At 59.6% G+C, this 137,133-nt stretch overlaps 5 protein-coding genes across 13 annotated transcripts; 2 read left to right on the top strand and 3 right to left on the bottom strand.

Annotated features, from left to right (window-relative positions):
* Positions 1-15,289: 15,289 nt before the first annotated feature.
* On the bottom strand, positions 15,290-30,995 carry ICOSLG (inducible T cell costimulator ligand). Of its 2 annotated transcripts, XM_089910120.1 has the most exons (7): positions 25,438-30,995; positions 24,006-24,046; positions 22,744-23,109; positions 21,766-22,047; positions 19,240-19,410; positions 18,260-18,295; positions 15,290-17,608 (listed from the first exon to the last, which is right to left on the bottom strand). In XM_089910120.1, the coding sequence occupies exons 1-7, from the start codon at positions 25,449-25,451 to the stop codon at positions 17,523-17,525; spliced, it is 996 nt and encodes a 331-aa protein (XP_089766246.1). In that variant the 5' UTR covers positions 25,452-30,995; the 3' UTR covers positions 15,290-17,522. The 2 variants fall into 2 exon arrangements, with proteins under 2 accessions (XP_089766246.1, XP_022452375.2); XM_022596667.3 differs by having other exon boundaries at positions 15,290-18,295.
* Positions 30,996-31,103: 108 nt separating this feature from the next.
* On the bottom strand, positions 31,104-49,525 carry DNMT3L (DNA methyltransferase 3 like). Its single transcript, XM_089910065.1, has 13 exons — positions 49,510-49,525; positions 49,075-49,252; positions 45,890-46,053; positions 45,341-45,490; positions 44,968-45,012; positions 44,014-44,278; positions 43,061-43,232; positions 40,711-40,798; positions 39,520-39,608; positions 37,220-37,295; positions 36,623-36,762; positions 33,477-33,562; positions 31,104-31,602 (listed from the first exon to the last, which is right to left on the bottom strand). Exons 1-13 carry the CDS (start codon positions 49,523-49,525, stop codon positions 31,437-31,439), a joined length of 1,635 nt encoding a protein of 544 aa, XP_089766191.1. The 3' UTR covers positions 31,104-31,436.
* Positions 49,526-67,478: 17,953 nt separating this feature from the next.
* AIRE (autoimmune regulator) lies at positions 67,479-77,934 on the top strand. The gene is made up of 14 exons (XM_089910119.1): positions 67,479-67,628; positions 68,160-68,334; positions 68,578-68,728; positions 69,085-69,176; positions 69,721-69,834; positions 70,641-70,786; positions 70,958-71,038; positions 71,958-72,073; positions 73,091-73,190; positions 73,767-73,949; positions 74,563-74,684; positions 74,821-74,974; positions 76,254-76,322; positions 77,396-77,934. The coding sequence occupies exons 1-14, from the start codon at positions 67,479-67,481 to the stop codon at positions 77,474-77,476; spliced, it is 1,734 nt and encodes a 577-aa protein (XP_089766245.1). The 3' UTR covers positions 77,477-77,934.
* Positions 77,935-86,820: 8,886 nt separating this feature from the next.
* Positions 86,821-113,554, top strand: PFKL (phosphofructokinase, liver type). 2 transcript variants are annotated; one of them, XM_022596783.3, is made up of 22 exons: positions 86,821-86,961; positions 92,692-92,765; positions 95,625-95,702; positions 97,554-97,743; positions 98,397-98,562; positions 99,173-99,217; positions 99,434-99,542; positions 101,361-101,456; positions 102,354-102,446; positions 103,919-104,044; positions 105,061-105,125; positions 105,764-105,827; positions 107,081-107,227; positions 107,580-107,650; positions 108,107-108,194; positions 108,888-109,040; positions 110,551-110,715; positions 111,184-111,245; positions 111,419-111,530; positions 112,162-112,261; positions 112,348-112,453; positions 112,922-113,554. In XM_022596783.3, the coding sequence occupies exons 1-22, from the start codon at positions 86,877-86,879 to the stop codon at positions 113,067-113,069; spliced, it is 2,343 nt and encodes a 780-aa protein (XP_022452491.2). In that variant the 5' UTR covers positions 86,821-86,876; the 3' UTR covers positions 113,070-113,554. The 2 variants fall into 2 exon arrangements, with proteins under 2 accessions (XP_022452491.2, XP_089766241.1); XM_089910115.1 differs by lacking the exon at positions 92,692-92,765 and having other exon boundaries at positions 86,865-86,961.
* A 5,819-nt stretch (positions 113,555-119,373) lies between these two features.
* On the bottom strand, positions 119,374-129,972 carry CFAP410 (cilia and flagella associated protein 410). Of its 7 annotated transcripts, none has more exons than XM_022596852.3 (7): positions 129,779-129,967; positions 128,305-128,323; positions 126,884-126,930; positions 124,033-124,262; positions 122,857-123,025; positions 121,940-122,033; positions 119,374-119,839 (listed from the first exon to the last, which is right to left on the bottom strand). In XM_022596852.3, exons 1-7 carry the CDS (start codon positions 129,853-129,855, stop codon positions 119,708-119,710), a joined length of 768 nt encoding a protein of 255 aa, XP_022452560.1. In that variant the 5' UTR covers positions 129,856-129,967; the 3' UTR covers positions 119,374-119,707. The 7 variants fall into 7 exon arrangements, with proteins under 7 accessions (XP_022452560.1, XP_022452561.1, XP_030616688.1 ...); XM_022596853.3 differs by having other exon boundaries at positions 121,940-122,030; XM_030760828.2 differs by having other exon boundaries at positions 128,105-128,323; positions 129,779-129,884.
* Positions 129,973-137,133: the final 7,161 nt, after the last annotated feature.

The following is a 137,133-nucleotide window of genomic DNA, read 5'->3' as shown; positions in this document are numbered from 1 at the left end:
GAAATAAAACTTTGCCCCATGCTCCTGATCAATTCATTGGAGAAGTAGTGTAAACGCCTTATTTGTGGCCTGAGATAGTCAATGTCATGACTTTTTGACTATAGGGACCCCAGAGGGTCAGCCATGGCATAGCCCATTCTGCCAGTCAGTAGGATGGGGAGGGGAGGGCAGTGGGGAAGGGGTTGTCGCAGCAGAGAGGGAAACCCAGGTCCATACTGCTACTCCTTGGTGTACAATTTTTAGACTGATTTGTTGGCTTCTTGCTGTGAACGATTATATTTTAGCCCTTCTGCCCCCTGATTTCTCCTCCTTATCCTCTCAATATCATGATTTTTAATCAATAAATCGTGTTTGTGTTATTTTGATTGAAAATAGTGCTTATAGCAAAGGCCAGCGGTATACTATGGTGACACTTCTTTTCTGACACTGCTGTGTGTTTTTCCTGGCCTTTCTACATGCCTTTGTTTTTTCCTTACGCTGTTTTAGTCATACCCTCATTTCTTTTCAGCTCCCCATCATGCCAGGTGTGTTAGCTTCCTGTGGCTGCTGAAACAAAGTACACAAACTGGTTGCCTTAACACAACAGAAATTTATTCTTTCACAGTTAAGGAGGCCAGAAGTCCAAAGTCAAGGGGTCGGCAGGGCCGTGTTCTCTCTGCGAAGCCTCGGGGGGAGGATCCTTCCTTGTCTCTTGCGGCTTCTGACAGTTGCTGACAATCCTTGGAGTTCCCTGGCTTGAAGCCATATCACCTCAATCTCTGACTTAGTGGTCACATGGCATTCTCTCTGTGTCTGTCTCTCCTCTTCTTATAAGGACCCCAGGCATACTGGATTAGGGCCCACTCTGACCCTGTATCGCCTCACCTTAATTTGATTATATCTGCAAAGACCCTAACTTCCAAATAAAGTCACAGTCACAGGTACCAGGGATTAGGACTTACACATATCTTTCTGGGGGACACAACTCAACCCATAACCTCACGTGTCCTGTCACACCCCCCCCCCCCGGGATTTCATTCCAGAGCCCCCATCCTCCTGCACCACCCTGGACGGGCTGCTCTCCAGACCTACTGAAAGGATTTTCTTGGATTTCCCGACACTGTCCCTGTGAGTTGGAGAGACTGTTTTAGGGACCCATGTCTTTTCCTTTCTTGGTTTATCTCCTCATTTTGCTGAAGTGTGTCCTCAAGGAGTGTCCTACGAAAGGGTGTGTGGGCAGTACATTTTCTGGGTGTTTACATGCCTAAAAACAGCCTTATCCACTCTCACGCTTGATGGATAGTTTGGTCAGTGAATGAATTCTCAGCAAAAATAACTCCTGCCAGCATCCAGAGGAGCTGCCCTGCTGCCTTCCAGCCTCTCGAGCTGCAGGCAGTCCATCCTTGCTCTCTGTGGGTGACGTGTACTCTGTTTCTCAGAAATCTTTCAGGATCTCCTTTTCCCCCTTGGTATTCTGAAATTCACGATGGTGCATCTGATGGGGGCTTTCTTGTTATTATCATTCATTTTTTTGGACACTCAAGTGGACCTTTGCAGCCTGACAGCTTACGTCCCTTCAGCTGGAGAAACTCTCTTCTGTTATATCTCTGGCAGCCTCCTCAGCCCAGTTTGCTCTGGTCTCCCTTTTGCCAGAATTCTGGGTCATTATGCATCTGACCTCTTCTATGGATCCTCACTGTCTCCTGTCCTTTCTTTCTTATTTCCTGTCTTCCTTTTCTGCTTTCAGAGAGACTTCATCTTTATCTCCAACCCCTTGACTTTTCAGTGTGCTTTTATTTTCATTCTTAGAAGCGTTTCCTTGTACTCAGTCCTGGTTTATGGAGGCAACGTCTTCTCTGAGGACGTTAGCTGCAGAGTGCTCGATTGTGGTAAGTTCTCCTCCTTCCTTGACTCACCTGTTTCCCTCAGCATCTTTATTTTCCTCTGTGTCTTGGTCTCTCTTTTATGTCACCAGATGACCCTTGGTTGTCTGCTGTCTCCAAGAACGAGACGATAAGGATCCAGGGGGATGTACTGACCTCGTGCTGGGGGTCCCCTAAATTCCTGAATGCAGGCAGACTGTGTCAGGGATTCATTTTGCTCCTGAGACAGTCACCCAGGCCAGGACTGTTGCCCCCTGCCACTCCTGCCCAGCCCACCTTGGGAGCCTGGCAAAGCAGGGGTCTGGGAGTGAAGATCCCTGTTGGGGGCGGGGGTGTCGTGCCGGCATCCACCGAGCGTCTCCTGTCCCTTGGGGCTGTGCCTGGGTCCCCTTTAACACTTTGGTCAAAGCTTCTCCCCACGGCACAGGAGGTCAAAACCACTGAGGATTTTCAAAACTCTAGGATGTCAAGGAAGAAGAAAGAACAGATGCTTTGGGGATGTGTCCACAGCTGAGGAACGCCCAAGCAGGCCCCTCTCCCCGGGGAGCCAGGCAGGCTGCCCATAAATACACGCTGAGCAGGGTGAAGAAGGGTGGCCCTCTTGGCTGGCGCTGCCCTACACTGAGCCTGGCTGACCGTCCTCTCCACTTCTAAGTGTGGGCGGGTCCTCTCTCACCTCCTCCTCTACCTGTGCTGGCCTCACCCCTTGGGCTGGAAATACACCTGCTGCCCCCGCCAGCCAGGGGCTGCGTCCTGTGTGTCCCTGCTGGGCTGTCCATCCCCTCTCCCTCCCAACCTCTCCACCCAGGCCCCGGGAGGGCTGGGACTTCGTCCTGTCTGCTTCCTGGTCCCCAGGCCAGCGGGGAGCAGCCTCAGAGATGCTGCAGAGGGACGGCAGGGTAGTCGTCTGCTCACCAGGGTGAGTGGGCTGGCCCCGACGGGGCCTGAGGCCCGGCGGGTCTGCAACTCAGATGACCCGGGAGAGGGGAGGGGGAGGCGAGGAGGGAGCCACTTCCCCTCTCCCAGGCCCAGAGCGAGGGTGGCCCCTCATCCTTTGACAGGTGTTGATGGTGACGGCTACGGGACAGGCACTGTCCTAGGCGCTGGGGACACGGGGTGGAGAGGCCAGAGTCCCGGAGCTCGGGCCTGAGGCAAGTGCAGAACAGAGCGGCCATGAGTGCGGTGCAGGGGGAGAGTGGGTCTCTCTGAGCAGAAACAACTGAAGTGAGCGGGGTGTGCCTGCTGACCCCTTAGGAGAGGAAGCAGCAAGTGCAAAGGCCCTGAGGCAGGCATGCCCTCGGCCAGCTGAAGGAACTGCAGGAAGGGGAGGAGGAGAGGGCAGAAGGTCGGGGTTGCGTGGTGGTGGTTTGGGTTTTCAAGGTGGGTCCCTCGGACCCTCAGACCCCCTGTTCACAACACAGCCTACCAGGTCCCCCAGGTCCTGTGCCTGCAGCCCCTGATGACCAAAGGGCATAAAAATCACGTCTGTCATTCTGGGAGCCTGGAAACGATTTCTGAGGGCCAAGTGTAAGGAAATTTGGAAAAGCAACGGAGATTCAGAGACGAGGGGCAATGACTCCTTCTGGGGTTTCTGAGTCTAGTCTCTTATTGCCTCTGTAAACATTAGATAACTGATAGCAATACAGGTAAGTCTTATTTATAGACAGTGGGTTGCATGGTGCCCCCAAAGAGATATATTCACACCCTAAACCCTGGTACCCACGCATGTGACCTGATTTGGGAATAGCCTTTGCAGATGTAATCAGGTAAGGATCTTGGCATCAGATCATCCTGGTTTAGGGTGGACCCTAAATGCCATGACTGTGGTCTTCGCAAGAGAAAGGAAAAGGAGATTTGAGGCACGTAAACACAGAGGGAGAAGCCATGGGAAGAGGGAGGCGGTGACTGCAGCGCTGTATTTACAGGACCGGGATCACTGGTAGCCATCAGACACTGTAAGAGGTAAGGAAGGGTCGCCCCAGAGCCTCCAGAAGGAATCAACCCGTGACACCTTGGTAGGACTCTGGCCTCGGGAGCTGTGAGAGAGCAAATCTCTGCTGTTCGAAGCCCCGGAGACCAATCGGCATGCAGATGAATTCAGAGCCAGTTGACTTCCCTCCACCCCACCCGTGGACCAGCCGGCTCCGTCCATTCCTTTTCTCCCTGTAAATTGGTGCTTTTTCACTCTCCTTTGAACTGGCTGGACCATCTTACCAGTTCCTTGGCTAAATTGAGTTAATTAAAATCTTTAACATGCGTTCATTTTAAACCTGCTTGAGAGTCACGATTTTGCCTCTTTTTGAAGGTTACCTTTCACACGAATGATACAGGGACGGCAAAACAGAAGCTTCTGGATGTGAAACGATCTGCGGATCTGAGCACCTGCCCCGTCATTTACTCGTGATTGAGGAAAATAAAAAACTAAGTCAAAGTGGCTTTAACCCCACAGGGCACATCAGCTTTGGAACCAGAAGAAAATGATCCCCAAGCAGGTCTGCTCGGGCCTGGTGAGGCCCTGGCTACGGGGCCTTGAGGGGGAGACACACACGGGAGCCTCAGGAAACGGCTGGGACGGGCATCGGGTGCCAGCTTGGCAGGACCGGCTGGCTTCCTAATGAGGCGGCCTGGCGGGTGAGGTTGGCATTGAGGCTCCTCGGGCGGCACCAGGACCCCCGGCCCAGGGCCACGCTGAGGGCCGAGGGCAGGTCTGCGTCCCCGCCAGAACCTTGAGGCTCTGTGTCCCCGGGGCCGCCTCGGTGGCAGTGCGGGGACGTCGCAGCTGGGGCCCTGGGCAGTGAACCGCAGGCCGCTGCCCCGGCTCAGCCCAGGCCGAGCAGGTGGCTGCCGTCTCCAGCCACTTCCACCTGCACACCGCCCCACAGCCCTGCTGCCTCCCCTCCCCTCCTTCCACGTCCCCCCACCCGAATGCCAGCTCCCCAGCCCAGGCTGTTGAAATCAAGAAAGGCACAGATGACGACGAAGGCAGTAATAGTAACCCTAGCGGGCGTCGGTGGAGGCTGGGCTCAGGATGGCTCTGTGGGTGACGGGGACACTGTGGTGCCTTCTGCCCTCTCCCGAGGCTGGCTCTGTCCTGGGCCCACCTCACTCACTCCCCAGCTGCTGGCCCAGACTCAGCAGCCCAGCAAGGCACCCTGGGCGCAAGGGGACCAGCTGGGCTCTGAGCCCTCCATCTGTGCAGAGAGGGGTCCTCTCAGCTCGCTGCAGGTGGCCGCCCAAGCATTGATGCGTCACCCTTGTCTCTGGTTCCTCCTGAGCATAAACGCACACCTGCTCTTGCCCTCAACTTTTCTGGAGGGGTTTTCCAAAGTGGGACGGTGACCTCACCTCCGGGGCAGGGAGGCCAGGGCTGGGTGACATAGCATCTCCTCTGCTCTCTCTTCCATTCTTCTTTCACTGGTTCATTCGCCAGCGTGTTTGTCCCCAATGCTGGCTTGGGGTCAGGGAGGCGGGCGCGTCTGCTGTGTGCAGCGTGCAGCCAGCATCACCCCCACCAGCGGCTGGACCACTCACTCGGACCCCGGGGGCAGGTGGCTCAGACACGGCCATCGTCTGGGGATGCGGCTGGGTGGACACCAGAGTTCTCACCTGGCATGACTTTGACCTGCAACGTCTGGAGACGTTTTGGGTTGTCACTGCCGGGCGGTGGGTGGTGCCAGGGCGCTGCTCAGCAGCCGCAGGGCCCGGGACAGAGTGACGTGACCCCAAACGTCCAGGGCGCTGAGTGGGGGCCCTGCTCTGGACTAGAGATGTGCTGACTTCCTCATACTGGGTTTGTCTTGCGTCCGCTGCCCAGTCTGTGCGGTGGTTGCACCCCGTCCGTGACCGGCCCCTGCAGCCCACCCGGAAGCCCACTTTTCTCTCTTTCCAGCCCTGAACCATGGGCCCGCCGTCTGCGTCCGCCTCCTTCTCCCTCCCTTGGAGATGTTGCTCCCGGGCCCTCTGGGGGGCGTCCCGCCCTCCTTCCTGGGGTGCACGGCCTCCGAGTGGACCACAGAGGGCGAAGGTGTCAGCCCGGCGCATCAGAGCCCCGTGGGGTGCCAGGTCTGGGGGCCCACGGGGCCCACATGGCCTTTCTGCCTCCTGTTGAGGAGCTGGGCTCCTGTCACATCAGTCCCCACTGGAGCTGCGGGGAAGGCTCCACAGGGACATGGGGCCTCGGAGCTGCTGGGAACAGGAGGGGAGCAGAGGCCTAACAGGGGAGGGATGCTCTGGGGGGAAGCCCGTGGTGGGTGAGATCAGGGCCTCTTGGCGGCCAGGACGGCCTGAGCCCCTGGAGGGGGCGTGAAGGGAGCAGGGGGCACAGAGCCCTGCAGGTCTGGGATGCGGGCCCCTAACACAGCTGCGTGGCTGGAAGGTGTGTGAAGCTGACCAGGGAGGAGGGGATGAAGGGCCCAGCCTCTGGAGGTTGACCTGGACGATGTCCCCACGCAGGTGTTGTCCCGCATGTCCGTCCCATGCCCGTCTGCTTGCACAGGTGCAAGCAGGCAGGGCTGTTCTTAAGGGGTTATTCTGGGCTCCTTATTCTAAATCTTGCTTTCTCACGTGCCTCCAGGTCAGAAGATAAATGTCTGGCTTGTTCCATCACCACAGAGCAGGGCCCTGGGGGGTTTAGGACCACAGAGATGGGCCCTGGGGGGTCAGGACCACAGAGCAGGGCCCTGGGGGGGTTAGGACCACAGAGATGGGCCCTGGGGGGTCAGGACCACAGAGAAGGGCACTGGGGGGCTTAGGACCACAGAGCAGAGTCCCAGGGGTGTCAAAGCCTCAGAGATGGTCCCTGGGGGTCAGAACCACAGAAGAGGACCCCAACACTTGCACGTGGACACCTGACGTGGCCACTGGGACCTCTGAAAGCCAAGGGCACTGACAGGTCATTTCCAGGCCTTTCTCCGGCTGAAGCACAGGGGTGTCAGCTGTGTCAGAACACGTGATGAGTCATCGCCTGGAAGCAGGTCCTGGAAGAATGTTCCCCAAGCTCCTGACCAGCCTGGGAAATCCTCAGAGCTCCCTCCTCCCACCAGCCGCAACTAGAGAAAGCCCGTGCGCAGCAATGAAGACCCAACACAGCCAAAAATAAAAATAAATAAATAAATACAATTTTAAACAAAAGAAACCCCTGTAGAACTCTAAGACACAGCCCCTCACCCCCGTCTCCTCTTTTATTCCCTCTAGAGCTCTGATCCCTCTGTGTCGTCATGTTTACCTGACTTCTGTGCGGCTCACCTATGACCTGATGCCTGGAACGGTTCCTGCCCCTCACACGGCTCTCCGTGAGCACGTCCCTTCCTGGGGGTCGGGGTGGTGCTGAATGAGTGACCCTGGATGGATGAGTAAATGAACAGAACTGGCGCCTGCCCGGCACCCAGAGTGCTGCAGGGGACCAGCTGCACGAGAAGAAAAATCTCTGGGAGCGTGAACCTCACCAGACAAACAGGGGGCCTAGGCTGAGAAACCTCAGTGTTAAAAATAGAGGCCGTTAAAAAAGTGTTTTTAACCAACGGATGGAAATTCCCTTAATCGAAAGGAGCTGCTGCAAATCAAACCACAGAAGTGATGTCCAGGAGCTGAGGACCGTTTCTTGAGCAAAGAATGCCATCTCTGGGGACTTCCCAGGGGAGAGGCTGTGAGCGGAGGTCTGCAGGCGCTCAGCAGTCTTTGAAAAAGAAAGGACGCCGACAATCTGCTCCTGGATTTGGCAAATAAATGACGGGCCCTGTGCAGAGGGGTGTTATTTAGGGAAAGTGCCCTCGGCCAGTTTGTACTGGGGATTTTGGGAGACGGAACAGCACTTCACCGGGTAGGACGATAGGACAGGAAATGCAAGGACCCAGATGAATAATTTGGGGGAGGGTCCTGCGCTAAGAGCAGGCATCAGAGACCCGGGAGCCTGCGCTACCCCAGCCCGCATGTGTGGGCCTGGCTTCTCCCTGCAGTTATTTGCAAGCTACCAGCCCTGTGACAACCGGCTGCAAACTAACTGAATGTTTAAGGCTGTTTCCCACCGCCTGCGGTCTGGGTGCCCAGAGAGCCCAGCTGCAGAAGGAAGGCGCACGCAGGTTCAAGTGCGCAGCCTCGGGTCCGTGGGTGAGCCCACCTAGGACCTTTTGCACCCCGGGTGTCTTGCTTGTCTTGGCCGGGGGTGGCCCTGTTCTCGGGCCAGCTCAGTCACTGGCTTGCTCGCAAGCCCCCTGGGCCTTGTCTTCTTTCTGTAAAATTAGGAGGCGGGAGCCATGGTTAGCTGCGTTGCCCAATCCCGGGAGCCGGGTTTCCTGGGGCAGCAGCAGCAGCGATTCTTAGCCTGCGGCCCAGCCCAGGCCTTCCGCTGTAATTGGCCTGGTTTGCAACTTTGCTGAAAGCTCCCAGGCAGCCTTAATGGGACCTGGGGTGTGTACCCGAAATCTGACCCTCTGGGGGACACCCAGCAGCCCAGATGGTGCAGCAGGGGCGTCTGGGCACAGCAGGAAGAGGCTAGACTGTGGCATCGGAAGAGTCCGCCTCCAGCACTGTGACGGGCGGTGGGTCGCGCTCGGCCTCCCCCCGGGAAGCAGCAATCACGCGTGTCCCACTTGCCTGACAATGTTATTAGGAAGCTGTGACTCCCGTGCCATGCAAATGCTCGCTAGTCACGGTGTGGCTTTAGGAAGACACAGGCTGGGGTCATGCACACAGGTGACAGAGCGTGACGGGCTCTGCCCTCTGGGCGAGCACCTGCAGAGTGGCCGCCATCCTGATGGAGGCCTGGACCAGGGCACAGCCTGACCCCTTGCGGGGGAGCTGGGGGAGATGCCCTTCCTTCTGCTCTCCTGCCCCCACTCCCACTGGCTGAACCCAAAGGGGAGGGAAGAGCCAGGCATGGTCCTGTGGTCCGAGGTCCCCCCTAGGTGTTCTTGGCTGAACAAAGGAGCCTGATCTCTTCTTTACGGGGTGAAACCAGGTCAGCCCGAGAGTCTAGTGGAGTCCGAGTAGTCTGGAATTGTTTCAGAAAAAAGTTGCAGGCGTTTTGGAATTTGATACAACTTAAAACTAGTTTGTGTATGTATCTAATCACGCCTTTCCATCCACCATGGTTTCCCATCTACACCTTAATCTCCGTGTCTGCTTCATGCCTGCATTTTGCTCCCTGACCTACTTGCCTAGGGATGCACATCTGCAGGTAATCGGTGATCTGCACCTGCTGACATGCCCAGGGCTCCAGGGACCCTGTGGCCTGAGGGATGCACCCTGGAGCAACCAGGCTGCACATCCTGACGGACTGTCCTTGGGCCAGACCCACTTCCTCTGAAGGACTCCAACGGAGGTCTGGGAGGGACGAGCCGCCCTTCCCCCAACCTCATGGCCCACCTTCTCATCGACACCTTGCAGCCTGGGAAGCCCCTGGAGCAAGGCCAAGGGGGAGCCAGACGGCTTAGAGCTGGACCTGGCAGATCTGGGCACAGGATTTGGGCAGCGCTGAGCTGCATGTGTGGAGTTGAGCCCACCTGGCAGAAAGGCTGTCCCAGCTCTGACCAGAGGGTCTGCCTTGGTGGCTGGGCCTGGTGGTCCCTCCCCCAGGGTGGAGTTGTCACAGCCCAGCCTGAGGACAGCTGGACACTGGGGCAGACAGTCTCCCGCTCTCCCCATCCCCCCAGTATCTGACGTGCTGCCCCCCCATAGACTGCAGCCCCCCTACCCCGTCTCCCTGGAGGAGGAGGACCATATAACTGTAAACGCAGACTTAACTAACATCGTAACAGCATCCTGTCGCTTTCCTGAGCATCACAAGCCCTTTCTCATTGGTCCTCACAGAGCCCTGGGTGGGCGGGTGGTCAGAGTGCAGCACTGCCCCCAGTGGAGGGGCCCGGCTGGTCCATCCCAGACCCAGGCCCCTCGCTGTGGCCGCAGAGCCGCCCTCACACCTTCTGGGAACCAGGGGCTGCCCGCTGTTCTCCCGGTTCTGGAAGGAGTGCCAGCTAGCTTTGGGAGCGCTGCACACGTAAGAGGGTCCTTTCTGACTTGGCTTCTTGACTACGAAGTGTCACTTCCTTTTTTAGGTGCTAAAGGCAGACAGGAAGTTTGGGAAGTAATTTCAACCGAGTCTGTTGCTTTGCCTCTACCTGGGCTGAGCTCTATTGCGATTCTCCCAGCCTGCGGGCCGGCGATTGTCAGGGACGCCTCGGGCCCAGGCAGGTGTGCACAATGGTTACAGCCAGGTGCGGACCCGCTCCCGTGACCCCCCATCCGTCAACCCCGAAGCCCAGACACCACCTGGAGCAGATGCCCACATGGCACCCACTCGCCCCATGGACAGGGCCACTGCCCCCGAGAAGGATGGCACCAAATCCACCACCAGGGCCAGGACGCCAGCCAGCAGTCTCCTCCACAAAGTCCTTCCAGGAACGTCTTGATAAAGTCAAAGTCATTAAGTCTGATTCTGTGTCGTGACTCTTCCCAGTGAAAAAGAATGCCGGGTCATTCCTTCTTCAGTACATGGCAGGTCCCCCTCTGGCTGTGGCTCTCCTGATGCAGGGTCTCCCTCTGAGTATGAGGTTTCCCTCTGGCCGTGGGATGCCCACCCCGAACTGTGGGCCTCTCATCTACAGCCAGTAGCCTTTCCCAGACCTGGAACCTTGTAATTTACAGCTTTTTCAGTGCCCTTTGTCACAATACGTTACCACTACTTTTTTTTTTTTTAATGTATGTATTTATTTATTTTTGGCTGTGCTGGGTCTTCGCTGCTGCGCGTGGGCTTTCTCTAGTTGCGGCCAGCGGAGGTCACTCTTGGTTGTGGTGCGTGGGCTTCTCATCGTGGTGGCCTCTCTTATTGTGGAGCACAGGCTCTAGGCAGGCGGGCCTCAGTAGTTGTGACACGCAGGCTCAGTAGTTGTGGCTCGCGGGCTCTAGAGCACAGGCTCAGTAGTTGTGGCACACGGGCTTATTTGCTCCACGGCACGTGGGATCCTCCCAGACCAGGGCACGAACCCGCGTCCCCTGCATTGGCAGGTGGACTCTCAACCACTGCGCCACCAGGGAAGCCCTGTTACCACTACTTTCTGATTGACGCTTTATTTTATTATAGAGGGTGAGGGATTCCCGGGTTTATCCCATCGTTAAGTAATGGTTTATAAATAACCCCTCCCAAGTTGGGGAGATTTTGAGGCCCTCCAAAGCACAAAGTGCAGGTTCTCCCATCAACATCCCCTGACCCTGGCCAGCTCTTCCCCCTTCCCCCTTCACCTACCCATTCCCACCTGGCCCCCCAGAAAGGACACACTAAATCCACACAGTGACGTGAACGCTTTTCCTTCCCGAAGGGGTCTGCTTAGACACCCAGGAAGTGAGTTTCTTTTTCAGATTTGGAGGTTTGATTGGAAGATGATCAGAGACCCCAATCAGTTAACAAAAGTAGAAGGTTCCAAGGTTACGATCGCAGACGTGGGTATAAACGGAAGATGTCTCAGGTGCTACACGCTTCTGTGCACACAGACCTGACATGTCCAGCGGTTGGGGGCAGAGGTGGAAAGTCCCTGGCAACTCAGGTGCGAGGCTCCCGGGCGGGCTGAGACGTCAGGGACCCGTGCCTTCCTATGCTCTGGCTACAGCCACCCCCCATCTTGTATGTCACGCTGCCTGACCCAGTCCCCACAGGAGCGGCCCTCAAGCTGTTGCTGAGGCCGGGGGTACCTCCCGCAGACAGCACCACTCTCAGGGCAGGAATTGCTGTGTCTTCCAGGTCCGGACACACCTGACCCGAGTGTGCTCTGCACGGCGGGGTCTGCTCCCTGGGATGCTGGCCGTGCTGCCCCCTCCTCCCGTGCAGTGCTTCACTCACAATTAAGTGAAAACTTGGTTGGAGTCCAGGCTCTGCAATTCATACCCCACCCCTGTTTTTTAGGAAGTGGTTTGGTTTTTGTTTTTTAAGTAACTTTTTCCCCTAAAAAACTAAAGAGTGGCTCCGAAGCTTCTTGATTTTGGAGTCTGGGGTGGAATCCCGATGGTGACATTTCTGTCTGGGTTGGGGTAGAGGCTGGCCTCCACAGGCACCAGGCTTTGTAGGGCAGGGCGTCTGCAGCGACCCTGGCCCTGGCTGAGGTGGGAGGGGCTGGAGCCACTGAGGACACAGTGCCTGGCATTTGGGGTTAAAGAGGATTTGCTGGACCGAGGTCCTCCTGAGCCTGAGCCCCGTCACTCTCACGGTCCCTCGTCAGCCACCGTGGCCACGGCTGCATCTCCCCTGTCACTCCTCCAAGGTCAGCCACTTGTCTTTCGAAGGACCCCCCGCCCTGCTTGTTCTCACCCTCAGCTTCCTCCAGCCTCAGCCTGGTCCCTGCAGCCTCCTGAGATCAAAGACTCCGTTTCCCAGCATCCTTTGCAGCGGGGCCACGTCCAAGTGCACGTCCTGGGGGGCTGCCCACCCACCTGAAAGGCTCCGACCCAGCGGGCCGGGGGCACAGGTCCCAGGGAAGGCCCAGAGCAAGGTGCAGGCCTGCCCCTCCCTAGGCTGTGCCAGCCTCCTTAGCCACCCTTGTGGGCTCCGTGCCGACTGCAGGAGACTGGCCAGGAGTGGGGATCACGGTGAGGACGACCTGGGGTGCCAGGGCCAGTGCCCGTGCAAAGGGAATCGTGGTCCCCGATGTGATGCCCCACGAGGATGCTCCTGCAGGGGCAGGGGCAGGACCCGACCCGCTCGGGAGTGAGGGCTGGGGTTCGCCCACTGGGCCCAGCTCGTGGTGGGCACCCCTTGCAGTGGAGGCATGAAGAGGGCCGTAACCATGCGCGGCTGTCACACAGGACAAAGGAGCGGCGGTCGCTGGGCCACGCCTTTGGGTCTGGACCTCAGCCCGGCTGCAGGCTGGTGCCCAGGTCCCCACCCTCCCTCTCGCCCCCCCGCCCACCATCTCTGCCGTTTCCTAACCCTCCTCGTGTCCCTTCCCCATCTCTCCATCCTTCTCTCTCCTCCTCTTGGGAGCTGTAGTGAGTTGCACAGGGTCCCCCAAACTCACGTCCCGGAACCTCACTTGGAAACAGGGTCTCTGCCAATGTCACTAGTGAAGATGGGGTCACCCTGGGTCGGGTGGCCCTCAGTGCAGTGACTGGCGTCCTTGTAAGGCAAGCAGAGCGCCAGAGACTGAGGGCTGTGGGCTGCACCAGGGGCCACCTACAGCCACCAGAAGCTGGACGAGACACGGAAAGGTCAGGGAAGCAGCCCTGCCGACAACTTCATCTTGGACTCTGGCCCTCCAGACGGAGGAGTGGGGTTCTGTTGTTTAAGCCGCCCAGCCCCTCCCAGGAGCACACAGCCTCACAGCCTGGGTGAGTCCCACCACCACCCCCCATGGCAGGCAGACCCTGCACAGAGGCCCTGCCTGTTGGGGTCCCTGGCTCTGGGCCCAGCAGCCCTCCCAGGCTGCGTTTTAGCCAAATCACAGTGTCCTTTTCTGGGTTCAGGTGAGGTGGACCGGCCCTGGATCTGCTGAGAGCCCATGGGGCAGTGCATTTGGGACATTTTGAATCACAGGTGCACAGCTGTGTATTCTGAGAAACTCTCCTTCCTCCAGGCCAGCAGCTTCCTGAGTCCCCCCTCCAGCTGCCTCTCAGAGCACAGTCCGTGCTTTTGTGGGGGACTACCCCTCCCCCCTTCCCGGTCCCGGCCCAGGAAACCCCACTCTGGTGTGACAGGTGCCGCCCCCCCACCCCACGCCTGGTCGGCCCCCTCCCAGCAGCCTCGGGCACCTGCGACCTTGGGGTCAGGAGGCCCACAGAGCAGGGATGAGCGATGAGTCACTCTCTGGTTCCGGGGCCGGGGGGCGGGGAGGGCCGGGCTCAGGCCACAGGACAGTGTAAGGGGGTAGAGAAGGGCCAGCGAGGGGAGGAGGGAGGGCAGCGGGGGAGGGCGGGAGGATCCCGGTCAGTTCCTGGCCTGCATACTTCTTGGTCACTCCCCCAACACCCAGATTGGGGTCTTCGGAGCCTTGGATCCTGGTGTGGCCCTGCGTCTGGCCCTGACACAGGCTGGCTGACCAGGGGCCTGTGCAGCTCCTGGGCCTTGCAGCTTGTCAATGTCGGTCATGCGGGGCCCATCCCTCCCCGCCCCAGAAAATGTGCACTGTACCCTCCCGACAGGGGTGTCCCAGAAGCCCCTCCCCAGAGCTCAGGGTGGGCCGCACCTCTGGTCACTGGGACGAGCCTCTGAATTCCTGACACTGAATACCCCAGCCTCTTGCTTCTCCCTGATGACGGCAGGACCAACACAGATTCAAGGAAACCGTGCCATGTTTACTAGTAACTACAGAGGCTCTCCTCTTGGGACTCCAGAGTCTGGAAGGGGCACCGGGAAGCTGGGGATCCAGGGGGCGGGGCTGCGTCAGGGCTGGAGGACACGTTGGGGCAGGCAGGATGGCTGTGGGCCAGGAAGGCCACCCTAGGGGGGCACGACTGCCCCCTTCAGCCCCAGATGATCTTTGGGCTGCGGGGCGGGGCGTCCGTCACCAAGGACAGAATCACCCCAGATCACGTAAGCTGCCTTCTCGGTGGAAGCGTCCTGTTTCTGAAAAGTCGGGCCTGGAGGGAGATGCACACAGGATGTGCCTGTCCGGCACCGGCACTGCCCGGAGCCGCCGGCGGGCCCCGCCGCTGACCAGCGGCCAGCGTCACAGCACTGGGGCCGCGCCGGGCAGTGGCAGTGCAGGGTGGCCTTCTCCTGAGGTTCTCCAAAGCCTCGGCTGCCCTCCCCAGGGTGAGGGCTGCGGTCACGGGGCGGGGCCGAGCTGCAGGCAGAAGCTGGCTCCGGCCTTCTCACCTGGCGGGAGGGCGAGGCGCTCTCGTCACGCAGCTGCTACTTCCCTCTGTCCCCTGCCCTTGAGACAAGCCTCCATCTGCCGGCCTGGCTCCGCCTCCCTGATGGGTGTTCACTGCGCAGCTACTGTGAGCAGGGCGCTGGGGGCAGGGGCCACGGGGCCCCAGAGACCAGGACTCCGGCTGCTGGGACGGCCAGGTGGCCTCTGCCCCCACGGCAGTGCCAGCACCTCAGACTCTTGCTCCCGGCCGGCCCCTGACCTGGAACGTTCCCTGGGCCTGACCCTGAACCATGAGTCGCCTCTCCTGTGCCCCGTGCGAGGGGGACCGGGACAGCGGCTCGCTGCCCTGCCCTCCCCAGGAAGGTGACACGGGATCCTCACCCTCGGGTCACTGACCTCTGGGTCCCCATCCATGGTGGGACGTCAAGCAGTGTCCCGCTCACCACCCGTTAGAAGCCAGTAGGAACCCCCAAGAGTGACAACCAAAATGCCTCCACGCTAACCAACGTCCCCTGGGGGACGGGGCCACCCAGGTGAGGACAGACGGGGCAGGGGCAGGGTCCCCGACGGCAATCAGGACGGACTGAGTGCACTATGCCCGCGCGCACACTGACCAAAGCTGCCAGACACAGCCACGCCGACTGCCTGTATTCTCCAAAACCAGGCTTCCAGAAACGTCAAAATGTGGCACTTGCACACTGTCCACGACACAGCGTGAGGTGCAAGCCGCGGCCCCCAGGGTGGACAGGCCAAGGGTGACCCGTGCGAGCTGGGCAGAGCAGACCGTGGCCCCGGAGGCCGGAGGGAGCGGCGAGGGTCCGTTGGGGCCCAGCGGGGAGATGATGACTCAGGGTCCGGAGCCTAGAGCCCAGGGCCCAGGCAGAGCCCGCAAGCACATGCAGGGAGAGACCCGGGCGGCCGCGTCACGGGGCCTGAGCGGGAGGCCGGCCTAGCCGCTTCCCCAAGAAGGAAATCCCTTCTGACAGGAAAGCTGGAAGCACACTCAGTCTCCCTGCGGCTGCCCTGTCCTGCCGGGCGGAGAACGCCGCCCTGACCAGCTCCAGGGGCCTCTCAGGGTCTGCAGGCTGGACCCCGGGCAGGACGGCGGAGAGGGCCCTAGGTGCACCTGTCCTGGTGTCACATCACAGTCACTGGGGACAGGCCTGCGACCACCTGACGCACCCCACCTGCTGCACTCAAGGGCCCCTCAGGCTTCTTGCTCGTGGTGCCATGAGTCACCTTCTGTCATTCTTTGAGGAACCACACTTGTCTTCTAATGCTTTCATGCTAAAGTCTGTGTGGACCCCTCACCACACCTATTTAAAAGCCATGTGAGGGCTCTTTGGTACAAAAACAGACATACACACGCACAGTTTCTTGGAACACTGTTGGCTGAGGTTCTGCGCTCAGCCGGCCTTGTTGAGTTTGCTGTAAGTCTGGATCTGGGGAGCGCAGGCCTCACGTGCCCGTCGGTGCTGAATGACCACAGGGGCAGGGGCAACAGACCCGTTTCCTGGGGGCGTGCCCACCAGGGTTACCTGGCAGCCACCTTTGCAGAACCTTCTGGAAACAGTGAACTGCTAGATGTAATGCAGGAATCAACATGGAAACCGCCTGGGCAGGGTCAGGGCGTCGGGCTGCCGCCTCCGTGGACTTGGCCACTGCCCCACTCCAGTCACCCAGGGGGCCCAGCGGGCTCCGAGGAACCCGGCACGTGAGGTGAAGTCTCCGTCACGACTGTGCAGGTCCCCAGGGGAGGTCCGCGAGGGGCCCTGGGTGACAGTGCGGGGCTGGCAGGGGCTGCCCAGCAAGATTCGAGGGAATTGCTTCTGCGTTTGAAGAAAGGCGGCCATGCGGCCGGAAGGCCGCCCACCGTCCACTCACGGCCCCAGTTTGAAGGACTGTGACAGTCACCTGTCCATGCTGGTGTCTTCTGGAGACGTGTGTCCCAGCCCTGCCTGCCTGTCCCCTGCAGCGGAACCCTGGGCCACCATGCCCAGCTGCACCGCCCAGCACAGACCTTCTCCCAAAATTTCACTGTTTTTGTTTTTTCATTGTGTTTTTGAGGAGGGAAACCTAGCTTTTGACCAAAACAAATGAGGTCGGGTTTTCCTCCCAGGGAGCGTTCTGGAGGGACATGAGTTCCAGGGGTTTTTCTGGTGCCGCCCGCTCAGTGCTTCAGGACACGTCTGCACAGACGCCGGGTCCTCAGGGCGGAGGTGGGGCAGGAGACTGACCAGCAGAGCCAGCACGTGGCCCCTGCTCCTGGAGCGAACACGGCTTAGCACAGGTCATCCCGGAAGAGAGTGGCCTCAGAAGCCCGTCCGGTCCAGGATGCTGAGAAGCGCTGCAGGCTCTCGGGGGCTGGTGGTGGAAAGGAGCCGTCACAACCCTTTTCTTGTTCTGTGTTTGGCAGCGAAGGTGGGCAGCCCACCTACTTGGGGGCACATGTATCCCCGAGGAGTTGCCGACCTTTTGAAAGGGCTGCCAGGATCAGGTCAGTGCCCGCCACGTGCTCCCTGGGGTCAGCGTGGCCCTTCCAGGGGGCGCCCGCATGTCCCCACAAGGCCAGGTGGCCCAGTGCCCGTGCAGCCCCCAATACGGGCGCAGATGGTGTCCTCTGCCCAGCCTGCCCGGGTCAATTCTCAAGCTGCCACCCGACGTCCCCGCTGGTGGCACGTCCTGGGGGAGCTCTCATCACACGTGCTCTTGGAAGGAAAGAGGAGAGGGGCGTGAGCACAGAGCTGGCTCATTCTCTCTGGAAGCAGAGACTCATCTTCTCAGGAACCAGGACGGTGAAAACAGGGTTGAAAACGCCTGCAGACGGGCGCCGCATCGGACTCTCGGGTCAGCAGGCCCGGATTCTTTAGCAAGCTGTGTCCTGCATCGTCTGAAAGTGGCCTTGGGAGGGAATCTGCTGCAGCACCAGGCAGCCGCGTGCCCCGGAATCACCTGTGTGAACAGGTGGGCGGGCACTGCCGTGTGGGTCGTGCTCACCTCGGGCCTACCCTCCCCTGACGACCCTTCTCACAGGTGGAGAAACGGGGCTCAGAGGTATGGTCGTTGGCCTCAGGCGTGGAGCCCGCTGGCCTGACCACAAAGGCCTGGCAGCCCGAGGCACCTGCCAGTAGGAAACCGAAACTGAAGGCCCTGCGTGTGGCTACTTTCCCAAACTGGGGCGGGAATCACTCTGACCTTTGCTCTGGGACAGTGAGGTGCCCGCACAAAGGGTCTGGACTCGCTGGAGAGCCCCCGCCCCCGAGGGGTGGGGCTGAGACGGAGGGAGAACAGGCGGATGAGCCGGGCAGCTGGGGAGGGGCAGCGGGGCTGTGGTCCCAGGCTCTCTGCTGACATGTACGTGTAGCTGTACATTTGGAAAATCCCATAGCACAGTGTCAGCGAGAGGACGGGCTTACACGCCAAGGAAGGCCAGGGGGACAGGCCTTCGCTTGGGATTTCACCGTCTCTGAAACTGGAAACGCCTATTTCCTGGTCATCGAGTAGCACCCGCGCTGAAAGGCGGGCACAGAGAGAGTGGAGCGCCCAGCTCGCCCGTGGACCCACGCTTCCTCCACGGGTCTCCTTCCCTCCTGGCAAACTGACCCGTGAGCTCCAGCTCCGGCCTCGCAGCCTGGGCGCCTGTTGGGACAAACCAGAAACACTCAGGGCGGGCTGTGAGGGGGCCTCTCTGAAGACCCCAGGGGCCCCGCACTCAGCAGAGCCCCACTCCACGCTCCTCCAGCCTCCTGCTCGGGTGAGGGCTCCTCAGGTCGCCCTCATTTCCAGGACGAGACTTTGTAAGAGGTCAGGGTGGGAAACGCTTCAAGATGCTCAAGGGCCTTCAGCGGCCTGGCTGGGTCGGCAGTGGGGCCGTGGGCAGTATATCTGGGCAGATGGCATTGGCAACCAAGTGGAAGCTCCAGGCGGCATGTAGAAACCCCTCCCGTCAGGCAGAGCTCCCACTGTGCGTGGGCTCCGCAATCCAGCCGTGCTCCCTTTCCACACCCTCCCAGGAGTCCAGGAGGAGCCCGACCTGGTTAATAAGACCTTTGGGGATGCCCGCTGACCTCCACAACCAGGCTGACCTGGGGAGACTGTGCTGGCCCCCCCCGAGGGGTTCCCCCAAGGCCCCAGCCCTCAGGCCCTCTTGTGACACCTGGGTGGTCCCAGGGTCCACATTCTAGGCTCTTCTGCTCCCCACTGTGAGTTCCGCTTCTTCGTTTTACAGTCAAAACCCAGACTTTCTGGATCTGTCTTCGAGCTTGGCCAGAACTGGACAGACGGCCTTGAGGGACTGAAGGCAACTCGGCTTCCAGAGACACACCACGTCCACACTCGGAGTCCGCCGTCCCCCCCAGACCCAGAGACCGGACTTCCCTTCTGGGGCGCAGCTGTGTCAGGATCTCGGAGGAGGAGGTCACACCAGGGGCACTGGGGCTGCTATCCTCACGTGTGTGAGCACGATTAAAGCATGCTTCCCGTGAGAGCGGCACCACGCAGGGCTTGGAAACATCCTAGGAAAGGCCAGCCCTCACCCCAACAAAGTAAGTGTGCGCTGTCTGCAGCGCGGGCTTCTCCGATACCTGCGTAGCTTCTGTAGGGACATCTCCGCCTGCACAGCCAGCCCGTGGCCACGGCCACGGCCACGGCCACGACTAGCACAGCAAGGATGCTGAGAACCGGCTGGTTCGCCGCATCTTGGGTGTCGTCCACTGGGTCCTCTGTGATGCTGTCCTTGGTTCCTGTGGACATTTCTGCAGGAAAGGAAAGTAACCCAGGACTTACAGGGTCAGGAGGAAAAGGGGGTTTCTTCATCCTGAAGGAGAGAGCGCTAAGGGAAGTATTGATCCACCAAACTTTCCCAGAGGTGTTTTGTGATTTTTAAGCTATAAAGCTGACGGAGAGGAGGGTTTCCCCCTCCAGGTGAACCTTCATCTCTTCCTGGGCTGTCATTCCTCCTCACCCTACCCGTGTGACCTGTAATCCCAGCCCTTCCTAAAGGTCCACACCTGGGAATGGGCATGGTGGGAAGCACAGTCTTCCTGGCTTTTTTTTTTTTTTTGCGGTACGCGGGCCTCTCACTGTTGTGGCCTCTCCTGCTGCGGAGCACAGGCTCCGGACGCGCAGGCTCAGCGGCCATGGCTCATGGGCCCAGCCGCTCCGTGGCACGTGGGATCTTCTCGGACCGGGGCACGAACCCGCGTCCCCTGCATCGGCAGGCGGACTCTCAACCACTGCGCCACCAGGGAAGCCCTTCCTGGCTTTTTAAACTAAACTTGATTTAATTAATTCTTTCTAGCTTAATTGCTGGCTTTAAAAAAAATGATGGTGAAATTCACACAACATAAAATTAACCATTTTAAAACGAACAATTCAGCGGCATTTAGTACATTCACAAGGTCACGCAGCCAAAACCATGATCTAATTCCAGAACTTTCCACCACCACAAACGGAAACCCCCTTCCCATCAGTGGTCACTTCCCATCCTCTCTCCCAGCCCCTGGCAAACTCTAACCTACTTTCTGTCTGTTTGGATTTACCTATACGGGCCGTTTCATACAAATGGAATCATACACTATGTGGCCTTCTGTGTCTGGCTTCTCTCACTGAGCATCACCTGCACGGTTCATCCACATTGCAGCATGGTCAGTGCCTCACTCCTTTTCGTGGCTGAGTAATGCTCCACTGTGTGGATGGACGCATCCCTTCGTCCATCCGTGGACACTGGGGTTGCTCCCACCTTTGGGCTATTGTGAATGAGCTGCTGTGAACATTTATGTACAAGTATTTGTTTGATGCTCGTTTCCAGCGCTCTGGGGCGCACACCTAGGGGCGGAATTGCTGCGTCACAGGCTAAGTTTTTTTTTTTTTTTTTTAGGCTACGGACATGCAGGCTCAGTGGCCATGGCTCACGGGCCCAGCCGCTCCGCAACATGTGGGATCCTCCCGGACCGGGGCACGAACCCATGTACCCTGATCGGCAGGCAGACTCTCAACCACTGCACCACCAGGGAAGCCCCACAGGCTAAGTTTTAAGGAACTAGCAGATTGCTCTTCACGGCGGCTGCACCATTTCCCGTCCCACTGGCAGTGCACGAGGGGGCCAATCCTCCTGTCCCAGTGTCCAACCATTGTGCCCCTCCCTGGGCAGCTTGTTACAAGTGTCCCGTGTTTGCCGAAACCCGAAGGAGCCATGAGCCAGACAGTGGCTAGGCCTCCCACGCACCTTAGAACCATCTGGAAGCTTTTCAACATGTCCTGTTGCCTGGACAGCCCAGAGGTGCTGATTCAAAGGGTCTGGGCACAGGGCGGGGTGATGGGGGTTGACAGGCTTCCCAGTTGTCCCCCAGAGCAGCTGGGCCGAGACTACGGCCCCAGGAGACCCTCCCATTCCCCTTCCCCTGCACCCGGCTGCCCTGCTGGGACGCAGAGGCCAGCGGAGGCCTCTGGTGCAGCCAGAAGACCGTGACCGCTGAGTCCCAGGGCTGCGCCTGCATTCCAGGAAGGCGAGTGCCCGGGCACGGGGGCTCCCGGCAGCTGGGCGGCTTCTTGGTGGTAGGCAGGCCCCCGACACCCCCATCCTCCAGCTCTCCTGCCCCTCCTTCCCTGGCGTCTCAACACTGCTGACAGGGACACACAGGCTGAGAGAGCCTGTGGCTTCTACAAAGGAGTCACCCGCCTGCGCCCTTCCACGGGGCCCAGCCGGACCCCCTGGTGGAAGAGCGGTTCTGGTTTCCCAGGGGGCACACGTCCGAAGAGCTGGGGTGGTGGCTGTGCAGGAGGGGCTTCAATCCTGATGCTGCCGCCGCCTCAGCCTGCAGCTTCTGAAGTGTTACATGACCTTTCGGAGCCTCAGTCCCTCATCCGCGAAATGGGTCACCAAAACTGACGCCCCCCCCCCCCCAGGTGCATGAGGATTAAGCGCCCCGAGCACCTGGCCGGCCCCTGCCCTCCGTCGCACGGTGATGTCTGTCACCTCCTCTCCCTGTCACCACCTCTGAAGCCACTGCCGAGTCACCTCATAGGGGCTTCCACCTGAGAGGATCCCCCAAGTCACCCCTGGCCCCCAGCCTTGGATTGGGGTCAGTGTGCAGATCCCGGGACCTTACCTGTCTGGCCGCTGGTCAGGTTCTGGTGAAGAAGCACATTCTCGATGCAGCAGCCCACGTCGATGGTGGGGCTCCGCCTGATCCGCAGGACGCTGACCACGTTGTACAGGCCCCTCGCGTTTAGGGACACGGTGCTGTTCTGCAGGGCGTCGTCCAGCAGGCTGTTGTCCGTCTTGTTGATCCAGTACACGTTGGGCCGCGGGTAGCCATCCGTGGACGTGCATGTGAAGACCAACTCCTCATCCTGGGATGGGCCGCTGACCACTGGCATGCTGTAGTTTGCTGCAGGGGAGGGAAACGGGCTGAGGGGTGCCAGGTTCCGAAGGTCAGAGAAGGGTGGGGGACACAGTGCCAAGGGCCAGGGTAGCGGGGAGGCAGCCGTCGTGCCCCTGACGCCGGAGCAGGGCCGGGACCAAGGCTGTGGTCTGGGCAGCAGCACAGGCCCTGTTCTACCAGAGTCACACCCCCCAACCCACCAATAGGGGCGCTATGAGCCGGGCGGGCAGTGACCGGCACCCACGTCCCACCCCAAGGAGGTTGGCCTCCTTTGAGTCTAGTGACACAGTCAGCTGACAATTCACCCGTCTCTCCACTGAACGGTGCCCCGAGCAACTTGGTGGAGGGGCTTTTATTTTCTTCCTAAACTCTGATCTCATTTAGTGCCTTATACCACTCCCTCCATTTTTCATGAAAACATCTAGTTTGGGTTGAATTGGAGGGTTTCGAGGCAAGGACAGCAAGCTTAGGAGCTCCTGTGAGGAGGGAGGCACCTCGGCTACTGGAAAACTTTTTTAGGAGCCGAACGATATTTCCACCACCTAAGCCGCACACCTGGTTTAAACAGAAGCCCGCTAGAGGGATCTGGATTTCCTTTAAGGGAAGACACGGGTGAATGAGCCGCAGAAAACAGGTCTTACTGACACTTCTTCCGGGCCGTAAGGCTGGGCTGGAATCAACTCGTCAGCTCCGCCGTCTTACCTGCCACGTTTAGCGTGACCGTGACTTCCAAAATCTTTTCTAATTCTAAGGATTTCCGAAACACCAGGCAGTTGAACTTCTGCTCGTCCTGGGGAGTGACATTGTGCAGGTGCAGAGAGAAGTCGCCCTGCTTCATGCTGTCCAGGGACAGCCGGGCCCGGTCTTTGTAGTGGTTGTTACCGTGGCCGGCAGAGCTGTTTCCCGAGAGGTAGTAAGTCACCACAGAGCTGGTGTTCCGTTTGCCCGGCACATTGATTTGCCAGTAAACATAAAGGTCATTTAAATCGAAGGTGTTTCCTTCAGGGTAAATGCAGCTGAGCAAGACATCACTGCCCACCATCGCTCTGATCTCTTCTTCTTGAATCTCTGCAAGCATCCAAAAAGAACAGAATTCATCTTCCGCGCTTGACTCGTAACTTTGAACTCACCCTTTGGAGGGACGGGGGAGCTTCTGGGTTGCAAGACTCAAACCCCAATTCTGACTCATTTCAGTAGGAAAGGAATGTATTAGTAATAAGATGCACATAGGAAAGCAACAATAGTTTAAAAATTCGGACACTGGCGGTAAGCTGCTCTGATGTATCACCAGGGTCGGTTTCCAGTCATCATGCCGGGAGCCAGCCAGGACTCCTCCCTGTTTCTACTACTTCTTGGGAGTTTACAATGAATTCAGAATAAAAAGATGTTTTTAAAAAAACTCAGACATTTGAAAAGAAAACATCAGCTTCTCAACAACATCATTATAGTAGCGTTTGCAACTCCATCAGAGAAGGCCCGGCGAGGTTTTGTGGTCTGTTACAACCGCTCAGATGCCAGCAGGGAAAGTGGCCGTGTGCCCTGACCCGCCGCCCTGTGGGCTGGAAGGCCAGGCAAGGCCTCAGTCTCCGCTGTGGTGCCATATCCCCGTTCTGCACTCTTCTGGAAGCTGGTGGCTTTGGGGAGCAAAGGGGTCACGGGAAACAGGAAGCCCAGCTCCCAGCTCCTCTGGAAAGCGGAGGTTCTGAAACACTTGGGGGGAACTACACTCTGCCCATCCCAAACACAACACAAAGGAGAACCACGGGGCCTGGCCAAGCCCCCCGCTTCACGGCTCTCAATGCCACACATCACCCTGGGCTTGGGGGCCCCGCTTTCTCACAAGGGCCCCTGGAAAAGCAAGCAGGGCTGTGGGGAGGACCCCACTGACACCTGTACCCCGCGGTCCTCACTGCTCAGAACTGAAGGGCTTGGAAGGCTCCAGCAAGAGCACCGTCTGCACTTACCAGCTCGCAGGCCACACAGTAGCAGCAGCAGTAGTCCAGGGCTGGGAAAAAACAACCAGAAAAGGGTGAGTCCCGCCCCTCCCCAGTGGGGTCAGGAGCCGGTCACACCCACCATCCCAGTGGGAATACACCCGCAGCCAGGCCATCAGCCCAGGCCACCCGGGGCAGCCAGGGATTCAAGAAGCGGACACAGCACCAACTCCTCCCTGCCCAGTAGGCAAGCCCCAAGGGGCGGGCAGCCCCTGCAAGGGACCAGCTCCCACGTTAATAAAACGCCCCTCAAAGCAGTTATGAGGGTGTGATAAAGGGTATCGAGAGGAACCATCAGCCCCCTGGTGGCCTGGCTTTGCACGGATGGAGTCTAAGAAATTGTATAAAATCGGATAGAAAACCACTTTCGGGGTATTTGAAGTTTGAGAGACAGAGAAGATGTAAGATGCCCCTCCCCCCGCCAGGGTCGGGTGAGCCCCAGGACAACCTTCTGAAGGAACGTGATCAATCTGAAACCAGATCTGGTGGCTCCACCGGAGCTGGTGGACAGCTCAGCCCTGGGGGCCGGCAGATCCCTCTCATGACTCCCAGGCTCCTGGCACGTTCAGCCTGGGAGCCTCTGTACCCTGCACGCCTCAGCAGTGGCCCCTGCCTCACCTGTCACCACTCTGCCCGTGCCCCAGCCCACTCCTCGTTGGGTCAGATAGGAGAAAGCACAGACGAGGCCCCCTGCTCAGGGGTGTGGGTGGCTGGTGGCTGTGACATGGCAGTATTTTTATTTTCCGTTCTTGAGGGAATAGTCTTTCCCTGTATTTCCAACTGGGGAGACTGGGTGGTGGGACCCTGGGGTGGGTGGGTTTCTGGGCTGTGCGTGTGGGGCACCTGGGGATGGGGTACCTCACCAGCTCAAGGGAAACACAGGCTGCCGATGCTAAGACTGCCCTGAAGGGGGCATTTTGGCAGAAAGCTGTTGCCTCCCCCTCAGCTGGCAAGAGACCAGGAGTGACCAGCTGGCCGGCACCTTCCCCAGTTTGCCTTTGCTGATGTAGGAGGGGAAAAACCCAGGCGTGCGGGGGGCACGTCACCAGTTGGTGGGCACCAGACGGCATTCGAGGTAAATAAGAGCGACCTTGGCACAGCAAAGTCACACCCTTCTTTCCTCTGGGCCACCGCCGGGGGCGGGCAGGGGAGGGGGGAAGTGAGAGTGGGTCGCTATGTCTTCTCTCCCAGCTTTTCCTCTTTCCCTCCCTCGGCAGGGACCCCGCCCCGGGTACACCCGCGTACTGCCATGGTCCCGCGCCGCCGGGAGGGCAACGCCGGCAGGTAACCACGCCTCCCGCGGCCCCGCGCGGTGCCGCCCCGCTCCCGGAGCCCGAGGCCCCCGCTGCGCCGCCAGGCTCGGTTCCCCGCGCCCAGAGGGCGCGTCCGCGCACACGCTCACCTCCTCGGCCGCATGGTGGGGGCGGAGACCCCGGGCCACGGGGGAACTCGGACGGCGGGAGATCTCGGAGCACTAGAGACCTCGGGCCGCGGAAGCCGTCGGGCCGCGGGAGAGCTCCGAGCACGAGCACGAGCGACCTCGGGCCGCGGGAGCCCTCGGAGCGGCCAGCACTCGCTGCGCTCCCGCCGCGCCTAGGAGGCTCTGGGCGCTGAGCTGGTCGGCGGCTCAGCGCCCTCCCGATCCGGCCCCGCCCCTGGTCCCACCCCCGGCCCGGTCCCTCCCACGGCCTTGGCCACGGGCAGGCGCGAGGGAACGGAAGCTTGGACAGTGACTCCCGAAACTTCAGCCCTTCCCAGGAGAGGGCGTAAGTCGGGCCCCGCGGGTTGCAGGATGGGGCGCCAGGTCCACCGGGCCTTGAGCCTGAGCGCAGTAGGTACCCCGGCAAGTCAGCGGCAGGGAAGGTCCGGTGGAGGAGGGCGGCCGAGCGCGCTGCTGGAGGGCTTGCCCAGCTGGAGGGGCCGTGGGAGGCTCAGCGCTGCCCCAGAGTCGCGCAGAACGTCCGCACCCCCAAGCGCCCCGGCTCCGCCTGCGCTTGTCCCCCGCCCCAGCGACCTGAGAGCCGGCGGGGCGCGGCGGGCTGAGAGTCAGGCTCCCGCCCTCCCTCCCGCTCTGGGGACGCAGCCAGGACCTCCAGCGCTTGGTGAAGTCAGAGCTCCAGGACCGTTCAGGGACGAATGAATGAGTGGCAGGAAGGAGGGAGGGAAGGCAGGCCGGCGGGCTCCACCTTCCAGTCCAGCCCTAGTCTCCCCCGAGCCAGCCTTGCTGCCGCGTCCTTTGTCAGTCCTGGGCCACCTGCCGCAGCATATTTGCCTATTAAAGGCTCTGAAAAGCCCACCGCGTGGAAACCAGTTCGTCTTTGCTCCTCCAAGCGTGTGGGACTTCTCACTCAAAAAAGAGTTTATATATTTTTTTCCGGTCTGGGAAAGGCGGCGCGGAGCCCCGGAGCTGGGGGCAAACGCCCCGTTTCCTTCTTGCCCAGCCCACCCAGTCCACAAGGCCTCCTCTCTGCAGGCCCAGCTGCGTCCTCCTCCCGCACCGGCCAGGTGGGTGCCGGCCAGGCGAGTGGGTGGAGCCATGAGGCAAGAGGCCGTCCAGCCCCCGGAAGGGCCTGGGCCCCCAGGCACCCCGCCTCAGGTCTGGAGGCTCCTGTTGGGTGGAGGCGCGAGGGGTGTGTCCTGCGGCCCAGGCTGGTGGGGATGCTGAGGCCAGCCTTTGGGGCGCAGGACAGGCAGGGTGTAAAGTGAGGGCAGAGCCCACGGGGCTCCCCTGGCCCCAGCCACCTGCATGCTGTCATTCTTATAACAAAGATTTAGTGCCCACCTACCACATGCGGCCTATGTGAGTGCTAAAGAGAAAAGCTTAAAATAAGAGAATCTCTGCCTGGTGGAAGTTAACATTCCTGTGGCGACAAGAGCAAACAAGACAAGGAAGCAGGGCTTCCCTGGTGGCGCAGTGGTTGAGAGTCCGCCTGCCGATGCAGGGGATGCGGGTTCGTGCCCCAGTCCGGGAAGATCCCACATGCCGCGGAGCGGCTGAGCCCGTGAGCCATGGCCGCTGAGCCTGTGCGTCTGGAGCCTGTGCTCCATGGTGGGAGAGGCCACAACACTGAGAGGCCCGCGTACCGCAAAAAAAAAAAAAAAAAGACAAGAAGCAAAAGAGCTGGGCTGGGAGATGGGGATGCTGCCGAGGAGGGGGATGGGGGCTGCAGGTGGCCAGGGAGGGAGGTGGGCCTGCGGTCCTAAAGTGCAGGGTCTTCACCCCTCCCAGGTCAGGCTGCAGGTTGGGGCGGGGGATTTACAGAGGCCAAGCAGGGTCTATCCTCCCTTTGGGGGCAGGGGGAGGAGAAGGGACAGGGGTCCCGGCCAGGACTCCCATTCAAGTGTCCAGTGAGGGCACAGACAGCCTGAACTTGGGTGGGGGCCATCAGGAAGGGGTTGAAAGATGGGGGCCAGGAGGAAAAGTAAGATCTGGCCAGGAGAACCGGGCGTGGGTATAAATCAGATCAGAGATGGGGTCTCAGGACGCTGCCCATCCCCAGAGCCAGAAAACCAATGCCGCATCTAGAACAGATGCAGCGGGGACACTTGGTGGTGGGGTGGTCACTGTATCAGGCCCAGCAGGGCCGGAGGGGGCACGATATCGGTGGCCTTAGATCCCCTCCCGCGGGGTTGGCAGCAGCTGGCAGAGGAGGACCGCGTTTGGGGAGGGCCGACCCAGCATCACCCGCGGGTGAGGAGAAAGGGACAAGGGACCGGCTGGGTCCGACACCTCCCGCCTTCCTGGGTCCAGTCCCGCCCCCACCAAGACCCCCCCCCACCCTACCCGCAGTGCTGGGGAGTGGAAGGGGTGGACCCCACACGCAACCTCGGGTCCTGGGGGACGGAGAGGCCCCCTCGGTTAAAGCCTCCCTCGCAGTGTCGGCTCACGTGGAGCGGGGAAGGAAAGGTGCCCAGTCGGCGTCCCGGGCCGCAGCCCTACAGTGCAGCGGGGGCACAGCCCCAGGGCAGCGGGGCAGGGAGCGCGGTGGGCTTCCGGGGGGCGAACGCCACGGAGCGGCCGGCTGCTGTGGGGACGAGGTAGGCTTGGCTTCCGGGGCAGCCCTCCTCCCCGGACCCCGGAGGACCAAGTGCTGCTGCCAGGCCCACCCAAGAGTGGGCACCCTAGGCCCAAGGAGCGCGCTGCCTGCTGAGCGGGCAGGCAAGCGGTAGGGAGTGCAGCGGGGCTGGAAGGGGACGTCCGAGCAGGACGGGGCGGGGGCGGGGGAGGGACACCCCGGGAGTGGGCAGAAGACCAGCCCCTCAGACCGGTAACCCCTCTGTGCTGTGTTTCCGCATTTGCGAAGCGGCGGTAGCTACAACGTCTTCCTCGTAACGCAGCTAAGTAGGTTCGTGGTTCCTGTGTGAGCACACGTAAGGCGTCCGCACCGATACTGGCACGTGGCTTATAGACAGAGGATTTCAAGACGAATGAGCACAGAGGACGGCCCTCGGGAGACTTCCTGCGGGTGAGCTTAGGTTTTCCTCTCTTGCCCTCACCCGTGACTGTTTCTCAGGCAGCGGGGCGGGGGTGTGTGTTGGGGGTGCCAGAGAGAGAAGCCCACCCGGAAGGCTATCTAGGCCAGCCTGGGAACCAAGCCGGAGTTGCTGCTGTGCTGAAGGTCCAAGGCTCTGGGTGCAGACACAGAAGCAAGACCCCATTGCCTCAAACTCGGGGCTCAGAACAACAGAAATGCACCGTCTCAAGTTCTGGAGGCGGGATGCCTGAACCAGCGCTTCTCCGGGGGGCTGGAGGTGAGGGTCCTTCCCGACTCTTCCGCCCCGGGTGCCCCAGGCGCCCGCTGCCTTGCAGCTGCGTCTCTGCCCCCACGGCAATGGCCTTCTCTATATGGGGTCAGGTCTCGTCTGCCACCCCTGGCGAGGGCCTTGGGGGTCACACGTGATCCAGCACAGTCTCCCCGTTTCCATCTCATCACAGCAGCCAAGCCCTCTTTTGCCTATAAGGTGACATTCACAGGTTCTGGGATTTAGGACAGGAACATCTTTCTGGGGTCATTATTCAGATGACCACAGGGGGTCACAAGGGGCCTCTGTGGGTGGGATTAAATACTTAGAGGCAGAATCTCAAGGTGTTATAAAGCTCCTTTGAGGGGCTCTGGGCCCCGCCTGGGAGCAGGCTGGCATAGAGCTGACGCCGGCAGACCGGGCCCCTCGGCGCCGGCTGCCTTGGGTGGAAGCAGCCGTTCCCAGCCCTGTCCCGTCAACCGCCGACACGAGTGCCTGTCTCTGTGGTCGGTTTGGTCCCAGGGCTTGGCCTCCCTGGAGGGTCTCATCTGTGCTCAGATGCTCCTGTCCCCACTGGCCCTCCGTGTTTTCTGGGGCTGCCGTGGCCTTGGTTTCATTACAGACCTTTAGCCCTTGGACAGGAGACCCGTGACATCACAGCCCAGTATTGTCCCCCTGCTAGCCTGGAGAGAAGGTCTTCATGAAGATGAAGATGTTTCTATCGGCCAGGGCTCTCCGTGTGTGTGTGTGTGTGTGTGTGTGTGTGTGTGTGTGTGAGTGTGTGTGTGTGAGAGAGGGAGAGAGAGAGAGACAGGAAGAGAGACAGTTTATTCAAGGAATTGGCTCATGTAATTATGGAGGCCTGATAAACCCAAAACCTACAGGGTGAGCTGGCCAGCTGGAGGCCTGGGAAGAGTTGTGCTCGGAGAGAATTCCTTCTCGCTCAGGGGAGATTAGGCCTTTGATGGCTTGGGACTGTCTCAGTCCGACGCGGCCACTATAATGAAATTCCACACACTAGGCAGCTTATAAACAACAGAAACGTCCTGCTCGAAGTTCTGGAGGCTGGAAGTGGCAGGTCAGGTACTGGCAGGGTCGGGTGAGGGCCCCTTGCACGGTCACACGCTTCTCGTGTGTCCACACGTGGGCAGGGGTGAGGGAGCTCGCTGGGGCCTCTTCTGTAAGGGCACTAATCCCAGTTTGGAGTCAACTCTAAGGCCCAACCTCCTAATACGATCACCTTGGAGCTTAGCTTATGTTAGGATCAACCGATGAGTTCAGACCACAGCACCCACCCGCACTGTGGAGGGTAAACTGCTTTACTCAAAGCCCACTGATTTAAGTATCGATGTAATCCAAAAAGCCCTTCACAGAAACCTCCAGGATAATGTTTGAACAAATGTCTGGGCACCGTGGCCCAGCCAAGTCAACACATAAAATTAACCATCACAACTTCTATTCTATTTCAAGATACTTTTAAAACACCCTTCAGGGCTTCCCTGGTGGCGCAGTGGTTGAGAGTCCGCCTGCCGATGCAGGGGACAAGGGTTTGTGCCCCGGTCCGGGAAGATCCCACATGCCGCGGAGCGGCTGGGCCCGTGAGCCATGGCCGCTGAGCCTGCGCGTCCGGAGCCTGTGCTCCGCAGCAGGAGAGGCCACAGCAGTGAGAGGCCCGCGTACCACAAAAAAAAAAAAAAAAAAAAAAAAAAAAACACCCTTCAGAAAGTCCATTTGTAGCCCCACCTTTCTTCCACAAACCACTGTTGGCACCAGCAGTGGTCCCAAGCTTCCCCAGGTCACAGTGTAACGCCCAGGACAAGCAGAATCTATGTGCCTGTCTGAGTCTGGGTGCCTTTGGGGAGTTTTCTGGTTAACCTGGAAAGGCCCCTTTGGGATTCATCACACGTGATTTGAAGCCGGCTCTGTCAATGCTCCAATGGTCCTGTCCTCACCAGAGCCCGGGGCAAACTGGGACCCCGCCTTCTGCAAGCAAGTCCATCTGGGTTAAGGAGGACCAAAGGTTGCATGCTTCACGAGTGGACCTGGCCTTGGCCTCCGTGCCCTCTGTTCAGCCTGTCCTACTTGGCTGACCGAGTGGATATCTACACTTTGCAAAGGTTTGGGGTGTTTCCTGTGGCTCTAATCAGGGTGGGTGATTTTAACCATCAAGGCACATGGCAGCCGTGATGGCATCGGCTACGTGTACAAATGGCACAGGTGCAGCGCGTGGTTATAACCATGTGTCCTGCTCGTCTTTCTCACATACTTTCCTATGTCCTACAGAATAAAATAAAGGTGGTGCTTATACACAAAAACACCAAAAAATGACCCACAACGATCATAATAAATATATTTTAACTTCCCAACTGGTACAAAGAAACATTTCCAGCAGCCCAACGTGCACGGTAATGTCAGGGTCTCGTCCACCGTTAGACCCGAGGCTTCGCCCCCTCCCACCAAAGGTCATGGTGGGAGCGGGGCCCTGTATCTCCAGACCCAAAGGGATGATGGGCCTGTAGCAAACTCGGAAAATCCAAAGTTAAGCAAATAAAATAATAATTTGAAAAGGAAAAAACAAACAATGTAAGGAAAGTTGTCTTTGTTCTAGGAAAAGTCTCTTTTTTTTTTTTTTTTTTTTTTCACGGTATAATGACTCATTTATAAAGAGGAAGTGAGTTCTGTTGAAAAATACTTGAAATATTCTCTCAGGGGGAGAAAACAATTCTTCACCAGCATGGCTGGGCCCTGGGTGGGGGGCTTTGCTCTCTGCCTGTCCTGAGCCAGCAGGGATAATTCCTCCTGGGGATCCAGAGCTGAATGCCTGCTGTAAAGGAGAGCGGGGGCTCAGTACCCACCCAAGGGCTCCTGGGAGAAAGCTGGGAGGTGCCCGTCTCGCTAGATTACCCGAGGTCTCTGAGAGAAAGACCCCACCTGCCTTCTGTGAGGTTTTCACCGCGTGGTGGGATGACAAGCATGTCGTGGGCAGTAGGGGACGATGGCTCCCACACTCCTCCCGGGGAAGGGCCTGTCACCCGAGACGGGTGCACAGAGGGTCCCCAAGGGCAGACCACTGGCCCAGCTCAGCAGGTCTCACTTTCAGGGTGGAGAGGCCACCACGGAGCAGACCCACAGAGAAGGGAGGGCGGGACTTGTGAGCAAGTCTGGTCAAGCGGTGTTCCACGGCCCTTCCGAGGGTTCTGCTGCACCCGAGATGAGCACGGCTGCCTGTGGGCCCTGGGCTGCCTGTGCCGGAGGGCCACGTAGCAGGGACCCCGCTCGTCATGTGATGAAACCCTGGGGACTCAAGTCTCGCGGACGTGGCGCCTGGCACCTCGCTGGACTCGGGGAATATTTCTCAGCTCAGTTTTTGCAGGGGGGTGAAGACCACGGACAAGATGCCAGAAACACACAGCGCCCCTCTTGGTGCCCTCCCTGCCCGCATCCTTGGGGCAGCTCCACTGTCCAAGGGAGGCCGGTGCTGTCTGAAGGCAGCTGCCCATCATCCCAGCAAAACGGTCCCTACTTCCAGTGAGGGGGGTCTCCCTCACGACTGAGACAGTGTGAGCCTGAAGGGAAGCACCTGCTGCGCTCCTGGGGCCCAGGCCCCGTCACCCACCTCCGGGGGAGAGAAGTGGGGAGACGCCGTGGAGGAGGTGGGGTGACCCTCAGGTCTTCCGAAGAGATAATGTTTCGGAACCTGCTCCACCTGGCTCCCCACGTCCCCGCTACAGTCCTGGCTGGGGGCCTGGTGGGTACCACAGCGTGAGCGGGGCGAAGGCTGGCACTGGGAGGCGGTGAAAAGAAGTTTCCAGGCACTGCCGGGGGAGGACCCATGACTTACTGTCCTGGAAGGTGCAGGCAACATTGGTCCAACACAAGGACGAAGGCCAGACGCACGGGGCTTGGGGGAGGAGACGGCCTTCTCCTCAGGGCTCGGGGGGCCGTGTGTGGCGGGGACAGTGGAGGAGGGCAGGGTCCCGGCAGCAGAAAGGCTGCCTGAAGCGGTGGGGTGGCCGGCCCGGGGCTGTGGGTGTGCAGGGCTGGCGAGGGGACATGCGTGAGAATCGGCAGTCCTGAGGATGTTCCAGGAGCACCGAAGGCCGTGTGTGCGTGTGTGTGCCCGTCTGTGTGTGCATGAACGCGTGTGTGTGCACGTGTGTGTGCACGTGTGTGTGCGTGTATGTGTGTGTGTGAAAGCCCAAGGCAGGCCTGTTTGAGGGGCTGAAAGAAGCTCAGTGTGGCCCAAACGCACACAGTGGGGTGCCCATGAGGATGTGGGCTTGTGTGAGTGTGTGCTCTGTGTGTGACGAGTGTGAGCCTGTGAGACAGCGGGTGTGTGCTTGTGAGCGTGGGGCTGTGCAGGGTGAGGCACGTGCCTGGAGCCTGGGGAGTGGGGACCGGGACCGGGGCACATGTGCCGCGTGGCTCCTGTCCGGGGGTTTGTCCGGAGGTGAGACGCTCAGAGGCACCAGGGCAGAAGCGGGGAGAAGGTCCCCGAAGTGGAAAGGGGGCACCGCTGACCTTGAGCTTGTCCAGAACTTGTGGGGCGGCCCCTGACCTGGGCACAGAGGCTGCCCCGGGCACGGCTCTGTGTAGAAAACCCTCCACTCTCTTGCACTCTCAGACTTGTTTCCCTGGTGAACCCGAAGCAGCCTGTGTCCCTCCAAGTTTCCAGGGACGCAAATGCACAGGAAATACCTCTTCACGGCGGGGATGTTGCTCCACACGTGCACGGCGTTCCGGATGGTACTGCCATGGACGTCCTGGATGGTCACCGGGTCAGTCTGAGGGATAAAAATGTCAACTATGAACTGGGGCACCCACAGTGGGCACCACACCTGAGCCCAGAACAGTGTCCCGGGCCTCCTAGACCGATTATGTCTCCCAGTCGACACTGCTTACATGTCACATCTTTTTTCTCATAAATCACCTTGTAAGGAAAAAAGCCGAGATATTATTTTAGACCTTGTGACTGGTAGGTTATTTTCACTCCCACAGGTCACCTGGCCCAGGGACTCCCCGCCTGCTGCATGGCAGAGACGGATTCCCGTGAAGGCCAAAGAAGTCCTTGCTCTTTGAGCCACGAGATATGTCACGGCAGGCAGATAAGAGGCTCTGCGGGCAGACAGCAGTGTTTCCTCAAGGGCCGGTGCTTCACGAGGCCCACAGGAGCCAAGGGCGTGGTCGGATCCTGGGACCGCAGTCTCCGTAGAAAGCACCGGAAGGTCAGGGAAGGAGGGGCTGGGGGGGAGTCGTGGCAGGAGGGAGGTCATCCAGTCCCCGACACCCAACCAGGTGGCCTGAACTTTACCTCTCCGGACTTGGAGTGGTGGGGCGTGCAGAAAGGCCCACGTGGACCGTTCCCAAGTCTGACCATCCCTGGACACATTAGTCTCCTCCCGTGTCCAGACACCTGGCCGGGAGGAGAGCTCACACCTGGATGTACCATCCAGACACCTGGCCGGGAGGAGAGCTCACACCTGGATGTATCCTCAGGTGCCGGGCAGAAAGAGACGGTCCTGTATTGGGCACATCTAGCTATTGCCTGCCGTCAGCAGGAATGTGGTTCCACAGCAAGATGGGAGCAGTGACAGGACATGTGGGAAGGTCTCTTCTTTGCCTACTTCTGATTTGGGACCAATTCCGATCTACCCAATGTGCTCACAAAGCGATCAAGAGTCAGTATCCTTGCTGTCCTCCAAGTCTGCTGATGGCTGGCACCCAGGTTGGGAGACTGTGCTTTTTGTCTGGACTCGTGATTACTCTTCATAGATTTTTCAGTAAACAGGTCACCTTACAAGCCTCATCATGACTGCTGATATGTGGTGACATGTCAGTATTTAAAAATTCCGGGCTTCCCAAAAAGGAGAAATAACCACGGATGCGGAAGAAAGTAAGAGAATCGTGAGGCCACTTTGCTCAACCCTATGAAAATGATTTTTAAACTTTAATTAAATGGGTGACATTCCGGGAAAACATAACTTACCAAATAGATCTCAGAAAAGATTGAAAATCTTAACAGATGAGTTCCCACAGAAGAGTTGCTCCCATTTTAAAACAATAGCAACAAGAACCAATCGCAGCAATTGCACAGGAAAAGTCTGTCGAATTTTAAAATATTTTTATGAAGCAAACTTAGCACTGACATCCCAACCCAATAAAAATAGCACAAAACAAGACAACCTCACACACCCACCTCTCTCGTGCTTGTCAAAGCAACAAATCCTACGGGAAATGCAGTTCACTAGATTTCAGCAATCTGTCAGAACAGCCACACCCCACGACTAATTGGGTATTTTCCAGGAATGCAAAGATGGATCACTATTATGAAATCTATTAGTATATTATATCCTATTAATAGATCTAAAGAAGGAACTTAATTCTCTCCATAGACGTAAAAAAGAACATTTGACAGAATCCAACAATTATTCTTGATAGAATGGCTCAAAAAATAGAAATCAAGGGAAACTTCTGGAAATTTCCTTAACATAGTGAAATTTATCAATCTCAACCTCAAAGCCAGCATCAGCTTAGTAGAGAAACACTGGACACATGTACGTGCAAGTCAGGACCCAGGCAGACATGTCCCATCACTACTGTGGTTCAACGTGAGACAAGAGAGACGTGTCTGAGGTACAAAATTAGAAAGAAAAAACTATCATGACCTGCAGATAATCTGCTCAAATACCCAGAAAGTCTAAGTGAACCAACTATAAACCACTTTCATCCACAAAGTAATCCAAGAAGGCAGCAGAAGCTAAATTAATGTAGAGACGAGATCAATCGTTTCTTGAATCAAACCAGTAAGAAAGATACAAAACAAGTAAGATACAAAATGGAAAATCCCAACTGCATAGGAGGGAAGAAGACAGGACATTTGGGAGCCAAGGCGAGGGAACGCAGAGAGCTGGGGACACCCCGTGGGCAGGTGAGGGGAGCGGCAGCTCGGCCGCCGGGGGGGGTGGTGGTCTGCGCGGGCACCCTCCCGGGGCAGTGGCAGCATCCCTGAAAACGGCACATGGACCCCGTGGTCTCATTCCGGAATCCACCCCGCAGATGTCCCCACTCACGCCCCCTCCTCATAGCATTGTTTGTAAGAGCAAGAGATTGGAAACAGCCCAACTCTCTGTCCCCGGGAACGGGTTAAAGGCATTTTTCACATCCATACAAAATAAAACTGCACAAAACAAAACATGTACGTCAAAACAAAGAGTGAGAAAGGTACTTTTCCAACAGAACGATTTCCAAGGTCACGGTTAAGTGAAAAAAGCCCGACGCAGGGCAGCGGGGTGGGCAGATGTGTAGGTCTGTGAAGACGTCCTGGAGGTGGCCAAGGACCCGAAGACAAGTGCAGTGGGGACAGCAGGGGTGGGGAAGCCAGGAGACTTTCACTGCGGGGACCCCGGGCCTGGCCTGGGGCTGCCCTGTGTGTGGGTCTGCTGGGAGGGACGGGCCAGGTCAGCCCTGGACAAACTGGTCACTGAGTCCAAAAGTGGCTGCTCTAATGGTCAGGACTTGGGCCTGAGGACAGAAACAGCAAGGCTGTCGGTGCCCCAGGATGGGTTTGAGTGTGTGTGTGTGTAACTGACGGTTGCACTGCGCATTGCGGTGTGCGAGTGCGAGTGTGCGTGCGCCCAGGTGGGGTGGCGGGGAGGAGAAGGACATGACCCGAGGTGGCGGGATCCTAAATCCAGGGCAGTGCAAAGGCACTGTTGGGACCTCAGTGGTGAGACGGCCCTCGTGGGCCCTGTGAACTCTGAAAACCCAGACCTCGGGACCGGGACCTAAGCGGTGCCCCCCGGGGGTCCCAAGTGTCCCTCGGGGAGGCCGCGGCCCGCACCCACCTCCAGAAAGCGAGTGGCCACGACGCGGTCGTCCTGGGTCAGCACCAGGTTGTCCACGAACATCCAGAAGAAGGGCTGGGGGCTGCCTGGCCGGGGCCTCGCGTACCGCAGGATGCGGTGGAACTGGAACAGGTACCACGCTGGGGTGGGGAGCAAAGAGGTGGGTCTGGGCTCTGCCTGGAGGGACCCGGGACGCAAGGGCGGGGCTCTGGTGGGGCGGGGCCGCCTGCTCCCCAGGGCAGTCCTGCTCCTGCAGCTGCAGCCTCCAGGGCACAGGTGCGGGAGGCTGGGCGACGCCGCACAGGGACACACAGCCCTGCGGACAGGGTGGGAGGGGCGCCAGGCCGCCCTGGGCTGACGGACCCACTCGCTGTCTTGGTTGCGGTGATGGCTCACAGGGTACTCACTTCAAAACCCACCATGCTGTACTTACTGAATACGGACAATTGACCTATGTCTCTGATACCCCAATAAAGGTGATTGTTTAAGAATGCAGACGGTTTCCAATTCCTGCCCTCCCTGAGGAGAGCTGGGGTGCGTAGGAGGGCGTGGCGGACAAGAGGCTCTGGAGTCTGAGCAGATGGCCAGGCCTCTTACCTGGGGGCTGGCTGCAGGCGTGGCCCAGCGGGGGCGTAGAGCCGTAGGCGAGGTCGAAGGGGCCCCATACTTCCACCTGCAGGAGAGCGCGCGGCTCAGGAGGGCAGAGAGCTCCCCCGGGGCCGGGCACCTTTCCTCTCTGACCCTGTGATTCAGGCTGACCCTCATGGAAGGGGTCGGGGGGCGGTGAAACCCACCGGGTCAGACCTGCCCCTTGGTTCAGGGGGTGCAAGGAGCCCTGCTTTCTCTATCATCTCAGGGAGGCCGGCCCTCAGCAGAGCCCTGGGAACCCGAGCGCGGTGATTCTTTTGTGCCGGGCATGGCCCTTACAGACCCTCCAGGGAGAGTGACACGGGGCCCCCAAGGATTCATGCGGATTCTGTGTGTTGCTGGGAAATACAGGTGGAAGCCCTGATGGGTCACTGGGTAGCAGGTAGCCTTCCCTGGTGAGCGCGAGCCGCCCCTGCTGCACCTCCCCTGACCCCCAGCCCCGTCCAGGCCCCTACAATCCCACCTGAGCTGAGACGCTGAGGATTCCCTTCCCCCATCAGGGGCCCAGGTGACTGAGGGACCCAGTTAGAGACTCTAGCCCGTGTCACTCTTCTTGAAAAACAATGGAAAGACCCAAATACTGGATCCCTGGCTTTCTGACAGCAGCCCGTCCAGAGCAGACGTGGCTTCCCTGGACCCTCCCCAAGTCACTTAACAGAAGCCGACACCTGACGTTAGCCTCCGGCCTCACGTGCCCCTGACCTCACATGCCTTGTCGCAGTCAGCTCTGACCTTGACCCAGGCGCGCTCCTGGTGGCTTCAGCTCCAGTGAAGCCTGCTGACCAGCGCAAGTACAGCAGGGGGTCTGGACAGGGAAGGGGCAAGGGGGCTAGAGGAGGTGAGCGTGGGCTGGGGGCCCGGGACCCGCATCCCAACACTCTACACGAAGACGGCTGCTGAAATGACCCCAGGAAAGGCTGTGAAGGAAGCAAGGTCCTAGAGGGAACACCCTGCTGTCCCCGAGAACCCGCCAGTGTGCACTTGAAATCCCCCGAAACCCGCGGCCAGGTGTGGCTGTGCAGACGTGGAAGCCGGACACCCCCACCTCTAGGGTGGGCTGCACGGTGGGAAAGCCCATTTTACAGGCCTCGTGAAAAAGGAGTGAAGCCAGGACTGGTCGTTGGGGAACCGAGTGACGACACATGTGAGCCACTGTCACCCCTGAGACGCAAAAGCTCATTACGGGAGGGGGTGTCTAGACCCTTGGCTGCGCCAGCGAGAGCCCCTCCATGTCTGATCTGTTCTTGCAGCTCTGCTACTTGGGGAGGGCTCGTGTCACTCTCCAGTCCCGCCTTGACCGTCCTGCCCTGGCAGGGAGGACCCCGCCCTGGGGGGCCTGGGACGAGGGTGCGGGTGGGCGCAGGCTCCAGAAATGCTTCCTGGTGGGACGTCCGAAGGGGCCAGAGGGGCAAGAAGAGAGCTGTCCTGGGCTTCGGGGCAGGGCAGACCCCAGGGGGACGGAGGAGGGGGGCGTCTCCAGTCTCAGCCAGGGAGGAGGGCTGGCCCCTGGGACACGGCCCCCCGGCCAGACGGGGAGCAGAGCTGAGAGGCCCTGCCGGCACCCGGGGGGTGAACTGGGTCCCCCCACATTGGCTGCTTCCTTGCTGCCACCTTCTGTGGCCAGTGTTCTGGCCCCTCTGACCCCGTGCCCGTGGTTGTCGGGCTCTGGGGATGACGGGCTTTAATTCTCCTGTGAGAGGCTGTGTGGGCGAGCGGGTGACTGACCAGGTCTTCCTTCCCTGAGGCCACAGAGGTGGCGGCCCGGCCCTTTCCCATCCGCGGCAGCTCGCGGCCCAGCTGCTGAGTCATTTTTAGGCCCTTCCTCCAAGGCCGCCGTCCAGGACAGCAGGAAATAGCCTTCGAGGGAGCCAGACGTTTCATGACAGCGCTCGGAGAATGTTTTCAAACAGTCAGTGGTGGTTGTGTTCAAGACTAAGCACTTTATTTTAGGAGCCCCTCCCTAGGTGGCACCATCACAGGTGGTGGGATAGGCCCCTTGGGTTTCAACAAACCAGGCGGGAGCTTTGGCCAACGGTTCTCCTCTGGGCGGTGGGCAGCGGGGGGCTACGGACATGACTCTCTCAGCTCTCCCGCCGTGGGGGGCCGACATCCCCCCAGGTGGGCCCTGCTGGGGACAGAGCATCCGGGCTGCACCTCCCCCACCCCCTCCAGTCCCCCTCCCCCGACGCACCCCCTCCCCCCGGTCTGCTCTCACCCCTTGGTGCCTGGAGGAGCACAGCAGTACTTACGTCCCTCCTCACTACGTTGGTGACATCATCCAAATGCTTCAGTTTCCCCGGCTCAGAACCATGTTCCAAAAAGCCCAAACTCATCAGCTCTGGGTGGGGAGCAAAGGGGACACACAGGGCTGACGCTGGTTTTTGACCCCATGTGGAACTAAAGGGCTGCCGTTAGCAAGCAGACTTTATCTTTTCAACCGCATGACGGGGGGAGCCAGCAAACTCCACTGAGAACTGATTTCAGAAAGTCAAGCAATTTGTCGCAAAGCCAGGCCCTCCTGGCTGCAGTGTCACTCTCTGGGTTAGGAATCCACTGGGTGGTGGCCGTCCACGCTGATGTCACCTGGTCAGGCTGTGTGACACGGCTGGGTTGCAGGGGGGTCTGCAGCCTGGGCATGGGACAACTAGCCCAGAAAGAATCTTAACAAATTGAACTAAGGATGCATCGTCCGGGCAGGGACTTGAAGGCTGGGTGGCCACGGGCTTCCTTCAGGGGAAAGCTGTGTCCACTCTGTACGTCTCAGCCCCCAGGTCCCTAACACGGGTGTGCATGAGGCCGCTGTGACCACACTACACAAGACACGGGGCATAGCGCCAGAAGTGGGGTGGACGACCCCCCCCATTCCATTTGGCCAGAGACAAGGAGTATTTTCACGGATTCTTCTTACATCTGCCGGGCCCAGGAGAATCCATAGGATTTCCAAAGGCACCAGCAGGTGGGGTCTGCTCAGGGTACAGAGGGGCAGGACACCCAGGCAAGGCTGGAATGCAGCACGTGACCAGCCTGCGCAACCTGGGAGATTTGGGTAGAGAGGGAGGGTGCAGGGAGCCCTGCGAGGGGTGGGGCAGCCCTGTAAGGCAGCCAGGTATGTGGAGGTGTCTGAGGTTTGGTGGCCGTGGGCAGGGCTGTCCTAGGCAGAGAGCCTGGGCCCCATGGCCCTCACTACAGCGTTTCACACCCACCGTCTTGCAACGTGAATTTTCTTTCCAAGGCATCCCTGCTGAAGGAAGGAGCCCCAGGTGCTCTTGCAACCCTCTCCTCCTGAAAATGACCCTCAGGTCCCCAGCCTCAAACATGTAGCAAGTGCATCATAGGGGACATTTCGACCCCGCCCATCGCCCACTCCCCCGGTCCCCCATGGGTCTCGCTCCAGGCAGACCCATCTTCCATTGTCAGTCCTCAGACATCACTGCACCCACCTTTCTTGATGTCCCCAAAAAGGGACAGCACCCGGATGGGCTCTCTCTTCCACATGGGCACAGTTTTGTACATCTCAAGGGGACTCTCCTATTTATTTTTTTTTAAAAAAAGGATGTTCTGATGACTGCTTGGTTGTACAGCCCATGAGTGACAAGAAAAATTCTTTCTGGCTCTGCAGAAGCTTTTCCCCTGATGAATGAGGACACACCTGCCGAGGCAGCTGGCCCCACCCTGACTGCACTGACCCCCAGGCCTCCGTGAGACCCCACCCATTACCCAGGACGAGGGCTTCTGTCTTCCACACCAAGCCCCCAGCCTGGGCCATCTCTAGCAAAGGAAAGGCAGGTGCGAGGGCATTATCCTGACTGTGAAGGAAGATAATTCTATCCCGAGAGAAACCACTTCCCTTGTATTTCTTGGGAAGAGTCTCAAACCTGGGGGATTTTGAATACCCACGGCCATGGGATTCACCCGACCCCTCTCCGTCCCCTCTGCGGGCTCTGAACGTGGGCCTCAAGCCACACAGCACCCCTGAAGGCTACCAGTGTCAGGCATCTCCCAGGCCAGGCCTGAGCCAGCCCCTGAGTCCTGCCATGAAGGAGCCAGGAAGGCCTAGGGTAACACCCGCCCACCCCGCAGGGCACCCGGTGGCAGAGACCCGATGGATCTATTCATGAAACAAGCACCCCAGCGCCACCTGACCCCCAGGAGGTTGCACTTGGGAGTGCCTGGCCTCCCACGAACTGCGGATGGGATTCCAGGCCTAGGCAGGGGCACTGCCTGGGGGTGCGGGAGGGGGGTCCCAGGAGACCCTGAGCCCCAGGGGGAAGGGTCTGCCCAGGGCTGGAGCAGGTGGGCACCCAACGCAGGCAGCCAGTGAAGCGGCGGGCGAGTGTAAGGGAGGGCAGGCTGCCCGGAGGAGGAGGCGTGGGGAGGTGAGAAGGGCGGGGCGGATCCCGCGCAGGCACAGCCCTGAGGGACACTTGCAGACACACGTCCTGGTCCCCCGCGGCAGCCGCAGGAGCAGTGCCTCCTTCCCGCTGTGCTCCGGCTCTAGTGGCACTAATACCAGCTGTGAGCATCAACCCCTTCTCCCTTCAATGAGAAACTCGTCCTGCAGTCTGCCAGCACGGGGCCTTTCTGCACTGAGAGGGAGCGTTTCTGCCGCTCACCGGACCGTGAGAAGGCTCTACGGGGAGTGCAGGCACCTTGCTCCGAAAAGCACCATAAAGGCACCTGCTCCCATCTGGCTTCAGGGAGCACTGGGTGGTGGGGCTACCATGTGCCACCGTGGTGGCCCAGCAATGCCGTGTGTGGCGACTCTCCAGAACCAGCCTGGCCATGCGCCACAAGAGAGAGAGCCTGAGACCCCAGGCCACCACGGTGAGCACCCAGCCTTCCCCATCACGTGGCCACCCTCCCTCTGTGCGTCTCTGTCCCCTTCCTTCCTGTTAGATGACACCAATCATTGCATTTCATGTCACCCTAATCCAGGATGACCTTACCTTGAGATTCTTAACTAAATTACGTCTGCAGAGACCCCATTTCCAAAATAGGCCATGTTCACAGGCAACAGGGGTTAGGACGTGGATGTGTCTTTGGGGGACAGAGCTCAACCCACCATGATGAGCCCAAACTCCTGCCTAGCTCCCAGATCCCGACCTTGATCCTGGAGAGGACCCACGTCTGTGCCAGCTGTCCAGGCTGGACCAGGAGAGCCTGCCCGGGCGTTTACTCCCACTTGCTGGACCTAGAGGCACACCTCTGCTGGGCCCCTCTCCTACGTCCTACAAATGCCTCATTCCCAGGCTTGGAAGAAACAAAACTGCCATGCAAAAGTGATTTGTAGAGGGACTTCCCTGGTGGCACAGTGGTTAGGAATCTGCCTGCCAATGCAGGGAGCACGGGTTCGAGCCCCGGTCTGGGAAGATCCCACGTGCTGCAGAGCAAATAAGCCCGTGCGCCACAACTACTGAGCCTGCGCTCTAGAGCCCGCGAGCCACAACTACTGAAGCCCATGTGCCACAACTACTGAAGCCCGTGAGCCTAGAGCCCGTGCTCCGCAACAAGAGAAGCCACCACAATGAGAAGCCCACGCACCGCAACGAAGGCCCAACGCAGCCAAAAATCAATAAATTAATTTAAAAAAAAGAAAAAAGTTAAAAAAAATAAAGTGACTTGTAGAAGACAGAGCATCTATCGGACAAAGAGGGGATGAGAAGAGCGCATTTGCTTAAAAGCCCTTAACATCATTGTGTAAGAGGGAGCGGACGGGCATTTTGCAGCCCGTCACCAGAGGAAAGGAACCAAGTTAGGGCCGCCGAGCACCCGCACCCGCTGTGTCCTCACCGCCTCCAGGTCGCAGAAGGCCTTCAGCCACCCCCGCCACTTCTTCCTCCTCTGCAGCAGCCCACTGCGGGGGAAGGGCAGGCACAGGAAGCAGACCCAGTTACTCATGGCCTGCACTTTCCCCGAGGTCCCGGGGCCCACCAGGCTGTCGATGCACTCGAAACAGTAGCACCTGGAGTCAAACAGAGAACCACAGCGACAGGCCTGCCACTGCCTTGGCCGCCAGGTAGGCAGAGGCGAGCCTGCTCCTTGCTCCGGAGAGAAGGGTGGAGGCCACACGCGGGCTCAGGTGAGAAGACGGAGCTGGCAGGGGCGGGAGGCGGGGCTGCGGCCCGGGGAAGGGCACGGGTCCCTCTTGGGGACCCAGAGCGACGGGAACCCAGCCATCTGCAGAAGACAGCAGGGGGTCTGTGGGTAGTGACAGATTTCACAGACTCCCCTAAGCCAGCTGGCTCCCTCCTCCAAACTCCAGATCCTGAGAAACCAGGCAAGATCTCTGCAGGAGCGCCCACTGCGGGGTCGGGGCGGGGCTGCAGACTTGGGGCAACGCAGCAGTAAATACCAGGACGCCCGGAACGACTGAGGGGAGGGGACCACGGGTAATGCTTAGGCTGGTATGTAGCAGGGAATGAATACGCCTCGCCTGACCCCAGCCGCATGGGTTTCCTGTCGCTGCCCTACTTAACCACGGAGGGAGCAGCTATGTCTTGGCGATAAAAACAGAAAGAGAAATCACAAGCACAGATCTTCTGACACACCCTTCCCCTAGGTCATGGCTATACACCAAATGAAACATTTGAGATGGAAATGGAAAGCTTTGGAGAAAGTCATACTTTTGGGAGGTGAACCCCTTTGGACTCTGGGATGAGGAGCTGAGAAGAATGGGAGTTTCCCAGGCTTGTGGGCAGTGGCCTTTCACCCCTTGCCCGGACCCCCGGGGCCCCTGGCCTCACCGCGTGCAGTCGGGGTTCTCACAGATGAGCAGCGTCTCTCCCGCACAGCATATGGAGCAGTAGGACAGGTACCCGTCCTCGTCGTACAAGAAGAGGCACTCCAGGAACTTGTCCTTGGTGAGGGCAAAGCCAGGCTGCCTCTGTTCCAAGGCCTCCATGGAGCCGCCGCACGCCTCCCTGCTTACCTTGCACGGAGTGCACATCCCTCCCTCAAACAAAGGGTGCCGCGTGTGCACCCGGAAACTTCCGCAGCAGATACACATGTCTGAGGTGAAAACCCACAGGGCAACGTGTCATAATGCTGGCAGGCACAGCAACAGACTTAGGAACAAGTTTAACAATAACAAAAAAAGGGCAAGACCTGTACACTGAAAACCAGAAACTAGTCCTCAAAGAAATCAATGATCAAACAGATGGGAGGGCATCCCATGTTCATAGATCAGAAAACTAGACAGTGTTAAAATGGAGAGCCTCCCCAAATCTGGTTTTCAGAAACCTGATCCTTCTCAAAATCCCAGCTGGTCTTTTCCTTTCTTTCTTCCCTTTTTTTTAGAAATTGCTAAGATGATCCTAAAATTCATATGTAAATGCAGGGGATCCAGAATGGGCAAACCCAAAGAGAAAGAAAGTAGATTCGTGGTCGCCTAGGGTTGAAAGAGGGGAGGCAGAGGGATGAGGAATGAGGACGGACTGTTGATGGGTACCAGTTTCTTTTGCGGATGACGAAAATGCCCTAAAATTAGATTGTAGCGATGGGTACACATATCTGTGATTACGCTAAAAGACAATGAAGTGTACGCTTCAAATGAAGTGTCAGGGTCCTTGGGGCAGGTGGAGGGGACACGAGCTGGGCACCATACACTGCCCTCTTCCATGGACGGACAATGAGTGAGGCAGCAAGTCTTTCCTCAGCTGTCTGACGTCCCTTCACCTGGGCAGGTGTGCGATGCTCACCTTCTATGTCTCGCTGGTTAACCTTGACTTCATATGCAATAAGATCTGGAAAAGAAAATAAGTAGCCCCTTCCTCTGCCTGTCTCCTAATTTAGACACCTCAAGAGATGAGCCTCACAAGTCCTTGGTGAAGGACTTCTGACGTCACAGGAACCAGAGGATCAGCCCCCCCCCCGCCCCGCCCTGTCCCCTCCGCCTTTCATGGCGACATGTTAAACATCTGAGCTGGTGGGGTGGGGTGGGGGAGGCTTTGAGTGGGGCCCTTCTGCTTCTGAGTGACGTGGGAGTATTCCAGAAGCCGGGAACCCTAGACTCTGCCCAGGCCCGGGGTCAGCATCCCAAGTGATGGAGCCAGTACCTGAATAAGCCCTCACCTCTGCGGAGCCTGGGTGACGGTGGGGATGACTGCTCGCTGGAGCCCACCGGGATGATGTCCATGCTGTGCTCTGCTTCCGGGTCCAGGACTGCAGCAGTGGCCGTGGGGACACCAAACCAGGAGACAGGACGCGCACCAGACAGGGAGAAAGTGTTCCATCAGCCTCCGTCTTGGAGCCCCAGACCCCCAGCACGGAGACTGAGCAGACTGCCCAGCCCGGCCCCTACCCACCTCCCACCATGACACTCACCCCTCTCGACCCCCAGGGTCAAGGGGCAGGAAGACCAGTGGGGAGTGCCAACCTCGAGAGGGGGCTCGGTGGGCGCAGTCAGGTGGGCAGCTTCTCCCCACAAATGGGAGGGCAGGGGGCCTGGAAGGGCCCAGGGTCCACCACGGCCCCTCCCTCCTTCTGTGTCCTCCCTAGCTGTGCACCCCTCAGCCACCCCCATGCTCCTGCCGCCCCACTGTCCCCCAGACCCCAGCCTGTGGTCCCTCCCACACGACCCTCAAAGGCAAGGGGTCTATGGAGAAGAAGAAAGGGCCTCACTGATTTCACAGGGCTGGGGACACGGCTCCCCTTCCAGCAGCGGGGCTGGGTCAGGGTCCGAGCCATCCAGGGTTTCCAGGCTCAGGGTTCCCGGGGAGGAGAGGGCCATGGAACCTGGGAAGGGGCCTTCCAGAAACCAGCAGGAACCGGGGGTGCTGGGCCCGCTGGGCGAAGGGGGTGCGAAGGGTGACGTGACGTGCGGGGGCAGGGGAGTGGGGAGGGGCGGGGGAGCCCTCAGTGCCACTGGGTGTTGGCTGGAAGGGTGGGGGGGCTCGCCCCTGTTGGGTGGGGTTAGGGAGTCTGGGGATGGGGGGAGGGTGAGGGGGGCTCAGTAATGGGGAGCTGAGTGTGGGGTGGGGGGGTGGGGGGCTTAGGGGCGGGGCTGTGGTCTTGGGGGAGGGGCAGGAGGGCAGGTGTGGGCAGAGGGAGGTCAGTGGGCTTAGGGAGATCAAGGGTGGGGGTGAAGGTGCTGGGTGAGGGTTGGGGGGGAGTTTACTGCGGTGGGAGGGGCCCAGGGGCAGTGGGGGGGAGGGGCTCAGCTGGGGCCTGGAGGGGGCATAACTCCCCCACCTCTGCTGCGGTGTGGGCTGGGCCTCCTGACTTTCCCAGAAAAAGCTCAGCGCGAGGCGGGGGGGTAACTTTGCAGTGAGAAACCTGACAAACACAGCTCTGCCAGGTGGTCAAGGTCGACGTCAAGAGTGGAGTGGACAGTACTGCCCTGGAGGCACTGAGATGAGGATGGCCCGTCACCTCTGTGGGCTCCCTCCCCATGACCCTGCCTCCACCAGTGAGAAAAATACCAGAAAATTCCAGGGGAGGAACAGCATACAAAATACCTGCCCAGGACTCTTCAAAACTGTCACGCTAAACAAAAGCAGAGAAAATCTGAAAAACCGTCACAGCCAAGAAGAGCGTAAGGAGACGTGATGACTAAATGGGACAGAGAAAGGACATTAGGGGAAAACCAAGGGCATCTAGTAGACTGTGGCTTATCGGTGTAGTGAATGTTGTATCAGTGTTGGTTCGTTAATTGTAACAATTGTATCACACTAATGCAAGACGTTAATGATAGGGGAGACTGGGTGGGGTTTGGGGGAATTCTGTCCTAGCTTCACAAATGTTCCGTAGATACAAACTGTTCTAAAATAGTTTCTGTTTTTAACAACACAGTATTATTGACTATAGTCACCATGCCGGTATATTATATCCCTATCTATGGGAATTTATTTATAACTGGAAATTTGTATCTTTTGACCCTCTTCACCCATTCGCCCATCCCTCAGTCCTCACCTCTGGCAACCACCTTCTCTGTTTCTATGATTTTTAAAAAATATTTATTTATTTATTTGGCTGCACCGGGTCTTAGTTGTGGCATGCGGGACCTTTAGTTGCAGCGGGATCTAGTTCCCTGACCAGGAATCGAACCTGGGCCCCCTGCATTGGGAGCGCAGAGTTGTAACCACTGGACCACTAGGGAAGTCCCAGGTGTTTTTTTTTTTTAATTCCACATGTAAGTGAGATCATATGGTATTTGTCTTTCTCTGTCTGACTTGTTTCACTTAGCATAATGCCCTCAAGGTCAATCCATGTTGTCACAAATGGCAAAATTTCATTCTTTTTTACGGCTGAGTAATATTCCATTGTATACATACACCATATTTTCTTTATCCATTCATCCATTCATGGGCACTTAGGGTGTTTCCGTGTCTTGAATACTGTAAATAATGCCGAACGTGGGGGTGCAGATATCTTCTCAAATTAGTGTTTCCTTGTTTTAGGATGAATATCCAGAAATAGAATTGCTGGATCGTATGGTAGTTCTATTTTTTCCTTCTTGAGGAACCTCCATACTGTTTCCCGTGGTGGCTGCACCAGTTTACATTCTCACAACCGTGCACGAGGGTCCCCTTTTCTCCACACCCTCCCCAGCACTTGTTATTTCTTGTCTTTTTGATACTAGCCACTCTGACAGGTGTGAGGTGGTAACTCACTGTGGTCTTGATTTGCAGTTCCCTAATGATTAGTGATGTTGAGCACATTTTTATGTACCTGGTGGCCATCTGTATGTCTTCTTTGGAAAAACATCTATCCAGATTCCTTGCCTAGATTTTATATCAAATTGTTTGTTGTTTTGCTATTGAGCTATATGAATTCTTTATATATTTTGGATATTAACCCCTTATTAGATATATGATTTTCAAATATTTTCTCCCATTCAGTACATTGCATTTTCATTTTGTTGATGGCTTCCTTTGTAGTGCAGAAGAATTTTTAGTATGATTATAGTCTCATTTGTTTATTTTTGCTTTTGTTGCCTGCACTTTTGGTGTCAAATCCAAAAAACCATTGCCAAGACCGATGTCAAGGAGTTTACCACCTATGTTCTCTTCTAGGAGTTTGTGGTTTCAGGTCTTATGTTCAAGTCTTAAATCCATTTTGAGTTAATTTTTGTGTGTGGTGTAAGATAGTGGTCCAGTTTCATTCTTTGGCATGTAGCTGTCCAGTGTTCCCCAACACCATTAATTGAAGAGACTGTTCTTTCCCCATTGTATATTGGCTCCTTTGTCATAAATTAATTTTCCATATATACGTGGGTTTACTTCTGTGCTTTCTATTCTGTTCCATTGATCTATGTGTCTGTTTTTGTGCCAGTACCATACTGTTTTCATTACAGTAGCTCTGTAACATAGTTTGAAATCAGGGTGTGTGAAAACTCTAGCTTTGTTCTTCTTTCTCAAGATTGCTTTGGCAATTCATGGTCTTTGTGGTTCCACATAAATTTTTAGATTGTTTTTTCTATTCCTGTGAAACCTGCCATTAGAATTTTGATAGGGGTTTCATCAAATCTGTAGATTGCCTTGGCTAATATGGTTATTTTAACAATATTAATTCTTTCAATCCATGAGCATATCTTTCTAAATATTTTAGAATATTTATTTACAAGAGTTTATTAAAACTTTTTTTGGTGGAGGGAAGACAATACTGATGACGACAATGAAATCATTTTCCCCATGTTTGAGTACGTTGTCTTGATTGCCTTCTCCTCCTTTTACTTAGTTTAGCTTTGTTTTTTAACTAGGACACCAGATTAAAAATTATTATAAGGACCAGGAGTGACTGGGGTGCAGGCCTCTCTGTCACCTGACCACACCACCCAACTCCCATGTCACACCCCTGCTCCCCACTCTGCCCTGTCCATGTTGTTCCTGTAACGGAAGGGGAATGTGGGGATTCCAGGGGCCCATTCCAGCTCCATGGAAGGGACTGTCTTCTCGTTGTTGGACCCGAACAGCAGGGAAGGCGTCCTGGGGGCAAGATCACCTGGCCTGGTGACGTGGAGCAGAGGCTCCTGGGAGGTTCCACCTAGGGTACATGGACAAGTACAGGAGTGGGGGGAACCCAGGACACTCCCGGGCAGGTGCCTTCCTGTCAGGGTCTCGGGTCACCGTATGCCCTGCGGCAGCTTGGCAGAGACCAGCACTGTCTGGGGGGGTGGGGGGGCCCTAGTGGTTTGGAAACAGGCCTCAGAGGAGCTGGCCTCTTGGTGACCAGCTCAGTCTCTGAGGCCACCACCAGCATCAGAGTCTGACATGTCAGGACCCTCTGCCGGCCAAGGGTACCCCTGTCCTCACTCATGGACACCCCAGGAAACCCGAAAATCACATGCATGGGAGCAAAGGGCGAGACACAAAGCAGGCCTCCATCTCCATGGGGACCACCCGCCAGCTCCACCTCCCTCTATGGCCCCGCACCCAGCAGTGGTCGCGCTCTGCGAGGGGCAGTTCTGAAGCTTCCTGGGTGAACCCCAGTCCCTCCCAGCCCAGCCCAGTCTGCCTGAGAGCCCTGCCTTCCCTGGCCGGGACTTCTGCAGGGCTGGCGCGGGCCCAGTGAGGACCTGCTGACACCCCTGCGTGAGCCTCGGTGGGCCTGTGGTTAGGCCCCGCCTGGCCTGGTGGTCACCCTCTGGGTGCTGGCCTGAAAGGGTGACCCACAGCTTGATCTCAGCTCAGTTCAGAGGCTTTTGGGCCCAAAGGCATCCTGAGCGGCACCTGACTCCTGTCGGGCTCGGCCCCTCACCCGAGGCTGTGTACGGCCTAGGAGGAGCCTGTCCTGGTGCCAGGGCACCAACCACCGACCACTCCCCTCCTACACTGCTCGGTCCTCATGCTGTCCTTCTGCATTCCTGCACAGCCCCAGAGTAGCAGGGGGCCTCGCAGACATCTGGAGAGGATTTGGGGGCACATGAAGCAGAGGGGGGGCCTGGCAACGGGTGGAGCCATGCCTCTCTGGGAGCGCACACTGGTTGGGGGGACGACGGGACCACTGTCCAGAAGCTGCATGAGGGAAGCCACAGGAGCATGAGGGCCATCAGGGACTGGGGTTCAGACCTTTTCCTTTGCCTGCAGGTGTCAGGCCTCGGCTCCTGGCTGCTTGTAGGTCATTCAGGTGGAGGCGCTGCAGAGACCCCCTATCTCCCAGGCTGTGGGCCAGGGCGTGGGATGAAGTGGGGGGTGCAAAGCCCAGCGCCCCCACTAAGCGGGCTCACGACTCCAGACCTTCATGCTTTCACTGCACGGTAAGCTCCCAGGGAGACAGGATCCTGGGGAGACCGGCTGGGCTCAGTCATCCTGCGTGTCTCGAGCTGATTCCCACACTGGTGCTTCAGGCATACAACTCCACATGCAGTGTCTATAAATGTTCCATGACGGGAAGAGGCTCTGTTGAAATAGGGCTGGGGGAAGTGGAATGTTAAGTGGGTGCGTTTCCTGCGGGACTTATCAGAGCCTTTATGATGGAAGGCTCAGTGATGGAAGTTGTGAACCTCCAAGCAGGGGATGGTATACAGCCTGGCCCCGACCGATCTGACCAGGGCATCCTGTTCCCAAGGCTCCCATGACCGTGCTTCTGGAGGGTGGGAGAAGCTGCCGGCTGTCGGCCCAAGGCTGGGCACATCGGCAGGTGGGCTGGTTAGGCCTCAGCACTGACGACCCAGGGCCCAGGGCTGCAGCAGCAGAGGCTGGTGTCCTGTCCCTTTGTCCTGACCCTCATGGTTCCGGCCCCCGTGGGGCAGACTGATGGCCAGTGCCCTTTTCTATCTGGAATGTGCAGCCAGGGCAGGGGAAGGGAACACAGGGACCCGCCCGCGTTTCAGTTACCAAAGCAGGTCACATGACCCACCTCACGCTAGCGGGAGGCGAGTGGTGCTGTTTTGTGATGCTCTTGGGGGAATGGATGGATGGATGAGTGAACATTCATTCTTCTCCCCAAGACAAAGTGCAGTGGGGGTAAAAGAGGAATTCGCCCTTGTGTTGGCCTGACCACAAGGTGACCCACTGGTCCTCAGGCTCTGGTGTGACCCTCCGCCCAGCCTGCCGCTGTCTTGACCACTAATGATGCTTTACATATGCAGAGAGAGAGAAAGCAGCCACTGACAGCTCAGAAGGGCCTGGCCTCGCAGCCAGGTGTCCGGGCGGTCCCAGTGGATGCCAGCGACCTCACAGGGCACAGCCTCAGACAGGCCGCTCTGTGCAGTGATGAGGGGGGTGGAAAAGACAAGACCCCTTCCCAGTCTGTCTGAGCACAAAAGCCAGGGCCTCCGCCACCCACGAAAGCGACCAGACATCCCCCTCTCCTGGCTAAGACGGTGACTGCACATCTTCCCAGCTGCCGGACAAGAGGCCTTAGGGCGCCAGGTCCCTGCACCTCCCCTTCCCAACAGCACCCCATCCACAGCTGCCGTGGGGGAGCCTTGGGTGCAGGGCTGCAGTCTGGGACCCCCGTTCATGGTGATGTCATTGCACTGATGTCCCTGAGAACATGGCGATGAGCCACCAGCTTACTGGATTTAACCTGCCCTTCCTCCAAGCCCACATATGCCAAGGGAGTCCCCTTGTAGCACATTTACAAACACGTAGTGGAGAACACCATTTTATTATCTGTGCACAGGCTATATACGTATTTATAGACTGATGTTCAGAAAGTCCCAAAGTAGATGGTGAAACGATGCTGGATTCCAGCCCCTGTTGCTGTTGGGCTGTGGAATAAAACTTAGGAAAATCAAGTCTCTCTTCTCTGTTTCTTTTTCTTTTTAAACGCTTGAGTGTTTGTCTTTTTCTTATTGATTTGAGAATTCTCTGTATTAAAGATATTACCTAATCCTCATATACGTGTCACAAATATTTTCTTCAGCTTGTTATATCGATTTTAATTTTTTAAATATTTTTATACACAAGTATCTTGCATTTGTCTTTTCTGTCATGGTTTTTGCTTCTCCTATCATACTTAAAAATTTCCTCTCCACCACAAAACGATACCAGCATTCATCTTTATTTTAGCATTTTATTCCATTTTGTAGACATATCTTTATTCTAGTCGGGATCTTTTTTGGTGTTTGGCTTTTTGCACTGATAAGATTATTCGTCAATTGGTCCATCTACTCCCCCCTCCAACATATTCCATGCAAGGCATTTATTACCTAACAATCCACAGTTGTGTTTGGATATCGTGCTAAGCTTTGCATTTCACACCAGCAATCTGTGTCTCTCTGCACCAGTCCCCCTGCCCTCCTCACTGTAGCTTTTTTTTTTTTTTTTTTTTTGCGGTACGCGGGCCTCTCACTGTTGTGGCCCCTCCCGCTGTGGAGCACAGGCTCCGGACGCACAGACTCAGCGGCCATGGCTTACGGGCGCAGACACTCCGCGGCATGTGGGATCTTCCCGGACCGGGGCACGAACCCGTGTCCCCTGCATCAGCAGGCGGACTCTCAAGCACTGCGCCACCAGGGAAGCCTCTCACTGTAGCTTTTTAATACTTTATCTGGGGCAGCTTTGATCCTCTTCGAAGGTGTCCTGTCTCTTGCTCATTCATCTTCCAAAAGAACATGAGACTCAACTTCTAAACCCCCTTTAGTAATTCAATTGGAATTACATTAACTTTAGAGAATAATTAAGGAAGAACTGGCTTTTAAAAAAATTTTTATTGAAGTATAGTTGATTTACAATGTTGCATTAATTTCTGCTATACAGCAAAGTGATTTGTTATACATATATATTTTCTTTTTCATATTCTTTTCCATTATGGTTTATCGGAGAATACTGAATATAGTTCCCTGTGCTATACAGTAGGCCCTTGCTGTTTATCCATTCTATATACACTCGTTTGCATCTGCTGACCCCAAACTCCCACTCCATCCTTCCCCCACCCCCGAGCTCCATTGGCAACAAGTCTGTTCTCTATGTCTGTGGGTCTGTTTCTGTTCCGTAGATATGAAGAACTGCCTTTTAAAATGCAATTAAGAAATGAAATCCAGAAGCATGGTGTATCTTTCTGTTTCTTCTTTTTAAAAAATTGTATATGTTAATTATACCTTAATAAAAAGAGATACCAGCAAATAAATAAATAAATAATAAAAATACATAAAACGTAAAATGTGGGTGCAGCAGATTTCTTCCTATCTTTATAGTTTACTGGGTGCTAGGAATAGTTTCCATTATACTTTATTTCCTACTTTTCATGTAAAAACTAATCTGTGCATGTTATTAAATTCAAACCATATTTAAGTGTACAGATGAACTAGTGAAGCCCCATCTCACCATCTCCCGCCTGCCCCAGGGCTCACACCTGCTTTGTCCCCTTCCAGACTGAGAGGTTTTATTTTTCCTTCTCTTGTTTTCATCGCAATAATCGAGTCACCCTGTACACACCGCACGGCAATTTGCAGCAGCCGCCCCGCCTTCCCCCTGGCTCGGCCATTGTCTGGAGGGGTGGCCTCGATGCTAACCTGTCTCCGCTGAGGGACATTTTGGGGGTTTCCCTTCCTTCACCCTCACACGTAATCCGCAGGGGACTCCCCTCTGACCCCGGAGCAGGTCACTTTTCTGCTTCATTCCCTGCACACTCAGCGGGAAGGGAGCTGGTGGGGACCTGCTGGAAGGGATGTCCCCAGAGAACACTGGTGTCAGTGTGCATTTCCACGGCCCACCGTGGCCCAGGTCCCAGCCTGCCAGCCTCCCAGTGGGGCCAGTGGGTGACCAGCATCTGCACGGGGGATTCAGGGCCACAGGCGGAGGCTGAAGACACTGCTGTGGCTATGCCAGCCAGAGGCTCTCTGACCTGGAAACTCCCTCCACGCTTTCTGCTCCTGTACAGTGCTGGTTGGGTCCCCGTCCTGTCACTCCAAGGTCATGCTCTTCCCAGTGCCAGGCCGTCGGCACTTCCCAGGCTGGCTCCCCAGCTGGGCGAGGGCTCATCCTCTTGTCCACTTAACATGTCCTGATCCTGCAGAGGATGGGCCTGGCAGGGGCTGGGCAGGGCTGTAGGCTGTGGCCAGGAGATACCAAAACCTAAGAAGATGAAATGGCAACTCCCAGACTCAGAGAAAATACTCAAAACATTTTCACGATATCTGACAAAAATCTGTGTCTAGAATATGTAAAGAACTCTGACAAATCAATGATACAAACAAGCCTTTTTTAAAACAGGCAAAAGACTTGAACAGACATTTTGCACAAGAAGATACACCAGTGGCCGATAGCACAAGAACATTAGTCATCAGGGAAATGCAAATCAAAGCCACAGTGAGACACCACCACATACCCAGCAGACTAGCCATAATCAGACATCACCAGGAGTTGCGAAGATGTGGAGCAACTGGAACCCTCACGTGGTGCTGGTGGGAACGCAAAACGGCACAGTTGTTTTGGAAAACTCTGCGCTCCCTAAATTCATACCTACCCTATGGCCCAGGAATTCCACCCCTAGCTATCTACTTACCCAAGAGAAATAAAAACCTTGGTCCAACAAGGACTTGGACAAGAAGGTTCACATTAGTTTTGTCCACAACAGCCCAGATGTCCTCAACAGGTGAGCGGATGAACAAGCTTGGGAGGTCCGGACAGCGGAAGGAATGAAGAACCAGCGCTCACAGCCACATGGAAGAAGCCAGACGTGCTCAGAGTGAAAGAAGTCAAATGGGTAAAGTTTCATACCAGACTGTTCCCTTTATAGAAATTTCCAGAACAGGCAAAAGGAATCCACAGTGACCCAAAGTAGATCAGAGGTCCCTTCCAGGAGGTGGCACCAAGGAACTTTCTGGAGAGATGGAAATGATCTGTATGGTGATAGGGGTGTGAGTTACACGGGTGGGCCCATGTGCCAGACGCAGACGGGCACACAGATCCGTGCACTGCACGGCAGGGAAAGCATAGCTCAGTAAAGGCAAAACGGGGACTCAGCAAGGAGAGGAGTTTGTCATGGCTGTAGTGCTCTAGAATTTCTACCGAAAATAAAGGTCGATTTTATAGAACCAGTGGTCAAAGAGCAGAACAAGAGACCCCCAGCCTTGCCCCACCCCACCCCACAGGCCTTGTGGAAACATAGGTTGCTGGACCCTCCCCAGAGCATCTGACTCTGCAGACCTGGGACTCTGCACTCCCAGCTCCCAGGCACTGTGGATGCCCCAGGAGCCACATTTTGAGCAGGAAGCCCGAGCCAGACAGAGGGGCGGGCCGTGAACTGGTCGCGCTCCCGGCCACACGTTCTGGGGGCCACGCGAGACCATAGGTGGCTGCAGGCCTCCCTCCCACCTGCACCACGTGATCCCCGCCTGGGCTGGGTCCCTCCCCAGGTGCACAGGCGCTGGGTTTCCCCCTACGCCGCTGCCCTTCGCAGGGGGTGTGCACCTCGCAGTCCTGCCCCCCACCTGCTCCCCTCTCCTGGGCTGCACCCCACTCCTCAAATGGCTCTGGGGTCGGCAAGCTCATTGGTGACCCGTGACTGGCTCAGTCCACAGGCCAGCCCTCAGTCCCACGTCACGTGGTCCGCCTGCCAGCCTGACCCTCCCAAGGCTTTCCCATCTCAGCTGACGACGACCCCATCCCTCCCGTTACCAGGGCTCCTCCCTGCTTCTCACACCCACAGCCACCCTTTTCTTTTCCTCTCTCTCTTAGTATTTTATTTTAGTTTTTAAATTTTTTGTTGGAGTATAGTTATCTACAGTGCTGTGTTAGTTTCTGCTGTACAGCAAAGTGAATCAGTTACACAGATACATCTACCCACCCTTTCTTAGATTCTTCTCCCATATAGGCCATTACAGAGTATTGAGCAGGGTTCCCTGTGCTCTACAGCAGGGCCTTATTAGTTATCTGTTTTATATATAGTAGTGTGTATATGTCAATCTCAACCTCCCAGTTTATCCCTTCCCCCTCTCCCTCCTTGGTCACCATAAGATTTTTCTACATTAAGCCATAAGATTATGGTCACCGTAATGTTTTCTACATTAAGCAAATCCCTCCCCAGACACACCCAGCGCTGGACTGTGCCCCACCCTCCCGCCTGGTCCAGGCCACCATCGGCTGTCTGGTCACTGGGGTGGATTCCTGCTGAGTCTCCCTGTCTGCTTTCACTCTGAGAAGGGTCGGACTCCCAGGATGCAGCTCTTATCACCTGCCGGCTCCCCGCTGCTCCCTCCTGCCCACACTGCTGCTCAGGACACACTGGCCTCCTTGCCAGGCAGGTGTCTCCACAGGGCCTTTGCACCTGCTGCCGGCCCCCCACCCCCGCACCTGGAACACCTGCTCCCCAGAGAGCACATCTTCAAGGGCTTGGTTCAGAGTCCTCCTCTCAGGCTGCCTCCCCTCCCGCTGCTGTAAAACCTGACGCCACACCCCACACCCACCTCCCCTCCTCCCCACTGCCCTGTTTCCTCACCTGCACTTATGCCTCTAGTATGTATGGGCCTCTTCCCTGTTCTGTGCACTGTCAATCCCCTCCCACTAGAGTAGGAGCTTCTTGGGCAGGGAGCTTGGTCTGTTTTGTTCTCCTGGAACACTGGCAGGCATGCAGTAGGTGCCAAATAAATGCTTCCTGTGGGTCATGGAGTCACACATCCACACATCACTTACCAGCCTCCTTCATACTCTCACTGCCATGGGCTATGGGCTGAGCTGGGTGGGGCTCCTCGGCCCTTGTCCACACCCGGCACACCTGGCACAGCTGGGATCCAGGGAAGGGAGCATGCCTGCTGTCCTCTCGCTGACACCTTTTACTCAAAGGAGGAAGTGAAGAAACCCTAGATCCTTCTGTCATGGCAAAACCACCTGAGCAGCTGTGCCCAGGCTGGACACGCGTACGTTTAACTCATGCCCGAAAGCAGCAGCGTTAGTCTGGGAAAATGATAGATGTGGTTTTTTCTATTCCTCTTGCTAAGTCTAACTCAAACCCCTGGACATTATATACAAAACTAATATAAGAAAACTCTGAAAGGCAGAGAGAGGAGGCAGACCAGCCAGGGCCCTCAGAAAAACTTGGTGATGAGTCCCCTGTTTTGTTCTGTTTGTAATTTTTGCCTTTCATACCCAAGACCTGCTATTGGAGATGCCAGCAACGCAGAAACACCAACAGGCACAGCCAAAAACAGCCATCCAATCTGTCGAAGGCCCGAATAGAATAAAAAGGCTGACCCTCCCACAGGTGAGAGGAAGTCCCCCTGCCTGACTGCCTTGAGCTGGGACGTCTTTTCTGGCCTTTGGATTTGAACTGAAACCTTGTCTCCTCTGGGGTCTCCAGCTCGCTGACTGCAAATCTTGGAACTTCTCAGCCTCCATAACCATGTGAGCCAATTCCTTATAACAAATACATATTATTTATATAATCTCCTATTGGTTCTGTGTCTTCAGAGAACTCTGACTAATGAAGCCTTATTTAAAGTGTTTCAGTGAGCAATTAAAACACATTAGAAACAAATGGAAAGTTAGCAACTCTCAGTTAAGAAAGTCTCTGGGGGACTTCCCTGATGGTCCAGCAGTTAAGAGTCTGTGCTTGCACTGCGGGGGCACGGGTTTGATCCCTGTTTGGGGAACTAAGATCCCACATGCCACAGGGCCAAAAAAAAAAAAAAAGAAAGTCTCAGCAAAAGAAATATATATATATATGAATATATATACATATACGTGGTATAAAGAAGGGCCAAATGAACATAACTAAATAACTAAAATTTTTAAACCACCATGGAGCGATCAGATGAAAGGATAAGTGGACAATAGAAATTACCCAATTCAAACAACACTGAGAAAACAGACTGAAGAAAGTGAACAGAGCCCAAGGGACCTGTAGGGCTACACAAAAGATTTCTGTCCTTAGAGTCCCAGAAGAAGAGGAGAAAGAAGATGGGGCTACACACTACTTGAAGAAACAATGACTGAAAAGTTCCCAAAGTTTGGCAAAAGCCATAAACCCCTATACATTCAGGAAGCTGAACATATAGGATAGAACCAAAGAAATACACACCCAGACGTATCATAGCAAAGATTCTAAAAACTGAAAATATGGAAAACTCTTGAAAGCAATGAGAGAGATCTGACATCTTGCCTATAATAGAAAAAAAAACAATTTGATAAAAAGTAATAAAGATTTATTTAAAAAAAATCTGAATGGTACCAATTTCAGAAATTACAGAGGCCAGGGACTTCCCTGGTGGCGCAGTGGTTAAGAATCCGCCTGCCAATGCAGGGGACACAGGTTCAAGCCCTGGTCCAGGAAGATCCCACGTGTCACAGAGCAACTAAGCCCACGTGCCACAACTACTGAGCCTGCGCTCTAGAGCCCGCAAGCCACAACAACTGAGCCCATGTGCCACAACTACTGAAGCCCCCATGCCCAGAGCCTGTGCTCTGCAAAAAGAGAAGCCACTGCAATTAGAAACCCACACACCACAACGAAGAGTAGCCCCCACTCGCCACAACTAGAGAAAGCCCATGTGCAGCCACAAAGACCCAACACAGCCAAAAATAATAATAATAAATAAATTTATTTTTTTTAAAAAAGAAAGAAATTATGGAGGCCAGAAGCAAGGGGCACAATATTTCTCAAGTGCTGAAAGAAGAGCCCTCCCAACCAGGATTCTACATCCAGTGAAAACCTTCTTCAGGGATGAAGAGAAATCAGGTCATTCTCAGATAAAGGAAACTGAAAAAATTTGGCACCAGCAGACCAACCCTAAAAGAGTGGCTAAAGAGTGTTCTCTAAACAGAAAGAAAATGATAAAGCAGGAATTCTGGAACATCAGAAAGGAAGAAAGGACAATGAGAAGACTAAAAATATGAGTAAAAACATTTTCTTTCTTCTCTTGAGTTTTATACATTTATATTTGACAGTGGAAGCAAAAATTATAACACTGATATAGTTCTAAAAGTATTTAGAATAAATATTTAAGAAAATTATATTATAAATAAGGAAGCTAAAAGGATGTAAAGAGAGGTAAGCTTTCTACACTTTACTGAAACTGGTAAAATCTTGACCAGTAGACAGTGATAAGTTATGAATGGGTAGTGTAATACCTAGAGCAACTACTAAAAATTTATGCAAAGAATATAAAATAGATAAACAACAAGGTCCTACTGTATAGCACAGGGAACTATACTCAAAATCTTGTAATAAACTATCATGGAAAAGACTATGAAAAATAATATATATATATTATATATATATATTATATATATATATAAAGCTGAACCACTTTGTTGTACAGCAGAGGCTAACACAACATTGTAAATTAACCACACTTCAAAATAAATAAATAAGTTCTGCAAAGAGATACAATCAAAGACACTACAGATAAATCAAAATAGAATTCTGTAAGATGTTCAGGTAACCCACAGGGCAGGAAAAAGTAATCACAGAAAACAAAAGTAAAATGGCAGATTTAAGCCCAACATATCAATAATTACATTAAACGTAAATGTTATAAACACACAAGCTAAAAGAATTTGGCAGAGTAGTTTTAAAAAAATGACCCAACTATATGCTGTGCACAAGAAATTCACTTCATACATAACCATAAAAGTAGATCAGAGGGCTTCCCTGGTGGCACAGCGGTTGAGAGTCCACCTGCCAATGCAGGGGACACGGGTTCGTGCCCCAGTCCTGGAATAGCCCACATGCCATGGAGTGGCTGGGCCCGTGACCCATGGCTGCTGAGCCTGCACATCCGGAGCCTGTGCTCCATAACGGGAGAGGGAGAGGCCACAACAGTGAGAGGCCCGCGTACTGCAAAAAAAAAAAGAAGTAGATCAGAAATGACAGGATGGACAAAAACAGGTATATCATGCAAGCACTGATCAAAAGAACGCAGGCATGGCTCCATTAATACCAGATAAAGTAGACTTTAAAGCAAAGAAAATGACCAGAACAATGAAAATTGACCCTTTATCATCATGTGATGAAACAGTCAATCTACCAAAAAGACATGCAAGCCTAAAGGTGCGTGCAACAAACAACAGAGCAGAAAATACATGAAGCAAAACTAATAGAACCTAAAGAAGAAATAGATAAATCCAGTGTAATTGGAGACTTCAAATCCTTCTCTGAGCAATTGATGGAACCATGAGACAAAAAAACAGAGAAGCTCAACATCACCATTGGCCAGCAGGATCTAATCAACATTTATAGAACATGCCCCCCAAATTACAGAATACACATTCTCTTCAAGTGTCCACAGACATAAACCAAGATAGACCATCTCTTAGGACCTAAAACAAACCTCAACACACTTAGAAGAATTGGAACCACACAGTGTGTGCTCTCTGATCACAGTTTGTGTTCTCTTGGAATCAAACTAGAAATTAGTTGCAGAAAGAGAACAGAAAAGTCTCCAGACACTTGGAAACTAAACATCACACTTCTAAATAATCCATGGATGAAAGAGAAAGTCTCAAAAAATACACTGAATGAAAAATGAAACCACTACATATCATAGGTTGCGGGATGTGGCTCAATCGGTACTGAGAGAGAGAAGTTTATAGCACTAAATGCAGACTTTAGAAGAGAGGGTTATAATTATGCACTCACTTTAAGAACCTACAAGAATAAGAGCAAAATAAACCCAAAGCAAGCAGAAGGAAAAGAATAGTAAAGAGCAGAAATCAATAACATTAAAAATAGAAAAACAACAGGGAAAATCAGTGAAACAAAGAGCTGGTTCTTTGAGAAAATTTTTTTAAAAATCAACAAACATCCAGAAAGACTGACCAAAAAAAAAAAAACAAAACCAAAACCAAAAAAAAAAAAAGGCATGGGCTTCCCTGGTGGCACAGTGGTTGAGAGTCCGCCTGCTGATGCAGGGGACACGGGTTCGTGCCCCGGTCCGGGAAGATCCCACATGCCACAGAGTGGCTGCGCCCGTAAGCCATGGCCCCTGAGCCTGCGCGTCGGGAACCTGTGCTCCGCAATGGGAGAGGCCACAACAGTGAGAGGCCCACGTACTGCAAAAAAAAAAAAAGAGGCAGAGAAAACACAAATTTCCAATTTTAAAACTGACACAGGTGGTGTCACTGTGGACCCTAAGGACATCAAAAGGAAAATGAGAGGAGATTATGAACAACTCTACACTCATAAATTTGACAACTTACATGAAATGAACCAATTCTTTAAAGACCACAAACTGCAACAACTAACCTGATATAAAATAATTAGAAAATAGCCCGTAACTATTAAGGAAATTAAATTCCTAATTTAACTCCCCTCAAAAAAAAAAAAAATCTCCAGGCCCAGATGGTTTCACTGGGGTTTCTACCAAACATTTAAAAAAGAATTAACACTAATTCTACACAATCTCTTCCAGAAAATAAAAGAGGATGAATATGGCCTGATTCATTGTATGAAGCTAATATCACTCTAATGCCAAAACCAAACAGACAGTCACAAAAAGAAAACTATAAGCCAAAATGCCTTGTGAATGTAAATGCAAAAATCCTTAACAAAATATTAGAAAATCAGATTCAACAAGATATACTATGACCAAGTGGAGTTTATTCCAGGGATGCAAGTTTGGTTCAATATTCAAAAAAATCAATCCATGTAATTTGCCATATTAACAGCCTAATGAAGAAAAATGATATGATCATATCAATCAATGCCAAAAAAGCATATAACAAAATTTAATACCCATTCATCATAAAAACTCTCATAAACATAGGAATAGAAGGGACTTCGTAAACTTGATAAAGGCCATCTACAAAAAACCTACAGCTTTTCTTCCAGGATCAGGAACAAGGCAAGGACGTCCACTCTCATTGCTTTTATTCAACATAGTGCTGGGAGCTCTAACCTGTGCAATAAGGCAAGAAAAGGGAATAAAAGGCATACAGATTGGGAGGGAAGAAATCAAACGGTTTCTATTTACAGATGATAAAATTGTCTTTGTAGAAAATCTCAAAACAAAATAAAAACACTCCTAGAACAAATAAAATGAATTCAGCAAGGTTGTAGGATGTAAGATGAACATGTGAAAAATCATTTGTATTTCTAAATACTAACAATGAATAGACACACAAAAATTAAAATTAAAAGCACAAAGCTACTTACGCTTGCTCAAAAATTTAAATCTTAAGTGTAAGTATAACAAAACAGGTATAGAACTTGTGTGCTGAAAACTACAAAACATTGATAAAAGAAATCAATTAAGTTCTAAATAAATGGAGAAACATACACACATGGATTAGAAGACTTAACGTAATAAAGATGCCAATTTTCCCCAAATTGTAACTTCTATCAACATCCTAACAATAATTTTGTAGATAGAGACAAGATTATTCTAAAATTTATATGGAAAATCAAAGAAACAACAGTAGCTAAAACAATTTTGAAAAAAAATAAAATGGGAGGAATTGGTCTACTGGGCTTCAAGATTTATCATATAATTACAGTAGTCAAATATTTGTGGTATGGATGGATGGACATACACAGAGATTAATGGAACAGAATGGAGAACCCAGAAATAGATCCACACAAATATGCCCAATTGATTTTTTAAAAATTAATTAATTTTGGGCTTCCCTGGTGGCGCAGTGGTTGAGAGTCTGCCTGCCGATGCAGGGGACATGGGTTCGTGCCCCGGTCTGGGAAGATCCCGCATGCCGTGGAGCAGCTGGGCCCGTGAGCCATGGCCGCTGAGCCTGCACGTCCGGAACCTGTGCTCCGCAACGGGAGAGGCCACAACAATGAGAGGTCCGCATACCGCTAAAAAAAAAAAAAAAAAAAATTAATTAATTTTTATTGTGGTAAAATATACATAACATAAAAGTTACCATTTTAACCATTTGGAAGTTTAAAATTCAGGAGCAATTAGTACATCAAAATGTTGTATTAATCATCACCACTGTCTATTCCCAGAACTTTTTCATCATCCCAAACGGGAACCCCATACTTATTAAGCAGTGACTCCTTCCCCTGCCCCCACCTCCTGGAAGTCTGCTTTTTTCGATTTGCCTATTCTGGGTATTTCACATACGTGAAGTCACACAATAGGTGGCGTCTTTTTTTTTTTTTTTTTTTTTGCGGTACGCGGGCCTCTCACTGTTGTGGTCTCTCCCGTTGTGGAGCACAGGCTCCGGACGCGCAGGCTCAGCGGCCATGGCTCACGGGCCCAGCCATTCCGCGGCATGTGGGATCTTCCCGGACCGGGGCACGAACCCGCGTCCCCTGCATCGGCAGGGGGACTCCCAAGCACTGCGCCACCAGGGAGGCCCAATAGGTGGGGTCTTATGTCTGACTTATTACACTCAGTCTAGCAATTCTGAGGTTTATGCATGTTGTAACTGAGTGATACTTTATTGTAGGATGGACCACACTTTATCCATTCTTCTGTAGATGGACAACTGGGTTGTTTCCATCCTTTGGCTGTTGTGAGTAATGCTGCTATAAACATTTGTGTGCAAGCTTTTGTTGGAGTATCTGTTTTCGATTCTTTTGGGTGTACACCTAGGAGTGGAATTGCTGGGTCATACGGTAATGTTATGTTTAACTCATTGAGGAGACACCAAACATTCTTCCAGAATGGCTGCACCATTTTACATTCCCACCATCAACGTGTGAGGGTTCCGATTTCTCTGCATCTTCTCTAACACTTGTTATTGTCTGTTTTTTGATAATAGCCACCCTAGTGGGTGTGAGGTGGTATCTCATTTGGTTTTAATTTGCATTTTCGTAGTGAGTAATGACGTTGAGCAGCTTTTCTTGGGGAAACAGGTGCAGAGAGCGTCACACAGCTAGCTGGAGGACAAGAGGGTGCTAAAGTCCTGGCAGAGAGTCACCAGGAGACCGAGCCTCCCCTGGTGCCCACCACCCAGGAAGTCCTCAGGGGGCAGGCCAAGGGCCTCTCCTGCTCTGCTCCTCCAGCTGAGGCCTGGGCTGGCATTCTGAGGACCCTGAGGGCATTCTAACTCAGGATTTCTGACCCCTGGGACCCCAGCCCTTTTTGGGGAGCCACAGAGACTGAAGCCCCCATCTGGGGCAAAAGGAGAAGACTGTAGTGTCCAGGCTTCCTTGAGGGGCCAAGGCCAGCAGCCGAGGGACAGGACCCCCTCCTGTTCCCACCCTGCCACTGGGGCCTCCTCCTTCCTGACATCTGGGCATATCTCTCAGGGAGCATTTCCTCCTCCTGGCAAGCTGGGAGTGCCTGACATGACCTGGGCAACAAGGGAGTGTCCTATGTGCTGAGAGCATGCACCTGGACACCATCCATCCAAGGCCATTTACTAGCTGTGTGACTTTGGTCAAGTTCCTTAACCTCTCTGTGCCTCAATCTCCCTATCTGTAGAATGGGGATGATAATAATGTTGAACGAACAGGGTGGTTCTGGGATTAAGTAAGGGCAATTGCAAAGTACTCAGAACAGTGCCTAGTGTGCAGTGGGGCTGGTGTGTCTCATACGTAGCATCACTGCACTGCAGGAGAAGCTCCTGTGCTCGCTCCCTTGCAGGTGAGGACAGAGGCTCAGAGACTCACTACTGAGGGGTGGGCAAGTTGCTGGGCTGCTCGCTGTCTGGAGAAGGAGCTGAGGCTCAGCCCCGAAGGCAGTGACCTGGCTGAAGGCAGTGCCGGCCCTTGAGGGGCCCCTCTCACCTCCACACACCCTGGGCCGCTCCAGGTAAGGGGTTGCTATGGAAACCCCCGGCGTAGTGGAAAGTCCGAAACTCTACAGGAGCCTGTTTGCTAATCTCCAAGCCAGAGCCTGGGTGACACCCGAAGCAGTCAGGCCAGCCTCACGACAGAGGCACCTGCAAGGGTATCAGGGCTTTAAAGAGTGAAGTGAAGACTTTGCTCTTCTTGGCAGTTTTTAATTTCCCTTGAACCGTTGGCCTGTGACTAAAGCGTTCCCTAGGGACCACCCAGCCCCCCCAGGGAGAAAATGCACTGGGTGCAGAGTGGCGCTGGAGGAGCACGATGCTGAAAGAATCGGGGCTGTGGGCCAGTCACCTCAAGGCCACAAACATAGCTCCCTGGCATCTGGGTGCTTCTGTGTGTGAAATTTGGGGTCACGCAGGACACGCAGGAAAGACCCCCAAGCCCCACATCTCCACAGCTGCACCCACGGCACTGGAGCCTGTGGGCTTGGCGCCCTGGAGGTGGGCAGTGCCAGGGCCCTGCTCCTGACTCAGTCCCCAGAACATTCTACAGGAGAACTAGCCCAAGAGCTCCATGCTCAGGTCCTGGCCCTGGAGATGACCGCCCCCTGTGCCGGCCCCAGGCTGACGGAGCTCACGTCTCCACCTCCAACACCGCTGCCCCAGGCTTGGAGCAGCCCAAGGCCCAGAACTGAACCATCAGGGGCCCGGGCCTGGAGGTGGGGACACAAAGGCTGGGCTCCCAGGTCAGGAGGGGACTCACAGTGCCCCACCCCGGACTCCCACCTCAGTGTAAAACATGAGGGCCGACGCATGCAAGAAGTCTCGGTGACAGCCCCGTCTCATCGGTCACGAGTCCTTCCCCCTGCCCCGTGTGGCCGGTCCCAGCCCAGTGCTGGCCCTGACCCCAGGCTTCCTGGAGCCCCCCCCCCCACCCTCCAGCCCCATCCCCAGGCGCCCAGCTTCTCTCCCTAACACAACCTGGCCAGACAGCTTCCTCCAAAAGTCCTCCCAACTCTGCAGGCTGACCACAGGGATGGTCCTTCCCACTGTGCCTTGTATCCCTGCCCCCTAACCAGACCATGCTGTCTGGGCCCCCGAGAGCTCAGCATCCCTGGATGCCCCAGTCCACTGCCCCTGCCCACGAGTTGCCTGGGATGCTGTTCCCATCTCGTGGACTTAGGGACCCCTGCTGCGACCCTCCAGGAAGCCTTCCCTACTTCCCCCCAGAAGCTTCTGTCCCCCAGCTTCTGTCCCCCACCTAGGAAGACTCCTGGGGCGCCCCTTCCTGGGCTGTGAGCCACACAAAGACAGAGGTTCCCACGGCCCATACACAGGCATGTCTGTCCATGGGGCCAGCTGCCTTCTAGAAGCCTTACTTTCTAACACACCTGGAGGAAGTAGAAGGTGGGTATCAGCTGGGGACTCCCAGTGGAGTGTGTTCATTTTAAAAATGAGAGGACTGGACGCAACCTAAATGCCCACTGGCAGGTGAATGGATAAAGGAGACGTGGTGCATATACACAGTGGAATGTTACTCAACCATGGAAAGGAACGGAACTGGGTCATTTGCAGAGATGTGGACGGACCTAGAGACTGTCATACAGAGTGAAGTAGGTCAGAAAGAGAAAAACAAATATCGTGTATTAACTCATATATGTGGAATCTAGAAAAATGGTACAGATGAACCTGTGTTTGCAAAGTGGAAATAGAGACACAGACGTAGAGAATAAACGTATGGGCACCAAGGGGGGAAAGGGAGGGTGGGATGAATTGGGAGATTGGGATTGACATATATATACTACTATGTATAAAATAGATAACTAATGAGAACCTGCTGTATAGCACAGGGAACTCCACTTCGCTGTACGGTAGAAACTAACACGACACTGTAAAACAACTATAGCCCAATAATTAAAAAATGAACAAACAGACAAAAAATGAGAGCACTGAAGGCCAAGGAAGGAAAGCCACTTGCCCAGCATCACCAGCCTCCAGGCAGTGCCCAGCTCTGAACCCACTGACACGCGCTCGTCATACCCCAGGTCCTCCGTCAGGTGGGTACCTCCTCCTACAGCCCCAGGCTTGGGACCCTGAGCAGCTGCCCCGTGGAGGCTTCCCGTGCTGCCTCTCCCAGCTGCTGGGGCACCTGGGCAGCCCCTGCTCGTGTCTGACACTGCACCCCAGGTGAGGTGAAGACACCTGTCCTGGCTTTTCCCCATTTGAGCAGGGCCCTGTGGGATGCTGGCTGGAACCGCATTTTGGGAATTGAGTCCAGAGGCTTCTTTAAAAAGGAAAGAAAAGCCAGCAGCCTGCTGACGGGTGCACAAGGGGGCTGGCAGGTGGCTGGGACTATCTAGCACTCGGGTTACAGGGAAGTTTCCGTTCCTGCCCCTGAGGAAGCTCCCTGGGCCCTGATTGGCTCGGGCTGAGCGGCTTTTGCTCTCTCCAAGGAGAGCCTATAATAGAGACCCGGGCCGTGAGCTCAGACCCGCGGAGGCCGGAGGAAGCGCCTGGGGCTCCCTCTTCCCGGGCCAGGCGTGCCCACCCAGGTGCCCATCGGCGCAGGGGGCGCGCCAGGGCCAGGAGGCTGACACGGCCCAGACACCCAACAAGTCCAGCGGCACCCCGAGGCCGCGGGAACCCAGGCGGGGAGAGCGGGCCCCCAGTCCCGTGTCCCCGACCCTGCAATGATGGGCGAGGCCCGGGCCGGTGGGGACCCGGCGCTGCGCCGCCTCCTGAGGCTGCACCGCACGGAGATAGCCGTGGCCGTGGACAGCGCCTTCCCGCTGCTGCACGCGCTGGTCGACCACGACGTCGTCCCCGAGGACAAATTCCAGGTGGGCCCCTATCCAGACCAGCGACCCAGCAACACGCCCCAGCCTTCCCCACGCCCGCGCCCAGGAGCTGGCAAGGTCGCGGAAGACCCGTTCCAGAGGGACACTCCCCAGCCCCAGCCCCTCCCCACTCTCCCGCCCCCAAGCCCCTCCCCGTCCCCAAGCCCCAGCACCAGGGTAAGGTCCCTGCCGCTAACCCGCAGCCTGCCCCACGCCCCACCCGCCAGCGGAGCGAATGGTCTCCAAGACAAGTTCCGGTGCCCCCCCAGATCCCCAAAGCCCCCTCCCAGCCCTCCCCAAGCCTCCCTCCAAGTTGAACCCAGTCTCCTAAGGTGAATTCCAGGTGGCCCCCCCACCTCACCCCAGCACCCCCCTGCCATCCCCACACCTGCCCCAAGCCAAGGGGATGGACACAGGTGCCCAAGTCTCCAGCGGCCTCCTCGGGGTCAGCATTTGCCCTCTGGTCCCGCAGTGGAGGTGGCAGGAAGGGGGGTACCCGGGAAGGGCGGGGCCCCCATTCCCGCTTTGCTTCAGGAGACGCTGCGTCTGAAGGAGAAGGAGGGCTGCCCACAGGCCTTCCACGCGCTCCTCTCGTGGCTCCTGACCCAGGACACGGCCGTCATCCTGGACTTCTGGAGGGTCCTCTTCAAGGACTACAACCTGGAGAGATACACCCGGCTGCAGCCCATCCTAGACAGCTTCCCCAAAGGTGGGGGGCACTGGGGGCTGGGGTCCCGGCCGGCTCAGCCTCCCTCACTGGGGCTGGCAGCAGGAGTCATCCTCTGAGCCCCAGTTGGACTGTGAGAGGGGAGGCGTGGGGCTGTTTAGGGATCCCCGGACATCACCTAGACCATCTTGGCTTCTAAGAGCAAAGAGCTGAGGCCTCACCTGCCTGAACGGGGCGTCAGTTCTGGGCTTGAAGCTCAGCCTCCGGCCCTGCACACGCCCGCAGATGTGGACCTCAGCCAGCCCCGGAAGGGGAGGAGGCCCCCGGCTGGCCCCAAGGCCACCGTGCTGCTGCCCAGGCCTCCCACCAAGAGGAAGGCCCTGGAGGAACCGAGGGCCACACCGCCGGCAGCTCTGTCCCCGAGGGGCACCTCCAGCCCAGGTACCCAGCTTGAGGAGCCGGTGGGCTCACAGATCCCCTCACGGAGCCCTACACCCCCTGACCATGCCCCCTCCCCGACCTGGTCCGGGAGCATCTGTCCCTCCTGCTTGGCCCAGAGTCAGCCTGGCAGAGGTCCCTCTGGGGACTTGGACGGACACCCTGTATGAGCCCCGCAGCCCTTGTTGACCCCTGGGCCCTGTGAGTAGGCAGGTGGGCGTACTTCCTGTCTCCTGATGTGGACACCAGAGCCCGGTAAAGCAAGGGGACACACCAGAGTCCGGGAGACCCCACCTGGCACTCTCCCACCTGCGCCCTGGCCTTGGCCCAGCAGCGGGAGGAGGGCCAGGCTGTCCCTGCTCCCCCGACAGGCTCCCAAGTCAAGGCCAAGCCCTCCAAGAAGTCAGAGAGCAACGCAGAGCCACAGCGCCTCCCGCTGGGCAACGGTGAGCCAGGCCCCAGGTCTGGGGGTCAGGGGTCTGTCTTGGGAGCTGGGACCATGCTGGCCTGGGGTCACCCCACCTATGCCCCTCTGAGTGCCCCATCCTTCAGGGCCAGCTCCGACCCTGCTTCCTCCAGAGAATACCCCCTGTCCCTTGGCCAGATGCAACCTGGGACCTGGAGACCTCCCATGGGCCCCTGGTGCCAGCCTGAGGGCAGGCTCTGGGGACCCTGCCTCCCTCCCAGCCCAGCCCAGGGCCACATCCCAGCGTCTCTGTTCATTCCCGCCAGCTGGGTTCGGACGGCTCGTACACCACACACCAGACCACACCACATACGTGTACACGCACACGCACATGCACTCCATGGCCCGTCTCTGCACTTACATGTGGGCTGTCTGTCTGTGGAGGGGCTGGACCCCCTCCCCGGCCTGCCCTGTGTGGAAAGAAGGAAGGATTCTGCTGCCCGGACGCCCCGCACTCCCCACTGCCCATGCTCAGGAGCCATCGTCCCAACAGGTGACCCCCCATTTGGTGCTCCTTTCCCCAGGAATTCAGACCATGTCCGCTTCGGTCCAGAGAGCCATGGCCGTGTCATCTGGGGACGTCCCAGGAGCCCGCGGGGCCGTGGAGGGGATCCTCATCCAGCAGGTGTTTGAGGCAGGTAGACGGCGCTGGGGAGGGGCTGCCAGGGGATCCACGTCCCCGCTCAGCTCCCCGGTGGCTCCAGAGCATGGACGAGGCAGCCCCTACTCCCTGCAGTGGGTCTGCCGTCTCTGGAGCGGATGCTCTGGGCAGGGCTTGGGGAACTCCTGGACTCTAAGCTGGACAACCTGCGGCCCCAGCCCCGCCCGCCCCATCCTTGCAGCTCCTCCTTCCTCCACTCCCTGTGCTGCACACCCTCTGGGGACGCCGAGGACCCTGGGAGCTGGTGCGGGCTCCAGTCTCACCCACCAGGGATGGTCCCAAGGATCCCTACAGCAGTTTCCTAGGGCCGTTATGACGGGTTGCCACAAACGGGGTGGCTTAAAGCAACAGAAACACCAAAATCAAGGTGTGGGCGGGGCCGGGCTTGCTCCCTCAGAGGCTCTAGGGCAGAGGCTTCTCTGCTTCCTCCAGCTCCTGGCAACCCCCATGCCCCGGCTTGTAGTCACATCAGTCCAGCTCCTCGCCACAGAGCCTCCTCCCTGTGTCTCTCTGCGTCCTCTTGTCTTCTCATAAGGATGCTGTCCTTGGACTTCGGTCCAGTGCAAGCCCATCTTAACATCTACAAAGACCCTACTTGCGAATAAGGCTGCATTCCGAGACTCCGAGTGGACGAGAATTTGGGCGACGTGCTTCCCCCCAGCAGAGAATCCCTGCTGTGTTCAGGACCCTGGGCCCAGAGCTGACTGGGGTGGTGTTTGTGGGGGAGGAACAGCCAGCTGTAGAGCCTCCCTGCCAGGCCCCCCCCGACCCGTCTCCTCCCAGGTGGCTCCAAGAAGTGCATCCAGGTTGGGGGGGAGTTTTACACTCCCAGCAAGTTTGAAGACCCCAGTGGGGCAAAGAACAAGACCCGAAGCGGCAGCAGCCTGAAGACGCTGGTCCGAGCCAAGGGGACCCAGGCTCCTGTCCCTGTAAGCGCTGCTGGGACCGCCCCTGGGGAGGCCTGGCCGTTGGCCCCCTCCCCCAGCACCCGGGGCAGCAGCGTCATGTCACCTCCGGTGGGGAGCTCTGCTGGGGCTGGGGACTGCCCCTCCCGCCCGAATGCCTCCCCTGCTGGTGACCCTCTCTCTTCTCCCTGGCAGGGTGGAGGCGATTCGAGGGCAGGCCAGCGGGACAGGGCCCCGGGCCCCCCTGCCCTCCCCAGTGAGCCCCAGCTGCACCAGGTAAGGCTCAGAGCACCCCCAGGATCGTGAGGGCGGGGCCTCCTGCCGATTTGCCGCTTGTCCAGGGCAGTCACTCCAGGGACTGGAGGACAGAGGTCTAAGCTTCTGTTCACAGGGTGGAACACTTTATTTTTAATAGCATTTTTTTCTGATAATACGCAATTGTAAAAATTCACATAAGTTAGAGCACGTGAGTCCTCCCAGGCTCTTAAAAGCACAGCGTTTGGTCCGGCTGCCAGCTGTCCCACGCCTCACAGTTGGGCCCTTGGTATGGCTGTGTCCCCTGCTAGGAGCCAGGAACCCAAGCATCACGTATGCCCTTGGGCTCCCAGCATCGGTTCTGCCAGGGATCCCGACACCCCCGCCAGGCGCGGTGCTGGCCCCCGGGGAATGAGGAAATGAGAAGGACTCAAGCCTGCCCCCAGGAGCTCCTGGGCTGCTGGGGCCTGCGGGGGGGGTTGCTACAATGAGTACGCTCATCACTGTGACGGGCTGCCCAGCCCTGTAGTCCCCGGGGGGCTTCTGAAGGAAGTGGCATCCAGGGGGGCACGGTGGGTGCCATCCAGGCAAGGGCGCAAGCAGGCCTCAGGCGGAGGGGACAGCAGGTGACCAGGGCCAACGGGAACACCACTGGGCCTGCCCCTCCGCTGCCCCGTGGGTGTGGCCGTGTGGTCTTGGGGCCACCTGGAGCACAGGCACCCGCGAGGAACCAGCCTTCCTTAAGGACCGTTCTTCCCAAGAGGGATGGGCCAGCAGGTGTTCGGGGCTAGAGTCTCAGAGGTGGGGGGGCCTTGGGGAGCCCTGGGGAGCAGGCAGTCAGGGCGGGATTCCAGCAGGGAGCCGGCGAGGGGAGTCTCTCGGGGAGGGCGCTGCCCCATCCCGGGTCCTCCAGACGCTGCGTGTCTCTCACCTGTGCCAGAAGAACGAGGATGAATGTGCGGCGTGCAGGGACGGCGGGGAGCTCCTCTGCTGCGACGGCTGCCCCCGCGCCTTCCACCTGGCCTGCCTGACGCCCCCGCTCCACCAGATCCCCAGGTGGGCCTGGCCCCGCCCAGCCTCCTCACTGGCCCGCCCTGAGTGGGAGGCCGCCCAGCAGTGTCTCCACTCCAGGGATGGGCAGTGAGGCCAGCCTGGGAGGGGGCCTTGGCTCAGGTCGCCGGGCGGTGGGGCTGGGGCCCGGGATCCTCCCACCCATGTCCCCGCGTGGCCGCGCTGTCCCCCCCAGCCTGGCCAGCAGGCCCCTGAGGCCCAAGGCAAGGGACGGCCGTCCCGTCCCATCTCGTCCCATCTCCCCCAGCCCAGAGCGCCACAAGCAGCTGACCAGCGGCACCAAGCAGGGTCTGACTCCAAGTCGGGCTGGGGAGCACAGAGGCCACAGAGCTGCCCCCCAAGGGCCGGTGGGGGCACAGGCTAGGTCCAGCGCAAGGCCTCCTGCCCTGGCCCCCTGGGACAGCGCTGTCCGCTACCAGCAGCTTCCGCAGGCCAGGGCGGCCTGGGTGCAGGGCGGAGCGCTGGGTGGGCATTCTCGCCCCGACCCTGCCCCGCTCACCGCACGACCTTGACCAGGTCACATCTCTGGCCGGGTCATCCCTCAGCTCTGCTCAATGCCGCCCGCCTTCCATTCTCTTCCTTCCTGCCCTTGACCGGCCCCTGTTCTACTGGGCACCGTCCCCCCGTGGAATCGAGGGAGGCCAGCCTAGGGAGGCCCCGCCTGCAAGGCAGGGCCCGTGAGAGCCACGCACAGGCCCAGGCCGCTGCAGGTTCGCGGGTGTCGGGAATTCTTGGGGCTCATCCAAGAAGCACTCGGGGGACGTGCCAGGCTGGCGAGGGCCGCCCCAGCAGGCTTAGCTACCCCAGCATCCCGGGCTCTCCTGCTCACCGGCCGGGCAGGCCCTTCCCCTGTGGCTCTGCCCGTTCCCCTTAGTTTCCCCATCGGGGAACGGAAAGGGCGACCTGGAGAAGCCCTCAGGCCTCCCCTGTGTTGCGGGCTTGGGAGTCCACTGTCCCCTCTGCCTCGCCCTGCATGTCTCTGGCCGGTGACAACGCGACCAGTGGGACCTGGAGGTGCTCCAGCTGCCTCCAGGGAAGAGCCCAGCAGGACCTGCCCCGGGCTGAGGAGCCCCGGCCCCAGGAGCCGCCTGCAGAGACCCCGGTACACACAGGCCCACTCCCAGGCCCTCTGTCCACCGGCTGCCTGCCTCCTGGCCACTTCTGTGGGTTGGGCCTGCCCCAGCCAGAGAGCCACGTGCCCCCCACCCTGGCCTGGCCCCATCAATTCCACTTTCTCCTGTGGGACCAGGGGGGCGCAGGCCACCGGGAAGCGGCCCTTACAACGGCCCCGCTTCTCAGCCCTCTGCTTTGGGGGACTTCAGCTCTATCAGCCCAACACAGGGGACGCACTTCGACCACCAATAACATTCTCCAAAAATGTTTTAAGTGTTCTGTTACCGCAAAGTCACAACGGATACGATGCGTGCCCCAGCATATGCCGAGTGTGTACTCCGACAGCCCGTGAGGGCCACGGGGCCCCGCCTTTAGATGGGGAAAGGGTCAGGGAACTTGCTGGGACCACAGAGCCGGGAACGGCACCCGGGCCTTTCCCACCCAATGTGGCGCTCTTCCCCACGACGCCAGCCCCCGGTTCCCAGGGCCCCAGCGGTCACTAACTCCTGGGTGGTGCTGGGCAAGTCCCCTGCAACACCTCTGAGAACTGACCCTCCGGTTCCAGGTCCTCCTGGCACTGAGGTCAGCGGGAGAGGAGGCCAGGGGACCGCCCAGCGAGCGCCCCGCTGGAATGGATGTTGCGGTCACCTACAAGCACCTGCTGGCCTCACCTCCTGCAGCCCCCCCGCTTGTGCTGGACCCCTCGGCCCTGCACCCCCTGTTGTGTGTGGGCCCTGAGGGGCAGCAGGTGAGCGGGGTGCTGGGGTCAGGGTGGCTGTCTTCAGGGAGCTCAGGGTCTACAGGGGCAGCCAGGTGAGCCTGAAACAGGACAGTGACAGGCGGGGGTAAGGAGGTAGGATTCAGATGGAGGTTAGGGGTGGGGGCTGCGGGGAGGGCGGGCGGAGGAGGCTGGAGGGAGGCCCAGGGGCTCTTGGGGTTGCTAGATTACCCAGAACGAGGTGCGGGCTCTGCGGGGGAGGGTGAAGGGAAGGGGGCTGCTGGAGGGACTCCAGAGGACGCGATCATCACTCTCGAAAGCCCCCTCACAAGGGCAGGACGATAAAGCGGGTAGAGTTCGCAGCCCCAGGTCTCCCAGGCCCTCCTGCCTCCTCTGGAACGGACGCCCTTCTGGGTTCCCTTGACTAGCCCTGAAGGGGGTCCAGGCCCACCAAGGGGGACCGAGACGGGACACCTAGTTTCGCCAAGCTGCAGCCCAAAGGTGCTGGGGCGCCCTTGACCTCTCTAGGCCTGGATCCCGAAACCTCGGACTCACCCCCCACCCCGTGCGCCCCTCCCGGAGGGGTCCCGGGGCCGTGCGCCCCTCCCCGGCCCCCGGTCACCCCGCCGTGGTCCGTCTGCAGGGCCCGGCGCCCGGCGCGAGGTGCGGGGTGTGCGGGGACGGCGCTGACGCGCTTCGGTGCTCACACTGCACCGCCGCCTTCCACTGGCGCTGCCACTTCCCCGCCGGCGCTGCCCGGCCCGGGTGAGTGCGGGGCCGGCACCGGGAGGGGGAGGGGGAGGGCCGGCGACCCCCAACGGCTTTAAGATTCCGGGGTGCAGAGGGCACTCCCAGCCCTGCCCCAGCCCCGGCAGCCTGCAGCCTCTCCTCCGCTCGCCAGGGCCGCCCTGCGCTGCAAATCCTGCTCCGGAGACCCCGCCCCGGCCCCCGGGGAGGGGGCGCCCGCCGCGAGTCCCGCCCTGAGCCCCGCCCGCCCGGCTCCCGGGACCCTCAAACTCATCGCCAAAGCCGCCGCCGCCGGCCCTGGGGCGCAGGTGAGGGGGGATCCCGCATCTCCAGGGGAGGCCCCGGCCCGGGCGCCAGCTTCGCGGGTGTGCACCAAACCTGACCATGTGTTTATTCTGTACATACGATATATTTGTTTAAATCAACTCCCGTCTGATAACTTAAATCTGCAGAGAAAGGCAACCCTCCCAAGCCACAGTGGCTATGCAGCCGCCGGTTGGGGTTGGTTGCAGGTCCAGAGCTCCACTAACCCCACAGCTGCCCTGGCCCCTTCCGCACCCCCCAGAGTGACCCGTGCAGGGAGCGCCATCCTCGTCCTCGCGGTGGGGCGGGGCAGGGGAGAGCGGAAGGAGAGACGTGTGACTCCACCCGTGTCATCTCGCCTCCAATCCTCCAGCAGCCTTGGGCCCTGGGACCTTGGGGAGGAGGGACTAGCCTCACTGAACCTTCACTTCCCAGGGCTCCCTCAGAGCCAGGGAGTCCTGTGTGTCTCCTGCCCAGAGGCCTGCAGAAGGTGGCGCATCTGCCCCGACTGCCCGCAGCAGGGGCCTTCCTGACCACATCCCTGCCCCTGAGGAATCCTCGGGGGCCCGGGGTGGTGATGTCCTACCCCCGTCCATGGTCCATCCTACCTCCCAGTCCCGCCTCGTAATCCCCTGCACGCACGGTGGGTGACAGGGCACCCCAGGCGCTGGGCACAAGAGGGCTCACACCTACTGGCGTTCCGCTCCTTCTGGAAGCCTCTCTCCGGATCCCCAGCACTCTGCACTGTGTGTGCCAAGCCCTCACCCAGGGCTGGTGGCATCAAGGGCTGGAGAAGGTCCCGAGATTTGGCTGATCTGAGCTACAAACTGGACGATTGCATGTGGTTCCACTTAGCATGGCCTCGCTCCGCCTAGCCTGCAAGCCAGGGGGAGTGTGCCGTGTCCCCAGCTCTGGCCCTCGCCCCTCAGGGGCACGGTTGGCCCCGCAGGCTTGTTGGGTGGCTGAAGGGTGGCTGTGGGACCAGACTCTTTCCTATCTGGGCCTCACGTTTCCCATTGGTGACAGGGTCCCTTCCAGCTGGTCCTTGCCCCAGAGGGGTGGCAGGGACCTGGCCAGGCAGCCCCCAGCTCGCCCGCGCCCACTCTGCCTCCGGAGCCAGGTGTTAGAATTCAGTTCCCGGGGTCCCGCCTGGAGAAGCGCGCAGCACCCCACTGCCCTGGCGCGGACACTGCTGCTGCCTCTGTAGGGAGTCCTGCTGCTGTGGGGATGAGCCCGGCAGGGGTGCAGAAGGTGGCTTGACCTCCTCCCTGTTCTGGGTTCCAGGCGGGGGACGATTCTGCTGTTCATGAGCCAGTTCTGCACAGGGATGACCTGGAGTCCCTCCTGAGTGAGGTAACACGTCACCTGGCTGGGGCCACACCCGTCCCTCTCTGCCTCCGCCTCCGCGGCCTCTGAAGCAGCCAGCTCCCAGGCCACGGGAGCAGCTGGAGGCCCCTGTTCTGGGAACGCTGGACACCACAGGCCCACGTCACCCCAGATGGAGCTGGCCCCTCCGCGCACAAACGAGCCAGAGCGGGCCCCAAGCTGCTCCCCTTTCTAGCTGCCCTGGAGGTCCCGGGGCCTGGACCCTGGAGAGCTGGTGTCTGCAGGAACCAGCGCCGGGGCCACTGAAGCCTGATGTGGAGGCCGTGACTTTCCCTGGGGCTAGGCACTCTGGGACCACGCCCCCTTGCACATCCCTCCCTCCCCCTCCTCAACCCAGGCCCCTCCACCGACGATGAACAGCTAGAATCACTGGGAAGAAAAGGTGGCTTTTAGAAAAGGTTAAAGTCCTCCAGCCACCCCCAGACCCCAGGTGGCTAGTACGTGTCCTCAGGGGCCTGGTGTGGCACCTTGGGGATCCCAGCTGACCACGGGGGCCCTGCCTTGGGTGGTGGGCCAAGCACGGGCAGGTCCCAGACACTGAGGCTGTCTTTAGAGGCCCCGAGAGGGCCAGGGGTGACCCGAGGTGCCAATATAGGTGGGCAGAGTGGGGCAGATTCACAAGCCCCTGTGGAGCAGGTCACCCCCGTTCTGTTGGAATATCAGGCATTCCCACGGCGCCTCCAGTCCCGCTGGAGCGTCAGGCCCTGCGCAGAGCTGGGCAGAGTGAGGGAAGGAGCTGGCCCTGCCGAGACATCCGGGAAGAGGCCACCAGTTGACAGAACAGCTGTGGTGGCTGTGCCTGGGCTTACGGGAAGCTCAGAGGAGTGTGGGATGAGGCGTGCCCCCGGCCGAAGTCTGGTGGGGCGTGGGGCCTGTTTCCGCATCTCTGTGTAGGAGGGCTGGGTTGGATGGCACCTTCCCACCACGATGTTTATGACTCAGGTGGCCCTGGAGGCCAGGGCAGGCCGGATGTGGGCCAGGCAGGCACACCTGTGCCCCAAGGTTCTGGCCCAAGCCCCGCTTTCTGCTTTGTTGTGCAGCACTCCTTCGACGGCATCCTGCAGTGGGCCATCCAGAGCATGTCCCGCCCGGTGGCTGAGGCGCCCACCTTCCCCTGCTAATCCAGGACCCCTGCCTTCAGGCAGCGTGGGAGGAGGCTGGCAGGCACCTGAGGACGCTGCCAGCGCCGAAGCAGACCTCATACGCACAGCCACTGGCTTGGAAAGGGACCGAGGGGGAGGTTAGGACCAGCCACTGAGACGTTCCGAGTGCCGTCAACAGCCAGCTTGTCAGCAGCCATGCCTATGGCGGCACAAAGCCGTCGTGTGCGCTGAAATTAAAGTCACTTCAGTGGGTTCGACATGCTCTCCAGTACAGTGCTTGTTTTGGGGCGGTGGGGGGGGGGTTCTGTTCCCCTGTGTTTCTGGTGCCCGTCGTGTAGGCTGAGCTGGCTGTAACAGGGAGAGAATGCCCGGAGCAGGAATCCCTCTGCTCCACCCTCTGCTGGAGCCCCCAGGGGCTTGCCCTGCCCCCAGCACAGCCCCTGCCCCACGTGGCCTGGCCCCACCCACCACATGCTCCTAGCTCCTGTGCTCCTCGAAGGGCCAAGCTCATCCCCACCCCAGGGCCTTTGCACGGGCTTCTCCCTCTGCTCGGAGCTCCTCTGCCTTGGTGCTTCGCATGTCTGTTTCCTCACCTGTGAGATCTCAGCTCCTCGTTCATTCATTCAGAGTCATTTATTCGGGAAACCTTTACTGTGGCTCTTCTATATGCTGAGCATTAGGGGTCCTAGAGGGACATTCCGGTGACAGACTACTCACGAGGGGGTGACCTCACACAGAAGCAGGAAAGACGACAGGGGTCAGGGGGCTGGAGTGTGCCAGGGGAGGGGCTGGAAGCTAGAGTGGTGTGTCCGGGACAGACATGAGGTCAGGTGATGGGGGCGCCGTGGGCCGCCGTGGACAGCGCTGTGTTTATTTTGCTCGTGGCACCCGCCACCGGGAGACAGCCCGTCAGAATTGAGTCCTTTCCCAGTGGTGTCTGTCTGCCCTTAAAGAGGCCACTGTGGGACCTGGGACCCTGTCTGGCTCTCAGCCATGTCCCCAGGACCTGGCACAGATGCTGGGGCGGTGTTGCTTGAAGGAGATGTCAGGGCTGTCACAGCCCCACCTGCAGAGCCCCCCGTGATAGAAGCCCTGATGGGGGTCAGAGCCCTGCAGAGGGAGGGGTAGCTGCAGGCCTCATGTGCGTTGGGGGCAGAGGTGGGATGTGTGCTGGTTTGGCACCTGTGGCTTTTGTCCCCACCCCGGGTGGGGGGCCAGCAGGGAGTAGCAGCAGGAATGGGGGTCCCAGCTCAGGACACACAGCCCTTGGACTTCTGGGGGTCTCGTGGCTCACTCAGACCCTCTGGAGCCCCTCTGTGCCAGGCACACATTAGGTAGCCTCTGCGGGGGTGGGACAGGGCATGTCGGCCCACCCAGGACAGTACTGGGGAGGGGCTGGCCGATGCCCTCCAGCGGAGGGGGTAACTGCCCCAGTCCACAAGGTTGAGCCGTTTATTCAAACAGGGACGCACTGGTGAGGACACTAGCGTCATATGAATGAGTAGGCAGCTGTTCCAGGCCGGGCCAGGCTAGGTGGGCAGCAGTGGTGCGGGGGAAGTGGGCAGTGACGGCAGATGGGACACAGCAGCCGTGGCCGCGTGTGGAGCGTCCCAGCTTGGAGGCCAGATCACATCTGTGGACAAGGGAAGAGCCAGAGGGGGGAGGAAACCAGAGTTGAGGCTTGGTGGGGGTGGGGGGATGCCCCGAGCAGGGTCCTCCAGGCTGGGGGGTGGGGAAATGGAGCGGAGGCCCTTCCCGACGCGGCGGGGGCGGGGGGGGGGCCCTGCTTACCTGAGAGCTGCTCTTCCCCACAGAGCCCAGCTGCTGTCTCTGCCCCCGGCCGCCACCCACCCACAGGACGAAGCAGGGCTGGATGAAGTTTGCAGAGGCCGGTGGGGACGACGTGGTGTGGGTACCATGGCAGTGGTGGAGGAGTATATCGGGGAGCTGACCAGCGTGAACACAGGTGTCACAGACACCCAGCCCATCGTTGTCACACCCTCCCAGGACCCCCACCACTGCTGAGCACAGACGTGGCCGGCCCTCCTCTGAGCCCACTGCAGCCCCGGCACCACTGGGTCTCACGCCAGGCTCTGGAGACCCGGCCTCGTCAGAATCCTTCTATGGATGGGTCCATGGAGACCCTCCACCGGGGGCTCAGTGCTCCCTTTGGTGGCCTCCACTGCACCCGTGTCACTTTCCTCATGTTCAGGAAATGTCACTTTTGGGAGCTGAGCACGGGGGGGGGGGGGGGTGGGTGGAGCTCGCGGCAGTCCCGAGTCCCATCTGTCTGTCCGTCTGTGGTGTGCGTGGAAGGAAGTGTGGGAAGCAGGAGGCACGCGGGGGCCATGAGCTGCATCCTTCCCTGCCGCCAGCAGCCTGAGTTTGCTGATGCTGTGCTCGTCCTGCATTTTAAGCAAAGTGGACACAAGGACGAGACAACGACTGTCCAGAGCAGGCCCTGCCCTTCTGCAGCCCCTGCGCTTTGCTTGCTCCTCAGGGACCGACCGTCCATCCACTGCTCCCGTCTGTCTTTCTGTGGGGCCGGAAGCTGGTTTGCACATCCAGCACCGAACGACTGCCGGCTACGTGACACCCTGAAGCGTGTCTGCCCAGTGGGTGAGGGGGCACCAGCCAGCGGTTTCATGTGTACAGCCCGTCCCCGGGCTTGTTTCTTGGGATGCTGCGACAAAGTGCCACAGGCCGGGGGGCTCAAATGACAGACGTTTATTCTCTCCCAGTCCTGGAGGCTGAATTCCCACATCCGGGTGCGGCAGGGCTGGTCCCTCGCAAAGCCCCCCTCCTGGGCGTGTGGACCACTGTCTCTTCCCTGGGTCCTCACATGTTTGTCCCTCTGTGCAGGTCAGTGTCCTGATCCCCTCTTCTCAGGGGGACACCGGGGCCCATCCTAACAACCCCGTTTATCTTGGCCACCTCCATGAGATCCTGCTTCCAAGTACAGCCACGTTCTGAGGTGCTGCAGGCTGAGGCTTCAGCATGTGAGCTGGGTGGGGACACAGACGCTGTCCTTGACTAGACTCCACTTGGGCTCCTCTGAGCTGGCTCAGACTTGGCCTCTGCCCTTGGTCCTTAGTTTTGGCAAGAATCTTGCCAAGTCAGTTTCGGGGAGATCCCCACCCTTGGACTCTGATGTCTCTCGAATCTGCTGCATTTCTCATCCCCACCCTCAATAGCTGGTCACCTGGCCCGCCCTCAGGAAGGGCCCCGTCGAGGGGCTTAGCCGCATCCCCTAACCTCAGTGTTTGCTCTTTGTAATTTCCATCCACTGGCCTCACCTTTGCTCCTTGGCCATAAATCCCCACTTTCCACGTTGTATTCAGAGTTGAGCCAGACCTCTCTCCCCTCCTGCAAACCCCAGTGCAGGGGTCCCCCTAGAATAAAGTTCCTTACCACCTTAGCAAGGGTCACGAGTACCTGTTTCTTTAACAGGGACAGGATTTGGCCATGACACCAACGTCGCTCTTTTCATCTGCACGGGGCTGGCAAAGGTCTTATTTCCCCGCACTTGGTTGGAGGCTTAGCTGTCAGTGTTCTGAAATTGTTAACAATCTGTGAACAAGGGGTGTGAATTTCATACCCTATCGTGCTGGACCCCTGGACGGGGTCGGGGGTCATCACTAACAAGCGGTGAAGAGCCCGGTGCAGGCGGACGTGTCGGGGGCTTGGTGGGCTTGGGAGCAGACAGCGCTCTGGACACGGTCAGAGTCGAGATAACCGAGCAGGGCTGAGCCCTTGGCTGGTGGTCTGAACTGGGCTGGACGCAGCCTCATTCGCCCTGTCACCCGAGCTCCGGTCGTCTGACTGTCAACCTGAGGCTTCCAGGATGGTCGCCTCACCTCTGTTAATTCTCTCGGGACGTGCAGTCCCTCTGGGAGGTTGGTGGCAGCACCGCAGGCAGGGGTCTCACAGGGGTCCCGGGGACAGGCACTCAGGGGGGACCAGGCCCCCGGCGGGGCTCTGACGGCCGCTCTGTTCCACCTGCGGCTTTTCCTGCAGCCTGGCTCTAAGCTGCCGGGTAACTGATGACCGCAATGGTGAGCTCCATGCAGCCCCGCTGAAGCCCCCCAGCCCTCCGACAGAGACCACCCACCAGAGGACGCCCATCCCAAACATAACACACCCCAGTCTCAGGGAAGCCCCTCGTTCTCGCCATGGCCTCCTCTCCATCCCTTCAGGGCACAGTCCCCTTTGCCTGGTCACTTGCTCTCTGACCGTCCCCTCCAGACGGTGCGTGCCTGGGGCAGGTTTGCACAGAGCCCAGGCTGGCCAGCGCCGCACAATTAGTGAATCCGACTCTGAAAATGAACTAAACGTTCAGTATCCAAGGAGAAATAATCCCAGAGGTTGGGATGTTATCCAGACAGACAATAAGAAGGATAAACACAAGCCCGGTGGGTGAACAAGATACTTATTAAATTATATTTATATGTATGTAAAATCTATGTATACACACAGAGTGCATACGTATGTACATACACTCTGTCCATCCATCTCCTTATCTCTTTATATATAGAGCGTGTATGTGTGTACTTAGAAAGTGTCTATCTATCTTCCTATCTATCTACCTGTCTATCTATGACAGAGTATGTACAGTTGACCCTTGAACAACTCAGGAGTTACCCCTGTACAGTTGAAAATCTGAGCATAACTTTTGACTCCCTTGAAACTTAATTACTAATAGTCTACTGTTGGTCAGAAGTCTTACCGATAACATAAACAGTTGATTAACGTGTATTTTGTATGTTATATGTATATATATATTTTTTATGCATTCATGACGTACTTAACTTTTTCTTAACTTTTTGGATAATTCTAGGTTATGTGGCTCGTCTGCAAGTTTTTTTAAATGATCACAAATTTCCAAAAGTTTTTCCAATATATTTATTGAAAAAAGTCTGCATATAAATGGACCCACAGTTCAAACGCATGTTTTCAAGTGTCCCCTGTATATACATATACATTTAGAAAGTGTATATTTATATATAGAGACAGAATATATATAAAAAGAGAGCATATGTACATAGACGTATGTATGAATATATGTGTGTACATGCATATATACATGCATATGTACATGTGTATGTATATGCATGTATGTGTGTGTATATAGAGGGGAATACTGGAAGAAAACACTGAAAAGATGAAGACAGTTGTGTTGAAACAAGGATTATAGATGATTTTTCCTTTGTAAACTGTTCTGTCACTCTGGTTGATTTTTAAATAACTTAAAAAGTATGATTTCCAAAAGGCACAGCCGCTTGCCACTGTGTCCCTGCGTCCTGGCCGAGGCAGGCTGGTGCAGCAGGTGGCCAGGCTGAGCTCTCCGTGGCTGGGCAGTCGCCCCCCTTCTGCCCCGAGCCCCGGCTGCCTGGCTTCACGGATCCCTGCACGAGCGGATGTGGGAAAGCCAAGGGCGTCCTCCTCCCGTGTGTTGAAGGGCAGCGTTCCATCCCAAGGAGGCTGAACACCCGGCACCCTGTTCTCTGTAAATGGCTCCAGTTATTCCAAGGGGGGGTGGACGTTACTTTAGGGGGCGATCAGGGGCAGCCCTGGGGATGGGGGTGGGACAGGTGCAGCAGCAGTGCTTCCAGAGCTAAAGGGGCGCCCGGGAGGGCAGGGTGTCAGGGGGAAGAGGATCTCCAGCCGCGACTGCCCCCCAATCTCCCACGGGGTGCAGGAGCCCCCCTCCCTTGTTCCCCACCTGCACGCCCAGACCCTCCTGCTGGGCCTCTCAGACACCTCACAGATCCGTCCCCTCTCCACCATCACTGCCCCAGAACAGCCATCACTGCTCATGGCCCCCAGATGCGCCGCCCCTCCCTCCATCCTCCACTCAGAGCCGTCTTCCTGAAATTCCTACCCTGTCCTGAACGGAACATTTGGGGGGCTGGAGAGGGGGGCATGGGGCCATCTTACTGCTCTCTCTGCCTACGTGCACGCTTGAATCCTCCACGGCAAAATGGAAAAGCAAGCCAACAAACCCCAGACCACAGGCCTTCAAGGCTCTCCCGAGTTGCAGGGGGATGATCAAAACCCCTATTCTGCTTTCAGCCAGGTCTGCCCTGCCTCTCTCCTGGAGGGGCCATCCTGGGCACTCATGGTCCCCCCGTCCCCCACCTCCCTGGGCAGGGTCCCCTCCCCGAGTCTCTGTCCAACTTTGTACCCCATGTGCAGCACCTGTGTCTCCTGGGCTCACAGACTATGAGCTTGGAGCAGGCAGACAAGGCTTGTGGTTGGAGCCCAGGAAAGGGTCGTCCCTGTGGTTGACGGGCTGGGATCTGAAGTGCTTCTGCAGCCGGTGCGAACAACCAGGCTGGGCCAGTACAAGGTCGGGGTCCCCCAGTATGCAAGCCGATGTACCCCTCACAGTCTTCCAGAAGAACCCCGGGCATAAACACGGGCCTCCCGGCCAAGCGTTGAGTGGTCCTGAGGCCTCTACTGACGAGCCTGGTGGGAGAGGAGAGGTCAGGCTGGCTGAAAAATGGAGCCCCCATCCGTCCCTCTCCCCAGCAGAGGTCAGGAACTCTACTCTGGAGGTCAGGCAGAGTGTCTGGACCTGGGAATGCCATAAACAACTGAGGCAAGGGGTCCACATGGAAAGTGCGTGGCCGGATCACCAGGCTCCACCCCCTCTTCCAGCTCCTGACGCGATCTTCCCTCCAGACAAGAGGCTGGAACATTCTTTTCTTGAATATCTGACCAACCTAAAGGGACAACAGCTCTGGGGGTTACCCAAAAAATGGCCCAGAAAGCTCACCCTACAGCAAGACTCAACAACCAAAAGTCACCTGTCACATTCAGAGGTTCTGCCTCTTAATCACAGATAGCCAAGGATTCCCAGACATCGGAGAAGGCCCCTAGGATGGCAGAGACCAAGACAAAAGGAAAGAAAGAAAGCAGCACAGATGAAAAGAGAGACTCAGAAGGGAGGAATGAATGTTAAAAAATCCAAATAAAACTGTAAGATTCTTAGAGAGATAGGCCCTGTATTCATGAAACAAGAACAAGACTCTGTTAAAAGGAACAGCTCTTGGAAATCAAAACCATGACGGCAGAAACGGAGAACTTTATACCAGGTTGGCATGGCAAGCTGAAGAAAGCTCTCTGAACGTACAGCAGAAATGAGTTATAAAATAGGAAAGTCAAGCTAAGACTTTCTAAAAATGGAAAGTAAAGCTATATAGGATATCAAAATGTAAATACCAGGAGTTCCAGAAAGAGTAAAGGGAAAACGCAGAGAGGAAAGAGTTGTCAGGGAAATGGTGCAGGAACTTGTCCCGGATAGAACACACGCACTGCTGCCTGGGAAGGACCCAGAACGTGCCCGGCCCCGCACTGGGAAGCAGACCCACACAAGGCATTTCCTGTGGAATTTCACAGCCCCCGGGAAAGGAAGGTCCTGCACGCTTCTAGGGAGGAAATATTGGGCCCTGTGCACACACAGAGGAGTCAGGCGGCTTTGACTTCCCAGATGCAACACTGGAATCAAGGAATGATGGAAGCCACCTTCAAAGTTCTGTAGGACGATGATTTCTCACCCAAGATTCTACACACAGCCAAGTCTTCAATCAAGTAACAGGGTCGAGAAAGACCAATTTCACACAGGCAGAATCTCAAAACGCCCTGAGCCCTTTCTCAGGAACCTCCTGGAGGATGTGCGCTCTGCCCAAACGAAGGAGGACGATTTGGGAGCTGGTGACCACGAAGTCCACAAGGGAAACTGATGGTGACAAGAGACCCCAGGACGACAGCTGTGTGCCCAGTGGTGAGGCCACCATCCACACAAGGGCGGGGGGCCTCGGGGCACAGAGAGTTTGAGGGCTGCCTGTGAGTCCCTGCCATTCTTCCATCTTCTTAACCTGAGGCCAGAAGGCCAGTCAAGTGGCCCAGATTCTTATCCGTGCCTGACTTGGCACAGCTGTGACTAATGAGGTCCCTCTTTCCCCTCTGTGATAATTGAAGAAATACTTGCTGTTACTCGTGATAAGAACACAACATACATGTACCCTCTTAGCCACGTTTTAAGTGTCCACTACAGAATGATTAAGTTCCAGCACCAGGCTGGACAGTGAGCTCTGGGACACACTCGTCTTGCAGAACTGAAACTCTCTCCCTTTGACTCATACCTCCCCCTGCCCCGACAATGGAATATTTTTACGTGAACTCTGTATTAGAACATAACATATATAAAGATAAAGGGACAAATCATAGGTGATCGGCTTGTTGAATTTTCATAAAGCAAACACGCCTGTGTCACCACTCAGCTCAAGAAACAGAATGCTACCAGGACTGCCCTGGCCGTCCGGCTGTTAGGACTCCGCACTCCCAAGGCAGCGGGCCTGGGTTCTATCCCTGGTCAGAGAAATAGATCCCGCATGCCGCAACTAAGAGTCCGCATGCCGTTACTAAAAACAAAAAAGACCCCGCACACCACAGTGAAGATCCCGTGTGCCGCAACTAAGACCCAGCACAGCCAGATTAATTAATTAATTAAAAGAAAGAAACAGAATGTTACCCACCCCCACCCCCAGCCCCCCACCCCACTGGGTGTCTTGGGCCCTGTCACGACGGATGCCTTTCCTCAAAGCCCCCGATTTGGTTCACGGGGACTCTCCCACCAGCGATCAGTCTTCCTGAGGGCAAGGGTCCAGTCTGTCTGGTGACTGGGCTGGATTCCCACCTTTCGGGGGACCTGGATCCGGGGAGGGGCTTCGTGGCTCCGAGTGACTGACCCACTGACCACCCAAGGTAGAGCCCCCTGTCCTGACCCAGGTGCCCACCCCACACGATGCCTGGTGTGCAGGTTTTCCAAGGGTCCAGCAAACATTTACTGAAGTAAGGGATAAATGCATGGATGGATGCGGGCTGGTTTTCCTCTTAACTCTTTTCGCATCTTAATCATCATGCACCCCTCCGGGTGGGAGGGCCGTCGCCAGGGGTGTCCCGAGTCGGGGTAGAGCTTCTGTGGCTCCTGCAATGAACGACGTCGAAACAGACCGGCGGCTGGAATAAGAAATTCCCGCGGGAAGCCGGGCAGGCAGCGATTGGCAATGGGACTCGTCTGGCCTCCCTTGGCTGGCCTTCCCTCAGGTCTGGTCACCGTGCTTGACCAGCTTCGCCGCAGGGTGTGCCTAACAGACCCAGACGGCCGCGATCCGCCCCCTCAGTAAACGCGCCCCTTGTTAGACTGAACAGGTTTAGAAACTTGAACAAAAAGGCCGGCGCTGCCGGGTCGAGCCCCAGTTCCGCCGCCCAGGTGCCGGGTGCACGTCGGCCCCGCCCCGGCGTGGACAGCGGTGACATCACACGGCGCGGGGCGGAGCGCAGGGCGCGGGGCGGGACCAGCGACAGCGGCGGCGCGCGGCGGGAGAGCGAGTGCGGCCGAGTCGGCGCCACCATGGCCACCGTGGATCTGGAGAAGCTGCGGATGTCCGGGGCCGGCAAGGCCATCGGCGTGCTGACCAGCGGCGGCGATGCGCAAGGTGGGCGCGGGCACGCGGGGGCCGGTCGCCGGCGGGCGGGGGTGCTGCTGTCCCCGGGTCCCTGGGGCGCTCCCGCACCCTCGGCGGCACCTGGGGCACGCGGTCAGCAGGTCCTCCTCCCGGCCTGCGCCTCCCGCCTCCTCCTCCCCCTCCCAGCCCCGGTCCCCTTCCCGGTCCGCGTCCTGGACCCGCCCTCGCGCGCCGGGGGCCCGCGTACGTGCCGCCCCCCACGGCCTCTGCGTCCGGCCCGCCGGGGGTGTGTCCGCGCGGCCGGCCGTGGCCGGCACAGGGTGCTCTCGCCGGCCGCCCCTCCTGCCGACCCCAGGCCCTCCCCGCACCCCTTCCCGGTGGCGCGTCTCAGAAGCCCCATTTCCTGGAGGCCAAGCTGAGCGGAGGCCAGTGAAGGATGGGCAGGTCCCCGCAGGCCCACAGAGCCCCGGCTCTAACCAGGTCGTTTTGAAACACGACTTGGGGGCAGCGTGCTTCCCCCAAATCACTGCCTCCAGGGCGGCTCTGGGGCATTTTCTTTAGTGCAGAGCTGTTCCCACCCCCCTTGTACAGGGGAGGCCAAAGGTGGTGGCCTTCCTGCTGACCTGCCCAGGGTCCCGCAGCTGGGGCCTGGCAGAGCTAGCCGAGTGCCCCTCCTGGGGTCCGTCCTGGTGCCCTGGACTTGTCCTGACTGCTTCCCTCCTCAGCGCCTCTGGCCTGGGATGGCCCGTGTCACACCTGTCGGGCTTGGCCGCGTGGCCACACCACACACCTTGAACCTCAGGAGACACCTTAATTAGCCCAGGAAGCAGGCCTGGAAGGAGCCTAGCCGGCACTCTCAGGCTGCACAGCCGGGCCTGATCTGCCTCTTTCCAGATCAGAAAGTCCAGACGCAGAATTCCTCTCCCTGCCTCAGGCCCCCGGCTCCCCGCTCCCCGCTCCCCGCTCCCCGCTCAGAAGCAGGGAAGAGCTAGAAGGAGCTTTCACAAGGAGCAAGCCCAGGAAGGCAGAGACATCAGCCACTGTCTGCGTCCCGGCCTGTGCGGGTTTGGGCTGAGCCCTCCGGACCTGGTCTGGCTCCGCCGCACGTCTGCAGCCCCGCGTGGCCAGAGCGCTTGCCTGGTGCTGGGCAGCGGCGGCTCCCTCTTAGGGCATGGCCAGCGGGCCGGGGCCAGGTGGGAGGAGGGTGGTCTTGGGGAAGCATTGCCCTGTGAGATTGGACCACGGGAAGGGCCTGGTATATGGGGGACGGACACTTCCTGAGAGGCTGGGCCCGCCTCTCCAGAGAGGCCCTTCCTCTGCGAGGCCCCAGCTCCCCGGCTCGAGCAGGCACAGGGGTCTCCACCCAGGCTCCTGTCTGCACCATGGAGACAACAGCACTGGAGGGAGGGCTGGGAAAGATAAATGCACGTTTAGGCAGGGGAGCCGAGCCGGTGGGTGGCACAGACTAAACAGGACGAGGGATCAGTGGGGGCAGCTGAAGGGCCAGGGAGGAAGAGGCTGCCGGCCTGGGCCGGTGGGCCAGTGGAGGGCAAAGCCTGTATGACCTGTAGGTCTCCCCTTGGCCAGCCTGGCCCTAATGCTCCACATGGAACGAGCAGTGCTTCCTGGACACCCAGGAGTGTGGCCGTCAGCGCACTGCCGGCTGGGCCGGCCACCTCACCTCGCGCTGTGTCCTCGCTTCCCTAGACCCCTGGCTGTAACGTGATTTTCTGATCGGGGCTGCGAGAGAGGAGGGCTCCACAAGCTTCCCCAGTTTAGGGCTTGGGCTGATGCCTGGGGGAAGATGCCAGGGCCAGCTGCTCTCTGGGGGGCAGGGAGCCTTTCTGTATTGTAAGTTCTGAAGGCCAGCCTGTGGGTGTCCGCGCCGGGCCTGCGCCCTCTCGCCGGCACTGTTCCGGGGAGCTAGCTCCAGACGGTGGGTTCTCGGTTTGCCCTCAGGGGCCCCCGCTGCCTTCCAAATAGAGGCCGACCTCTAGGGACCTGATGGTGCCGGGTGGGCCCTCCCCGCGGGCCCCCCCGGGCGGGCGTGTGGCTGACAGCCGCCGTGGAGAACGGGCACCCACCCCGACCTGCACTTGCCTCCCCGAGGCTCAAGTCTGCATTTGTTGGAGTGAGTGGAAACCAGCCAGCCTCGCGGCAGTGGGCGGCGGGGGAGCGGGCAGACCCTGTCCCGGTGGGGCCGGCCTCCACCAGCTCTCTGACTTGACCCGAGCACATCCCTCGGGCCTCAGTTTCCCCTTCTGTAAACAAGACAAGCCACCTGGTGGGTTCCTTCCAGCCAGCCTGAAAGTCGCGTCCTCTGCCCTTCCCGTTGGCGGGGAGTAGGTGTCCGTGCGTTGAGGGAAGGTGGTCGTTACGGATGTTACTTTGTGCAAAAGTGACTAGAAGACTATAACAGAGCCCCGCCGCCCACTGGTTCCACGCCTCGGTCTCGCCCCTGGGGCGGACCCCACCCTGTCCCTCAGTAACGCGCGGGACCGGCCTTTTCTGGGTGGATCCGTGTGGACGTGGACGTCCTGTATTTGTGGGTGAGGACCGCCCCCATCTCGTTATGTCCCAGCCTGGCTCCAGGTCTTCACATCAACTGATGCTAAGTGCGAATCTGCGGGGCCCCGTGTCCCGCCACGATCACCTCTTTCTTGTACGTTTTGTTTTCCTGGAAGCTAATTGTGAAGAGAAGTCACCGTATGACATCAGTTTGGCGGTGGTGTCGCTTTCCTCCAACAGGAAGTCATCTGTTGCAGTGTCCCTGGCCCATTGGAGGCTGGAGGGTGGAGTGGAGGGGTCCAGGGCTGCTCCGTCGGCGGGAGATGCAGCTGCTCTCCTCCCTGCTCCTCTGGCCCTGTGGGGCTCGTGGCTGCCACCCTGGGTTTATTTTGAGAAAGAAAAGCAGATGAAAGGGCAATAAAAAGGCCCTTTCAGGAAGGCAGTTTGCAGTGAGGTTTGCAGGGAAAGCCACGCCCTCAGGCCTCCGTATCCCTGGTAGCTGGCACAATTCCATTCGAAGATTGAAGGGTTTTCCTGCAATATGGCCATTTGCTCTCCTCTGCGAGACTGAGCACACTCTACCCTAAGCCTGCAGTCCCTGGGCCTCCCGCCACTGCCCCCACCCCTCCCACCGCCCCTTCCGGAACTGCTGGCCTCCCTCCAGTTGCCAGGGGGTGGGGCTTGGACCGGAGCCTGCAGTGAACCCAAAGTGGCCTCACCCCAGCGAGGGCAGCCGGGGAGGCAGATACCTGAGGGTGGAAAGCCTGGGCTGCCCAAGGCCCCAGAGGCGGCCGAATGCTTCTGCAGGACCCAGGGCCTGCTGGGGGCCGGGGGGGCAGCTTTGCAGCTGTCTCATGTCCCTCCTTGCCCCTGCCCTGCCCCCCGCTAGCGAGGGCAGGCAGGCCAGCGAGGGCAGGCACGGCAGGAAGCTTGCAGCTCGAGGCCCCTGACCTCAGGCAGCAGGACCGTCAGCCCTTCGGGTCCGGTTCCTGGGGCAGCCCGGCTGTCTGGGGGTGGGGGTGGGGTACACTCTCTGGGCTCCTACCCCTAACTGCAGTCACCGAAACCCCACTTCCACTCGTTTTGGGGCCGTGAGACTTTTATGATTTCTTTAGAAATGGGGTTCTTTTGCTAAAGGCAGGTGTGTCAGCTGTGAGTGTGGCCCGCTCAGGGCCCTCTGACCCCTGTGCTCTGCCAGCCGTGACATCTGGGCACCTCGGCCCCGGGAGTCCCTGGCTCTGGACGTCAGAGAGCAGGAGCCTCGGCTGCTGGCTGGGGACAGGGCAGCTTGCCGAGCCCAAGGGGGGTCCAGGGTACATCCTGGCGCTGCCCTCACCTGCCGGGGTTCCAGCAGCTCCCCTGCCTTCCCTCTGGGACCTCGGTTTCTCATCTGCAAAATGAGGGCAGTGACAGCGGGCTGATTTCCTGGGAGCCCGGTGCCGTGAGCCTGCACTGGGGTAGGCTCTGCCCGCTGGGCTCTTCCTGAGGTGCCATATGCTATGTAGCCCTCCACGGTCCTCTGGGAGCTACCTGCTCCCCCTGGGCCCGCCTTCCAGGCTGGAGACGGGGTGAGACTCGTGTTAAGTACAGTAAAGGTCGAGAGTCTTTACGTCAGGGTCACCCTGTGGACCACACAAGCTACGAGGGACCCTGGGGGTGATGGCACTCCCGCAGGACACCCAAGCTGATGGACACTGCCCGTCCACCAGCTCAGAGCGCCCGGGGGTGGGGCAGGGCTCCTGGGGCCTCGGCCACCCTTGGCTGGTGCCCCGCCGCCTCCAGGGAAGGGCTTTCCCAGCTTAGGGCCAGACCACGTGCAGGTCATGTCCGCGATCCAGCCTCCAGACCCAGGGTCAGAGGCTGGAGCCCAGGGCAGGTGACTGGCCAACTGTCTTCCTCTGAGTACGTGGGGGCCGCCCTGCCCGCCCCTTTGTATCGAACCACTGACATCTTTTGTGACGGGCAAGAAGGTTTGAGGCAAATTGCTTGCAGCCACTGATTCCAGGCTCCTGCCCCCTCAACCCTTTGCCCCTCGCCCGTCCCTGGGCCCCAGCCAGGTGGCAGGCAGTGTGGAGGCTGGGCCTTCCCCAGGTGCCCGCACAGGGCCCCTGGCCTGGCACTGTCCAGGCCCGTAGCAGCTGCAGCCCTGGGCGGGGCCGCGTCCCACCCACAGACAGGGCAGGGCCACGGCGTGGGCCACTGCGGTGCTCGAGTCTCTCGTGGGGCTGCCCACGGGGTCTTCTTCACGTTGTGCCTTGTGAGCCTGACTGTGTGCAAGACCCCGGGGACGCAGCGGGACGCCCCCCCGTGGAGGGACCTCAGGAACGCAATGGGGTGCCTCCGACCCCGTGCAGGGACCTCAGGGACACCTTTGCCTTCTCTGGGTCTCAGTCTCAGAACTGACCACGAGGGAAGGGAACTGAGGTTCCTCTGGGCTCTTCTGAGCATTTCCTGCCCCCTCGTCCTGCCCCGTGAGTGTCCGTCTTTCCAGGAAGCCTATACTGCAAGGTGGCTGCTGTAGACGGGGGCTGGGGGCCGTGGGGGTCCGGGGCTGGGGGACGGGAAGAGGTGACCCACTGAGCCTGGTGGCCCCGGAGTATGTTTGCAGGCTGGGGAGCAGGGGCGCCGGCCCACTCAGCTGCACTGGGGCCGTGCGACCCCCAGGAGCCTGAACTTGGCCCTAGGGGGTGCTGTCCTCCTCTCCTGTCTCACGGAGCCCACCCTGCAGGCCAAGGGGCAGGGGGCTCATGGCCCCAGGGCCACAGGCACCGACCTCAGGGTGCTCCCCGAGCTGCCCCCCAGGGTGGTGGCCCAAGAGTCTAGCAGTGGCTGTGGGCGCATTTGGGAGGCGGCTGCCCCTGCGTCCCACCTGCCCCGTTTTGTATCTTGGGGCCATGTGCCCGACCTGCTGCGATTCCCCCAGGTCAGGGCCCTGGGGGCCGGGGAGGGGGGCTGTGCTGGGCAGCAGAGGCTGCAGGTGAGCGTGGGCGGCGGGGATGCGGCCGGAAGCGATGTCGCACGTCTGCAGGTGCCTCTGCTCTGGGCTCAGGGGGAGTCGGGCCCTGGGGGGAACTTCCCGGTTTAACTCTGGGGCGGCTTATTTCCGAGTGTGAAGCCGATACAATGCGGGGGGGCTCACCCCGTGCTGGACTCGGAGTCCTGGCTCGGTGCCCCCCGAGATGTGGGAGGGACGGTCCAGGGCGCCCACACTCCGCGTCTCCACTGACGGGCGTCTCCCGGACCCCTTCGCAGGCATGAATGCTGCCGTCCGAGCCGTGACGCGCATGGGCATTTACGTGGGAGCCAAAGTCTTCCTCATCTACGAGGTAAGGTGCGGGCAGGGCGGTCCTCGCCCCACGCTCTGGCAGGGAGCAGTGCGGGGAGAGGGGTGAGGATGGCAGATGGGGCAGGGCTGCCAGGCTCTGGGGTGTGGATGGGGAGTCCGCCCTCAGCCTGGGCGCTCACGGGTGGGTGCGTCCCCTGAGAGAGAGGAGGACGTGAAGCGGCTGCTCTCCTCAGAGGCCGGGACCTCAGCCCCACCCGTCCTCCGACGCGCAGCCCTCCTGTGCCCTCATCACCCGAGCCGAGCTCGAGCTACCCTGGTGACAGCAGCAAACGGCCTCCTTACGCAAAGCAGCAGAGAATCATGGTGCTACTTCGCTCCGGCTAAAGCTGGTGCGCCCTTTGCCTTAGCCCCAGTTCCTGTCCCCCGAGATCTCACACACACACACACACACACACACACACTCTCTCTCTCTCTCTCTCACACACACACACATACACACACACAAGTCCTGGAGTTCTCTCCCACTGTGTTACTTTGTTTTCACTCTTTGCTAAAGTGTAGCGAATCCCAACCTGCTCTGCTCTCCCCAGAGCTTCCCTCCTCCCACCTTGGGTGTGTCCGCGTCCCGTCCCTTCACTCTGGTCCAGGTCAGGCCCTTCCTCCCCAGCCTTGTCTGTACGGGGCTATTGAGTGAACAGATGGGCGGGCAGTTCTGCAGACCCCTCCCTCCTGCAGAGTCCAGACCCTCAGACCAGGCTTGGATGACCAGGACCCTGCAAAGCCTTAGGTCATGTTTCGGGAACACATCTCAGAGTCTCAGGGACCTGTGGCCTCAGGAGCTGGGCAGGTGGAACCGATGCCGTGATAATGGTCTAGAACCTTCTGAAGGACAGGGTGAGATTCTTCAGGGAGTCGCCTAGTTTTGTGAACAAGTGGTCTCTAATCAGGGCGGGGCGGGTCCAGGGCGCGGCTCCTGGAGGTTGTACACACGTGACAGGGGCATTCCTTCACCTCCCTGACCCTTGGTTTCTTCTGTGAAGGGGGGTGTTAGGGCGAAAAGCTAATGCAACACTGAGAGTTAAGGCACTTTTCACAGCCCCTGGCGCCGAGAAGGGCTCAGTGAACGGGGCTACTTTATTCATGTTACAGCCCAAACTGCACCTGTGGGCTCAGAGCTGCCACAAGGATGGCTGCTGGAAGTGCCCTGGGCCTGCGGCCAGTTCTGAGGCTGCCTGGGTGCCCAGCCAGGTGGGAGTGGAGAAGGCAGAGGAGTGGGGAGGGGAGAGGTGACACAAAGTGGCTGGAGGTGTGCAAAGACATTCCAGAAGGTTCCCAGGCCAGGAAAGGAGGACTGTGTCTGTGAGACTTTGACTCCAGCCGGGAGCACCGTGGGGCTGGGGTTTTGCGGACTCAGGGCGGCCTCTTTTGTCGCTTGCTCTGGACAGTGGCTGTGGGTTTTCAGGTTACTTTCCTGCTTCTCTGTGGGGAGGGGGTGGGCGTGGCGGGGGGGGGGGTGTCCTAGTGGCCAAATTCCTGACCGGACTGAGAGGGGGCGAGAGGGGGCCAAGCCTGGCCTGAGCTGGGGAAGGTAGCTTGACGATCCCTTAGACGGGGGTCTCGTCCTGAGGCCCTTCTTCCAGCTGCTTCCCCCTCTCTTCCCAGGGGTGGGAGCATTTGCCTCGCCCGCCCCCAGGCCCCGCTGCCCAGGACCCTGCAGGCCCCGGCTGATCTAATGACAAGTGTGGGAACGGAGGAGGCGGGTCGCAGAGCCAAACCCCAGGCAGGGGCAGTGGCTCATGGCTGTTTCGTTGGAGGTGCTGGGAGGGCTGCACAGAGGAGGTGGCCCTGCTCATTGCAGCTCGGCGGTGCCTCGTCTTTTCACCATTTGTGAAAGCACGTGTCCTCTCTGCAGACTCTATAAAGAGCTCCTGCTAATAAGAAGGGGTTGGCCACACGAGAACAGAAACAGGCAAGACACTGGAACGGTCCACCCTCGCAGAGGCTGTCCAGGTGGCCTGTGGCTTACGTCATACCCGAAACAGCATGTGTCATCAGGGAAACGCAGGGGAGAAGCCCTGCAGGGACCACATACAGCCTCCAGGATGGAGACCAGCATGGCCCGGCGCTGGGGTGGGGCGCTCTGAGGCCCTGGCCGCGTTGCTGATGGGCGAGGTGGCCACAGGCGCCTATGGGCACTGTGTGGCAGCACTGTTGGTGGCTGCTTGCACACCCAGTGACCCGGGAGTCCTTTCCCGGGAGATATGGAGCGTTATTTCCAATAGCCCCAAACCGGATCCCTCCAGAATCCATCAGCGGTGGACAGGTCATAAACTGTGGGAGTGCGCAGGGGACTCCCGCATGGCAGCGAGCGCAGACACAGTTGCACGTGACCTCGTGGGGCCTCGCAGATGCCCGGCCGAGCGAAAGAGGCCAGACGCAGAGGGGACGCTGTGCTGTCATTTCCGCACCTAATCGGCACCCTTAGGAGGCAGGGCAGTGGGTGTCTCTGGCAGGGAGGGTCCCGGAAGGCAGAGGGGCTGCTGGGCGCTGGGCTGGATCTGGTTCTGACCCGGGCGCGGTGACCCAGCTGCGGCTCGTGGGCATACATCCCAGGGCTGCCTGCGACAGGAGCGCTGCCGAGCAAGTCGTGCTCTGTCTGTAACGCGCTACCCTGCAGGCCCCACAGATCGTGCCTGGGGAGGCGTCTGGGCACCCCGGCCTCTCCCCTGACACCCCTGACCCCAGCAGACCCTGGCTTCATCCCCCAAGGCCCTGGGGGTGGAAGGGCCTCTGTGCTCAGGATCCCTGGGCCCACTTCCTGCCAGATGGGCTTTTGGCCGAGGTTCCACGTGTCCTGCTGCTGTGGGCGCCCTTCTCACGCCTGTCCCCTCACTTTCAGGGCTACGAGGGCCTCGTGGAAGGGGGCGAGAACATCAGGCCAGCCAACTGGCTCAGCGTCTCCAACATCATCCAGCTGGTGAGGCCCGCGGCCCTTCCCGCCATGAGCACGCGTGTGCACCGGAGACATGCACACAGGCACATGGAGGGACGCACGGAGGGATATGCAGGTGCACACACCACATGCACAGACACACAGGGACACACAGAGGACACAGAGACACACAGAGACACACAGAACACACACAGACACACAGAGGACACAGAGACACACACATAGAGACACACAGGCACACAGAGGGACACACAGAGGGATACACAGGTGCACACATCAGACACACACAGAGACACACAGAAGACACGTAGGCACACAGAGGGACACACAGAGGGATACACAGGTGCACACATCAGACACACACAGAGACACACACACAGGCACGCAGGCATACACACCATCCCGCAGGGGCTCGGCTCCCGGCTGACTGTCGTCCGACTGCCTTGGGGGCGCGGGAGTGGGAGGTCATGGGGATGCGATGGCCCCGGGATGTCTCAGCTTCCAGCTGCGGGCTCTGGGAGGGGAGGACACCCTGGAAGAGGCATGCTTGGCCTCAGCGGCCTCTCTGCACCTCCCCTGCCTTCCCCTTCGTCATCCTATTTACTGAGGGTGGGGCGCTGAGCACCTCGCTGGGGCAACGGGGTCCTAGGAGCGGGGGTCTTTGAACCAGGTCTCTGTAGGGAGACCCGAGTCCTCCCACAGAGCAGGGCCTGCTGTGGGGCACCTGTCACCTGTGTATCCTAGACCACCAGCTGATACCTGCTTATTTAAGAGGCCTGTCGTCGTCACATGCTATGTATAGGTCAGCGGAGCAGTGGGCGACGGGCCTGGACCCTGGGTCATCCAGGCACAGCCAACCCTGCCGTGCCACCCCTGCTCCTGCCCAGGGTGGACGTCCCCAAGGGACCGCGCGCTCCAGGCGCTCGTGGGAGCGGCCCGTTTGCTGAGCCCTCGACGGTCCAGTGGGGCATGGACAAGCCCTGTTCTTCATCAGAGCCCCCCCACCGTGTCCTTCTGCTCTGGTGCGGTGCTCCCTGACCCCGTCATGGGTGGGGCTGCAGCCTGGGTGCCTCGTCCTCCACCCCAGGGGTCCAGGGAGGGCGGCCATCACGCCTCAGGCCTGGATCCAGCCGTTGCTCTGCTCTGAGCCTGTGTCTGAGGATGGCTGTGGCCTCTGTCCTGAGAGACCACCCCGGGAAGGAGCCTTAGGCCAAGTGTTAGCTGGGGTGTGAAGCTGCATGAAAGGTGGGCAGGTGAGGATGCGGGCTGGCGTTTAGAGACGGGTGGGGAGTGTAGAGCATGGGGGCAGCGGGGAGGGGCGCAGGGGGAGGCTGGGCTGGGCCAGGGCCAGCTCTGATTTGCGTTTTCCGTGAAGCCTGGGGCCCAGGGCCCAGCCCGGTGCTCTCGGTGGTCTGGGGAGCAGCACACTTTCCCCACCAGCTGGCTGAGTGCAGGGGCCGGCAGTTCTGCCTGTGGGCAGGGCCTGGGGAGCCTCGGCTGAGGCTGAGCTGGTGGCGGGGGTGGGGGGGCATGCGGACGACGGCATGAGCTGCCCAGGCACATCCCTGCGTTGGTGCCCGGCCTTGTGGGCCAGAGTACGGGCGTGTGTGCGTGTGTGCACGCCTTACAGACCTCAGAGCCTGCTCATTCCTTGTCTGTCGAGCTCCCCGAGCCTGACGGTGGACAGTCTCCTCCTTGCACACATGAGGAGAAAGTCCAGGGGGTTGGGGCAGGGGGAGGCGGACACCTGCCCAGGCTTCTGAGGGGCCCCTGGACTTGGCCCTCCGTTCCTTGGGGTCTCCCAGGCCGCCCCGGCCCAGTACCCGGGTCCCTCTGGCGTGCCCCGTTGGCCCAGGCTGCCCCTCCTCCATGCAGGGCGGCACCGTGATTGGCAGCGCCCGCTGCAAGGCCTTCACCACGCGGGAGGGGCGCCGGGCGGCCGCCTACAACCTGGTCCAGCGCGGCATCAGCAACCTGTGCGTCATCGGTGGGGACGGCAGCCTCACGGGCGCCAACGTCTTCCGCGGCGAGTGGGGCCGCCTGCTGGCGGAGCTGGTGAGCGAAGGTGGGTCGGCGGCGGAGCAGCTGCGGCCGGGAACAGGCAGGACTAGAGGAAGCGAGATGCTGCGTGGCTGCTGGCCGGGGGGTGGGGGCCTGGCCCGAGATCAGGCGGACCCTCGGTGGCTCCAGGAGCCACGGGCCCGGGTCTGGCTGGTAGTGAGGCCTGTGGGGACCCAACGTCAGGGGCCCCCAGGCAGGGCTGTCCTCCTAGTGCTGGATGGCAGCTCCCAGGCTGACTCACCTGCGCCGGGAGTGATTCATTCCCCAACGCGGGTTACGGACTTGTCACAGTTTGCAGAAGTGTGATAGTTAAAATTTGGTAACATAAGACACAGAGTCCTGGGGGGTCACCAGTCGGAAAGTGACCTGTTGGAGCTTCGTTGGTTCTGTGCTGCTCGTGGGGGACCTGGAAGTGAGGGGTGCACTCTCCAGGGCTCCCCTGGACGTCTCCCAGAGGGTGACAAGTCTGTAATCAGTGGTTCAGCCACTGCCGCCCGGCCCCAGGACCCCTGCTGCAGGACCTGGGGACCTGACCAGGCTGCACTGCCGGGTGGGCTGGGGGAGGGGGTGGGGATCGGGGTCCGGGCCCCATGTTGTGGCCAAGGGGGCCGGGTGGGGCTGCTGCGGCTGCACCTGGGCTGGCCTCCTCCTTCCCAGGCAAGATCTCACAGAGCACGGCTCAGACCTATTCGCACCTGAGCATCGCCGGGCTGGTGGGTTCCATTGACAACGACTTCTGCGGCACCGACATGACCATCGGCACGGACTCGGCCCTGCACCGCATCATGGAGGTCATCGACGCCATCACCACCACCGCCCAGAGGTGAGTGAGGCCCGCAGCCCCCCGCCCAGCCAGGCCACCAGGCAAGAAAGCTTGGGATCCCGTCTCCCGGCGAGGGGCTGAGGCTGCCCTTCTGCAGGGTCAACGTCAGCGTAATTCCATCCCTAGGAGCCTGTACTGGCTACCCCCAGACCCCGTGTTGGGGGAGACTTACAGCGGGGTGAGCAGAGGGGCTTGGGGGTCTGGTCCCCACCCTGCCAGGTTGTCCCGAGCCCTAGGTGGGCAGTGGCTCTGACAGGTCTCCTCTGGCCCTGGGGCAATGGTGCACCCCCACAGGGGGTCCTCAGGCTGCTGGCTAGTGACGGCCAGGCCCCAGCAGGGTGAATGGCCTTCAGCCTCAGGAGCAAAGATCGGTGAAGACCAGCGTGAAGCTGGCTGTGAGCCCGAGACAGAGGTGGCCCTTTGCCCAGGGCCTTGGCCGCCCTGGGAATGACAAGGGCTGTCTGTTGCTCCCAAGTCCTCTGTCTCTCCTGGGCACGCCCTTGGCGGAGCTGGGGCCATGGGTGGTGTGGCACGAGAGGCCAGGCTTCGTGGCTCAGCTCCGCTCAGGGGGACTTTGCACTGATGCCATCTGCCCTTTCCACGTCCACAGCCACCAGAGGACCTTCGTGCTGGAGGTGATGGGGCGGCACTGCGGGTAAGAGGGAGCAGGGTGCGGCGCCTCCAGGGCTCCTGGCACGTGGCAGGTGCTCACTTGACACTGTGGGTGTGAGAGCCGGGGTGTGGGGAGTCCTGACTGTGGGGCTGGGTGCCGCTCTCAGAGCTGTACATCCCCTGTGACCCAGGGACCGGGGCCCGTGGTGTCGGGTCGGGGGCCCACCTACTGCAGCCCCTCCCCCTCCTGCCCCTCCAGATACCTGGCCCTGGTGTCCGCCCTGGCCTCGGGGGCCGACTGGCTGTTCATCCCTGAGTCGCCGCCCGAGGACGGCTGGGAGAACTTCATGTGTGAGCGGCTGGGTGAGGTGAGGGCCAGGGGGTCTTCTCCCAGGGTGTCTGCCGTGAGCTGCGTGGCCCGTGTCCCCCACGAGAGTGTCCCTGGGGTCACGTGGCCAGCTTTGGCGGATTCACTTCCCTCTGGTTCAGCAAGTATCCCCCCCGAGGGCGCCAACGCCCATGGACACACCCGGGGGCTGCCGCAGAGGGGCCTGAGGGGCACACTCACCACTGCCCCAGGCTCGGCTCTGCGTGGTCAGTGCTGACATGGGCGAGGGGCGGGAGCGGGGACACGGTCAGGCTGGCTCCCTCGGGCCCTGACCGCAGGGAGGGGTGCCTGAGCATCGCCGAGCAGGGGTGCCTGAGACGGGGGGCCTGGAACGCGGCTCTCCAGGCCCTTCAAGATGGAGCTGGGGGGCTCTGGCACAGAACAGGCAAATACCCTGCCCTGGGCATCCCCGAGGCCCCCCAACGAGGATAGGCTGGCCCCTTGGCTAGGCCAGTGGTGGACGGGAGGGCTGTGACGCGGGGGTAGAGGCGCCTTCAGATCAGGGGTCGGGGGGCACTCGAGGGCTGTGGTCTGGATTCAAGGCAGGGGAGCCCCTGAGGCTGTACACCCAAGTTCACACTCGGGCCCAGTCTGGGGCCCAACGGGCTGTGTCAAACCCCAGTGTCCTCTGCATCCTGGCCCAAGAGCGGGACGAGTGTGGAGGCTGCCCGGGGCCGGGCCTTTTGTTTGTTCTGTTGTCCTGGGAGGTCAGTGCCAGGCCCTGTGTTTCCTGAGGGAGAGGCGGGCGGCCCGGGGCTGGCTCTGGAGCGTCCCTCTCCCCGTGTGACCGCGGTGGTGGCATCAGTCCCGTCCGCTGCCGGAGGCTGCTCTCCCCACCTCCCACTCACACCCCGGGGTTTTGTACCCCTGCCCAGGGCAGTGGGAGGGGCCGAGGGCCATGACTGGCTTCTGGAACCTTCCCCAGTGAGCCTGGCAGCGAAGCTGGCCAGAGGCCTCTGTCCTCTCCTTGGGGGAAGTCCTTGCACCCCAGGGTGGCCTTGTGGCCTCGCCTGGGTAGCGGGGGGCTCTGGTGGTGATGGTCTCTGGCTGACCTCGGCCTTGGCCTACTCGCTGAGAACTTGGGGCTGGGTCTTCCTGGAAGTGGCCTGGCCCCAGGCCTGGCCTCACATCATGGTTCTTTGCTGCTCTGTGTAAGGCCCTCGCCCCACCCCGCCCCGGGGTTCCCTGAGCCTCAGTTTCCCCACCTGTTACGTGCAGGTGTCACCCTCTGCCCTGCCCACCTCCTGGGCTGCAGCGACTGAGGCTGAGGGAGGCGTGGGCTCTTCTGGCTGTCTCCCTTCACTGCACCGCCCCCACCTCCTCCAGGGAGCCCTCCGCTCCTGGCTCCCCCGCCCCTCTGTACCCGGGTCTTGCAGGAGCTGCTCTGACCCTGTCTTTCTCTCTGAGTCTCTCCGGGTGCTGTGGGGCAAACATCTGAGGCTGGTGGATCAGAGTGAATCCCACAAACATTTGTTGAGGCGATAAATAAACAAAAAGTACTTTCAAATCCCCAAAGAGCTTTGCCTTTGCAACAGTTAAGTGAGGCTAATTCGTCCATCACCAGCTGAGGGAGGAAATCTTCCCGCAGTCTGGGGAGGGGGAGGGGGAGAAGGAATCCTCCAGTCCCCCAGTCTCTACCCCCAGGAGGGGCAGCGGGGTCCTGGTTCACCCACCTCAGTCCACCCGTCGCCCACATGAGCCCCGCGGCGTGGACCCTGGGGAGGGCTTGCAGGTCGCAGCCGTGTCTGGGGCGGTGTCTGCGGGCTGGCAGCTGAGTCCTGCCGTGTCTCTGACCCAGACTCGGAGCCGAGGGTCCCGACTGAACATCATCATCATTGCTGAGGGCGCCATCGACCGCAACGGGAAGCCCATCTCATCCCGCTACGTGAAGGACGTGAGTGTGGGGGCCCTGGGTCACGTGGGGTGGGCGGGGCCTTGGGGAGGGGGCTCCCCTTTATCTCCAGTCCCCAAATGCTCTTGCTGGGGCCCCACCCCCAGCTCCTGGAGGGAGCTTTCTTGTCCCTAACGATTGCCAGATGTGGGGTGGGTGCAGCCGGGACTCCTGAGAAGCCCTGGCCCCTCTGAGGCTGAGGTGTGGCTCCCGCCTGCTGGGAACCCCCAACCCTCTGGTTTCCAGTCTTCATTCAGATCATCTCCCATCCTAGGAGCCCTGTCCAGCCCCCCAACAGTGTCCCAGTGACAGGGTCCAGCCCCTGCCAGGCCCCCGTTGACAGGGGAGCCCACTGCCTATCCAGTGCCAGATTCATAACAGAACAACTTTGGGGGGAATCCTTCGTCCCTGTGAGCGGCACCCATCTGCCGGGTTCTGCCCAGGGCCCTGGGCCCCCGTCCCCCAGTGGGGCACAGCCCCTGGGAGCCTCCATGCTCCTCACTTTGGCCGCCCACCCTGTCCTTGAGTTCCCAACCAGGTGCTGCCAGGAGCCGGCCCCTCTGCCGACCCTGTGCGCTCTGCTTCCTGCCACAGTTCCTGGCAAGGCCTGACTCACAGGGGCTGGAGACCATGATGAGCTCCTGCAGCCGGCACGTGTGGGACCACACGCCCACACACTCACATGGAAACACACACCCACACACACAGGAGCACACGTGCACACGCTCAGGCTATAGGCGTGAACCCTGGGCTGGCTCTGTGGGGCCCCTGGGGAGCTGACACCCTGAAATCCCTGAGGCAGGGCGGGAGGGGGAGGGGAGAGGGCTGGGGGCCACGGGGTGGTGGGACAGTGGGGTAGAGTGGCAAACTCAGGAACCCTCTCTCTGTCCCCACGAGCAGCTAGTGGTCCAGAGGCTGGGCTTTGACACACGTGTGACCGTGCTGGGCCACGTGCAGAGGGGAGGGACCCCCTCGGCGTTCGACCGCATCCTGGTAGGTGGGGCGTCACCCTGGTGCTGGGTGTGCTGCACGGGTGGCGTGGTGGGTGTGCATGCGTGGGTGTGCGTGAGCATTTTTTCACTGCTGCTGGTGCTTGTGGGTGAGACCACGGCCTGGCAGCCTAGGCCACACCCTCTTGGCGATGGCTTTGGCAGGACCTTGGGAAAGGAGGGCGGGGTGAGCGGCAGGTCGACGTCTCGTTGTTCTCAGTCTGGCCCAGGGCCTGGGTGCCCAGCTCCGCGGCCTGGGTGCCGAATCCTGATTACCGCTGGTCCCACCCCACCCTCTACAGGGTGGGAGTCATGCTGCAGCCCCACAGGGCCAGGGCCCAGGGCCAGGGAGGCCCCGAGGTGGTGAAGCGCCCACCTGTGAGGCGCTGGTCACCGGGGCTGGGGGCTGGAGACTGCAGGGCTGGCTGGAGCTGTGCCTGGGCCACCGTGCTGGGTGAGGCCAGGTGGCCAGCGTGGGCCTGGGGGAGCCGCTGGACTGAACCTCTCCCAGGAGGCCTCAGTGCGTCCCCATCCCACACAGAGCAGTGGGGACACTGGCCTCAGAGGGGGTCTGGCCCCAGGGGTGCACTCGGGACGGGGGGTCAAGCACTGGCCCTCCACCAGGCCTGGCGCACAGAAGGGGCTGTCGAGTGCCAGCATGGGCCCGGGGTCTCACCTGGTGGCAGGAGAATGGGCTCACCTGCTGCTTTTGCAGATGGTGGAGACACCGGAGGCCTGGGTCGGCGGCAGAGGGGCTCCAGAGGCACAGCTTACTGCTGGTCCCCGAGCCCAGGCCCCGCAGGGCGACACCTGCACACAGTGGGTTACAGGAGAGCGGCCGTCACACGGTTCCCGAGGGACACAGGAGCATTCTCCCGGGCTGCTCCCGACACCCACCTGACCAGTGTGGGAGGCCAGGGGCGCGGTCTGGGGGCGCGGCGGAGGCGGGGGACGCCAGAGTGTCACCGAGCTGAGCCGCGGGCCTTGGTCTCTGGCGCGCCTGTCTGTTCCTGTTGGCTGTGGCAGGACCCCTGTTTGTGATTTGTCTCCATGGCGGGCGGTCCTTACCTGACCAGTTTTAGCTGGTCCAGCCCGCCAGCCCATGCCCAAGTTTGCACACACACCAGGACAGCCGTGACAAAGGAGCCCCAAGAGAGAAACCTCGTCATAGTGGAGAGAACTCCGGAAACGCCAGTCCAGCCCTGGCCCTGCCACTGCAACTCCGGGGTGCAGGGGCCACGCCCTCCTAGCTGGGCCGGCTGAGACCCGGTGAAATGGTGCTGGGGGGCTGCTGTGAAACGTGGTCATGCTAAGTCACCACTTCTAGAATAAACAGCGTCGCTTACTCCAGAAGCTTCTAGTGTGTGCGTGTGCGTGTGCGTGTGGCTCCGAGAGCCGAGGGTGTGTGCGTGGCATGGGGCCGGCTCCGTGCCGGCTGCGCCTGCCTGAGCCCTGCCTGCCCCTCTCTCTGCTCAGAGCAGCAAGATGGGCATGGAGGCGGTGATGGCCCTGCTGGAGGCCACGCCCGACACGCCGGCCTGCGTGGTCAGCCTCTCCGGGAACCAGTCCGTGCGGCTGCCCCTCATGGAGTGCGTCCAGATGGTGAGCACCCGCCTGCCTGGGCACCCTCCCCACCACAGCCCCGGCGCCGCCTGTCCTTCCAGGCCCCCTTAGGGCCCAGCCAGCAGGCCGGCTGCAAGCCCCCCGCCCCGTCCCCCTGGGCGCCCGGCTGCTGCTCCGCACGTGTTACACGGAGCGAGCGGCAGGTGCATCGCGCCTTCTGTTGTGGCCCCCCTTCCGAGTGTGTTGCTGCGCCCCCCAGCGGGCCTCAGGGTATCTGAGGCCTGCAGTCCTCCAGGTGGGGGAGGGAGGTGTGAGCACATCCCCAAGGTGCCCCCAAGGTAGGACAAGCCCGAGACAGGTGTGGGAGCTGCAGGGAGCTGGGGAGCCCATGGGGGGCCTGTGGGGGTAGCTGGGGGGAGCCCAGGACACTTAGCTTCCCAGAGCCAGTGGGACAGACTGGCTTTGCAAACTGGGCAGGGTGGGGCCCTGGGGCTAGGATGGGAGGGGGAGGGGGAGTTGGTGGCCAGAGCCCCCGGGACGTCTCACGTGGTCGGAGCAGGGACCACGGGAGCGGGGAGTGGGGAGCAGAGAGAGGCTGGCTGTGGGGACACTGGGGTACGGGGCTCGGTAGGTTTGGGGGGCCCTGCAGCTGGGGGCAGAGCGGGGCCTGCCCAGGGGAGGTGGGCTGGCACGGGAGGGGGGCCTCCCTGGCGCTCCTCCTGGAAGATCCTCCTGCGGCTACCTCCCCTGGGCCCCGCTTTCGGGCAGGCTGGTCGCCATTGGATGGTGGGTCTGGGGGCCAGAGCAGCCTCATCCTTCGTTCCTAGGCCCCAGCTGCCCCCCACCCCCTTCCCAGGGCTGAGGGGGAGCGAGGCCCGGGTGCCCCTTCCAGGGAGGGGAAGACCTGGCAGACCAGGTGGGGTCCCCTCGCCCCTCAGCCCTCTCGATCCCGGCAGTGACAGCTGCCCGGCGGGTCTGGGACAGGCCCCCCGCGTTGGGCTCAGACGCATGTGCCAGGCCTCCACCTCCAGCCTGTGCATCTTGTTTTCTTTAAGACCAAGGAGGTGCAGAAGGCCATGGATGAGAAGAGGTTTGAAGAGGCCATCCAGCTCCGAGGCAGGTGAGGGCCTGGAGGGCCTGGTGTTGGGCAGCTGTCTGCTCAGTGGGGCCACAGCAGACTCCGAGTGGCTCGCACACGGCCACCCCCCGAAACGGGGCGTGCCCACCTGCAGAGGTGGCGCTCTGAGACCCTCCTCCTAGGGCATGCATCGTGTAGGAGGGACAGGGTCCGACAGTGTCGGAGAAGTAGGCAGGCTGTGTGGATGTGCCCTCCGGGGCTGGCGGGGCCTGCAGGGCGCTGGGGGGATGGGGGGGACACAGCACAGGGAGGGCACCTGGGAAGGGGGAGGGGGGAACTACAGAAGGCAGCAGCGAGGCAGGCCCGGGGGGGCCAGGTCAACTGGCCCTGCAGGTCTGCTTCCTGTGGTTCCCGTGGCCACGCTTCCTGCCCCGCTGCGGAGCTGCCGAGACCACGCAGGCTGAAAGCAGGCGCTCGCTTTGCAGAGAGGGGCATTGGGATCGCGTGTCCATGGGGGCCTCTGCCGCCCGGCGATGGCACCCAGCCAGGGTCCGTGGCGACAAGAGTGGGGAGGTGGGCCGCACCCGTGTCCAGTTCCTTTGAGGCTGTGCTGCTGACGCCGTGCTGTGCTGAGCTATTTGGCTGTGGGCTGCGCCATGCATGACCCGCTTTCTTTCCAGGAGCTTTGAGAACAACTGGAACATTTACAAGCTGCTTGCGCACCAGAAGATCTCCAAGGAGAAGGTGAGGGGCGAGCCGCAGAGCCCACACCTGGCTGTGCCCTCGGCCTCCTCCCGCCTGCCCTGCCACCCCGCCCAGGGAGCGGGGAGCTGGCCCCACTGAGCCAGGACCCGCCCTCCTGTCTGGGGTCTGAGCTGTGAGCTGAGAGGACCAGACCTGGCCTCTGCTTGACCAGCAGGTCCCAGACAGGCCTGGGGATTACGCTGGCCTGTTGCTTATCAAACAGCTGGAGGAATTTAAGTCAGGAGAGGAGGTTTAACCCAGGAGACGAGGGATACAGTGTTATGACACATTCCAAAATAGGTAAAACCCTCAGGAAATGGACTCTCTTCAAAATAAAGATGACAGCAGGCTTCGTTTCTGAAACCACAAGGGCAAGGAAAGGGTCCCACCGAGACAGTCTTGGACGGTGGGGTCCTGGCCCCCCATTCATCCCGGGAGCTGGTCAGGGCTGGGCAGCGTCTTCTGGCAAGGCAGGGTGGTCCCCACATCCCCTTCCAGAACCGCCTGGGGCATGACCACCTCGGGCGCGTCAGGCTGGTATTACCAGGACCCACTAGAGCCAGGCTGCCCAGCAGAGCCGGTGGCCACACGCGGCTGCGGAGTGCTGGCAACATGGCTGTCCTAGTGAGGTGTCCCTGCATGCCACGCGGGCGCAGGTTCTGCGGAGCAGCGAGGGAAACGGCTGTGGAAGTGCCTGATAGCAAAATGTCTTACATTGATTCCCGGTTGAGGTGATGATGTGTTGGTTCTATCAGGTTCCAGCAACCCTAGGATTGAAAGAGCATTGTCTGCTTCTTTGCACTTTCTTACCGCGGCTGCGGTGGCCCCCTTCCCGCCACGCACCCGTGCTGCTCGCCAGGGACTTTCTGGGGGTGCTTCTGCCCTGAGCCCTGAGCGTGGAGTGGTTGCCCAGGGCCTCCAGGCAGGCGCTGACTCTGGCCTGAGCCACTGCTGCCCCGTGAGCCGCGCTGGGCCGACAGCGGCCCGAGTCCCGCTCCTACCTTTGGCCGAGGACTTTGCGGTAGCGAGCGGGGCCTGCACCATAGCTCATGTGGTCTCGGGCAGAGCCTTGCGGTGTCAGGAGGACAGGCCTTTGTCATGCCCGGGGGAGTCCCATCTCTGGACCATGTCCAGGCTGCCACGAGGACTGGGGCCTCTTCTCCGGAAGCGGCTCTCTGCTGACTTCTGTCCGGGTCGGCGGTCCCCCGCCCCGACCCGGGGCTTATGCTCTTGTCTCCCCACCTTCTCTGAAGACCAGCTTCTCCCTGGCCATCCTGAACGTGGGGGCCCCAGCGGCTGGCATGAACGCGGCCGTGCGCTCGGCGGTGCGTACCGGCATCTCCCAGGGCCACACGGTATACGTCGTGCACGACGGCTTTGAAGGCCTGGCCAAGGGGCAGGTAGGTGTAGCTGTGCCTGAGGCCGGGCGGGGGATGGGGCCTGCAGTGGTGGGCCTGTGTGTCTTTGGTCAGTTTAGGACGTGTCCCCGGCTTGCTTATGAGCAAACAAGGACCAACGGGCTCGCCATGTGGGTATAAGGGCCAGGCCAGGTCCTCTCCTTGGGGTGGAGGGGGAGCACCTGGGTCCACTTTAGCCTGGCCCAGGCCCCGAGACCCCGCTCTGACCTGTGGTAGGACGGCCAGTGCCAGGCACGGCCTCTGTCCCCCCTCCCCCGAGGACGTGCGCTCCCCGAGGACAGGTCCATCACCTGAGGAGGGCCTGCCCCCCTGAAGCCATGCCTCCCCCCTGCAGGTGCAAGAAGTGGGCTGGCATGATGTGGCTGGCTGGCTGGGGCGCGGTGGCTCCATGCTGGGGACCAAGAGGTGAGCACCTGGCTACCGAGGGCAGCAGGGGGGTGGGATGCAAGGGAAACCAGCCCTGTGGCCCCGGGCTAGGTCTCCTCTGGCTGGTGGCCTGTCCAGAGCGGGACACAGACCCTCCTGCCTGGGGCTTCCTGGCCAAGAGCTCACTTGAAGTCACCTGTGTAGAGGAAGGCTGCTCGGGCGGCTCCACACCTATAGAAGGGATCCCCTCGGGCGGGAAGTGAGGCTCACAGCCAGGTTGTCGGGAGGGCAGTGGCCAGTGCCCAGCAAGGGCATTGAATGGGTGCCCCGCCGCCCCCGGGTGCCTCACCTTTGCTCCCACCTCTAATCGGGAATCCCACCGCCACGCCCCAGGCCTGCCTTCTCCCGAGCTCAGGCACGGTGCAGACGTGGGTCCTTCCAGCCTGGCGTTCTGTACAGATGCAGCACGTCCATCTGATTTATCTCCCACTGCAGGACGCTGCCCAAGGGCTACATGGAGAAAATAGTGGAAAACGTCCGCATTCACAACATCCACGCCCTGCTGGTCATCGGAGGCTTCGAGGTGAGGGGGCAGCTGCCGGGGAGCAAGCGGGGGTGGAGGAGACCCCAGGGTGTGGGCCGCCGAGGTGGCCCTTCCGGAAGCCCCACGTGCAGGTTACCTTGAGCCAGCTGGACTGATGGGGCCACCAGGGTGAGTGTGGCGGGGCTGGGGAGGAGGGGGAGGGGGGCGTGAGAGGGCAGGGGGGAGGAGAAGGAGGGGGAGGGGCAGGGGCAGCTCTGACCGCAGGGGAGGGACAGTGGGGGTGGGACGGCCCAGGCAGGAGGGTCGAGTGGCCTCATCCTCCCGCTGCTGAGGCGGTGGTCCAGAGCGTCTCTCGGCGGAGTTCTGGGTGGTGGGGGGCACATCAATGTGATGCTGGGGCTTGGTCAGCCCCCGTAAATGACAGATACCCACTCTTGCCCTTTCCTGAAGGAGCCCAAGCCCCCGCAGACTGCATGGAGTGGGCTGGGGTCAAGGCAGGGTGGGCGGGCCTCCTTCCTGTCCCCCTTGGAGTCCAGTTTTCCCAGTGAAGGCAGCTGCAGAGCTCCAGGATGGGGCCCGCCTGGTCTCGGTTCTGGGGTGTGGCAGGTGGGCCCAGAGGCCCATCGCCAGGCACACAGCCGGGAGCAGGACCCAGGGGCCCCTCCTCCTGCCTCGTCCGGCAGCCCGGCCTCTCCGGGGCCAGCCTTGAGCCCCTGCCCCCGATTCCTGCAGGCCTACGAGGGGGTGCTGCAGCTGGTGGAGGCCCGTGAGCGCTACGAGGAGCTGTGCATTGTCATGTGTGTCATCCCCGCCACCATCAGCAACAACGTGCCGGGCACCGACTTCAGCCTGGGCTCGGATACCGCCGTCAACGCCGCCATGGAGGTGGGGCCTGGGGCCGCTGCCCCCACTTAGGCCGGCAGCGGGCGGACGGGGCGCCTGGGAGGGGAGAGCGCCCAGAGGGGCTGCCGAGGGGTGGGATGGGGTGCGGGGCCCCCACCGAGGCTGGCGGCCTGCATGGGGAGTGGGCAGGACCTGGCTGCCCCCGAGGTCTCAAAGATGGCAGGGAGGTTGTGAGTCTGGGGCCACCAGGGTGTGATGGTGACGGTGGTCAAGGCTGCCACCGACCTAACTGAGCTACTGTACTGGTGTGGACGTCGGGCCACGGTTCTGTCCGGTGAAGCAGCCACACGTGGCTCTGGGGGAAACCCAGGGCTCCAGCTGGGACGTGGGAGGGTGGGAGGTGGGAGCCCGGTTCCTGGAGGGGTCCCAGCAGGCTGGCGCCACCAGGGGCTCTCTGGGGGCATCCCCACCGCTGTCCCCACTCTCTAGACCTTTCCCACCTTCGACTGTGACCCCACATGAGCCCAGCTTCCCCAGGGGTTCATTATCTCCGTTTTGGGGGGATCTGAAGCTGGAAGGGGGCGTGTTGCTCAATCAAGTGCTGCGTGTTTTTAGATGGAGGAGAAAATACAAGTGAAACAAGAGGCTAAAGGAGATCCCACCCCACCCCCATCTCCTGACCCAGAGTCCCATGATCCTCAGGGGTTTTCTTTGAATTTATCTCCTATCTGAACTGGCTGTGGGTCGCCCACAGCCCCTCTGAATCTTCTGGTGCCTCTGCCCCTCATCAGAGGAGGGAGGACAGGGTTCGGTTTTCATTTGCAGCTCTGATTTCTGGGTGAATATTTTCCTATATGTTTATTGCCCATTTGTCAGGGGTTTTTTTTGAAATTATCTTTTTCCATCATTTGCCTATTTTTCTCTGGGCACGTCTTCTTTTTTATTTGTAAACGTTCTTTACATATGTAGGCTATAGACCCTTGCCAAACATTGCAGCCGTTTCCTCCACTTTGCTCTTCATCTGTTATCTGGGGTCTATCCTCATAGTTCAGACACGAGTAACCTACATATCTGTTTTATTTCTGTTTCCTCAGTTCTTTATTTAATGCTTGAATTTCGTTGAACTGTTCAGTTAGGATCGTCATCACTTGTCGTGTTATCATTAGCGTCTGCGGAGCACTTACTTCACGTGTCATCAGGGCCCCTGTTTACGAAGACCCTGCCGTGGCAGAGTGTCTTCCCCTGTTGGCAGATGAGCAGATTAAGGCCCAGTGTGTCCCTGGTCCAAGGTCAGGGGGAGCCTCCTAGAGCGTCCCTGGCCCCTACCCACTAGACGCTAGTGACGCCCACCTTGTCCTGGGGGCACCAACGCCCGGGCTGAGGACCCAGTTCCGTGTGGCTGCGTGGAGGGCGTGTGCTGAGGGCTGCCAGTGCCCTGGGCACGTGGGGCAAGGGCTGTCCCAGCCGCATTGAGAGAGAGACCCGGGTCCCTGCAACGTCGTGGGTCCCCGTGGTCCGAGGGGAGGGCTCTGACCCGCACCCTGGCCCTCAGAGCTGTGACCGCATCAAGCAGTCGGCCTCGGGGACCAAGCGCCGTGTGTTCATCGTGGAGACCATGGGGGGCTACTGTGGCTACCTGGCCACCGTGACTGGCATCGCTGTGGGGGCCGACGCCGCCTATGTCTTCGAGGACCCCTTCAACATCCAGGACTTAAAGGTGAGCCGAGCCCGTACCTTTCTCCCGGCCAGGCTGAAGGGGCCCCTCCTGAGACACAGCGGAGCAGGCCTGCAGAGGAGACGGGGCCCCTGCCAAGCAGCCACGGCCCAGCAGGCTGGGGGCTCGCTGCCTTCGAGGGGACACAGCCCGTGACCCTCTGCACCCCTTCCCCGATCCCGGGCAGTGCCCCTGCCGCCCTGTGGCCTCCGTGGCCGCCCCCGGCCCTCCCCCCACAGCTTCACAGTCCAGCCACAGGCCCACACCTGCACCACCCACACAGCCCTCCAGCAACTGCAACCTGGTCCCCGTGCCCGCCCCGCGCCGGCCCCCAGGCTGATCTGGGTCTTCTCAGCCGCACCTGCTGGCTAGTCCAGAATGGGCCCTCCCAGACAGCCTCAGGCTGCGGGAAGGGGTGTGCAGTGCAGGCTGCTGCCCCCGCTCCGCTCAACCCAGGTCTTCACCCCACAGGCCAACGTGGAGCACATGACCGAGAAGATGAAGACGGACATCCAGAGGGGCCTGGTGCTCCGGTGAGGCTGCCGGCGAGCCCGCAGGGTCCAGCTGGGTGGAGCAAGGCTGGGGGGCTTAGGAAGGAGTAGGTGGGGTCGGGCTTTCCTGGGAGCCTGTGGCCCGGCCCGGAGGGGCTCAGCATCCAGGCGAGGCTCAGGCCTCCCCTGCCGCCCCCACCCCTTCTTCTTCCCAGAAACGAGAAGTGCCACGAATACTACACCACGGAGTTTCTGTACAACCTGTACTCCTCCGAGGGGAAGGGCATTTTCGACTGCAGGACTAACGTCCTGGGCCACCTGCAGCAGGTACGGGGTGGGGGAGCACAGATTCCGTGGAAGGCTGCTCCCTGGCCCCTGGCCCCCAACTGTGCCCGGGCCGACAGGTCCCAGGAGGCCGTGGCAGGATGAGGACCCCTCTCTGTGCCCCTCCTCATGGGGCACCTGGCTGTAGGTGCCCCTTCGTCCTCACACCCCTGAGGAAGGGGCGGGGCCGGGAGCCACCTCCACCCTGACAAGCCCCTCCCCTTCTGGCCCCCTGGAGGCCCTGCAGGAAGCCCGCGCTGTGGGTTCCAAGCAGACTGAGCGGGCTTCCAAGCAGACTGAGGGCCGTGTGCACCCCTAGGGCTCCCCTCTCCCCGGGGTCTTTGCTCACTGGTGGTGGGAGCTGCCTGCCGGATGCAGGGGCCCACGGAGGCCCCCTAGTCAATGAGTAGGCAGCCCACTGCCCGAACTCTGGAGGTGGCTTTTAGGGGGTTTTAGAGGTGGGATGGAGAAAGGGGCCGGAGTGCTGCAGGTCGAGGGGACGGGGTGTCAGCCCGGGAGGGCTCACCTGAGGTCACGGCAGGGCCTGGTTGCTGGGCTCGGGCCAGGGCTCGGCTGCCTGAGGCCCAGCTCCTCCCTGAGGGCCAGCACCTGGCCTCACCCACTGTGTTTCCAGGGCGGGGCTCCCACCCCCTTCGACCGGAACTACGGCACCAAGCTGGGGGTGAAGGCTATACTCTGGATGTCGGAGAAGCTGCGGGCAGTCTACCGCAAGGGTGCGTGAGGGAGGTGGTGGCTAGTAAGACCTGTCCCCGCCGAGGGCCCTGGGTGTGGGGCTGCCGGCACGTGCCTGTGTCCACAGGGCGGGTCTTCGCCAACGCCCCCGACTCGGCTTGCGTGATCGGCCTGCAGAAGAAGGCGGTGGCCTTCAGCCCCGTCACCGAGCTCAAGAAGGACACCGACTTTGAGTGAGTCCCTCCGAAGAGAGGGGTGGACCGCCGGGCCCAGACCGGCCTGGACCCCTGATCCCACAGGGCCGCCCGGTCCCCACGCCCAGGGCTGACCCCGGGTCCCTGTTCCTCCCGACGGGGCAGAGTTGAGGGTGGGGTCAGCCATGGTCGGGTCTGCGGGCTCTCGCGGTCTGCCGACCCCTCCTGGGGGCGGGCCCCGGCACCTCTGAAGCGCAGGGGCCGGAGCTAGCCTCCACATGTCCCGGGTCCCGAGGTCCAGGTGTCCCGAGGGGGCGTGCGGGGCCCAGCTTGGGGCGACGGCCCGGGAGCTGCCCCGTCCCGCCGCTGGCACCGCCTGCCCCGCCCCCTGGCCGTGACCCCGCCCCCGCCCCGACCGTGTCCCGGCCCCACCGCCTGCCCCGCCCCCTGGCCCCGCCCCGCCGCAGGCCCCGCCCCCGCCCCTGACCCTGTCCGGCCCCGCCGCAGGCACCGCATGCCCCTGGAGCAGTGGTGGCTGAACCTGCGACTCATGCTGAAGATGCTGGCGCACTACCGCATCAGCATGGCCGACTACGTGTCCGGGGAGCTGGAGCACGTCACCCGCCGCACCCTCAGCATCGAAACAGGCTTCTGAAGCCGCGTCCCTGCCCCGCCCCCGCCTGCGCCCGCCTCCCGCCGCACCCACCCCGCCCCCACTTTGGAGCCTGGGCTGCTGCCGCCTGGAGCCTGCGGGCAGGCGGGCGGGGGGTGCACCCTGGCTCCAGGACTCTCACGGCCCCAGTTTCAGCCTGCTGTCCGCTCGGCTCTTCCCCAGGACAGAGCACCCTGGGCACCCACTTTCCAGCGCAAGGGTATGTGGGGGCGTCCGCGCTTGGACACCGCCGCCCCTCTGCCTCGGTACCCATGTGGCCCGGAGCCTCTGCCCGAGCCGGTCCTGCACCCTCACCAGCCCTGGGGGCGCAGCAGCCTGGGTCTCCGTGCCAGCGGGTGGGGACGTGACCCGGCGCGCCTCACTGTGCCCCTCTCCCTGTGTGCACTGGCCGCCGGGCTGAGTAGCGCTTGTCACCTTTTTTAGAAATAAAATCACCCCGACTGCGGGGTGCTGTCAGTCTCGGGAAAGCAGGGTCTCTGGAACCTTCTAAGGAGGGTGGGCGGGCTGGTGGTTGGTAGCCCCCCACCTGCACACATGGGCCTGGGGGCCTCCTCTGGGCTCTGGGCTGAGCCCGGTCTCAGGGACACGGGCCCTCTGGGGCCGCACCCTTATCCCAGGACCAGCAGCCCCTGTCCATGTGATGAGCTGAGCCCCTCCATCCTGTGGGGTGACCTGGGCCCCCCAACCGCATCCTAAGGGGTGACAGGCCTGGCTTCCCCCCCTCTTGGGAGGACTTCTGAGCCTGGTTCTTGGGCCCCAAGTCTGACCCGGAACGTTCCCCCCGACTCAGCCTGGGGTCTCAGAAGCACAGCCAAGGATCCCGGGGCAGGTGGCTGAGGGCAGGCGTCCCTCGCTCCGCAGTGGTGCTGGCACCAGGGTCCTCGGGAGGACGAGCTGGATGTCGACCTCGTGGTGCTTTGCAGGTCCCCGTCACCCCTGCACAGGTTGCCCATCCACGTGTGTTCCCACTGCAGTCACCTGGGCCCTTCATCCAGGGCTGCTGTGCCTGCACTCCTGCCCTTGGCACGCTTAGAGGTCAGGACAAGGTTCTGGGACCCAGGAGGTTTTGTGGGGAGGCCCACAGGCCAAGTTGGGGGTCCCCGGGTGGGCGGGGCTCTCCCCGTCGGGCCCAGGCTGGGGCCCAGCGTCTCAGGCTGCCTTCGTGTGCCCACAGACCCCGGCAGGGAGCCTTGGTGACTCCTGGGCACCGCAGGCCTGGCTGGGCTGACCTGTGCTGCGGGCCCACGCCAGCCTCACTGTGTTGCCGAGAGCCTGGGGGCTCCTGGGTGCCCATTTCTGGAGCTGGGGCCCCTCCGGTCTGCTTTGCCAGCCCTGGGGCAGGCCAAGGGGGGGACAGTCCCCCAGCAGTCTGAGCCTCTGTCTCAAAAGACCAGGGGCAAGTTTCCAGGGCCCAGAAACCCGAGTGTGTATGTGTGCTTGTGTGTGTGGGCATATGTGAGCATGTCTGTGTGTGTGTGCGCATGTGCACACCTATGTGCCTACATGTATGTGTGCACACGCGCCTATACACGTGAGCGGGAGGCTGGAGCTCAGGGGTGGTGTCTCCCTTGGGGGTGACCCTGGCTGGTGGCAGCCGTGTCCCCTCTGTCCTCACCACACGCCAGCCCCAGCTGGGATGCCACGCTGACCCAGGCACTGCCCAGTGCCAGCCTTGCCCTCGCCTGGCTCCGCTTGACCCCTGTGGTGCTGGGGCCAGGCCCTTCCAGGGTGCCCAATGCCCAGCCTGGGGAAGGTGGGAGGAGCGCTGGAAGGCTACTTTTCCAGGGTTTTCGGGTTGGTTTGGCTTAAATGTGCATTGTTTGCGGATGCTGGTCTAACGAGCACTTGGCGGGACCTGGCCCCGTGCTGGCCTCCGACGCGCCCTCCAGGCCTGCTACCTGCCTTCCGGGCACTCAGCCCTCCCCAGGGCGTCCCGCGCGGGGCACACAGGAGGCTGCCTGCCAGGCTGGAAGGACGTCCGCAGCGCCACCGGCCGCCTGTCCAGCAGCTGGGAGGCCCAGGCAGAGGCTGCGGCAGCTGCAGAAGGGCCGAGGTGTCTGGGCCCAGTCCCTGCCCTGCTCCTCCCTCCCTGTCGCCCCCCTTCCTCCTCTCAGCCAGCGCCTGGGATCCCCAAGCAAGAGGGGGCTCCCCGTTCGGCCGGGTTTGGTCTCAGCTGGACCTCAGCCCTTCTGAGTTGCCTGTTGGTAGAATCCCAGCGGCAGCAGGAGGGTGTCCGCTGCCCCTAGTCTCTGAGCTCAGGGAGGGAAGGCCCACGACCTCCTTATCCCTGATCCAGGGATGCCTGGAGGGGGTGAGGTGGGGCGCTGAGGTCACCGGATTAGGGCAGGCCCACCAGGACGCTCCCTTCTGTTAACTCAGAGTCACCTGACTCTTAACTACAGCCTTAACTACAGCTGTGCAGCCCCTTCACCTTGGCCATATACGGCCATATATCCATCACGTTCACGGACTGGCCCCCCATTTGGGGGTGAGGATCTGGTAGGGTGTACACGCCAGGGGTCTGGGACCTGGGGCCACCTCAGAATCCTGCCTCCCGCCACAGACAAGAAGAGTGTGCCTCAACTGCAGGAAAGCATGCGCGCAGCAGTTTCTCAGAACAGGATGGGGGTGGGGTGTGAGGCCAAGGGCGCGTTTCAGGGGACATGGCTGGGGAAGGAAGGTGCTGCAGGCCCAGGAACGGGGTGAGCCAGGGACCGGGCATCACTCTCGGGCTCCCTGAGGCCAGGACAGGGCTCTGGGAGGGGCCGGGTGGGGTCTGCTGCGCACTGGGGTGCTGGGCAGGCGTCCACGTGGTCTGGAGAGCAGGGGTGATGACCCACCTGCCTTGGGAAGCAGCCGGATCCCCACGATTCCTGCAACCCCCCCTCAGCCCCACTGGTCTAGGGCCACCCGACTGAGCAGGGTGGGGAGGGCTTGGAACCTGAGCCCCTCTCAACCCTAGCAGCACCCCCGAGGCCCAGGACGGCCCTGGAGGGCAGCTCCCCCGAAGCCATGGCCCCATCCCTGAGCCTGGTGCCCACCGGGGAGGATGCCAGGCAGGCTCTGGGACGCAGGTGACCACAAACGCATAGTTTTTCTGTCTCAGCGTTCTTGCATTCTGTCTCACTAGGCGGAGACTATAATTTTAGGCCCTGGCAAACACTGCAATTCCTGCGAGCTTTCCGGGGAACACAGCCCATGAGTCAGTCTTGCGGAGGTGACGGCACTTTGAGAGCGTCCACCAAAGTAGACGCTTGTGCAGCAGGTTCAACTAGAGCCCTTCTCCGTAATTCTGCCGGTGGCAGGGCTCGGCAGGTGCTGGAGAGCATCGAAGACCACCCCAGAGGCTCCTGCGCAGGTGCACTCACGACAGGACTGTGGGAGGGGCCTCCCCTGAGGGCCTAAATGCAGGGGGGTGGGGGAGGCCCTCGGACACTGTCCCAGACCCTGGACAGCCCGGCCAGGGGACATCAAGGCAACATGCAGTGTGTTTGTCTCAGTCTGATGGTTGAGTCGGGCCCCTCACCTGTCAGGGCTGCTCACCTGTCAGGGTGCTCACCTGTGAGCAGTCCCGCCCATTGGGCACGTGGGGACGGTACAGTGACGCCGTACTGGCTTGCCTACTTGTCATGGTCCTGAGGAAGGGTTTATGCAGATGCTACACCCCTGGTCTGGCTAAGGTTCATAGGTTTGTCTCTTCCAACCCTGTCCTGCCCACCAGTCCCTGCAGAGGGGGCAGGGCATGTGTCGGGCTCCTCAGGCGAGCTGTGGCCACCCACCTCCCTCATGTGAGGCTGTGACGGGCAGCTTTGCCCTTTACGTAGAAATAGCAAAAAGTGACAGCCCTGCAAGAGGAGAAAGACGCCGACTTCCCAGGGACCAGGCCCCGCATTGAACAGGGATGAAGACACTCAGGTCGGCGACAGCAGGACACAGACCAAGCTCGGGCTCCTGCGTGCCCACGCCGTCCTGGCTGGCTGAGCGGCCGCAGGAGCACAGGGCAGGCACAGCTCATACTGGCGGCGCTGCTGGCCTCACTCAGCCAGGCCACCGTTCGCATCCACTCCTAGCCAGGCTAGCGCTCTTCCTCGGCCCGAGAAGATCCGGTGCTTGCCACGGTGGCATCCCGCTCGGCGTCCCCAGGTGCTCCCACACCCTGGCAGGGCCTCTCAGGACCGCAGGCTCCCCGGGAAGACACCGGAGCCCATGTCCATTCACAGTGCCCTGGAGAACCACTGTCCTTGGGATGCTGGCAGCTAGGACCCCTTGTTTCTTGTCTAATTTCCCAACTGGTTTGACGGGGGCCCCGTGAGCATCCCACAAGGGATCCCACAAGCATCCCAGAGGCCCCACGAACGCTTCCCAGAGGATATGACCAACAGAGGGAAGCCCCAGTGTCCTCCTGCAAACAGGGCAGCCCTGGGCTCAGGGACAGGGCGGGTAAGTGGCCCCTGCAAGGCTCCTTTCCACTCCCGCTCCTGAAACTTGCCCCCAGTCAGCACGATCAGAGGGCGCCCCCGCTGTGTCCTCCCCAGAACTCGGGGCTCACCTCCTGACCCACTGCGGGGTGGGGGGAGCGGGCTGAGGGAGGAGGGTCTGCAGCTCAGCAAACTGGGGGGCGCTCGGGGTCCCCACCCACCCGGTGGCCGGGAGACGGGATGTCGCCTCCACGTAGGAGGCTCTGGCTGCGCTGCAGCCTGGCCCAGCGCCCCACGTCAGGTCAGGACCCAGATCTCGGCCTGTCCCGGACGCTGCGTGCAGCACAGGGGCTGCTGGCGCAGGTGACCCAGTGTTGGGGTCCGAGATGCAGAGTGACCGCCCTCGTTCCTGGGCAGCAGCTCCGTGGGGAGCACACAGTGCGTCTGACCCACCTCTGGCTGCACTGACCAGCGTTTCAGACGAGCGATGTGTCCTCTTGGGTCTCAGCCCTTTCCTCCTTAAACAGGGGCCAACAGGACAAACACACAGGCCGTAATGCCAGCACCTGCTTTGCTCCGAAACCCCACCTTCACGGTTACCTGGGGCGAAGTTCAGAGCTGGGACTATGACGTGCCCATAAAGACTGGTGGCCTGGGATCCAGGCCAGGGGTGGATGCGCTTCGTCCTCGGTCCAGCTTGAGGGCTTCAGACGGGCACCGAGGGAGCAGGTGGCCGGGAGTGGGAGCCGGTGGGCTGACAGGAGGCTCTGACTAGGGGGTGGCGAAGGTGGGATGCGGGGGGAGCTGAAGAGTCAAGGGGCTGAGGCGGGCAGCTCACCCTGACCGGAGTCTGAGTCGAGGGTCCCTGACTTAGGCGAACCAGATCGTGGGGCAGGGGAAGTGGGTGTGAGCCGTGCCTCGTGGGTGGGGAGAGGGAGGGTGTTAATGCAACAGAAGCACGCACAGCTTGTTCTGACCAGGACGGGGCTTTATTGAAGACATGCAACGTCCCATAACACGAGAGAAGGCACATGCACAGGCCACGGCCACCTGTCCTAGATGGCCCCGCGTGGCGAGTCCTCGCTTCCCGCGGCCAGACCTCACCCCCTGCCCTGAGAAGTACGGGGGGCCCCAAGGTGAACCACTGCCTTTCCCGGGGCCCCCCACGAGGCCAGCGTGAGACGGTTGCACCACGAGTGCAGCTTCATCTTCCCGGAGCCGGTGATCTTTCGGGCTGGTGTCTTGCACACGCTGTGGTCAGTCCCCCTTGGGTCTGTGCAGCCCTCATGTAACCTGACACACCCTCGGCTCCCACAGGGACGTGGATGTTCCTGCCCCAACAGGACACCAGTCCCTGTCATTTCAAGCCCAGCAAGAAGGGACCTCCCCTAACAGCTCGGCGGGCACCCTCCTCCCCTTGCACTGGGGGCACCAGGAAGGACCCCAGGGCTGTGGAGTCACCGCCCGCATCCCGGTCACCGCAGCAAGGCCTGCGACTCTTCCCAAAGAAAGAGAACATAAGACGCCTTTTCCAGAAGGCTGTCCCTTCCCACGCGGCTGCTTCCGGTACCCGGACAGAAGCGGCAGGCCTGTTGTCCAGGTCTTCTCACTCGGGCAGCACAGACCCTGTGTCGTGCGGGGCTCTCAAGAAGGGACACAGTGCACTGCAGACAGAACGTCCCTGGAGGCGACAGGCAGCCCACCCCTAAGGCTGCCACCGTTCTGGAAGTCTCCTGTGGTCAACAGAAATCCATCCCATGACAGCGTCAGACAACTGGCTGAGAAAACATGCGCGAGCGACTGCCCTTACCTTTAACAAGAATGTCAAGGCCGTGCCTGTCATTCAGGAAACGTCTGCTTCCAGGTCAGACTTTGGAAAAATATTTATTAGGGAGGACGGCTGCAAAGCCCACCTTCAGGAAGAGGCAAGTCGAGGTGGCCCTGCCATACAGGAGGGCATCTGGCTACGGCCCCTCACAGCAGAGGGCACAGGGGAAGGCCTGCCCAGCCAGCCCCTCCTGCCCTGGCGTGGTGCCCATCCACAGCGAAAGCTCGGCTTTCCTGGGTGGGCGAGGCTTCCTAAGGACGCAGCCCTGTGCGCCGAGGCTCAGCCTGGGGTCAAGCAGAGGCCGCAGCTGTGACCCCCACCCTCCCAGGTGTTCGGGAAGACGCTGGACTTCAGCTCGGGGTCCCCGCTGACAGTCACTCCATGGCCTCCTGCAGCTCCTGCTTCTGCAGGGCCTGGAGCCGGCTGACCACGCGCTGGTGGACGGCCTCCAGCCCCTCGCTGTCTAGTTCCCGCAGCAGCAGGAGGACGGCGGTCAGGACGTTGTTCTGGGGGCACAGAGAGTCACTGGGTGAGCATCACGCCTGCGAGGCTGGGCCGCCCACACCACGACACATGCGCACATTGCGGGAGCATAGCCTTCAGGAGGGCGGCCTTGCAGGGAACAGGTGGAGACTCTGGCAGACGGAAGCCACAGTCGTGGCACAGGTGTGGCACTCACCGCCGGCAGGGACTTCCTACGAACTGACTTACCTCCTGTTCACAGCCCTGAGGCCCAGAGAGGCTGGGCGGCAATGGAGCAGAGGCCTGCAGCAGGCTCTCGGCAACACGCACTCAAATGCACACGTGCTTAGTGTGTGATGCACCCGTGTCCACATAGCTACACCTGGTTTCCATCTGCATTTGAGCAGGGAAACAATGCCATTTCTACTAGGAAAATTCTGGAAGGATTTTGCACAGGCGGCTACTTGAGCCGATCCCTCTTGTTGGATGAGCTGAGGCACAGCCGCAAGCCAGAGAGTGCAGCCCATGTGGACACATGAGGACGTGGCTCAGGGGCTCACACCTGGGGTGCCGATCCCTGGCTCTGCAATGCCCCAAGACTCCTGCTGCCCTCAAATCTCACCAGCCCTCCCCCGTGTCCCCAGGTCTTCCTGGCCACCGGCACCTTGCACTCAGAGGCTTGCGGGGGGCTTGATGCCCACAGGGACACCCAGCCTGGCCGGGACCCTTGGTGGCAGAGCCAGGGCCCTTCTGCCCTCTGCTTTCAGAGCAGGTGTCCTGTTCGAGCAGGTCTGATGGTCTTTCGTTTGCATTTATGGCAGGTGCGGAGTTGAGCCAGTGTCTTCAATCTCTGGCCCGCCCTGCACTGCACAGGCCCTGGAGTGGGAGTGAGGGTGCGGGGAGCTTCAGGCCTTAGCCCCGCTGCTGGGCAGACCTGCCACTGGGGACGGTACATGCCTCGGGCTCCTCCCAAAACGTGGGGAGTGTGTGCAGGGACCCTGAGCCGCCCCACGCGGCCACCTCATTGAGGAGAGTGTTGCCACGAGGGGACAGTGACCTGCCGGGGTGGGGCAGGGCGGGAGAGACTAGCCACAGGCCAAGCGACTGCTGCCTAGATCGGCCTTCAGCCCGCGGTCACATCTGTCCACAGCCTTGGGGGCTGGCACTTCCCAGGATGGGGCCTCAGTCCATCCACTTCTGTACCTCCCGTGAGCTTTGCACGCATTTCAAGTGGTCACCGCATGAATGAGAGAGGCCCAGCCCGTGGCTTCGGGCAGCCCCGCTCAGACTGTGGTGCCCCCCTTCATGATGCCACAGGGAGGTCACAGCACCTGACAGCTCTGGTCAGGCCGAGCCAGGGGCTGGAGCAGGTGCTGGGGGGTCACGGGCCTCCCCACAGACCCTGGTTCAGACAGCTCCCCTTCCCACGTAAGCCGGTGGCGAGGTCCCCTCTGGGCTGAGCTGACTGGTGACCCATTCCCCTGCCAATGACCGGCTCAGGGAACTGACATCGAGCCTGCTGGGGGGCAGGGGGCACATGGGGAAGATGTTGCACTGGTAAGAGGACACACGGCAAGAAACGGCCCCACCCTTCTGCCGGCCACAAGCCTGGAGCGGGGCATCCCTGTGAGCGCAGGACGAGCCCAAGCACAAGCCGGAGTGACACGAGAGGACTTGGAGGGACCCGGGTCCTCGCTGATGTCACTCAACTGTCCACACGACCTACTTATCGTTCAGCCAACAAGCCGTGGTCCTTACAGGGATGCCTATGGAGCCGTGGGGCCTGCCGCCTGGTCACTGCACGGGGACACCGCCACTGCCCTGGCCAGGAGGGGTCCTGCTTCTAACCGCAGGTGGGAGGCCTCTCCCCAGGCAGCAACCTTCCCGCCCCCAGACCACCCTCGGCACAGCCCCAGGCGCGGGGGGGGCCTCCGCTGCGCACTCAGGCACCCCTCCTCCGTCTGCCATGCCCAACCAGCTTAGATGTAGACACAGACATTGGACCCAGATGGTCAGCTTCCCACCCTCTAGGGCCTGGCTTCGCGCATCCCTGTGGTGTCTCCAGCCCCCGCCCCCCGACCCCCAGCCCCCAATCTCCACATTCCGGGGCCTCTTCCGGCCAGAGCAGCCTCCGTCACACTCACCCTGTTCTTGCGACTGCTTGTGGCCGCCCTCTGCGAGAAGGAAGGAAACTGGTCCCGGGAAGGGCGCTTCAGGCCGAGCTGCCCCTGGATGCTGCTGGTGGGGGCGGGCGGGGGGGAGGACAGCAGTGCGTGAGGCCCGAGGGGCGTGGAGCCCCGCCCGCACTGTTCACACGACATCTGTGGGTCTGGCGCCTCGGGGAACAGCGAGGAAGAGGCTCCTAAAAGTGGACCCCGCCCTGTCCGCAGGAAAAGCCCCACTGCAGGACTCTGCTTCCGGGGGCACAGGAGCAGTGGACGGAGGGGCCGGGGCAGCTCTACTTCTCTGACCCCTGGGGTCACCTCCCTGCTCCTGGCGCTCCCCCCGGGGCCGGGGGTGGGGCACTAGCACAAACGCTGCACGAGCCCCGGCCACGTGCCCTCCCCGTCCCGCCGCGGGACAGCAAGGCGCGTGGGCCGCATCTGTAAGCGGACGCCCAGCCTGGGCCCCGCTGTGAACAGTGGTCTCCACCACGTTCCTCAAGTCCAGTTTCTGCCCACAAACGTCTGTGACAATCATTCAATTGAGGTGCCCTGTGGGTCAGGGAGGGAGGGCCCTCCCTCAGCCCACACGCCCCGCCGTCCCCGGGGCTCCTGAGGCCACACAGAGGCTCGGCCGGCCACGGCCATGGCCACGAGGCTTCCCTCCTGCCCGGGGGCCCTGCACGCCCACCAGCCCACCGCCCTGAGTCCGCCACTCCCTGCGGAGGGCTGGTCCCACACTCGCATGAGCTCCCTGCCCTGGGTCTTCTCCTGGCCACGTGGCTGACCCCAGGCTGGGGGCCCCTGAGAGCCAGCCCAGAAACAAACACCCACACCCCCCATCCAGCCCCAGAGGCGCAGCCGCGCGCGGGAGGACAGGGCAGGCCCGCGGGCCACACCTGGTCTCCTCGCCGAGGCTCAGCGGGTCCCGTGGCATCTCGGCGGCGGCGTCCTCGGCGCTCAGGGTGTAGGACAGCTCGGGCGGGCCATTCCCTGAGTGCTGTCTGCTGGGGGCCGTGACCTCCTCTCCCTCCACCAGCGCTCGGGACACCTCCTCCTCCGTCACAGCTGGGGAGGGGGAGGGGGAGGGGGCAAAAGCATCAGTGGCCTCACCGCAAGCGAGCCCCGCGAGCCGTGGCCCCGCCGTCCCCTCGGCGCTCAGCACGGTCTGCTTCGGGGATGAGGCGGCTGTCTGTCCACCCCGACGGCCAGCACCCGGGAGCAGGGCTGGGCCCCCCACCATTGCATCCCACCCTGGAGGTGCTGGAGAAACGACAGATGGCCAATGACTCCTTGTGAATCTGAATTTCAGCATTTGCCAAAAGCAGATAGATACTCAAAAAACCCTAAACTAAGACCCTAAAACTAAACCCTAAACTAAACCCTAAACTAAGGTTTTTAAAAGGAATAGACCACACTACATTTCTTCTATTTCACTCACACATGACAGTTTATCTGAAGCTTATTTATATTAAAGTCATTCACCTAGGAGAAAATAATCGTGCACATAAGGGTCAGGAACCAGCACAGAGAACGCCAGGGGATTCACAGGAAAAAGGCCTGGACCTGGACACGAGCTGGAACCCCAGAGGCGGGAGCAGGAAAGGCCCACACACGTCGCCTCGTGCGTGATGGAGGAGATGCGGCTTGGAACGGCAGGAAGGCGCCCCCCAAACCCCCACCCCACCCCTCCAACAGCAAGGCAACCCGGGGTGGGAGGGGTCAAGGACCGATGGTGCACCCTCACCTGCTGGCATCACCACCTTGGGACCCTGTCGACCAGCAGTGATGCTGCCCGGCCACCCAGACCGTCACGAGCTCCCAGGGCAGGTGGGTGAGCATTTGGAGCAGAGGGTACTTAGCAGGATAAAAAGGAGAAGCAGCAGCTCAGTGCTTCGACGGCGGGACCGAGAAACAACGGTGCGGGTTCAGCTGAGATCCTACACTCCGCGAGGGGCCGTGCCGGGCGGCAGACGGCACAACCTGGGGCACCCCGAGGAGGCCGGCCTCCCCGGCACCTGCGAGAGGGGAGGGGTGGAGCCTGCCCGCGTGCGACCCGGCCCGCGGGCACCTACCCTGGTTGTCCAGCTTCTGCAGGTGAGGCAGGTTGCGCAGGACGGTCATGCGGTAGAGGTGAGGGCAGGCGCCACAGCAGGGGTTCTCCGCCAGCCACAGCACACGCAGGCACGGGAGGCCCTTCAGGTAGAAGAGCTCCGCCAGACTGGAGATGCAGTTCTTGCGCAGGTAGAGCTCGCTCAGCTGCCGGCAGCGGCTCACGGGCTCCAGGGTGGAGATGCTGTTGACGCTGCAGGGAGATGGCCGTCAGTGCCTGCCGGGGCACCCCCGCCCCGCGGAGACGAGAGCACTGCTGGGCCAGTGCCCACCTGCCCTCACCTTAGAAGTAGGTCAGACCCGGCCGTGGCTAGTCAAGTGCAAGGGAGGGCCCGGGCCCAGGAGAAAGCCCTGGGGGCGGGGGAAGCTCCTCCAACTGAAGGTGGGAGCGGCAGCCCCGGCTCTGTTGAGGCCGCGAGGAGTCAACCTTAGGGGTAGGAGGTCTCAGCCCCCTTATAGGACAAGAGACTGCGGCCTCCCCGGGACACACCAAGCCCAGAGCTGGCAGCGGCCAGGAAAACCCATGTGACCAAGAACCGAGCACTGAACTTCCAAACCCAGGTTCACCAAAGAAACAGCCACGGGTTTAAACGATGAGTGACCCAGAGACAGGACAGCCGCCAGGCGCCCGGCAGAGACCTACAGGCTTGAGCTGACGGGACGGGATCACCCCCTGCACACCCAGTCGGACCAGCCGGCTGAGCTCAAGGGGGACAGCCGAGCATCCTCACGCCCTGAGCCCCAGGCCGCAGGGGACCCTGCCCGACGTGCCAGACCGGTCTAGACCACCCTGTGCTGGACGCTGCATTTGTGCTGGGCAGGCTGTCCCAACTCCTGCCTTAGGGCCGCTGCTGCCCCATCCGACACTCACTTGTCAACGTGGTTGCTGGTGTGCTCGGCGCCACCTCGCCCGGCAGCCGGGATGAGGCTGACGCCATCTTACCACGAGCAAACCCAGGCTTTGGAATCCTCACCATCAGGGAAGCTGCGCAGGCCATGGGGTGAAGCGAGAAGTTCAACCTGCGGCGGCCTGGAGTCCCCTCCTCGCCCACTAAGGCTGCCGCTGCTACACACCGAACGCGACCCCAGATCCAGATGCTGAGATCCTGACCCCCAGGGCAGTGGTGTTAGGAGGTGGGGCCCCCATGAGCGGGGTCAGTGCCCTTATAAGAGGGACCCTGCAGAGCTCTCCGCCCTTCTGCCAGGTGAGGACACAGGGCGAAGATGCCGTCTGTGAGCCAAGAGGCAGCCCCTCACTAGACCCTGATCTCGGGCTTGTGGCCTCAGAACTGTGAGGAATCAATGTCTGTAAAATCCCACTAGAGCAGCCAGAATGGACTAAGCCTTCCTGCCCATGGGCACCAAGACCAAAGCCAAACTAACTCATCTCACAGGACGGCCAACCCGCATCCAAGCAGCAGTCCCCACACTGCGGGGGTCCCACCAGTTCAAGCGGCCAGACAGCCCGGCGACAGCCCTGGGCACTGTCCTCCCCCGGCTGCGGCGGTGAGAACCCCTGCTGCACGACGAGGGGGCCTTCGGCTCGGAAGCCCGGCAACTTGCCCCAGATTCCTCAGACAGCACTCGGCAGCGATGGGGTTAAGTCCGCAGCCCGCTGCAAGTTTCCTGCTACTTTTGGGTAATGAAAGTGTAAAGACTTGTTTGTCAGGTAAGGCCTTCTGGGGCGTGGGCTCAAATCCCAGCTTCACTGATAATCGTACCAGGTGAGTGACAGTGGACGGCTGGTGCCCCACCTGCCCCACTGCGCGTGCTCCTCCTGCCTCCACCCCACCCCACCCTGGGGCCGCTGCTGCCTTCACCCCCATCCCACAGGCCTTGCAGCCAGGGAAGCCAAGGTACACAGGGCCGAGCTGGGCCCTGGGCGGGAGGCTGGTCCTGGGCCCACTACTTCATTCATTCCTTCGTCCCGCAAGAAGGTGCCGGCCTGAGCCTGTCGGGTCGGGACTGGGGGTGCGTGAGCACAAGGTGGGCGGCACGGCACCCACCAGGTGACCTCGGAAGTCGCAAAGGAGGCCGAGCAGAGGGCTAGGGAGGGACAAACAGGATGGCCGGCTGTGTGACGAGGAAGGTAAGTGACGGGATCTGCACGGGACCAAGGGCCTAGGACCCCACATGCAGGGCGAGTCCTGCAACCTTCTGAGCTGCCAAACAGGGAGTCTGCCTTCCTTACAGGGCTTAAATCTCCCTGAGGTTTTAGGTGTGGGGACCTGCAGAAAGCACCCACCCCGGCATCTGGCAGGGTCAGCTCCCTCCCGGGCCCAGAGCAGACAGGACAGGGCTCAGGGCTGGAGGGCATTCCTCCCTCCGCCTGACCCTGCAAACTCCCCAGGTGCCTGAAGCCCCAAAGACAGTATTTGGTTCTTTCAAGGTTTCCTTTGTTAAACCGCTAATGATTCTGGAAGAGGTCAACTATTGCCAAGGACAGATTGTGTGATGCAGGGAAGCTGGCAGAGCTCCAGGCAGTGAAGGAACCAGGAGGGCAGGAAAGGCTGGCACGCTGGGGCAGACGTGGTCACCCTGGGGCGGCTGCTCACCATTAGGAGGGCGGCACCCACTGACCTCCAGGATGGGCAGGGCGAGCTCAGGGGGAAGCCCGGGTGCCCTCCAGAAAGGGGGGCGGAGCTGCAGAGCAGCCAGGGCCTCGTGCTGCCTGGGCCTGGCCTGCAGCAGCGGCCCTCCTACACCTCGGTTGGGAATTTTCAGGTTATTTAAGGGCCTGCAGGAGGGATCTGAACATTCTCCTCCTCTTCCAGCCCCAGTGACTTAAGAGTGGAGCGGGCCGGCATTTACTACCTGAGGGTGATCACTTCCAGGCTGGGCATTTCCCGGCATATGGAGATCTAGGAAGGAAAAGAATGTGATTTTGCAAAAGTCGCTGGGCACTGGCCCTGTGACGTCACGCCTCTCCAGCAGCCAAGAGAACCAGGTTGGAGCTGCAGTCCACCCCACGCCAAGGGCCTAAGCAGAGGAGTCTCCCTCGCCCCAGGAGCACGCAGGGCTCTGCATCGCGCTCCCCTCTGCAGCCCAGACGTCCCCTCTACCTGATGGAGAAACGGGCACCCTCCCCACGACTTTAAACAGCATCTTTACTACCAAATGCTACCAGCCCTCGAGACAGAGCATTCCTAATTTTAGAGGCCCTCAAAGGACATTAGTAAGGGGAGCTGAATGGACAGAGAACCTTTCTTCTTGCTGCCCCTGACATCCAGGGAAAGGACAGAAGCCGCTTCTGGCCAACAGAGCTGTGCCAATAGGGAGACAGGCTTGAAACTGGATCTCAGACCATCTTAACACTGAGTCAGTAGAAGAGAGCAGCAGGGCTCAGGATGGACCACGCAGGCTCCCTGACCTGTAAGGCTGATGAACGGTGAAGCCCCAAATATCTGTGTGCCTGCCAGACCCCACGCACGGGGCCAGATGGGGTCCCTGCCATCAACAAGCGCACAGTCTGGTCAGAATGCTTCACACCTGCAGTGGGTCTGTTCTCTGTGACAGTGGTGTTTTGCTTCGTTTGTTTTTGCTGCTGGGTAGGCAGCACTTCAGCTACAGAATGAGGCGGAACTGGCTCTTCTGGGCAGCCCTGACAGCATCTCCAACTTTGTTTCTCAGAAAAGGTACGGTTCAAGGTACAAAACAGAAGTCAGTAAGAACCCACTGACTAGCACCCACACTCTGTGCGAGCTGGAGACATTCATTCCAGAAACGGGTGGGCGGGGGCAGAAATCTATTCATGGACATACAGCTCAGCCCAGCGGCCCAGCTCCGTGCTCTGCCCCCACCCAGGCCCCATCTCGTCCTGCCATGGGAGTCAGGGTGAAGCTGGATCTGACCAAGGGGAGGAGCTGAAGTGAAGAAACTCCTCGGGGACGTGAAGTCCAGGAACCTATACAAGGAACCCTCCGGCTGAGCGCACTGCTTTTAAAGCCAACCAACCAAGCCACTGGGGCTCTTCCCCGGGTGGGAGCAGGTCTGTGCCTTGGACCTGCCCGCTCCTCCGTGAGGCCTGCCTTTCACCTGCAGGAGAATGTGTGCAGGAACATCACAGTGCACTTGGGTCCTGTAGAACTTTTTCTTCATGAGTGGTTCTGCCTTACAAAAACTGCTCAAGGAACAAAGTACTGGTCGGCCGCCTGGATCGAATGGGAGCCGTCTGTCAATTTAACCAGCCTCCTGGGGACCAGGGATTGTCTGGAGATGATCAGCATGATACTTACATCAGTGAGACGGCTGCCCCTGGAGACAGAAAAAGACATACGCACTTTTATTTTGTTAAAGTTGAATTTAAAACATTAAAAACAAAAATTAATGACAAACGTCTACAGACTTTAAGAGTCTGTGATTTTAACAACAAAGTAAAAGAAAGCTTTCCCAGATAACTGACAAAGGTGCCAAAAATCGTTTCCTGGTTGATTTTGGACGAAACTATTTGATACTGGCGGCCTCCTTCGCAGACTCGGGCACAGCAGACGATGCCCCATTTGAAGGACACCAAGATTTACTCATTCTCAAGGCTGCTGCACTGAGGGATAATTCCCTCACTAATGTGCATAAACAAGGGAGTCTTTGTAAGGGCCAAGTTCAAAGGCTAAACATGAGACTTATGAAACACACTTCAGAAAGCCTGGAATAGGGCTGTTGTGCCTCCCTGCTTAGGGGAAGAATGACCGCCCCATGCAGAACAAAGGCACGCATTATTGAAAACAACGACAGGGATGCCGTGGCCAAGATACCAGATGTGCAGCGCAAAGAGAGAGGCTTTTAATGAACAGGCAGAGCTCACTGCAGCCAATCTGCCCGACACCAGTGGGAGGACGCTCTACTTCTGGCTGAGCACCACCTGAACTGTCCAGTGTACAGGGCGCGTGGAGCCGTGCTCTGAACCCCCAGTGAACGTGTGCGGACCTTTCCGGAGTTTCAGAAGTACTTCTGGTCCTTCCTCAGCTCAGCTAGGCCTGGCCGCCCTGCCTTTGAGCCTGCACCTGTATCTCTTCCTGTCACCTCCCGGACAGTAAGTCGCCCGGGGACAACCCCTCTCCGTACCGCCCCCCCCCAGAGCTCAATTACAAAAATGTTTACTGAAGCATCACTTTAGAGTCTCAGTTTCCTTTCTTTCCCCAAGCAAGGGTGTCAATCACCTTGATCTCCCACCTTATCAGCAGGCCTGGCTCCCAGGGACTGCTGGCAATGTCAGAGATGAGACCTGTCCACAGAGGGAAACGTCTGCCCACTAAAACTACCTAGAAGTCCAAGAACAGTCTTCAAGGTAATTCCAACCGTTTCCAGCAAGGAGGGCTGCTTTGGAGCTGTGTGTGAAATACCACTGCTCAGGGGTGAAAATTCTGAAACGACCTTTCCCCAAAGGCCCCCTGAGCTTATGGCATCACCTCCCAGAGGCTGTGAGCCCCTGGCACCGGGCACACCAGCCTGGACAGGGGCCAGGAAGGTGAGGCCAGAGGTGCCCCCCCGCCTCCATCCTGAGCCCCTCTGCATCCTCCGCAGGCCCTTCTCGGTCCCGCCCCAGAGCAGAGGGGGCGGGCTGGGGTCCCCGCTCCAGGGCCGAGGTGCCGGGCAGGGGTCTCCATCCCTAGACGGCTCTTCCCAGCCCTGTCCCAGAGAGGGGGTCCCGGGAAGGGGGTGCCGGGCAGCGGGCAGGACACGCGGGGACGGCCCCCGGCCTCTGGGCCTCACCAGCAGTTGAGCTTCCGCACGCTGTGCAGCTCCGAGGCCTTGGCCCGGGACAGGACCATCTTCCGCGTCAGCTTCATGACGGCGGGCAGCCCGAAGGCCTCAAACCGGCCCAGCTCTCAAACCGCCAGCTACCACTGAGGCCGTCCGCCAGGCCGCGGCGCTTCTCCAAGGGGCGGGCCCCGCGTCGTCAGGGGCGGGTGCTGAGAGCCCATTGGCCGGCAGCGAGGGGGCGGGCCGGCGCGAGCGCAGTGGGGCCGCCAGGGCTTCTGCTCCGCGCATTGGTTCCGCCGCACATTGGCTCCGTCTCGCCGGCTCCGCTCTGCCCCTGGCGCCGAGCGCCCGGTTCTGCGCATGCGCATTGTGGGGGACACCTCTACCCCCCCCCGCCCCCCACCCCGGCTCTGATGCGATTCTGGCGCGACTCTGGCGCGATTCTGAGACGACAAGGTTGGAGACTGCAGCCGGATGCGGGACGCAGGTCGGGTCCCGAATCCCAAACCCCGGCCCCCAGCCCCCTCCCCGATTCCCGAACCATGGACACCAACCCCGGGCCCCAGTCCCCGCCCCGAGTCCCAAATCCCGAACCCCATCCCCTGGCCACAGCCCCCGCCCCCGCCCCGAACCCCAACCCCGGCCCCAGTCCCCGCCCCGAGTCCCGTGCATTAGAAGTGATGGTCTCCTAACTGCCCTGAATTAGAAAGATTTAAAGTGTTGAGAGGAGAACTCCAGGACAGTCCCAGGGCTGCGTTGATCCTCTCCCTCTCAGCATTTAAGGAAAGGCGGCAGGTGCCAAAGGTACGGGCCAGCCCTAACAGACCTCGCAAGTACTTACACATTTTAGAAATCAAAGGTTACTTGGGCTGCAAAGTACATTAAGACAGGTACCGGGGATCTCAGACCCGTTAGAATTGACGAGACCAAGCTCAGCCTCCTCTGGGACCTCTTTCCCATTAGGCCCTGGTCCAGTCTTTGGCCTGCCCAGCCCAATCTCAGCAAAGATCCTGCTAGGTGACCCCCACCCTTGATCTCTGATCGCCCTCATTATCTGCTTAAGCGCCTCATCCCTCCCTCACACGTGGTAGCTAATCTTCTTGGCCTGTAGTTTGCAAGATCCCCTGCCCTTGAAGTCTCTTAGTAACTTTCCATCCACTGGCCCCTCACCGCTCCTTGGCTGTAAATCCCCCTTTTCCTTGTTGAACTTGGAGTTGAGCACAATCTCTCTCCTCTAATTGCAATATTCTTGAATAAAGTCTTCCTTACCCTTTTAACAAGTGTCAGAATGATTTTTTCTTTCACAGGGGTCAGAGGTTGCTTTCCCAGGGTGTCACAGGCACATCCGAAGCCCAGGGCCCTGGAGAGTGGTGAAGGACCTGCATGTACGAGGGACCCCTGGCAGGACCAGGGGTTGCAATTCAGTGGGGGAGAGTGGAATTTTGCTATAGGATCTCCCATCCCATCCAAGCCCACCATTTTTATTGTAAAGACAATACAGAGAATTCTAAAAAAAGAAAAGCATCTCCACAGTAGTTTAACAACTGGTGCATTTTCTGTATTTCATCCTGTGTGCTGTGTTTTGCTGGGACACACCGTGTTGTGAGGGGTCTACCCGTCAGTTCTTGCCCTGAGCCCCCTCATCCATGCCTGGGTCCTACCGTATAGTGGATGGGCCCAGAAACAATCTTGAGTGAGTGGAACCGGGTGCGAGGGGCGTGGGGCCGAGGGCACAGCTAGCTGGAGCACAGGTGGCCCAGACCCCCAGGCCACCTCCACCGTTGTCCCAGTGCCTGTGGCCCCACAGGGGCTCCTCTGATCAGCTGGTGAGGGATGGCCGGCTCAGTGTGGGGCTGGAAACTGCAGGGAGCTGCAGGATGTCACCCTCGGGTGGCCCTGAAAGACTGGTGAAGGCTGATGCCCGTAACAGGCAGAGTTTCAAGCAGGGTGTCAGCCTGGGCTTTGGTTTGATCCCACTTGCAGGCCGGTAAGTCAGCCTGTTACTCCTTCGCGGGTGCCGGCAGGAGACTGCGGCTCCTGAGTCAGAGACAAAGGACGGTTTATTCCTCGTGGCGCTGGCACGTTTGCGTCAGCGACCCGACCCGAGTTCCACGGGAGCGACGTGAGGGGCTCAGTGGATGCTCACTGCCCACGCTGTGGGTTCATGCGGTAGGTACCAGGAGGGATCAGGGAGCTCTGGATCCACCGCTTTTCCAGCCACCAGTGAGCAAGCCTCATCTTGGCCCAGGGGCGACATCCCTCACGTCTCGCGGTTACCAGCTGTAGGAACAACCCAAGGAAACGGCCTCGCGGCCTTAGCACACCAGCGAGACCTGTAGGTGAGCACGAGGTCCCGGGAGTGCAGGCCCACCACGTGGAGCGCCCGTTCCTCCACTCTGGGGTGGGAAGGGCACTGACTTTGGGTCACGCGTGGACTCACAGGTGGGCAGGAATGGCCTGACCCTCTGGGTGGTGGTGGGACTGAAAGGAGAGAGACGGGAGAATCGGGGACCGGGAGGTCTGGCAGAGACACTGGGGGTGGGCCGCGGTGCAGAGATCCTCATACCCAGCAGTGAGGCCACCGGGCACCGCCCACGGACGAGGCGCTGGACGGCCAGAGAGGGCAATGCCTCGGCCAGTTGATGGCCATCAGCCTCTGTCCTCAGCCAGCCCGGTGCTGGCTGGTGAGTCAGACAGGGCAAGGCCATGGTGGCCCAGACGGAGGCCACACACGGTACCATCCCTCGGAGAGACGGGACAGTGACGCACTCGGGCAGGATGGACACGTTCTGGGGCTGGCCTCGGCTTTCCCACCCGCAGGGCCTCAGGCAGCAAGCACCGTGGTCTGAAGGCTCGCTGTGGTTTGATCCACCAGCACAGGGTCCCACAACATCTCGTCAGATCAGGGGACCCACATCAGGGGCACGAAAACCCTGCGTGATCTGGCCCCTGGCCCCTCCCCTCATCACGGCCACTATGGCCTTCCTGGTGGTCCTCAAACACACGACTTGAGTTCACCTCAGGGCCTTTGCACCTACTCTTCCCTGGGTCCAAATGGCTTTCATCGGATTGTTCTGGTTCGATCCATCACACTTCCTTAGAAAGTGGATCACTTCCTCAATGCACCCTGCTGAGAAAGGCCGTCCCAGCTTGCCTGACACTGACCCTGTGACCTCCAGCTCCTGCCGCGCTGAACTCCTCAATGTTTTCCACGCCCTGAGGTGGTTTATGTCATTCTTCCCCTGGACTGCGGGTCTGGGCTCCTCTTTTCTCCGGAGCCCCAGCCCCTAGACAGGGTCTGCCCATGGTGAGGCTGGCTGACCAACGTGCATGCAGGGTCTGCAGGGGCCTTCGGATGCCAGCTCTGGCAGGTCCCCGAGTCACCGCTCCCTCCCCACCCACTGGGGGTGAGAAGGTTTCCTTCCACACTGGGTTGTGAGGACTGCCAATGGACATCCTTAGCGTGGTGCTTGGCAAGCGGAAGGGAGCTGGGGGTGGGGGGACCGGCCGAGCGATCAAGCCTCTCTGCCCTCATCCACCGACGGTGATGCCGGCCACTGCACAGAGCAGTCCGGACGGACAGACTCGGCTGCAGACCACAGAATGGACTTGTGGAAGGGAAGTGAGGCCTGTGTTTATTCATTTTATTCTGTGTCCTGACTGTCCGGGGCATTTCCATCTCCGTTCTCATCCTTGTCGCTGCAGAATGAATGGGCTACCTGGTAGAGCTTTCTGGACGGGCACACAGCCACGAGGGTGTCCACGGTCTCTACCCTCCTGGGCAGCACCACCATGCCCACTTACTTCCATGGGCAGTCCCTTTGGATTAGACGTTTCTGGAATGCAGTTCATCCTTTGACCTCAGAAATGAAGTGATGGAGGTTGTCCCCCAGCATGAAGCCCACTCCTCTTGGTCCGCTCTCTAGACGAGGGTCAGCAACCCCCAGCCAACAGGCCAGATCCAGCCACTGCCTGTTCTTGTAAATAAAGTTTTATTGGCACACAGCCAGACCCATCCGCTTATGTTTTGCCATCGGCTGCTCTCTCGCTGCGAGGGCAGAGTTGAGTAGTTCCAACCGAGACCATCGCCTGCAAAACCTGAACCATTAACCACCCGGCCCCGTATGGAAAAAGTCTGCAGCAGCTGCCCTAGGCTCTGGCCGTGTTGGCTCCCAGCCCCCAGACCCTCCCCTCCTTCCTCTGCTCTTCTCCAAGGAGCCTGCAGCCTGGCCTCTCTTTGCTCCTGTGTATTATTCATGAGCAGGGCTCGCCATGCTAATCGCTTAGATCCCTATCTTTTCAGTGATTGTGGTTTTTCTCTCGCTGCCAGACCAGGGGGCTTTATATCTCGGGCATGACGTCTGCGCGGTAACAAAGTCTTCTGTGCCGCGTTTCCTTTATCTGAACTGGAAACAACCCTCGGTCAAGGTCAGTACTCGCTGCTCTTGCACTTTGCGGTTCCTGCTTTTTATTTTTATGGAAACGACGTTTCATAATTGCTCTTGCAGCAGTGTGAAACGTGGTGAGACACGCTGGTCTCTAGGAGGGAAAGAGTCCCACAGGGAACGACGTGGGCACATATGTTCCGTCAGAAGCCTGATTCATGAGATACTTCACCTTAAGCAGTGTTCCCACAGAGGCCCTGGGGTACCTGGAAACGAGAGCCAGCCCGTCTGCACCTGTCCATCGGATGGTCCTGCAGTTACTTCTGTCTCATGAAATATTAACTTCCTCTCACTGTGCTTTTAGTCATGATGGCTCTTGGGCCAGAGGGCATCAAGGAAGGAGCCCTGGGTGAGAGTATGGGCACAGCTGCTGACAAGCAGCTGCAGACGCGGGTGGGTCTCCTCTTCCTTTGCCTGTTAACTAGGGTCTGAGATGCCTGTCTGGGGTTGTGGCCATCCTCGTAGCAGGTTACGTCCCGTAGCGGCCACTCACTGAGCGCTTGCTACTTGCGGGCTCTGGGGATGCAGCAGTGATGTCTGGAAGGCTGTGCCCCCTGCAGCGTGCAGTCCTGCAGGCCAGAGCCATCGGGTAACACCCACTGTTGCTGTTCTTTAACTCCGTGGTGCCAACCACCTTGGAGGAATGGCTCCAGCTGCCTTTAAAGTGTCTGGGAAAAACGATCAAGTGCCGTACAAGGGGTTCTGATGGGTTCCGACACGTTCCCCAAGCTGCTTAGAAACCTCCTGATGACCGGAGAGTGAGACAGGGGCCAGCCTTTGGCCGGTGGACCCGTGGCACTGCCGGCTGGCTGCTTTGTGGAGAGGCAGGGGCGGGTGGGGGTGAAGGGCCTTCCAGAGGAGGGTGCTCCGGGCAGGAGTCTGCACACTAGGTCAGCACACCCAGGGGAGGAAATGAGGGTCAGCAGGCAGACCCCGGGCCCCGGGATCAGAGAGGCACAGGACCCTGTTCACTTCCCTGGACCCTGAGCAAGGGCCCGGGAGTGGCCGTGGGGCCTTGTGGGGTGGCAGCTGGGAGGGAGAGGGCAGAGGGCCTCTGTTGGGTAAGAGACTTGTGGCCGGGGAGTTTGGACCTTTAGGGAAAGTTGGGATCAGTCTTTCAGAATCCAGTCCCCTCTGCCCTCTAGCCAGGAGGACTGAGCGGGGCAGGGCAGCCAGGGTGGAAATCAGGCACCTGAGGGCCCAGGGGCCAGCACGTGGCAGGGTGGATACTGTGCGGTTGCATCTTTCCGGCTCCCTCGGTTCCTGCCTTCCCCGGAACGGTCTCCTGGCTTTGGGGCCCCCAGGAAGACAGGTGACGGCAGGGATAGGCCGGCAGGGGAAGTGGTTCACCCGGTGCGGTGCCGGGGCCCCCTGGGTCTCCAGCTCCGGCTGACACAATCCCCACCCAGCCCTGCGCGCCCCCCCTCCCAGTGCTCTTTGGACTTGGCCAGAATCGCTGCCTCCGGGTTTACACGTGCCGCCAGCCTCTCGGGAGGGGGTCTGGGGAGGCTGACCTCCCAGCTCAGGCGTCTGGGAGACCCCGCTCCTGCGGCTCTTCTCTCCTCTTCGGCTCTGGCCTCGGGCGCGGGACGGGGCGGGCTGCGCTCTCCGGAGCCGTGACGCAGAGCGCGCTGCGGGGCCCGAGATGCGGGCGGCCCCGCGGGGCCGGGGCCGCAGTCCTGCGCAGCGGCGCGAGTGACGCGGGGGCGCGGGCCTCCCCGAGCAGGTAGGCGCGCCGGCCGGGGTGGAGGACACCGGGGTGCGGCGAAGGCGCCGGTCGCGGGGAGGATGCGCAGGGGTCCAGGGGCGCCGGTCGGGCCGGCAGAAGCGGAGCACAGGCTGGGGTGCGTGCGCCGCGGGGTGCGGGGACCCAGGCACCCGCCTGGGTGCAGGCGCGGCGGCGGGAGCTGGGGCGCGGCTGGGGTTCGGGGACGACTGCAGGCTCTGGGGTCTGAGTGAGCCGGGGCGCAGAGGGCTGGGCGCGGGCCCGGGCTGGGGTGCTGGTGCGGGGCTGCGGCGGGCGTGTGGGGACGGAGGCAGGGACCCAGGCAGCGCGGGTGCGGGCGTCCGCTGGGCTGCGGCGCGGGACGCAGGCGCTGCGACAGGGCTGGGCGCGGTCTGTCCGGGGGCGTCGTGTCCCAAATTGGGGAGAACAGGGACTTGGCCATCTCAGGCTCTTGCTCCGACACCCGCGCCCCCCGCCCCCGCCCAAGACCTCCTGGCCCAGTTCTGTGGCTCATACTTCCTTTGCCCCTCACCCGGCGTGTGGCTATTTATAGCCTGGAAAGTGCTTTCACAGCCAGCATTTCAAAGGATGCTGGAGCGGAGCCGCTGGGAGCAGCTGCAGGGTTTAGAGAAGTGCAGAGGGGGGTGCACATAGGGCCGCAGCCAGCGTGCCCAGGCCTGCTTGCGGTTCTGTTTCCTGGTGAGTCTTCCGGGCTGGGGAGGGTGGAGTGCCAGCAGGAGCCCTGTCTTGGTCCCCGTGGTCTTGACCCGCGGTCTTGAGTGGGACATTCACCCCCCTCAGTCCCCTCTAGGGCAACAGCTTCACACTCTTGTCAGTGTCCTGTGCTAGGTTACGTTTGCGGTGTGCGTGCTGTGTGGCCGTATATTCAGGCCCATGCAGTCAGATACTCTCTCTCTCTTCTTGGAAGTCATTTACTTTTAGCGTTTTCTCAACACGCCTGTGCTAATTGCTTATGAAGAATTTTAGCTATAAAACAGGGTGGCCAAATTTGCTTTTAGGTGATATGTGAAGAAAGCAACTGAGATAAGATTCTGGGGAGAAGAACCCCAGAGAAGGTTGGATGGGGGGCTTTGTAAGGTCACTGTCAGCCCTGGGTTTCCAGACTCTCCCAGGGCCTAGGTTGGTGGACGGGGAGCTGGGCATGGCGGGGCTGGGTTGGGGAGAGGGACAGG

The sequence above is a fragment of the Delphinapterus leucas genome, chromosome 4 (genome assembly GCF_059928025.1).
Source record: "Delphinapterus leucas isolate spDelLeu-1000000601 "Yukka" chromosome 4, BTC_Dleu_Yukka2, whole genome shotgun sequence".
Classification (NCBI taxonomy): Eukaryota; Metazoa; Chordata; class Mammalia; order Artiodactyla; family Monodontidae; genus Delphinapterus; species Delphinapterus leucas.
Note: the sequence above shows the minus strand (reverse complement) of the source record. Positions and strands in the feature narration are given on the sequence as shown.

Coding starts and splice junctions, on each gene's coding strand:
- DNMT3L (XM_089910065.1), bottom strand. Junction 45,013..45,340: donor GTCACCCAGGCTCCGCAGAG/GTGAGGGCTTAT, acceptor TTTCTTTTCCAG/ATCTTATTGCATATGAAGTC. Junction 44,279..44,967: donor TAACCAGCGAGACATAGAAG/GTGAGCATCGCA, acceptor TTTTCACCTCAG/ACATGTGTATCTGCTGCGGA.
- PFKL (XM_022596783.3), top strand. CDS start 86,877: ATGGCCACCGTGGATCTGGAGAAGCTGCGGATGTCCGGGGCCGGCAAG. Junction 99,543..101,360: donor TGTGTGAGCGGCTGGGTGAG/GTGAGGGCCAGG, acceptor TCTCTGACCCAG/ACTCGGAGCCGAGGGTCCCG. Junction 111,531..112,161: donor TCCTGGGCCACCTGCAGCAG/GTACGGGGTGGG, acceptor CTGTGTTTCCAG/GGCGGGGCTCCCACCCCCTT.
- CFAP410 (XM_089910116.1), bottom strand. CDS start 129,855: ATGAAGCTGACGCGGAAGATGGTCCTGTCCCGGGCCAAGGCCTCGGAG. Junction 123,026..124,032: donor GCAGAAGCTGGACAACCAGG/GTAGGTGCCCGC, acceptor CCCCCTCCCCAG/CTGTGACGGAGGAGGAGGTG. Junction 119,840..121,939: donor CAAGCAGTCGCAAGAACAGG/GTGAGTGTGACG, acceptor CTGTGCCCCCAG/AACAACGTCCTGACCGCCGT.
- AIRE (XM_089910119.1), top strand. CDS start 67,479: ATGATGGGCGAGGCCCGGGCCGGTGGGGACCCGGCGCTGCGCCGCCTC. Junction 72,074..73,090: donor CCGCTCCACCAGATCCCCAG/GTGGGCCTGGCC, acceptor CAACGCGACCAG/TGGGACCTGGAGGTGCTCCA. Junction 73,191..73,766: donor AGCCGCCTGCAGAGACCCCG/GTACACACAGGC, acceptor CTCCGGTTCCAG/GTCCTCCTGGCACTGAGGTC.
- ICOSLG (XM_022596667.3), bottom strand. Junction 22,048..22,743: donor GGTCACGCTAAACGTGGCAG/GTAAGACGGCGG, acceptor CCTCCCCTGCAG/CAAACTACAGCATGCCAGTG. Junction 19,411..21,765: donor CCTGACCAGCGGCCAGACAG/GTAAGGTCCCGG, acceptor CCTTTCCTGCAG/AAATGTCCACAGGAACCAAG.